The sequence below is a fragment of the Nasonia vitripennis genome, chromosome 1, assembly GCF_009193385.2.
Source record: "Nasonia vitripennis strain AsymCx chromosome 1, Nvit_psr_1.1, whole genome shotgun sequence".
Lineage (NCBI taxonomy): Eukaryota > Metazoa > Arthropoda > Insecta > Hymenoptera > Pteromalidae > Nasonia > Nasonia vitripennis.
The window spans coordinates 21,417,023-21,558,363 of record NC_045757.1 but is presented as its reverse complement, the minus strand read 5'-3'; the positions used below and the strand labels follow the sequence as shown (position 1 = coordinate 21,558,363).

At 41.5% G+C, this 141,341-nt stretch overlaps 11 protein-coding genes and 1 long non-coding RNA gene across 17 annotated transcripts; 7 read left to right on the top strand and 5 right to left on the bottom strand.

Moving 5' to 3' along the window:
• Nucleotides 1-21,702: 21,702 nt before the first annotated feature.
• LOC100115727 (nuclear hormone receptor FTZ-F1) lies at nucleotides 21,703-49,252 on the top strand. Its single transcript, XM_016988623.3, has 6 exons — nucleotides 21,703-27,011; nucleotides 42,453-42,745; nucleotides 42,866-43,366; nucleotides 45,006-45,264; nucleotides 45,363-45,463; nucleotides 45,558-49,252. The coding sequence occupies exons 1-6, from the start codon at nucleotides 25,925-25,927 to the stop codon at nucleotides 45,702-45,704; spliced, it is 2,388 nt and encodes a 795-aa protein (XP_016844112.2). The 5' UTR covers nucleotides 21,703-25,924; the 3' UTR covers nucleotides 45,705-49,252.
• Nucleotides 49,253-49,736: 484 nt separating this feature from the next.
• LOC100115593 (glycine cleavage system H protein) lies at nucleotides 49,737-52,604 on the bottom strand. Its single transcript, XM_001599166.6, has 4 exons — nucleotides 52,399-52,604; nucleotides 52,152-52,294; nucleotides 51,493-51,636; nucleotides 49,737-50,849 (listed from the first exon to the last, which is right to left on the bottom strand). The coding sequence occupies exons 2-4, from the start codon at nucleotides 52,288-52,290 to the stop codon at nucleotides 50,620-50,622; spliced, it is 513 nt and encodes a 170-aa protein (XP_001599216.1). The 5' UTR covers nucleotides 52,291-52,294; nucleotides 52,399-52,604; the 3' UTR covers nucleotides 49,737-50,619.
• Nucleotides 51,636-52,483, top strand: LOC116416757. The gene is made up of 2 exons (XR_004227103.2): nucleotides 51,636-51,961; nucleotides 52,043-52,483. It is a non-coding gene; the product is annotated as an uncharacterized LOC116416757 (long non-coding RNA).
• A 605-nt stretch (nucleotides 52,605-53,209) lies between the features above and the next one.
• Nucleotides 53,210-57,624, bottom strand: LOC100115766 (protein arginine N-methyltransferase 5). Of its 2 annotated transcripts, none has more exons than XM_001600347.6 (12): nucleotides 57,287-57,624; nucleotides 56,744-56,851; nucleotides 56,553-56,668; nucleotides 56,264-56,487; nucleotides 55,963-56,157; nucleotides 55,673-55,882; nucleotides 55,351-55,565; nucleotides 55,146-55,268; nucleotides 54,890-55,065; nucleotides 54,608-54,811; nucleotides 54,353-54,534; nucleotides 53,210-54,180 (listed from the first exon to the last, which is right to left on the bottom strand). In XM_001600347.6, exons 2-12 carry the CDS (start codon nucleotides 56,830-56,832, stop codon nucleotides 54,028-54,030), a joined length of 1,887 nt encoding a protein of 628 aa, XP_001600397.1. In that variant the 5' UTR covers nucleotides 56,833-56,851; nucleotides 57,287-57,624; the 3' UTR covers nucleotides 53,210-54,027. The 2 variants fall into 2 exon arrangements, with proteins under 2 accessions (XP_001600397.1, XP_031782069.1); XM_031926209.1 differs by lacking the exon at nucleotides 57,287-57,624 and adding an exon at nucleotides 57,113-57,179.
• Nucleotides 57,625-58,426: 802 nt separating this feature from the next.
• Nucleotides 58,427-65,337, top strand: LOC100115805 (zinc finger protein on ecdysone puffs). 3 transcript variants are annotated; one of them, XM_003427343.5, is made up of 9 exons: nucleotides 58,427-58,716; nucleotides 59,260-59,578; nucleotides 59,759-59,905; nucleotides 61,303-61,532; nucleotides 63,075-63,309; nucleotides 63,398-63,556; nucleotides 63,638-63,878; nucleotides 63,970-64,361; nucleotides 64,465-65,321. In XM_003427343.5, exons 2-9 carry the CDS (start codon nucleotides 59,267-59,269, stop codon nucleotides 64,858-64,860), a joined length of 2,112 nt encoding a protein of 703 aa, XP_003427391.1. In that variant the 5' UTR covers nucleotides 58,427-58,716; nucleotides 59,260-59,266; the 3' UTR covers nucleotides 64,861-65,321. The 3 variants fall into 3 exon arrangements, with proteins under 3 accessions (XP_003427391.1, XP_008210748.1, XP_008210749.1); XM_008212526.4 differs by having other exon boundaries at nucleotides 58,499-58,716; nucleotides 59,756-59,905; nucleotides 64,465-65,337; XM_008212527.4 differs by lacking the exon at nucleotides 58,427-58,716 and adding an exon at nucleotides 58,922-59,171 and having other exon boundaries at nucleotides 59,756-59,905.
• LOC100115638 (selenoprotein F) lies at nucleotides 65,324-66,973 on the bottom strand. Its single transcript, XM_001599305.4, has 4 exons — nucleotides 66,425-66,973; nucleotides 66,120-66,235; nucleotides 65,921-66,042; nucleotides 65,324-65,610 (listed from the first exon to the last, which is right to left on the bottom strand). The coding sequence occupies exons 1-4, from the start codon at nucleotides 66,470-66,472 to the stop codon at nucleotides 65,429-65,431; spliced, it is 468 nt and encodes a 155-aa protein (XP_001599355.1). The 5' UTR covers nucleotides 66,473-66,973; the 3' UTR covers nucleotides 65,324-65,428.
• Nucleotides 66,974-72,292: 5,319 nt separating this feature from the next.
• On the top strand, nucleotides 72,293-78,611 carry LOC100117310 (codanin-1). Of its 2 annotated transcripts, XM_032599931.1 has the most exons (14): nucleotides 72,303-72,479; nucleotides 72,564-72,664; nucleotides 72,787-72,875; nucleotides 72,985-73,916; nucleotides 74,109-75,114; nucleotides 75,193-75,475; nucleotides 75,565-75,841; nucleotides 75,908-76,068; nucleotides 76,145-76,747; nucleotides 76,834-77,043; nucleotides 77,112-77,477; nucleotides 77,551-77,716; nucleotides 77,797-78,065; nucleotides 78,195-78,596. In XM_032599931.1, the coding sequence occupies exons 2-14, from the start codon at nucleotides 72,578-72,580 to the stop codon at nucleotides 78,342-78,344; spliced, it is 4,599 nt and encodes a 1,532-aa protein (XP_032455822.1). In that variant the 5' UTR covers nucleotides 72,303-72,479; nucleotides 72,564-72,577; the 3' UTR covers nucleotides 78,345-78,596. The 2 variants fall into 2 exon arrangements, with proteins under 2 accessions (XP_001601592.1, XP_032455822.1); XM_001601542.5 differs by having other exon boundaries at nucleotides 72,293-72,664; nucleotides 78,195-78,611.
• Nucleotides 78,612-87,613: 9,002 nt separating this feature from the next.
• LOC100680545 (pancreatic triacylglycerol lipase) lies at nucleotides 87,614-91,052 on the top strand. The gene is made up of 7 exons (XM_003427840.5): nucleotides 87,614-88,003; nucleotides 88,107-88,210; nucleotides 89,729-90,030; nucleotides 90,196-90,252; nucleotides 90,334-90,594; nucleotides 90,722-90,765; nucleotides 90,847-91,052. Exons 1-7 carry the CDS (start codon nucleotides 87,671-87,673, stop codon nucleotides 90,865-90,867), a joined length of 1,122 nt encoding a protein of 373 aa, XP_003427888.3. The 5' UTR covers nucleotides 87,614-87,670; the 3' UTR covers nucleotides 90,868-91,052.
• An 87-nt stretch (nucleotides 91,053-91,139) lies between these two features.
• Nucleotides 91,140-94,577, top strand: LOC103317374. Its single transcript, XM_016989036.3, has 3 exons — nucleotides 91,140-92,940; nucleotides 93,018-93,410; nucleotides 93,489-94,577. Exons 1-3 carry the CDS (start codon nucleotides 92,630-92,632, stop codon nucleotides 93,538-93,540), a joined length of 756 nt encoding a protein of 251 aa, XP_016844525.1. The 5' UTR covers nucleotides 91,140-92,629; the 3' UTR covers nucleotides 93,541-94,577.
• Nucleotides 94,565-96,851, bottom strand: LOC103317371. Of its 2 annotated transcripts, none has more exons than XM_031926476.2 (2): nucleotides 96,129-96,851; nucleotides 94,565-96,049 (listed from the first exon to the last, which is right to left on the bottom strand). In XM_031926476.2, the coding sequence occupies exon 2, from the start codon at nucleotides 95,931-95,933 to the stop codon at nucleotides 95,439-95,441; it is 495 nt and encodes a 164-aa protein (XP_031782336.1). In that variant the 5' UTR covers nucleotides 95,934-96,049; nucleotides 96,129-96,851; the 3' UTR covers nucleotides 94,565-95,438. The 2 variants fall into 2 exon arrangements, with proteins under 2 accessions (XP_031782336.1, XP_008213233.1); XM_008215011.2 differs by having other exon boundaries at nucleotides 96,237-96,838.
• Nucleotides 96,852-107,657: 10,806 nt separating this feature from the next.
• CPR48 (cuticular protein RR-2 family member 48) lies at nucleotides 107,658-108,384 on the top strand. Its single transcript, NM_001172794.1, has 3 exons — nucleotides 107,658-107,709; nucleotides 107,797-107,962; nucleotides 108,024-108,384. Exons 1-3 carry the CDS (start codon nucleotides 107,698-107,700, stop codon nucleotides 108,245-108,247), a joined length of 402 nt encoding a protein of 133 aa, NP_001166265.1. The 5' UTR covers nucleotides 107,658-107,697; the 3' UTR covers nucleotides 108,248-108,384.
• Nucleotides 108,385-122,180: 13,796 nt separating this feature from the next.
• On the bottom strand, nucleotides 122,181-133,632 carry LOC100115684 (beta-hexosaminidase subunit beta-like). The gene is made up of 6 exons (XM_031925781.2): nucleotides 132,766-133,632; nucleotides 123,801-124,005; nucleotides 123,596-123,723; nucleotides 123,123-123,495; nucleotides 122,495-123,050; nucleotides 122,181-122,423 (listed from the first exon to the last, which is right to left on the bottom strand). The coding sequence occupies exons 1-6, from the start codon at nucleotides 132,952-132,954 to the stop codon at nucleotides 122,246-122,248; spliced, it is 1,629 nt and encodes a 542-aa protein (XP_031781641.1). The 5' UTR covers nucleotides 132,955-133,632; the 3' UTR covers nucleotides 122,181-122,245.
• Nucleotides 133,633-141,341: the final 7,709 nt, after the last annotated feature.

Genomic DNA, 141,341 nt, shown 5'->3' with positions numbered 1-141,341 from the left:
GTGAAAAGTAAAGTTATGTGAACAAATCATAGTGGAGAATAAATTCTACCGAGATTTCTTGCAGAAATCATGTCTGATTTATCGGGGTTTTCATTTAGATTCTACTCTTGAAACCTGCTAGATTTGAAAAATCTCGGTAGCTTTCAGGTACTTTCTCGGGAACGCTGCTACCAGGGTTGTGATGCATTTAATTGATAATCGGTCACCGGTACAAGAATTTAGGAACGCGAATTTTATTAAGTACATAACCTACAAACGCTTAACTGTTCGTGCTCAGCAGGCGGCAAAATTTAAATTTTACTTATGACATGATAAGGAGTGCGCGAAGTGCACTTAGATTTCCTAGTATACTACAATATGAAATGCCAAGCATGCTGATCGTCTAAGCTCCGGACTACAATGCAGCTAATCACAATCAAAATTTCATGGAGTAGCTCGAGAGCTCGCGCGCATACAGAACACAATGTCAAAATGTATCAGCATCGAGCGATCTATTTGTTTATAGCGTCGCGCGCACACACACACACACGCACACACATACACACACACGCGACGGCAATACGCGCGCTCCGCTGACCTTCTTCGTCGTCTGTAATATCGCTGAAAGTGCCGCATTAAGTTATACGCGATGATCGGGCCGCGAGCCCTGAAAATAGTTTATGCGAGTAGCGCAGAGAGAGAGCTATATGCATGTGGCATAGAATCGCGACGAATCGTCATCGGCGCCGAGGGCTGTGTGCGAGAGCCTATACGCTCACGTGTACGTCGCGCACACTTACAAGCGGGTGTAAGTAGGTTCGAGGCATCGATTCTACTGCTGCGCTGCGCCGGCCGCCCCCGAACGAGCCTAGCGTCGTTCGCGCTCGTATAAATAAAAAAACGACTTTCGATCTTTTCTCCTGCACATACTCGTCGCACTATTGGTCTGGCAGCCGCGCCGATTTCGGCCCTCATGTACAGTATCGGCGTTCACAGCCTGCAGTTTTCACGAGAAGAGACGTTTTCGATTTACTCGATTAAACCGGCTGCGACAGGCGGAGGGTTATTGGATTGTCCCCGCGCGGTGCTTCGATTTTTCTATTTGCGCAATCTTTTTTGCAATTAGAGCAGGTCTAGCAACGGAGTTTCAATTGAAAAACGTCGACGATCCGCGGGCTTTGATTAACATTCGCGCAGAAACGGATTGCGTGAATGAAGTTTATTCACGAGCTGCGAGAGACGCGTCTCATTTGGCAATGCGACGCATACACAGCGCGATTGGCTAAATCCGACTCGGCTGCGATGATAAACAGCGGCTATTTTCGCCAACTCCGAGACAGAAATAAAGCGCCGTCGAGTCGGTCGTGAAAAATTCAGAAAAGGTGTGTGCGCGTGTGGTAGTCCGAATAGAGCCGAAACTCGGCGTAATTAGACGCACGGCAATAGCACACGCGAGGACGTCTCGCGCAGTTGTCGTACATTTCTGTATACACACACACACACACACACACACACATACACATACACACACAATACGCCTTCGTCCGCGGTACGTGTCGAGCGAGCGAGAGAGAGACTGCGCGAGAATCGGGTCACTCGTATCAAACTGACCTACATATACGCGGGCGCTTATCGCGCGTGTTATCGCGCCTGATAAAGCCTCTATTAGCCGCATGATTATACCGGTAGAAGATTCAGCGGCTACGTCTCGTTTTCTCTCCTACGCGGCCTGGCTGTTCCTTATAAATATAAACTTTGCTCGCGCCTATATCGCCATCTCTCTAGCATCGACTGCTTCTGCCGAATGGTGTAACTTTTCCGGCTTTCGCGCTCGCTCTTATTTCGGATGCGTGGGTGGCGCGCCGCTACTGCTGCTGCTGTTGATAATGATGATGCCACGTGAGAGCGCCTCGACAAAGACTGATGGGTGCAAAGTTTTTCCCGATGATGATTTAATGATCGGCTGGGGGAGATGATAGGGGGCGCTTTTTCACTGCCTTTTTCGTCACTTGTTTCCTTTTGCGATCCAGTGTTTTATTTATTTATTTATCTATTTTTTAAAACTTATGTCCATTCAAAAAATCGAGACATCGTCGAACTTAGCCGCCTATTGAATACTAATAGTTTGAAACGTTTGTAGGTTATGTAATAAAATTCGCGTTCCTGAATTCTTATTGATCAATCTTCAATTAAATACTTTACAACAAAGCCCATCAGTTTTTTTCCTATTCTGACGAGCGTCGTTTGTACAGTGACGCGAGTAAAATGTGAAAAAAACCGTGTTTAATATTCGCAATTTTTGATAAGTTGTGCAAATAAAAGGCAAAGTATAGACTTTAATTCTTTCACATTCGCATTTGGAATGGAAATGCGCAGGCATATTAACGTGCTTGACGGATCATTTTACGCAATCTCAATCGGGTTAGACACAATCCGCAATAACGCGATTTCATTTCTGGACGTGGCGTTTCTCAGGGGAAACGCGTGTAATAATTTCGTGCTCAGATAGTGATTAGAACTAATACAAAAATGCTGATAATTAGGCTGATTAAATTCTTGATATTGACGCTTGTATGTAAATAGCAGTTATTAATATTCATTATCTTATTTTATTGAGCTTGGCTCGCAGCATTAAGTAAATAGAGGCATCTATCTAATTACATTATGTCAGAGCGGATTTCGTATTGCTGCAGACACACCTTATAATTAGCGATATGGTGAAATTTCGCTCTGATTAAAATGCCCAAGTACGATAATCTAGACGCATATATCGGCGAATTTTTCGATAATGGACCTTGCGAGCCACGACAATCGAATTCGCCATCAAGATGGAGGCAATTTGAATAATCACCCTATTCAAGCACCGAAACAACAATAAATCGAGCTTGCGCATGGGGACTCAGTCGCTCGACCGTATCGAGATCGCGCTCATCGTTTCTTCGACGAGGCCCGATCGAGAAATTATTTTTAATTTTCACTCGCACTTCCAGATATTCTCTTTCCGCGTGTGCCCGTTTGCCGGACAAAACAAATTCGCGATAAGTTTTTATCGCAAGTGGGTCACTATTCTTTAAACAATGAGGCGCCAGTCGATCGATGGGCAATCATTAAAATTCACGAGGATTCGACGTGCCGATTTTCGATTGTACGCTAGTGATCGGGCACAATCGAAGTTTCCCCGTCATCCGACAGCTTTTTACGAGCGCCTCGCAAAGCGAAGAAAATAAATTTGACAAAGACCGAGCGAGCGCAAACATTGTCGTCGCGGCAGCCGTCGACACATCGTCGCGGTCCACGCAGTAAAATACACACATCAGAGCCGCGGAACTAGGTTAGCGGGCCCCGCGCAAAAGTGCCGAAACAACCGCCGGGCGCACTACATCAGCGCGAAATTTACGAGCCACGCGGATATAACTCATAGTCCCACTCACGCGCGTGTGCGCACACGCACGCGGTGCATTCTATACCTGATTCTATGCGCCGGCTAAAAATACCAACGGCTGACATACGCTCGCGCCCTCGTCAGTTTCGCTACTCCTAGTGCAGCCACGACCTCGGCGCGTCCTCGGCTCGAGCGCGCGAACTCTTCAACTTGACCCGGTTATGTTCCCGCGACTGCATTCCAAAGGCCGCTGCCGATTCCCCGCATCCTTCGGGATTCCGGCCCTGCACGCCGTGCATATCGCTCGCGGTTGCGCGAGACCGCCGGCCGACCCCCTTCCGGTCTGCGATTATTGCTTCATCGGGATCCGATGCTTTGTATGCTGTGTGTCGAGTCTCGAAATCGTTCAGAAGTTTTGTTTTCTCGTGTCGAAGCTTTTTTGGCACGTTCACAGGAAAATTGGATCCTCGACTCATAGCATAGCGTATGCAATATTTTAGGTCAAATGGACGTACCGCAACTTTATCAACACGATCCACGAAAAGGGAAGATCCTTATTCGAGAGGAAACGGACGATCGCGCTTGGCTCTGCTGGCGCACTGTCCGACATTGGTCGCGTATTTTTTCTGATTGATCGCGTCACGCGCGTATAGTCGCCAGAGGATAGTCGCGGCCGGCCTGTGCGCGCCACGAAACGGGGTCGCCTCGCTGCAATTTCATTGTGCTTACAAATTTATGGATTACTCGCGCGTTAATTATTGAACGCGCGCCGTCGCTTCCCCTGCGGGTCATGTAAAGGCTTGACTGCGCAGCCTGTACCGGCCACTCGACTGGAATCATGCAGCAGTACACGAGGACCTGGAACCGCTCGAAGCTCCCTCGGAGGTTCGAAATTTTTGCAATTACATTATCGGAAATGGAAAATCCTTTCCCACGGCGCAGCGATGATAAATTGCCTATACATAACATACAGCGTGTTGGGTATTGGAAAAGTTGGCGAAATTTATTATCAGCTCGTAATCTTTTCACCTCGTCGCCGAGCGTCATTTTTCAAATTAATCAGTCTGCGATCGATACCAGCTCATTGCGTAACCAGGCGAGATAATGAACCGAAGAACGAGCAGCTTCGAGGCGACAAAAAGAAGCGAACCTATTACGTCGACCCCCACCACCGCGAGAGGAAGATCCTCGTCGCATCATCCGCGCCGGCAATGAAATTGTCCTCCCGCTCTTGGCGCCGAGAGCGAAAGTCCTGAAAAGTGGGCCGCCGAAGAAAGCGCGGTATACTCACGCGACTCCTACTCTCTTACGATATATCCTCGCCGTGTTACACGCCGGGCCACGTAACCGACGTAACTAGTATCATTGCCAACGAAAGTGCTCTCGCCGCGCGGCGCTGTGTGTGTATGTGTGTGTGTGTGTGTGTGTGTGTGTGTGTGTATAGAAAGTAAAAGCGGACGCTCGGCTTTTTCACTCTCGTTCGAGGCGGCGGCGGGATTCAGAGAGAGAAAGCCTTTCTTCAAACCGGTATTACATGTGCGGGTTTAAGAGCGCGCGCGGGAAACGGGTTTACGGTTACGTGTGCCCGGCGGGCGGATGCTGCAACGGCTCGTCATCGCGTTTATTTTCGGAGAAATTTTTTTTCTCCCCCGACCGATTTGTTTTCCTTTTTGCGAGGCGGTGCGATTGAAAAATGACGAGCGATTAAAAGACGCCCGCGTTTTCGCTATATCGAACGCATCGCGGATATGCGTACATGGGCGCGCGCGCGACAGACAGTTATGATATTCTTGTATAACGCGATACGCATCCTTACGTAATGCCATTTGCTCCGTATAAGTAAACGCTCGTCGTATAATTGCGATGGTTTTTACGATGGGAGGAAGCTGAATTTATCCGGCATAACGACGATAATGCAAACCTTATCAGTCCGTGCGCGCACGCGCGCGATGCGATTCACCGTGACATCCTCGTTCTACATGAAGCCGCGCGAGCACACATCCGTCGTTGCGGCGCTCGTGTATTATGCGTTTCTCTCTCTCTCTCTCTCTCTCTCTCTCTCTCTCTCTCTCTCTCTCTCTCTCTCTCCGCGCGAAAGCAAGATTCTCGGTGTGAAGGGAGTCGCCTTGGCTTGTACATGCGCGGTGTAGGAGCTGAGCTCGATATAGCGAATACCGAAATTTGTCTCAGTAACGAGTAACCCCCGTAATCCGGCGAGATGCATCATACGGAGAATAATCCCGGCGAATAAATCAAAGAGCGCAAAGAAACAACTGCGCACAGTATACTGCGCAGCTAAACAAAGCAGCTATAATCGATAAAAGTGATATCTCCATCCCACAGCCACGGGGAATGATCATGTTTAGAAAGCAGGGCGGACTTGTTAGCACGGAAAGGGAGAGTACATCAGCTCCCGCCCTCCCCCAGCTTAATCTCGAGCTTATGCACTGTATACACTGCGTACATAAAGGATGAAGGCTATACACACGCCTACGCGCTCGGAATATAAATCTCACTTACACGCGAACGAAGAGGAACGCATTCGCTTTCATCCCTTTGCGCCTTTTCTCCTGGCTTGCGGATCCGCCGGATTTCCCTCCTCGCCGCGAGCTTTTTGCTCTTCGACTGAGCAACGGCACTTGAATATATGTATACGAGAGCTTTGATCTCGCGCGGGGGAAGCCGCTGGCTCTCATTCATATTCTCACAAAAATAAATTTGTCCATTCTTAGCGACACGCCTTAAAACCATGATTTCCACGCCGGCGTTATTGGATTATCGTTACCGCGTTAATCAGTTTATTGCCCGCACCTCGGCTGCAATAAAAATGTCCAATAAAGTGAATTCCTCCCTCGGCTCGGCCGGAGTGTCGCGCGCGCTGAAAAAATCAATTATAGATCCCCGACGACGGGCCGCGCGGCGGTCCCGTCAATATACGCATAAATAAAGCCGATGGTCCGCCATAAATCAGCGCAGAACCCGAAAAACTCGGCATACGTCGCCGCGCGGCCACGGAAGCGCATGCGAAGTCAGGCCCGCGCAGCCGGTACGCTTTCTATCCCATTATAAAAGTTGTGCGCTCAGAGTCCGACTTTTTCTCTTGTACCTCTTGCGCCCGCTGCAACTTTTCGGCTACTGGTGCATAATCGTGGCGACGGGGGAGGGCCTCATCCGTTTTTTCTTTTATTGCGCGCCTCTCCGATTCTGCAGCCTCGCGAGCGCTCGGGATGAATTACACCGCGTGTAAAAAACGGAGGATCTCGAGAAAGTGCCCGATGGCCCTTTTCCTCCGCTTTCGCTCGGCCTAAAGAACTCCCTCTCGGATTTTATTTTTTCGTAGGTAGCCTTTCGGCTTTGTGTTTTTTGCGCCGCTTTTTTCACACCTTTCCCCCTTCCGGCTACTTCTTTTCCCTCGTAAATTAAAACTCGTCGTCTTCTTTCCACTTCTGCAGCCCCCCCCCCCCCCCCCAAATGAACCTCGGGCTTTTTGAGTTTATTTCGTGCGTTTATAGTGAAAACGCGGTTTCTTCACTTTTCGAAAAACGTTGCGCAAACAGAGCACACAGAGCAGAGGTGATAAGGACGTTTTATAATGTCTAACGGAAAAGAAAGCGGTATAGAAAGTTGGCGCAACCGTCCTGCCGATGATATTTTCGACATATAGACCGTCTTGCGGGCCGCTCCCGCCGAGAGTCCGGGACGCGGCTCTCTAACGCTGCCGCCGTGTGTGAAGTAACGCCCGTATCGCACCCGAAATTTTCGAGCGCAACTTTCGCGTTTTCTAAAAATACCCTCACAATGGGCCAATCGCTGCAGAAATAAATATATATTACATGCTCAGCTCCCGATGCGTTACATAAGCTCGGCGTATATTAGTTACGTGGGTGTGTGTGTGTGTCGTAAATTACCACTCTGATCGAGAGTTTCTAATTGAGGTGAAAAGGTATTTCCATGAGTTAATGGCGAATTAAATCCACTTTATTCGCAACTAATAATCGCGATGATTAATTTCGAGTGAAGCGCGCGCGGCGCGTTGGATAACGCCTTTTCACACCGCAAATAACTCGTTTAACGCCGCTGCGCTCGAGTTTATCAAACGTTCATCGACGCTGATTTCTCCGTCAACGCGTGCGCTCGGGCGAGTGCAGTCTTTGTTCGAATAGTCAACGGGGAAACGTTGCGTTGAAAAGGAGAAGCTAACATTCCTCTCTCCCTTTCTACTGTTTGCCTTTTTCGCCCTTCGCCGAGTTTTTCACTCGCTCTCTCTCTTTCTCCTCTCGGGGGCAGTGGGTCAGTGGCGGCACACTCGCTCGCAGCACAACACGGCAGTCCCCGCCTGCAATAGCACGCAATAATTCGTCGAGCCGATGCAGCGGCAGCAGTCGAGCCCTCAAAATATTTACTTTCCGGTCCTTAATTTACGAGGGCCACCCTCGAGCCCTCGCCATTCAGACGTCAGTTCCGTACCGAGTCCCCCGTCGTTAACGCGCGCGGCCCGACTTTTCTTGTTCGCTACTGCAGCGCGGCACACGTTGCCTTCTCTTCTTTTCCGCTGACGACTCTGTTTGCCTCTGTTTTGACTGCCAGGCGTGTAGGTAAAAAGCTGCCGGGCCGATTTTTCACGCCGGCGGGGAGCTTCGCCTAACGGGGTCACTCGGACACCGAAAGCCGGCTTTTCCGAAAAATTGGGTGCCGAGAGGGCCATTGTTTTCGCTCGCCGGTGGCCCGACTACTCGCTTTGATCTCTCTGCAACGGCGGGGCACGGTGTACTACGAGACAATTTTGAGACGAGAGATTTTTCGAAAGCGATAGCGTAAACAAACAAAATCCTTGCGTAAATCATTGCGATAATAAAGCTCGTCGATTCCTCCTCGCTGAAAGCTACTGGAATTCCGGCGACTTCGTGGCGGCTTTCGTTATTCTGAAATCAGATATTCAATCAATATTTATCGCCGCGTCACGGCGGAACACATCTTTTATTTACGGCGTGTTGACTCTGCTTACAAAATATCAACACGTGCATTCACGCGTTTTACACGCGCGTTACGTGCATCTTCTCGGGCTGTGTATAGGCAAAGCCACGTGAATTATCGCGATGTACAACAAGCTCACCACCAGCCCGTCAGTCCCGTGTGTGTTTACACTCGCGGCTTGCACAAGTCTCCGTATACACACGAAAATGCAGGGCGACCGAGGCTTATCGATACTTCTCCCAACTTGATTTCTCCTAATGCAACTTCAGCCGAAAAAGCAAGAGTACACGTGTCGAGTTTTGTAATCCCGAGCCAATAGAAACGTAACGTAAGGATTATTTCAAGCATCATTGTCAATGGAAATTGAAATTGCGCAAGTAGGCGGGCATGAATAATTCACGGCGCACCGCAGGAGAGCGTATACGAGCTGTATCATAGAGAAACAAAATCATGCGTGCCTGTGTGTCTCCGAAAGGAGATTAGATCGCGGGTGAAAAGCGATCGCTAGAAAGTTTTATTACGCCTCATCTTCGATATTGAACACATCAGGCATGCAAGCGCCAGAATCCGGTTCTCGCGTTGCGAAACGCCCCTTTCCGTCCATCGAGAGCTTGCATTTTTTCGCGCATCGGGCGAGACCAGCGAAATTTCCGTGATGAATGATTAACTTTTCGGCGTTGCGCAAGACTACGCGCGTTACGTCAGCGCGTTTTTTCTCCTCGACGCTTGTATTCTTCGTCCGTTAATAAGGTCCATCTCGCGGCTGGCGATACACGCATCATCAGCGCTGCGAAAGCAGCCCGACGTCACGTTGGCGAACTAGAGGAAAGTTACATCTGCCAAACGCTCGTCACTGTTACACGCATCGCTATTCGATATTTGCATTGACCTACTTCCGAGTTGCCCACTCGGCGGAATATTTAAGCCGCGCGGCGTTCAATATTCATAGCGCGGACGAGCGAAAAAGCTTATAAACAAGCGTCTCGAAAACAAACGTATCATTGAACAATCGAAGGAAAGCATTTGCAGCGCGGCCTTGGGCAAGGAGGAAGGAGGAAAGAGCCGCGGATAAAAAAGTCGCCTCACGTTTTTATCATCCCCCGAAGGTCGTATACTCCCATCGCGCAACGCGATAAAAGTCCTTTTCAAGGATACGGCTGGCGCAGACGCCAGTGCGTGCGTGTGTGGGAGAGAGTGCGGAGAGCAAATAAACGAGATACGCGTGTAGCAGAACTTTCCCGCCTGCGTCTCCCCGCGTTGTAAAAAATAATAAGGAAGAGCGAGAAAAGAGCTCGAGAAAAAAAGCTCGTGGAAAAGCTCCGAGATCGAGGCGTGTGTGCATTAGGTGCGTATGCGCGATTATTAGCGAGTTGATGTAACTTGCGCGCGCGCAAGCTGCATCCAGCAATTGCTGGCCCCTCGCTCCCCCTTCGCACCATCCTCCTTCTTCTCTCTCCACTACGCGCACGTCGCTGCTGCTGCTGTTCTTTTTTCATTCTCTCTCTCTCTCTCTCTCTCTCTCTCTCTCTCTCTCTCTCTCTCTCGCTCGCTCGCGCTGCTGGCGCAGCCGTCTCATCTGGGTAAGTGTGTCAAGGACGTGCGAACTGGGCTGCAAAACGGCGACGGCGCTGCTGCTATCTCTCTTTCTCGCGCGCTCGCAAGCGTTCGATGAAACACCTCGCGCTTGCACATGCGCGCAGAAATAGGAGAGGAGCGCAAAAACGCAACGGCGGGGACGCAGGCTTTGCGAAACGGCGGAAAAAAAACGGCCAGCCGCGCACGAGAGGGAAAAGGATTATACGAGCTAATTATGAGCGGACGACACACGCTGTTGCGGCAGTGGGTGTGTAGATGAGCAGTGCTTGGGGCTCTGCCGAAATCGAGGGAGAAGAGAGGTGTACATAACACATGTTTTTGCTCCTGCTTTCTTCCTACCCCCTCGTTTACGCGCCGAGAGCTCATCTTTATGTACCGAGCTCTCAAGGACGCCGATTGTTTTCACAACAAAATATTGCCGCGGGATGGCCACGACACTCGATTGGCTACCAAGAATAGCCCGTGGAAAGACTTTAAAGCGACCGTTCCGCGATCCCAACGAGATTCAGATTGGAAAGCACGCACCTTCTTATTTACTCCACTCGAGTTCTGATCGAGTCTGCAGGAGCTTTCGTTACTTCTATCCGGCAATTCAGTAATCGGCGCGCTTACATAAGAGTCGCCGCAAAAGTCCGCGGCTCGTCGCGCTTGATTTGACATCGGGGCTACTCGCGAGGTTTCTCGCGCTCTAAGGTTAGATTTCGTATGTTCCTTTTCCCCCCGGACGAAAATCACTATCTTGGAAACTAATTCGCAGCTTCGCGTCTAGCTGACGCAACGAGGTTAGTCTCTCACGTCGAATTTATTCCGAGAAACATTCAATTTGGGGGCAAAGTATATACGCGCGTCCGGATTAATTCACGTCCTGCGCCGAAAGAGCTGTTCGTATAATGCTCGGAAAATCAGGATATCGGATCTCCTAATCGCCTCGCGAAAATAGCCTCGGACCGGTCGGACTGGTCTCTTTGAAATTTATTACTGTTAGGATTTTTGAAAAATCTCGCGCGAGTCAAAATGTCGTTCTGCGCACTCGTTAAAGGCTAATGTAAAATCCGTGTAAAAATTGAAATACGATAACGAGGCTCGGAATTGACAATTGACGATAGCCGGCCGCGCGGATAAACGCAGCCAGAGTCAATAAGCCGTGATCCGCTTGGTCAGTTTCGATCGGGTTATAATTGAATAACGAACGCGCACCGAGCGCCATCGATATACGATTGCGTGTCCCCACATCGCATCCGTTGGAATCGGCCGGTCTGCGGATTTCTCAGCCGAATATCTCGTCGAGCCGCGGAATGCGCCCGTGCAGTGCGTCCGACACAGGCTCCCTCAACACACGTGCAGCGCACGTACATAACGCGCCGCGGCGACATACCTATGGGAAGTGGTCGCGGGAATTGCATCACGAGCATTGCAATAGCCGGAGCGCTGGCGCTTACGATATGTGGCAAATATGTAGAGTAAACGCGAAACTGCGGCGCGGAATTCTTCAGCGGCGCTTTCTCTCTCTCTCTCTCTCTCTCTCTCTCTCTCTCTCTCTCTCTCTCTCTCTCTCTCTCTCTCTCTCTCCCTCTCCCTCGTATCTGTGTAGCTCGTTCTCGTTACGTGCAGTACACCACACGCAGCTGAGTGGCTCCTCTTTCGACCGCGACTATGCAGTGGCGGCTGAGATGGCCGAGTTCGGTTCGTCGCTCTCTCTCTCTCTCTCTCTCTCTCTCTCTCTCTCTCTCTCTCTCTCTCTCTCTCTCTCCCTCGCTTGGATTCTAGCACAGGAAGTTTCGGGCGCCACGAGGATGCATGCCAGAGAGTCCGCAGATTAGATAGACGCCCACCGGCTGCTTTCGGGCTCCGTGACTCTCGGCGGAATCCTCGCAGTAAATAAACGCGAAAACGTAGAGCATAAAGTTTTGCTTTGCGAAAACACAGTGTAGCGTGCAATTATTTCTACCCCGTGACGCATTCGTTACTTCCGATGCGATCGCGTATTTCGAGCACGCACTTGGCTCTCCTCTCTCTCTCTCCCTCGGATCGAAACTAAAATTGATTAGACTTCATTAGGCGAGTGTCTCCGGCATTTTAATGAATTCGTTCGGTCAGCGCTCGCCGCTACGGAAAACCTATACATACACGCGCCGCAGAAGAAAATACGCGCGGCAGTCGTTCGCTTAATTAAAATTAAAACAAGTAACGAATGAAATACATACATTATATAATAATGTTTCTAGTGTAATTAGCCATTTTAATGAGAGCGCGATTTTAATTGCCCCGCGAGATCTCAAATCGGGAAAAATAATCCGCTCATAATCGGGCCGCGATTGAAACATTTTGTAACGTCGAAACCCCAATTGCGGAACGTAGAAAAATACCGAACCCTCTTGGCGAGTGAATATTCCATCCACGGCGCTACACTCGGGAGCGAGTTTTTTCTCTTTCTATCTCTGTCTCTCTCCGCGTACGCGGGATTCCGTCATCGGCGTAACGCTCGCACAAATAAATTTGAATTGAAATTTCTTTGAAAAATCAATAGAGCCGCGCTCTCGAAAATATGGAAGAGTTGCGTGCCCACGCGTCGGAATTTGCTTTTCTCTCATCTGTCCTCTTGCGATGCCGAGCATGACGCGCGTCGAGACGGAATAATTTCGCTCGAGAGACTTTCCTCCGTGCGCGGGACTGGCAGCATTGTCAGGGTGCGAATTCAATGATCGGTCCCTTAATCACGTCGCTCGTCGACCACGTAATAACAGAGCCGGCTTTTGTACGGCGTAATAGCGACGACGAAACTGTCACTACTACTACTACTGCTGCGTGTAAGTATTACGATAAACCGCTTCTCTCTCTCTCTCTCTCTCTCTCTCTCTCTCTCTCTCGCTCCCGTAAATACATAATTTTTTCTTCTCTCCGCGCGCACAGCGTGCGTTCGTCCGTCTCCGTCCCGCGCGAGACACAAAGAGTTAGATTTTACTTTTAGTTTCGAAAATGGGGATCGCAAGGTAGGGGGAAAGGCCTTGGCACACTTTTCGATCGCGCTTGAAGAAAGACCGCCGCACGAGAGAGCGAGCAGACTCGCACACACACACGTACCTGCACGCTTCTGTGTGCGTACCTACGCCTATGTAACACGGACACACCGATGGACACGCATGCGCGTCCCTCCTTCTTCGCGCTCTGTGGCTGCGTGTGCGCGCGCGCGACTGTCTCATTATGTGCGGCTTTGCCGTATATACACTCGCTGTATAAAACTCGAGGAGGATAATTTTATTACGTGTTTTGCGTTTTTTTGCTTCTGCAGTTTTGAAGCGGCTTGCAATTTCTGTAAAGCATTTTTTGCTCTCCTTTACATCAGACGCCCTGCATGTGTACAATTTATTTTTAGAAGAATCTAACCGGCTTTTTTGCACGTCTACTTGCGGCGAGAGAGTTGATTAATCGAGTTAGGCAAATCTTTTTTCCGACAAAACTGTGCGAGGCTTCATCAATTTCTAGAAACTCGAGACACATGCAGTATACGAATATCCTTTCCATGAATATCGCTCGAAAATACGAAAGAGATCGTACAGATGCCTGACGCGTACACGGGGAAACTGCATTTCCCTCGCGAGACGGCCGCTTTTTATATTTTCTCTCCTGTGCGCATAATATAATGCAGCGCGCGAGAGGCGACCTTTCGCCCTCGCTATATAAGATGCATCGCGCGAGCCACCTTCGATTCCGCTCCTCCAGCTGCAGTATGTAGAACTCGACATGCATTACGCTACTCCTTCACTTTGTTGTGCCGCGCGTCGAGCGTTAACAATGCGCTATTTGCGTTTTTAATCGAGTGCATGCGCCTGCTTTGATATTGGCTTCTGATTATTCTCAAAGGGAATACTTATCTTATTTACTCGTTTGCCGGCCTATTTCTCTCTCTCTCTCTCTCTCTCTCTCTCTCTCTCTCTCCATACTCTCTCAGAGACTCGTAAAACGGATTTATTTTTCTAGTGCACTTTGAGCAGAATTTTGAGATCCAGACCTTACGTGTGAACAGTATAATTGTTCGGGAAATAACGCTGTTCCAATAATAGAAAAATACAAAACGGCCTCAGCGCATACGGGTAATTGAAAAAAGGAGACCTCGTCGGCGCTGCGGCAGCGCGAGCTCGAGCGGCCTTGCGACACTTGTTGTTCGTTTGCGATAAACAATTATATATCTTCGTGTCATTTTTTTCTCTCTTTCGAGTGCAATATCAAAACTTTCGCTGCGCGACTCGCGGCATGAAATCCACTTTATATTTTATGCGTTCGTTGAAAAAAAATATGCAAACGATCCGCTTGAATTTTTTAATCGGCGTAAAAAGGAACGCTTATCCATTCATGAAAGAGCGTAAAAGTTTAAAAAAACAAAATCCGATTCATTCACCGCGGTTGCGAGTCCAGAAGACGAAAAAAAAATCACGCGGGCTTTTTGTTCTCGCGCAGCGAGCGCGCATCGCTGCGACTTTTGGGACTTTTCGTGTACATCACCAGCACTTCTGGGTCAGGAGAGCTTTCACTTTCGTTCCTCCGCTCGGCGCTCGCACACCATCTCGCGCCGAGTCGCATGTACGTGCAAACGCACACAGCCGCGCGAGTCGATCTCCGAGGTTTCGCTTTCGTTTGACCCTTTTTTTCGTCGCCAGTTTCTCTCTCTCTCTCTCTCTCTCACACACACACACACACACAGTAACGCGCCTGGCTGAGCCTAACCCGTCGTCGTGACGATATTCGGGCCCCTTTGTCTCGGCGTCTTTTTTCGGGGGCCCGCCGCCGGAGAGAGCGATCGTAAAAATGAAAGTGAGACTGAGAGAGAGAACACCGGTGGACATGTTAATTTTCTTCCATACACGCAGAGACACACGCAAAACAAACAATGGCGCTGAACTTTCGAAAGAGCGTGTGCAGATGGGCGGTATTGTGTGGATTATAAAAAGGAAAATAAGTTCGTCACGTTTTTCGTCTCGCCGAATGAGATGGCTCCGGAGCGGAGGCAATTTTTCGCCGCTAATTGCACAATTTGCAAAATTCTAACAGTCCTCTAACAAGCGGAAAATGTCTTAACGGCTCGGCGATGGGTATGATAATGATCATGCAGCGTATACGAAGAGTTTAGCTGAATAAGTTGAATTATCTCTTAACAATATTGGCGTTGCGACACCCGCGAGCGAGCCGCACAAGACAATGTTAGGTTACACGGTTACAGCGCGCCAGGTAGACAAGGCTATTTTTAGCGGGAATAATCTTTTCATGTATTCAATGCAATCTCTGTCTAAAGTCTTTATTTATACGCCTATTTGAGAGTGTTTGCGAGCGCGCGAGGGTCTAGCTGCTCGACGTAATTCATGCAGGAGTCATCAAGTTCATCGCGGAGAGTCGTCGGGTGCACTTTTATACATGTGCAAACGGACACACACACACGATTCGCCTCAAAATCTTCCCACAATATCATTATACAATTTCGCATTACAAAATCCCGGCGCATTATCCTCGATAATTACCGCTCAACTACATGGAAAAAGAAAAGCCGGGTGCAGGCACGCGCGCGCGCGACCGTTTCAAGTTATCTTTGCTCAAATTTGATTTGTCGAGTTTTCTCGGTATATGTATTGCGCACCGGTTGGAGCATTCCGAAAACTGTACGCGGAAAAAGAGTTAGAGGGGGAAGATTAAATCTAGTGCCGCTTCGCGCAATCCGAGCGTTTATCCCTCCGTATACCTGGCGCTGATCTACCTCCGGCGAGCATCATCCTTTCCTTTCTCGATAGGGCCTCTCCTCTCCTTTCCGCCCAAGGGGTATAATAATAAGGACGGGCGTTATGCTACGCGACGCCGATGCTGAAACTCGGGGGAGTGAAAGGGAGAAAACGCTCGCGTAGAAAAAAGGGCCGATTGTGCACAGGTGCACGGGGAATAAGAAGTGGCGCTATTGTGGGCACTGTATTCGAACGACGAAATCGACCAGAGGGGGATCACACGCACGGGCGTTTTTGCAGCGGACTGTACGGCCATAAACACATCCGTAAAAGTAGAAGGATTCGGCTATTAGTGGATTTTCGGCTCTTGTCTGCGACTCTCTCTCTCTCTCTCTCTCTCTCTCTCTCTCTCTCTCTCTCTCTCTCTCTCTCTCTCCTGATCGGCTCCCGACCATAAGCGGGGCACCTTGCCTACCTGCCACTCTCTCTCTCGCAACTCCCCCTCGACACAAAGCTCGTCCTAGCAGGTAGATCGAGAAAGGTCGCATCGACCAGCGTATTACCCGATTTTCGTCCGGCAGCGAACAAAGCCTTCCCATCGCTCTCGCTCTCACTCTCGCGAACCATTATATCCGGGCACACGCATACATAACTCTCGTTATACAATTCGACGTGTACACTTATCGGCCGATTTCCTCCCCCTACTCCGATCATCGGCCCATTTCCCACGACTAATTTCAATAAATCCGCTCTGCATACACCCGAATCGTGGGCGTGAAGCTCTTTTGAAAGGGTGCAACACCTGCTTTCACCCCGCGCTATCGCTCCGGAGAAAACAATGTCAATCTCGCTTTCGCAACGCGCCCGCCGGAGATATCGGCTCCGCTTTGACGAGGAGCGCCGGCTTTTTCTATTTTCCACTCCGCGGTACCGAGAGACGGCCGTTTTACCCTTAACGCGTATATAGGTACATCAGCGAGCGAGCCGCGGCGCGGCGGTGCTTATACGCGCGCGGCTTTTCGATGCCAGGGTCGCGTTCTTAATTCGACTCTCTCTCTCTCCCTCTCTCTCTCTCTCTCTCTCTCTCTCTCTCTCTCTCTCTCTCTCTCTCTCTGCGCGTGTGTCGCTCGTTTTTCTCTGTTTTCCAGCCGCGCGCTGTCCAAGATAGACGCATGTGCATATGCCGGAGCGGCTAATGGCTGCTCTCAGGTAGATGATATGCCGTGGCGGATTTTCTTTACTTTTCATTCCCAGAATCAGCTGTCTTTCAAAGTCGAATAATGACACGGGGTATATCGTGATAGTGGTCCTCAAATCCCCGGCTATTCCGAACGCGGCGCGTGAGCGAATAAGGCGAAAAGCAGCCAATTAGTCTTGCGGCAGTAGCTTCCAATTAAGGCCCCCTTCAAACGATTAGAACACACGAAATATTACATACGCAACGAAAAAAGCGCATTGAGAATCAGGTTACGTAAATCTATTTTTGGAGCGATTCAAAGGCCGGATTAAAATTTTATACATCCGCGCGCCTTTTCTCCCTTTCGTTCACGCGCGGCGTATCATCCGCAAACAAAGAGCCTACGCTTACGCACGCTCACACAGCTCCACTCCGCGACTTTATCTGCGTCCTTTTCTCCCGCGTGCTGTTTCCTGCGCGCCTTTCGGCCGCGGTGCATAAATTATAATAATTCGCGTGTATTGTGTACGAGCGAGGGTGTATACGATTCTCTCTCCAGCGCGCGGAGATCCTTCCAATCGAAAATCCCGATGCCGTAATCGCTTTTTCGACACCGGCCGGTTTATCAATAAGAAATCCGAAACGCGCGCGCGCGTGTTGCAAAAGCGGATGACAGAAGCTGCGCGAAATGTTCGCAATTTTCAGGGCGTATTTTTTCCATGGGAATACGATGTGTTTTTTTTTTCGCCGATCGGCACTGTATCGATGTATTGTTGCGCCAACCGCGAACGGATTGGCCCGTACAATACGCCGCAACCCAATAATTTTCGACTGTACAGCTCTCTCGCGCGGGGAGAATTATTTGCTCAAGCCGGCGAGTTTTGAAACGCTCTAGAATGTTTAAAAGCGGCCAATTATACGCAGAGGAGAGGCGATCGAGCGGCCAGCTGAAATATATATAAAAATACCCTCAAAGGCGGCCTATAAAGATAATCTCTCTCTCTCTGGCGCGCGCGCACGAGCGCGTATTATACGAGAGAGAAAACGAAAAAGCGAGCGTCGCGGGAAAAAAGCAGGCGACGTAATTAAAAGAGCAATAAGGGGCTGGCGCGGGATAATTCGACACATCGCCCGAGAGAGAGAGAGAGAGAGAGAGAGAGAGAGAGAGAGAGAGAGAAAGACGCGCGCGGGGCGAGGATTCATAAAGTCGGAGAGCGGCTCGGAGAGAGACAAAGTGTACGTACACCGAAAAACGCTCCATATATCTCTTTGTCCTCGTCCCACTCGTGCGCGCGCAGCGGACAAAGAGGGAGCGAGCGCTCGCTGCCGCACACACGGACACAGAGCCGCGGCGCGTGTGTACACGTACACACGTAATGAGAGGGAGCGAGTCGCTCGGCTGCGTCATGTTCTCAAGCAAAGTGGGTCAGTGGGTCTCCCCGCCAGGGAGCGTTTTAGCCGGCGAGTGGCGGTGGGAGGTGGAGGTGGAGAGCGCGAAACACACACTGCGCGAGCGCGCAACTGTGTGCTGCGCCGGTTAAGGAGCTTCGTCACTCTCTCTTTCTCTCTATGTATAATGCGCTATCCCGCGTCCGCACAGCTCTAACTCGCCGTGAGTTACAACGCGCTAATCGTGTTCGCGTGGCCGGCTTTTTTCGAAAAATTTTTTCCATCTGGATTTTTTACGGAGCCGCTGCAGCCCTCTTCGCTGATTAACGCCGTTCGAGGATTGCCATCGGTGCATGGAATATGCATATTGCGTGCAATGCACAGAATTACGCGTCTAAAAATTGTTACGCGCGTTGCGTCAGCTTCGAAATTACTCTTTATATTTTGCAAGCTGCGAAAGTACTTACACGCGCCCGCAACAAGTTCCGCGAAGCGTCCAATTTTCCGAATGCGGGGTGAGCTTTCACGTCGATAAAGCTGCACTGCTACGTACCCTCCAATTATTTACTTATTTGCGCCAGCTCTCGTCGTTTTTAACTTTCTCTTTGACTATGCTAGTCGAATTGACAATCCGCGATGCGCGGTGTGGGCTCCAAATTAAATTTAATCTCAGTTAAATTTCTAACGGAGTAACTCGAAACCGCGGTGGCGGGACACGCTTTCATTCAAATTAGCTCATTAAATTCGAAAACTCACACAGCCAAACGGCTCGATCTCGATCGAAACGGATATCTGCCATTTTTCAATTTACACTCGGATTTCGCAACTCGAATCACCGTGGCACCTCCTCCGCACCGTCGGCGGCCCTGCATCTCCAAGACACGCACCGGCGAGACAGCGCGTCTGTCCTTTCTCTTTCGTTCGCACTTTCTCCGGCTTTTCGCTCGCTCGGCGCGCGCGACGTGCGTGTGGCATAATGCCTCGTCTTCGCTCTATTATGGTAATACGCTTGCGCGACGCCGGGGGCTGTTAGATAATACTCTCTCGAGCAGTTTTTCCTTTTCTTGGTGGAGCGAGGCCGAAAAAAAATTTGGAACTTTTTCCTGTTTCTGCGGTCGGCTATCGATCCGGCGTCGTATTCTTCTCTGCGAGAGAGACAGAGAGAAGTTCAGTGTATTTATTTTAAAAGTACACACGCACAAACACACACACACACACACACACATGCATACAGAAGCTCGCGCGCGGCGCGAAGAGAATACTAGGTCACCCAATTTTGCAAAGGCTTACATAATAAACCGGAAAGTAGTGTCGAGTATAATGGCATAGAGTCGCGCAAGAAACTTGTGTACGCTGTATAAATGTGTACATAATGAAGATACATAAGCCGATAGATGCTTTGTGCGAGTATCGACTTGTAATATAGCCTCGAGTCATCGTTATTTCGCGCACATTTTCAGCTGCCGTATACACTCGCGCAACGCAATGAACGGACCCTCGGAAATCTGGACGTTCGGAAAGAGTTTACAGCCGGCCATATCCGGAGCCCTCGTAAAACGAATGCGCGACGAGGTAATCGATCGAGTCCCGCGTAAAAGTCTCACAATAAGGGCCGATTTAAAGGCAATAGCTAGCAGCAGAACGGCTCGTCGTCGCAGCTTTATCGCGATTGAGATTCTACGCGTGCATTCTCCCGCACATCTGCGTATCGCGCGCTTCGATCTGCGTCGGAGCTCGCGATTTCGCCTCGCGCTGCACCTCGAGCGCGCGTATGTAATTTTCTCTCTCTCTCTCTCTCTCTCTCTCTCTCTCTCTCTCTCGACGCGCTTATTAGAATGCCCCGACGTCGCACAATGCGGCTCGCGCTTTTCCGAGCTCCTTAAAATGTGTGGCGGCTGCTCCTCCCGCTGCTTTTTTCTCGAATCGCGTCGTTAATTTTATTCGCGACGCATGCCTTTGTTCGAGAGCGCGCTCCGATAAGGAGATTTATCGGGATGAGCCGCGAATGCCGATGAGAGTCGCATGCGCGCGCGCTTCGTGTATAATTCGAAATTAATACGAGGTTTTCGGGACGTCATCGGGGAGCATGTGCGAACGGTATTAAGATCGAGCGATACGGCTCTGCCGGCGGTGTGTAATTGACGAACGAAAGTCATTTCGAAATGGAGACGATGAATTATAATTAAATGCGGATTCTTTTTCTGGCGCTAATCTGGGTTTGAACGGCAGCTATTTACAAATTACTCCGCGCGCCGCTGTTTTTTCAACATTTCCAAAAGTAGGTCACGCCGCCGCCGTAATAACTCGCGTAAATAGTCGTTCGCGGAATGTAGCGGGGAAGTTTCCGAGGAAGAATTTTTTTATACATCGAAAATCGATAGTCGCTATCGATAGCGAGGAATCGACGAGGTTAAACGGAATTATGTAATGAAAAATTAGGAGTGAACCGGCTCTCAATTAAATATTCAATTAAAGAAGAAACGAACAAGCCCTCGAAGTTGCGGTAAATCCCTTATCGCGCATGGCCGGGGCTCGCCCGAGCATCGCCGGGTGTCCAAACTTAGCGGAGCCGAAAGGGAGGCTCGTATCGATCGCAAGCTTTCGGAGGAAAGATTTATACGCCGAGAGCCTGCTCTTCTCTCTCTTGGCTGAGACGCATACGCTTGGTGAAAAATACACGGCCCACGCAGACTTGCTTTTCGTGCGTTGGGCCTTTCCTCTCGTTGTGTATTATGCGAGTTCCGATGAGCAAAGTTGCGCGACGGCGACGAGGAGGAAGCGGAATGGATTTTTCGGACCTGACGAGAGTTCTCGCACGCGGCCTCAAGGTTGCGCTATTGATTCCGACTTGCGCGCGCGAGCGAGCGAGCGAGCGAGAGAGAGAGAGAGAGAGAGAGAGAGAGAGAGAGAGAGAGAGAGAGAGAGAGAGACTCTATACGAGATTGATTGGCGAATTCGGATTCCTCTTGCGAGCTCGACGGGTCGATGAGGAACGAATCTTTCATAGGCCCACTAGTGCTCGAGTGCGAGAAGAAGTTTTCCCGTGTGGAAATGTCGCCGTATTTTTCTTAATCTTCGTAAAAACGCACTTTCTCCCGCGATGATGGCGAATCGAATAGCGCTTCAAACTGATCGCAGCAGAAAGAATGAAAAACAGAAAAAATGTCAGCACGAGAGCGACGAAGGCCTAATTCGAAATTTCAGAAAAAGCGCAATCTCTTCTTCATCAGCACGCACGTTTAGCGTGCGCCAATTTTTTTTTCCAATCCGCAACACATTATGCACTCGAAACTCACACACACACACGCACAGAAAGACGCGCGCGCGCAAGCTGCGGCTCGCCGATTCGCGATGATCTCGCGTTGGAAAAACAATGGCCAAGGGGTGGGGGGAGCGAGAGAGAGAGAGAGAGAGAGAGAGAGAGAGAGAGAGACCGCGAAAACGGACTACGAGGACGCGATGGGGTACAGCGCGAGGGATTTTTCATCGCTCTCTCTCTCTCTCTCTCTCTCTCTCTCTCTCTCTCTCTCTCGCTCGCTCACGCTTCGACCTACTTATCGAAGGTCTCGAGATTGCTTTTCTCGTGTGGCGCGAGCGAGCTCCGTGTGTAACTCGCCGCCGCCACTCGACTACATACTCTTTTTTCTCTCTCACTCTGCGCTCCTCGTGTGTTTTTGTCTCTCCCGTTCTTTTATTTTTCTTTTTCGAGGGAAGCTCTCTGCAAGCTGTCCGATTTCCCACGATTTTTTTTCGGGGTAGACACGCTGCGTGACATTGGCCTATTAGTGGCCGATGGCGACACGTGCTTTCGTCACGCGAAGATAGCGTTCGCTATACGGCGGTGAAACTGTCGAAAACGAGGTGTTCTTGCAAAACCAGTCGGTCAATAAAATTTGGCGTCTCGTTCTTCATCGTGCGGGCCTTCTTTGAAACGACGATTGTTTACGTAGAACTTGCAGGTTCTGAGGTATCATCGATCGCGTAATTCGCACTCCCGCGCGCTCGCATCGCAGAAACGTACATGAAAACTTTATAATCTATCGCTGACAAAATAGCTCACAGTTGAGAGTTGCCGCAGAACTAGAGAACTGAATAATTCAGCGTCCCTAAAAATGAATGCAACGGGCGTAAACAGCCATGGGCGAGATGATCGCGGTACGCCGATTCAAGTTTATAAAGCCAGGGGGCGGGCGGATTTATATATCGCTGCAAGTTAGATATGGGTATGGGTCTCTCGCGCGGTAACCTTGCCGGAGTGGGTCGTTTATAATGAGTGCACATACACAAACAAACACACAGGCTGCGGCTCTCGCGCGCTGCACTAAAGACGTTTTCAAAGTCTCTCGCGCGGCACTGTCTGTATACTGTATAATGATACACCTATACTCCCGCGGTAATGCGTTACAGCATACTCGAAACTTTCTCGGCGCATGAATGTGTGCATTATCGCCGAGTCCGTAAACTTATTGGCTATCGGATGTGGAGTGTTCTATTGGACCGCGGCGTTTCTCTTAGCGATTGCCACCTGTTCCGACTGAGAATTGATCGAGGTCCGACGCGAAAAAGCTTACGGACGGCTGGCGTGAACGCGTTCCGCATCGCTTACGTCAGGCCCACCAATTACGTGCCGTCTGTTCCGATCGGCGAGTTCGTCCATTGTCCTATACGCTAGATTCGGTAATGCTCGCATAAGATCGATTTAGGCTGTTTGTGCGACACCGTATCACTAGTATAGCTAGTAAAGCTTGATGGGCATAAGTGCTCAATTTCCGAATTAGATGAATCGCGATCGGAAGTGAAACTAGCGATAAGCGCGAGATTTTCTCCGTTTTCCACGTATTCGCCGGAGATTATCGCTCGTCTCCAGAGTCTTGGCCTCCTTTCGAACCTCTCGCAACTCTCGCAACTCTCCCGACGCCTTTTTCAATGCACACATTGTCTATACCTCGCGATCGAACTGCGCGCATCAATGTCACACGAGTCTATCCTGATTCAACTTTAACGACGCTCACCATCGACAAAGTTTAAACAAATCCTCCCGGCTCGCGTAGGACTCTGCGTTTCACTCCGATTCGCATTGTGAAAAGGCGAACCCCCGGGCACGATGCTGCACAGAGGCATTAGTCTCGCCGAGGGTGTTCTCATTGTGTGCACCGGCAAACATGACGCAGCCAAAAGCTCTCGACCCTTCGTTTACACGCCCTTCAAAACGAGACCGTCCCTTATCTTCTTCGTCCTCTCGACCGGTTAGTAAATTTTCCTTTGAGGGAGAGCGGCGCAACGCCGAGGAGGAATTCCGCGCGAGTCAATGTCAAAATTCGCCGCGACGCGTTGTTTAGATATTGCGCAACTAAGCGCGCGTGCGGCTCGTCGGAGGAAGTGCGAGTTGTAAAATTCACGCGCTTATGGAACTCTATACCCTCAATTTTCGCTCCGAAGGCCGCGTTTTTAAAATTGTATTTGCGTTTTGACATTCGTCTAATAAAATGCGCGCGACGATTCGCGGGAAAATCGGAGGCCGTTATCGGTGACCCACATTTCGAGACATGTATCGGGGTCGAAGCATAGCAGGCATTTTTCGATACGCGCGCCTCTCGAGTCGCATCACCTGTTGATTTGACGAATCCTCGGCGTTTATCGAATTCCGATAAAAGCGCCCCCGATGAAACCATCGCGTGTATGCGTTGCGGTGATTATATGCGCTGCGAAAGATGGTCAAGTGTCGCAAGAGCGGTTAGGTAAGCTCCTCGCTCCCGTGCGCGCTTTATTTTGCCCTGTTTGTTTGTTGTGGTCCAAAAATAATCCCCCCCTCGACCGAGCGCGTTTTCGCTTCGATAGAGCGGGCGCGGCGAGTGTATTAATTCGCAATGGTTATCGCATCAATTTTTCATAGATTATCCGACTTTTGTGCAGCGCGCTTTGTCGCCGTCGCGAGAGAAAAACCAGCGCGGAGAGCTTATTAATAACCCGAACGCTCGCGAGCGAGATAGAAAAAATGCGATCGATGTACGCGAAGCCTAATTAGAAATAATATCATCGGAGCGCGCCACACCTCGCTCGGAGAAAATTAAAACTCTGAAAACCCCCTCCGCCCGGGCGTATCGATCGATGTACAGGGGATCGCGCGCGAATCGTACACTGAAACTTTTGCGTAACAGTTACACCGTCAAAATCCGTCGACCAGCTCCGCTCCGAAATGAAAAAAATCTCCGTCGTCGGCGTCATCGCGATGATGACCCAGTCGAAGCACCTTCGGCACATAAGCGTATTACGACTGAACCCACACGCTCTCAGCGATAGATACACACACACGCGCGGACTCCCTACACTCGCTGGCGCGCGCGCGGACAATACTTCTACGGCCGACATAGACCTGGTTCCGTAAGTAGGTCAACCCCACCGTCGAGGCAGCCGCCGGCGTCCCCCTCCCCGGCGGCGGCTCCCCATCCCCCCTCCGCCGGTCTCTCTCTCTCTCTCTCTCTCTCTCTCTCTCGCTCGGCGCTCTGCTGCGAAACCTCCACCCTCGCTCCCCCCGCTCTCTCTCTCGCTCCGTCTCTCTCCGTCTTGGTCTCTCGCGGCACCGACGTCTCGCTCGCTCTCGGCGGCGCAGCACCTGGTGCGGCTAGTGGCATGCGCCGCTGCTGAATCACTTTCACTTATGCCGCGCGCGCCGCGCCGTACAGTGTGTTTGTATACCGCGTCGTGCAGTCGCTCTCGCGCGCGCGCCCCGTGTCGATAGAACGCAGCCCCGAGTTTTCGCGGAAAATCGCGCATTGGCCGCCGCTGTCGGTGGGACGTGGAGTGCCCGCACTGCTGAAAGAGCAGCCGCGCGTCGGTGCAGTCGTCGGCTCAAAGTGGAGCACAGCTCGCGCGCGCGCCGAACGAACGAACGAACGAAAGAGAACGTGCCGCGGCGGTGGCAGCGGCGAGAGTGCGAGAGAGACCGAGCGGAGGAGGGAGATAAGGACGGAAGGAAGGAAGGGTGGGGACGCGGCGCCGAGAGCGAGAGCGAGAGAGGAGGAGAGAGAGAGAGAGAGAGAGAGAAGAGAGAGAGAGAGAGAGCGAGCGAGCGCTGCCGAGCCCTTCAGGAAGCGAGGAAGACAACGAGCGGCTGCTAGTGGCACGCCGAACGTCGTGCCGTCGAGTCGGCGTCATTCTTGAATCGCGCGCTCACGTTGCAACAGCGTACACACACGCTCGCAGTGAGGCAGTTCTCTTCGACCGAGCTTCCACGGAGCAGTGCGCGCCTGCCGTCTTCGCAGAACACACAGCACAGTTGACTTCCGCAGTGCGAGAAGAAAAATTATTTCTCTTGTGCAGCGCGCTCTCCCGGTCCGGCCCCCTCGCGTTCCGCCACCACGTCCAGTGACTCGCGGGCGGGCTCGCTATACTGTGCGACGTGTGAGACCTCGGGCCGCCATCGCGACAAGTGCTTCGCGCGCCGGATTCTGGATTCTAAGCAGATTCTCAGCTCGCCGAGAGTGCATGTGTGATCCTCGCAGTGAGTTCGAGCCGAGCTAATATGCTTCGGACGCACTCCGCCTCGCCTGCTCGTGTTCGTGTCAGTGACGTGTTATTGTAGCAGATCCCGTCGATCGCCGAGTTTCGCTGAGAGATAGAGGGAGAGTGAGAGGAGAGCTCGATCGAACTCAGAGTTGCATCGCGCCTGCATGTGCATCGGATCCTCCTCGAAGTGTCGAGCTACCCCCAGAGCCGGCTGATATGTTATTGGAGATGGAGCAGCATTCGGGCCTTATATCCCTGAACATGTCGCCGTTCCACCTGAGCCCCCAGAGCAGTCCCCAGGGCGTCGGCAGCGCGCCCCAGCAGTCCCAACAGCAGCAGCAGCAGCAACAACAGCAGCAGCAGCAGCAGCAGCAGCAGCAGTCCCACCAGTACAGTCCCTCGCCCTACGGCAACTGCGCCCAGAGTCCCGCCTCGAACATGTGCCACCCCCAGCAGTCCCAGCAGCAGCACAACAGCCAGCTCTCGCAGAGCAACTCGCAGGGCGGCCAGTCCAGCCAGGCGAGCAGCGCCTCGAGCATGTCCGGCTTCGAGGCCGCGTTCTTCGACGCCACGAGCCTCGAAGAGCGCTGCCCCATGTGCGGCGACAAAATGTCAGGCTCCTACCAGCTCGGCCTGCTCACCTGCGAGTCCTGTAAGGGCTTCTTCAAGCGCAACAACCCGCCCTGCAGCAGCAAAAAGGTTTACACGTGTCTCTACTCGCCGACAGGTGGCGGCGGGGGCGGAGGCGCCAACAACAACAACAACAACAATAACAACAACAACAACAACGGCGCCGGCAACGGGCAGCCCGGAGCCTGCGGCACCTCGACCGGCCTCGAGAACGGGCCCTATGGCCCTAACAGCAGTCAGCCCTCCAACGGCTCGAGCAATTCGAACAACAACAACAACAACAACAACAACAACAATCACAATAACAACAACTCGACGGGCTCGAACGGCCAGAGCCAGAACTCGGGAGTGCCGAGCAGCATGTGCCACCCCAGTCTCGGTGGGCAGGTCGGCGTTGGCGTAGTAACGGGCTCGATACCGGGGCCCTCGGACTTCCCCGACACCAAAGACGTGATCGAGGAACTTTGTCCCGTGTGCGGAGACAAGGTTTCCGGCTACCACTACGGCCTGCTCACCTGCGAGTCCTGCAAGGGCTTCTTCAAGCGGACTGTGCAAAACAAGAAGGTTTACACGTGCGTAGCCGAGCGTAGTTGTCACATCGACAAGACCCAGAGGAAGAGGTGCCCCTTCTGCAGGTTCCAGAAGTGCCTCGAGGTCGGCATGAAGCTCGAAGGTTGGTACCGATTTTCTCTTCTCCCGTATAGCGCGAATCTGTGTCTTTGAGGTTAGGTTTGGGCGCTCTCGAAAAGTGCGTGTGTCGAAAGTGCGCGCGCGCGAGAGCCTGCTGGCGCGTTTTTGTTGATTCGGGGAAACCGGTTCGCCGCTCGCTCGCGCTCACCGAGCGCGTGTTGTAATTCCCCGATTTCAAGTGTTAAACTCCCAGCCTCGTTTGCCACAGCCGAATTTCGTTACATGCCGGTGTGCGCCGATTACCGAATCGCCCGCTGTTTCGCGTCATTTCGATCGGCTGCACTGGCTCGCGGGAATCGATAAAACTGTGGCTCTTATCGCGCACTGAAAATTTCGAGTGCGGTAATTGCTCGACGCCGGCGTCGTCGCTGATGATGTGCATGCGTGTGTATGTGCGATGTGCGATGACGCACGGAAAAATATTATCGCGGTGTCGCGTTGCAATTTACAGCGTGTCGCGTGGCACAACAAACGGTCGCCGAATCGGAATGAACTGGAACACTTTGTACAGTGTTTGTGTGTATGTGTGTGTGTGTGTGTGTGTGTGCGTGTGTGTGTGTGTGTGTTAAGGGAACTCGTCGCACTCGGCGATGCACGTGCATTGCCCTACGCTATTTTCGTAGATAAAAACCATCAACTTTGGCGAGCAAGTCTGAGAAGTAAAGTTCAAGAGAGCTTCGGGAGTGCCGAATGTGCCCGCGCCGATAAACAGACTCGTGATATCTGGCGGACGTAAAGTCGACTTGTTTTTCTCTTCCAGCGACGATTTTCCGGAGCGCGGCTCTCAACTGTCCGAATTATTTTGTTCTGCCGAGCTCTCTCTCTCTCTCTCTCTCTCTCTCTCTCTCTCTCTCTCTGCGCTGTATAAAAGTGCATCACGTGTTACTTGAAAAGTCGAACGCGAAAAAGTAGTAAAGTGCCCTCGTAAAATAGTTTGCGTGCTAACGGGCTGGAGAAAAGCAGCAAAGCAGCTTATAAATCCTAACGACAATTATGCCGTAGCCCGTAAACAAACAAAACTCGATTACGATTGCGATCCGCTGTAATTATTTAATCACCGCGATGTCCTTATATTAAACGCGTGTTTACCCGCTCGGAAATAGTACTACAGCGCGCAAATAAAAGAATTCGTCACGCGGTCGTGCTTAAAATTATCGTGTTTTCGTAGACGACGCAGAGCAGCGCAATATCGTTGAACGCGGTTTCCAAAGCCAAAATAACAGGTGAAAAATCGTGTTTTCCAACGCTATAGCGCGCCCCCCTCTGATGTGATCCTCTCTCTAGCTAGACCCACAACCAGCCGAAAAAAGTCCGCTCCTTTCTCTCGCTCGCGTCCATCTCTCGGCCCACGTGCTGACGTCAGCAGCAGCAACAGCAGCCGAGCTGTGCTCCGTGAACGAAAATTCAGCGGCGACAGGCTAATGCCTCGAGAAACCGTACAGGAGCTGGTAACTCGGTGGTGGAGTTATGTCACCGCGATAAAAGCGCGTATACAGTCCGGTGGCTAGCTTGTGCGCGGTCTTATCGGGCCGACTGATCGAAAATGCAAGAAGCCGGAGCGGAGTCGGCCGTTATCTCGATCGCCTTGCCTCTTTTTTATCTCTTTCGGCTGCCGCGTCTATTACCGAAAAGCATTTGCATCAGCTGGAGCCGAAAGAAAAAAATGCGAGCGAGCTCGTATATTTGTGCCGGTACGTTGACTCGCGAGACGCTCGCGCGCGTTTGCGTAAATACTTATACGCTCGTAAATTGGGTTTCGAATGAGTTACGTGTGGATGTTATTAATTTCCGATGCTGGCCACCGATACGGCTCTCGCTCCTGCGGGCTTGATGTCTGAATTCACCACCATTCCGCTGATTTACGGCGTCTCGTGCGTATCGTTCACGTTTCAGCAGACGGAAAGCTCCGGTTTAATTCACAAAGGAGAGGAGGGTCGTCGGAAGGAAAGTGGAAAAAAGCGCAAAAAAGCGCGCAACTCGACTACTCGGCGCATCAGGAATTCAAAAGCCGATTCCGCCACACGCGTATAATGCCGAAGTTTTATCTCGGACGAGTAAAATGCGCGCGCGCGTACACACGTACATAGAGTTTTTCGTGTCAAGGACGCGCCGTCTCAAGGTCGTGAAAAGTAAAGCGCCTGTGCGCGCGCGAGACCGCCCAAGGACGGGCTGGCTTTTATGAGAAAATCATGATCCATCGGTTTCTCTCTCCTTCCCGCCGCCGCCGTCTCGTCCCATTGACGAGCGGATCTATCCGCGCGTTTTCCATCCTTTTCGCGGAAATCGGAAATTATGCGTTTCTGCCGCGAGTGCCGCGATGGCGAGAGGAAATTTCGTTATTTCATCTCTACATTGTAATACACCCGGTAGAAAATTAACAAAAAAATGTGGCTTAGGAACCGCTAAGTTTCCAAGATGTCTGCCGGAGGTTAATTTGAGGTTACCAGGTTAGGATAATCACCAGCTAAATGAATCAATTTAATTTTATTAATATTTCAATTTTTTACATTTACTATAGTCCTATTCTACTATCTGAACAAGGTTTGTATGATACGCATGATGATGATACTTCATTTCACTTGACCGTACCAAGTCATGAACTGTTATTTCATAATGTCATGCTGTCTGATCAAATGAAATAAATAGAAATTGTTTGTACTTTGTATCAGCAAACTAAATAGTGCAAAATGCCTTGTTCAACAAGACTAAACTAAAAAAGAACCCATTCAAATATTCATTGTGGTTTCGAGTACATAAGATAAGAATTTCACAAAATCAGTCAATTAAAGTACTAACACAATAAAGATTATTGATGTGCACTCTTTTTGAAAATGCCAAGAGCTGATTAATAAGTTCAAGCAATCTTTATTGTATTATTACTTTAATTGACTGATTTGAGATTTTGGTCAAAAATCACCGATGCCAAGAAAAATGTGAAATTCTTATCTTATGTACTCAAAAACACAATGAATGTTTGAATGGGTTCTTTTTTAGTTTAGTCTTGTTGAACAAGGCATTTTGAACTATTTAGTTTGCTAATACAAACAATTTATATTTATCTTATTGAATCAGACAGCATGACATTATGAAATAACAGATGACTTGGTCCGGTCAAGTGAAATGAAGTATCATCATCATGCGTATCATACAAACCTTGTTCAGATAGTAGAATAGGACTATATTATATGTAAAAAATTGAAATATTAATAAAATTAAATTTATTCATTTAGCTGGTGATTATCAACCATATAGGTAAATTTATATTTATTAATAAAAGCTTTAATCTGACAATTGTATACGTATGGCTAGTCAACTGAATTTAAGCAAATTAACTGCAAGGAGCTGTACATAAGCTTCTATTACAGTAAGCGGTTATTTAGCGGTTTTCTAAGCGGTTCATTGGCGTTATTGGTTAAATAAGCCATTGCTAAGCCATTGAACCGTTGACATTTCTACCAGGGCAGACTCGCAAGGGCTCGCAATTCTTTTACGAGTTCGTCGATGGTTTTTTTTTCGGTCTCTTGCACAACTGTGCGTTTGAATATCGCTCTTCCGAACTCGAGGGATACGGAAATTCGCACGATGTCGTCTCGTCGTCGTTTCCGCCGTTGTAATTTCCAGGCCACATGGCCGCCGCCGTTTCTAATATGGAGGTCAAGAGCGAAAATGCACGCGCACTGCAGATGCCGAGCTCTCGCTCTCTCGCGGGGGGCTCTCGCATAGCTCCAGTAGTCCGCTCCAGATTAGATTTGCTAATCGGCCGACGACGTGCAGCGGCTGCGCAGCCTCGATCTTCTCTTCGCGTCTATTTCGCCTTTGCTCTTTTAAATGTTTAATCTCGCCTGCAATGTACGTCTGCGCGCGTGTGTGTTATTGATTCGGTATCGGCGACTCCACTGCTGAATTCGCTTTATCGAGAGCTCGCTCGATACAAGCGCGTGCGGGCGCTCGCTCGAGCTATATAGGACGCGCGCCGAATGTAGGTCAATGATAATAAACGCAGCTTATCAGCTCGAAACGTAAATAAGAATATTACACGCGATAATCAGAGAGCTGCGCTCAGATATACACATGCCGAGATCGAGAGAGACAGAGGCGCACACACACATCCCCGAATAATCCGCCGGCGAGAGGATTTCGCAACGAGGGAGAGAGAAAGAGAGAGAGAGAGAGAGAGAGAGAGAGAGAGAGAGAGAGAGAGAGAGCGGCGTCATCGAGATCGCATAAATTTCGCGCGCCAGTGCCTATGTGGCGTACACGCGACCGCGCCCGAAATCGAAAACGCCGCTGCCTGCGTGTGTACGCCGCGGAGAGACTTTCGTTTTCTGCTCGCGCCTGCGCTTCTCCCGCTCCCTCGCGGAGCGGATCAAGAGCGAAAGCGCGCGAGAATGTAATCTGCGCTCGCGGCGCTGGAAGCCGGCGCGCGGACGATTATGTAAAGGAGAGCCGCTGCGCCGCGTTTTTTTTCGCAGCCGGACCGATCCACGCAGCGTTGTATTGTATAGGAAGCTTTGCGCGAATGTGGGTTATCGGGTCGGCAGAAGCGAGGCTTCATTTGTTCAGTTGCGCTGCGTTTCGTCGGAATGTTTTTGAATTTTTTAAGCGCTGATTAAACCCGAGGCGCGTTCGCCCGCACGTTTCGGCGGCAAACCGCATCGGCCGATATTTTTATTATTATTAACACTCGCATAATCGGAAATTATCGAGCGCCGTATGGTTTCCCCGTGAAGTCAGGCCGCTAATATAAGTATTACGCGCCATGACGTCACATCGCGGCAATTTGCTCGACTCGCTCATATACGGCTCTCGAATCATCATCATCGTTAAAATTAAAACGTGCAGGCGAAAAACGAAAATTGACCCTCCCAAAGCAGTGACGCGGCCGGTGGGGATGTATAATACACGCGAAAATTAAACGGCGTGAGAGAATGGGCAGGACGAAAAGTCGAGCGAAACCGAATGAGAAAAAAGGAGGCCGCGCGTAGCTGCTGCGCCGGCTACTGAATGAAACGATAAAACGCGCTTAGCGAGTGCGCGGAGTGCTTCACATGCGCCGGCGTGAAGCGCTCTCCTCGCTTCATTTTTCGCGCCCGGCGGCGCCGATGCACTTTTCGCGAGCGAGCGGCGCTGCTGTGTGCATACGTAATATACCTGATTGTGAAATTTTAGTTCCGTTGTTTACGTTAAGTACTTTTGAATAGTTTGTTTGTTTTTAATAAATTGCGAACACCGGAAGTGCTGGATGGAAAAAGGGAGATAAGGACTGCGTGGAGTGACTCGGCAGTGGAAAAAATGCGAATAGGAATGCTTTAAAAGCGTTAATTATTTTAAACTGAAATAATTGGCTATAATCGGTGACTCATAATGCTCAGAATTCGCTGAAGGAAAAAAGCGGCGCTATCAGCGTGGTTAAAACGCCGCCGTAAATAAAAAAACAAACACGAAAAACGCCGATACTCTCAACTCTCCGAAAATAAGCGCTTATACACGCTCCCGCGGTAACGATTACGAAATAAGTTGTTTGAAACGAACGTATGCGCATATTCGAATACATATGAATAGCGAAGGCGAAATACGAAAATGAAGTAGTGCAAGAGTCCGCGACGTTATCTGTCGTGCGTATTATTGTCTTGACAATAGATAATCGCAAGGTTAAAATACTAAAATAAATGTGCGATAAAGCGCATCCGATAGCTGCTTAGCGCAATAATATTCGACTCGAGGCGTATTTGTCGCGCGGCCGTTCGCGAAAGATCCGCGCGAATCGAAGAGATTCCCACGAGGATGACAAAACTGAGTCGCGACTGGTCGCGCACCGGCAAACTAGGCGCTTCAAAATTAGAAGAGCAACTCCCGCGCGCTCTCTCGGGTATATCGGCCGCGAAAAGCAGCAGCGGCATGGATACGCGTACACACATCGCGTTCAAAGGCCTCTCTCAGCTCCCCACTCGCAGCGATGAGGAGCACACTGGATTTTTCTTCGTTGCTACAGTCGTTCCGCGTTATTTTCGCGCGGGCACGTCCCTGCTGACCCAGAAACGCTCGGCTTGTTAAGTTCGAATTTTCAGCGGGTAGCGAGCGCTGATCGCGGCTGGCGCTCGAGTACGTGTAAAATCATTTTCGAGCCAGTAATCGCACGTGGGAATAAAGGCTCCGCAGAAGCACGTATGGCGCGGAGAAAAATTTGGGAAGCGCGTTTCGACACTTAATTTCAGTGAATACGCGCTCGTTTGTCCGCGTGTATGCGAACCGGCTATAAATACACTAGAAAGTCCGAGCGCGCGCGTGGTTGCGCCACCGAAATTTCCGACCTACTTTTCCCCGAAAATTTTTCTCCAAAAGCCGCGCGCGAGCCGACTCATCCTGGCGGCGGCATCAGCGCAGAGTACGGCAAACTCAATTTGCCGCTCGTCCCCTGCGCCGCATCGCGAATAAATCGCCTCACCGCGGGCGCTCGGACGGAGGGTTACACAGAGCGGCGACAGCCGACTAGGCTCTACTCGTCCACTCGCTGCAATCCGAGTAAGTGGGTCTAGGCCCCCAAGGCCCGGCGATTAAGCGAATCTCGAAACGGCCCCTTTCGCAACAGCCGCCGCCGCTGCTACTCTCCGTGTAGTCTGTGTGTGTGTGTGTGTGTGTGTGTGTGTGTGTACCGCGAGCGTGTCGCCGCCGATCTTGCATCACACGCAGCGCTTCGACTGCGACGACGTCGACGGGACGATCGCTGCGCTTTTCTCGCTGGGATCTTGAATGAAATAGCCATACACGCGCGTTTTCCCTGCGCTCATAATCGTTTCGTAAATAATTGTGAAAGGCCCCCCTCGATCGACAAAAGACTGCCACTCATTACGAGCTTTTTACCGAGCGCCGACGCTTTGTGTACACACAGATTCGCGGCTGCAGCACAGAAAAAGGCAGCGTTGCGCTCCATCACACGGCCTGTCGAAACTCGCTGGTCCGTTGCGACAGGATTTTCCGATTTCAGCGCGCGGGTCGAGCCGAAAACGAGTCGCCGCCCGCGACGCAAAAGACAATGCGGATAGAGAGCATTATCCGTAATTCATGCAGGCCGCTCAAAGAGAGAGAGAGAGAGAGAGAGAGAGAGAGAGAGACGTGCTCGCGCGATAATTTATCTTTTTATGGGCCCGACGCTATCGATGCAGCCTCTCGGGTCGCCCCACGAATTTTCCCGGGTCTCGGGCTCCGCGCGCAATTTGGAAATGCCTATTTGGTAATCGGACAGCAGCGGCTGGTCTGCGCTGCTCAGTCTCGGCCGCCTGCGTAATAAAAGAGAAAGAGCGCGCGGGGCAACTTCGAAATCGGCCGCGTGCGACACATGCGCACACGTACAGCTCGGCCACTGGATTTTAGCCTCGAGACAGATTTCACGTCGCTCTATGCTCGCTATTCCGCTGATAACGGGGAAAAGCACGTCACGATTTCTTGCCCTCTGTGTGTGTGTGTGTGTGTGTGTGTGTGTGTGTGTGTGTGTGTGTGTGTGTGTGTGTGTGACTATAAATGCAGCGGAGGAATGTTTGGCTTTCGATTTTCAAATTTTCGGTCTGCCTCGTTGCCTCGGTCTTGATCGCCGTGCATAATCAGTCCGTTATCGAGCTCGACTACACTGGATCATATCGCGGAATACGTGTGTGAGTACGTGTTTTACCCACTGTTTACCAGCGCGGAAAAGCGTCGATCGTGTAGCGCGCGGAATAACATGCCCGCGCGAGATGGAAAACAGGAGGTCAAAAACGAAAACGCTTTTTCGAAAATCCTCACTTTTGTCACGTACCGACTTTTTAGCACAGCGGCGGAACACGTGCTCGACACAAGATTTTTACTGCTGGTCGCGTCGACTCGAGTCGGCTCTCCGCACAACAATGGATCGAAGCTGCACGCGGACGCCAGCCGGCGTATTATGCGCTCAACGCGGATAAGGTGATTTATGGGGAATCGTTTAAGCCGAAGAAACTAATAAGACTTTCCTCTCGTCGAATAGATCTTTTTTTGTCGACCGAACGGCGATTAACGGAAAAGCATTTAATTGCGAGCTATCAATTAAGATCCAGATATAAATCTCCGTTCCAGCATTTCAACCGCTAAGTCGAACAGACAGCCGCGGGTAGAAAAAAATGTGTTCGCGCTCTATTCATGACCGAGCGCTTATGCATTCGCAGACGAGGACGCTGATAAGCGAGCGAGTATATTGTAACTCTATTTTTGCGCGCTCTGCTATCGAGACGACGATGACGAATTAATCGTCTCCGCACGCTTTTTGCGCTCGAATCAACAATTCAGCTCCGACAGCACCTTTCTCGAATTGAAGATTGAAAAAAAAGTGATCGGCACGAGAGTGTATCCGAGTGAATTTGGCGGCAGTCGTTGGCTCGCGGCATTCCTAATTCTCGATAGCGGTTTATAAATAATTCATGCCGGACTAATTATAAATCGGGTATTTTAAATTTCCCGTATAATGCGGCAAGTGGAGCGCGCATAATTCGGAGCGTGTAATTTTTCGCTGGTTGGCCATCGGTAAAAATGTGCGTCGGGTAAATAACAAATTAATCGCGACTCACCTTGACCGAGTTTGAGCGCGGATATTCGGCTGTAATTGTAAGCTAGGAGAAGAGGCGAGAAAAGGCTGAATCGAAGAAGGCTCGCAGAAAGCTAGTTACCTCCCAGCGGCGTGTCTGTTTGGAAACTCACGAATTTCATAATTATTGTATTATGTTGCAAGAGCCCCCAGAGCTCTCGCTCGCGCCTCCGTGCGGTGTGCAGCTATACCCTCTATACGCCTCTCTGCCTCTCATTCACTCTCCCCGCGCACGTTTCTCCCGTGCTCTCCGCGTGTGCGTGTGTCTCCAGTCGGTCTGTGTACACTGCTGGATACACGGGTGGGAGAAGGAGGGAGAAAGGTTAGGCCGAGGTGGCGGCGCGGGCAATTGTGTAATCTCCCGCTCGCTCACTCCCGTTCGACCAGCTTCTCCTTTCGTATGTCTGATGACGGCTTTCTTGAATTGTCGCCGGCGTCGTCGCTTCTCCGTCGACTCCGATGTTGTATACGCGCGCATTGTGTGCGTGTGCCCTCGATCTTCTCCCTGCTCCACGCCCTTTTCTCTCTCCATCTCGCGAACGCGTATTTTTAGCGGCGAAGGGCTGATTCGGCTGGAGCGCGAGCGATAACTGGGTCGGCGCTTTTTGTTTCCAAGAGCCGCTGGCCGAGCAGGCGCGTCGTCTTCGAGCGAGAGAGCCGAAGCGTTACGTCATGCTTCGCGGTCTCTTCTCCCTGACCGCGGCGCGTCTCTCGCGTGATTCTTTTTCTCCAGCGCCTTTATTTACGCGACTTTCTCGTCCTCAAACAAAACCACACGAGAGAGCCGCGCGCTCTTCCATTACCCCGCACGCACGACGCGCATAAATTTCACGTTTCATTTTCTTCGCCGCTCCGCGCACCGATGACAATCGGCCGGATCCGAGGAAGAAAACGTCTGATAATATTACAAAAATTCCGGTGAAGAAACGCAGCCCAAGTCCGTACTACGTACGCCTGTGTGTATGTGTGTGTGTTATAATAAGGCAGGCCGCTCACGTCGAGAGTCTCTCGCGGTTGAAAAAGAGCCCACTCGCGCGGACACGTAATCGATGGCGGGCCGAACGAAATTTCTCGGGGCCTTTCGCAACGCGCGCGGCGATTTTCGACGGGCCGTTTTCACTTTTGGGCGCCGCGCGCGCGCGCGCGAGAAACGCGACACTGGCCGAAGCTTACGCGCGCCGCAGAGGAAGCTCGCCCACGAAATATGAAATCGCGCGCGCTTCGAGGAGGACATGCGATACTCGCGCATTGGTGATCTTTAATCGAATTAGCCGCCGATGAGCACGAAGCGAAAGATGAGAGGCCGTGCTCTTTTTCGCTTTTCGAATCTCCGTGCCTCCTCACCTCGTTTTTTGGCTGAGTCGAGCGAGCGAAAGCGGAGAAAGAATTGAGCTCGTGTGTCAACTGTAAACGGCCGCCTTATCTATAGTCCGCGCTGCAATTACGGCTCCGAATTATAGAAATTGCGCTAATGCCGTGTCTCTGAATAAGTATTCTTGACGCACGTGGCGAAATGCGCACAGCGGCAAACTCGACGCTATTATTATACAGTCGGGCGGCACACAATAGAGAGACGGCCGGATCGCGAAACACGTCTTAATAAGATTGAATTAGATCAATCGCCGATCTAGACAAATTGAATCGCGATAACGAGCTCGTCGCGCTCGGCTCTTCGATGCGGCAACTCACACACACGCGCGGCATACGCAGTCTCGGCGCGCGTATAAACAGAAATTCGTCTGCGCGCCCGGAGCATCGCCTTAATGGAAAAATTGCGTAAAGCCGCGGCCAAGATTGGAAAATTGAAAGTCAGGGTATGTGTGCGCGAGCATTTTTTCCCTCGAACCGTATACGTGACGAGAGCAGGCGACGAACGCCGCGCCGCGCGCACACAAGAGTGTGGGACGTTTTTATAGCCAGATGTCAAATTTAGATAATAATAATCGCCGAGCATAAAGGATCAAACGTTTGAAAGGCTCGTGCGTGTGTGTCCGCGTACACACACACACACACACACACACACACACACACAGAGCGGCCGCAGTGGTGCATTAAAGAAAAATTACCCCGGTCATTTCGAAATGCCCGGCCGCGTAATTTTATTTACTCGTGCCCGCTCGCGAGCCGAAAGCCCGGTGTAAAATCGTCGTGTTCCCGCATGTCTCGCTCGCTATCGTTTTCTCACACTCTCCGAAAGTCCCGATACAACGCAGCCCTGCGCGCGCTCGCACACGTAGCAATAAAAAGCCGCGTTCTCGAGCTCTCCTTTCTCGCGAATTCGCGCGCGTGTGTGTGTATACGTGTGCGGCGAAGCCGGAAATTAGACTATAATGCGCGCGCTGCGGCGTCGCGTCGAATTTTTACGCGCGAGCAGAGTGAGCGAGAGAGAAAAAGGTCCGCGACGAAGCGAGAACAAAAGCGCGAGAAGTTATTACAGTCACTTTGGATATGGCGATCGGGTGTGTTTGGAGAAGTCGGCGCGGCTGAAAAATCGGTTAGTCGTACTGCTGCAGCAGTGTAGCTGCGCGCGTGGGAAGAAGCGAATATCGTCTCGTCGCCCCCGAGCTGCCGCTGCTGAACCTTTTTTTCGCCTTCTTCTTTCGCAGCCGCTTCTCTTCGCTCCTTCGGGCCCCCATGTTTTATGCATTTCCGCGCCTGGGGGGCTCAGCTATCGGAGGCCGTTCGTAGGTAAATAAATTGCGTTGCGGTTTTTTGCCGGGCGGAAACGCCGTATAGCTGTCTTTGAGCAAGTTGTTGCCTCTTTTTCGTCTGTGCGTTTTTCGACCTTGTTTTCCCCGGGTATCCGGTGTCTCGAAAAACAGAGGCGCGATTCATTATCGCCGAATCTATACGCGAGCATCGCTCGCTATGCTCTCCCCGAAGTTTTCCGCGGCTCGCGCCAAATTTTCTTTCCCGGCGCGTCGTTGACCTGCTTTACTTGCGCGCGCTGAAGAGAATAGGGCACCGCTGGCCTTATTAAAGAAAAGCGCTGAAATCGTGTCGGCGGACGATGCCAACTTTTCCCGCATACTTCGTCCGTGTCGCATATTGTGTATTATATACGAGAGCGCTCGGTCGTTTATTTGCAAGTGGTTAATCCGGTCGTTATTCAAACGTCGCGCGCATCACATATCACATAGAGTCTAATGTATATACATTTTATCTGGGAGTCGGCATCTTTATTGTTGCGTCGATCTGCTCTAATCGCTGCCGCTGCCGACGGCGGTCCTCTTTCTCTCTCTCGACAATTCGCGGGTTTCATTAGAAAATAATGCGCATAATCGCGGCAACTTTACGATCGCCGCTTTGAAGCTCGAAAAAGCGCGGCTGATGCTCGGCGCGATTATCTGCGGCAGCCGTAAAACTACGCCTACTATTAATTACGGCGATCCGAGCTATCACACACGACGCAGCGACGAAGCTCAGTCGAAATCGAGCGAGACTTCCTGCTTCCGCGCTCCCTCCCCCACTCGTTATCTCTCGTTATCTTCTTGTCCAATTAATTAAGGCGACGAGCGCGTTTCCGCTGCCGTTGTCCCTCCTTCGGGTGCATCGCTGCTTCGACACCTTTTGCGCGTAACGATCAACAACGCAGTCGATCAGGTCCTTCGAGAGTCAAGTTTACTCGGCCGCTCTCTTTCTTCCTATTGTTCGGCAATCGCTATCCATAATTCATCTTTCTTACATAATTCGTGGAAAGTATAAATTTCATCGTAGACCGAGTATACTGCACATATGCCCCTTAAGGATTTTTGCCCGGCGGTCGTTGGAATCTCACGACGCGATGGAGCAAGAGTCGCCGCGTCAGTTTGGAAAGTATTATCGCCTCGTTGCGAACTGTAAATCAAGCGTGAAATCAATTGCATTTTAATGCGAATCGATTATGCGAACGGAAAAATCGTCCTGCGCAGGCAATCGCCGCGGATGAAAGAGAGGCGGATAAAGGCTCGCACGTGGACAGTGCGCGCTGCCTGGTTTCACCGAATAATCGATCCAATAATTTCGCCGGCTCGTGACAACCGGCGCAAAATTGTCCTCGCTCGTTCGCGCGGCCGTTTCCTTGGCGGCTCTTTTTTTTTGGCCAGCATTAGCTGCGCGGTACCGGCGTGTACTGTTGCGCATATCCATTGAAAGTTTCGTCGACGCGTATCTTTACGAGGCATTCTTTCTCCCCGATATAAATAGGCGTATAAGTACTCCTCATTCCTGCGCCGCCTGTGCAGCGCGGGATTGACTATTATGCGCGCGACGTGCGAAAAGCTCGCTCGGCGGCAATGTGTATCAGGAATTTTCATCCAGATGCGGCGCGGGCCCTGCCGGCACCGGCAACCGATAGCCCGGCGCGCACATAATGACGCGGCTGGAAATTACTTTCGATATTATACCAATTTTCCCCGGCGATGCGGTAATGCGCTCATTGTTCGCTCCCTCTCTCCCGCTCGCGTCGGCGTCGGCGTGAGCGAGCAGTTATCCGCGCGCGTGATTCCGCGAGGCAATGCCGCTTTTATTTTCGACGGCTAATTGTGCGTATTAAATTTCAGAGCTCTCACTCGAGCGCTTGTTTATTGTTGTCGAAGGCGGCGACTGCTTACCAAGAGCGCTTATGAAAGTAATTAGCACATCGGGACACTCAATGAAGGCGAATCTTGCATAATTGCGCCGCCGTCTTATTACACATCGTTTTCGCTGTTTATTAGCATACGCGACGGCGGCGATAAGATTTCAGCGCGATCGGGATCGAAGAAAAGGCGAGTTACGGCCGCGCGCGCGTAATTCGCGCAGCCTGAATCGCGCGCGCGCACGTGTCGCCATGCAGGAGAACGGCGGAGAAAGGGACAGACGGCGGCACATGGGTGTGTGGGACAAATATAGAAACGCTCGGTCGTAACGCGCGGATAAGAAGCTCGCGGGCGGGATCGTTCGATTAGGCTGGAGATCTATCTGGCGCTCCGGGCTTCTTTGGCATGAGCGACGGGTCGTTAAACTCCGCGCGATCGAGATAAAACTAGATAATTTTCTATCGGCCTGCGCGCTTTTCGCTCGCCTCGCGCGCCGAGTATTTTCAAGATTGTCGAGTTTCCGCAACTGGGTCGCGGCGCGTCGCTCGAGCAAGCGCCACGAAAAGTTCCGAGGAAAACACGAAAGCTCGCGCCGCGCCGTGTCTCTAGGTGCACCGCCGCCGCTGGTGGGGAGAGGCTCGCTGGACTGCACACACACACACACACAGACGCACACACTCACACACAGCCACTCCAGTCAACCTCCTTTCACTTTCGACGAGCTCCGTTTCGCTCTCCGTCCTCCTTGCGGCCGCGCGCACGTGTGCGTTTGCCTCCGTGTGGGTTAAGACGGCTCCGTCGTTGTAGCGTCGACCTCAAAAAATCGGAGGAAAGAAATCCAGCAAGTTCTGCCGCGAATCTTGCATGGGAAATCTCGGCTCCTTGCTCTTTCCAAATTACGGCCGCCATAAATAGGCTCCCCCGAGCGAGCGTAGCCCGCAGTGAAATTTCGAAAGTTTATATGCACGCTCGATTTTTCGAGAGGCCGGGGCCTTTATTGTCCCTCCCTCTCCCTCCCGAGAGGAGAGGCCGGCGTGCAGCAGAAGAGCGCGTCGTCGTGACACACAGGAGCCGCGTTCAGCCGGGCGATATCGTTAACGTATTCTCGTAATGCGCTGCGCACGGAGAGAGAGAGAGAGAGAGAGAGAGAGAGAGAGAGAGAGAGAGAGAGAGAGATAGCGAGGGCAGAGGCGCGAACCGCGCGCGCCGACAGCTCGACATAAACATAAACAGAGCGGCGTGCGGTCTCCGCTCTTCGGCAAATACGGAAAATTCACGCTCGCAGCAGTGTCTCTCTCTCTCTCTCTCTCTCTCTCTCTCTCTCTCTCTCTTTCTCTCTCTCGTGATGTATACGGTTGCATTGCGCGCGCGAGAGCCAAGTCCGCGCGACTGTGCAGCCTTTGTTCGCCGCTTCGATTCACCTACTTCGCCGCGTTGCTGTGTGTGTGTGCGCGCGCGGCGTACATAAGGTCGTGGGGCATTGATGAATGGCCTCTTTAATTAATGCAGCTGCAGAGCGAGAGACACACGAACGCTCGCGATCTCCGCGTGTTCTCGTTTAGCCTGCAGCCTATTTACCGGCCGCGCAAAGTAAACAGCTCGACAGCGAAATTTCATCCCCTCAATGCTCTTCGAAATCCCTCCCGAGAGCGATTCGCGGTATCGCTTGGAAGTGCCTCTCGAGATTCCTCTGGGCTTCGCTGCTGCTGCTGCTGCTGATTTCAGAAAACGCAAGATCGACTTCCGCCTCCAGCCGATCGCGACCTTAGAGTCAGCCGTGCGACCGCCAAGGCTGCGTTATTGTGCGCCCCCCGATGCCACGTGCTCCGTATACTTTCTACCGCCCGCTATTATACTCTTTCACCTCCAGAGCGCGGTGTTTCGCCTTCTTGCGTGATTCTTTGAATCGATAAATTATCAAAAAAAAAAAAATCGTAAAACCGGCTATCTGTTTGGCACAGCTGCTTCGCACAACCCGAAACCGTGAATACTCCCTCGATCCGTTGCGTTGGAAAAGTGACCTGATTGACGCTCCCCATCGAAAGCATCTTCATTTCTGCTTTACTTTACTTTTACCTTTTCAAAACGACTTTGGACGCGCTTCGCACGCACTTGTAGCATGAGCGACCATCTATTGTAATGGGACGATTAGAAACGTCTCTGTGCGCTACCTATTTTTCCCTGCCGGAGATAAAAATGAACAGCTAATGAGGGTGACTTTTTCAGATCCCGGAAAGAGCGAACTAACGCAGTGTTTTTATTCTGATTTCAGCGGTGAGAGCCGACAGGATGCGCGGCGGCAGGAACAAGTTCGGCCCGATGTACAAGCGCGACCGGGCGCGGAAGCTGCAGATGATGAGGCAGCGACAGCTGGCGCTGCAGACGATACGCGGCACCCTGGGCGACCCGAGCAGCTACCCGGCCGCGGTCACGCCCTTCCTCCACATCAAGCAGGAGATCCAGATCCCGCAGGTCTCGTCGCTGACCTCCTCGCCGGACTCGTCGCCCTCGCCCGCGGCGGTCGCGGCGGGTCTCGTCACGACGCAGGCCGGCTCCGTCTCAGGGGTGAGCATTGAAACTCTCTCTCTCTCTCTCTCTCTCTCTCTCTCTCTCTCTCTCTCTCTCTCTCTCTCTCTCTCTCTCTCATAAAAAGCATCAAACACTGACGACCGAGGTCATTTTCAGAGCGGACAGCACCAGCTGATAGCGCCCTCGACGCAGGCCTCGCTCTCCTCGGCGACGAGCAACAGCGGCGGCGGCCACCTGCACGGCGGCCCCGGCGGCAACCCTCTGGACGGCAGCAAGCTCTGGCCGGCGAACTCGACGACGCCCAGCCCCAAGGGCTTCGGGGCGGGTTTCGAGCACCACGCGTCCCACCTCCACGGCCAGCCCGGGCTCTCGGGCCAGCACCACGGGCCCAGCGGCGGGCAGGCGAACGCCGGCGGGGTCGGCGGCCCGCAGCAGGCCGGCCAGCCCGGCGCCATGAAAACTAGTCCCATGATCCGAGACTTCGTCCAGTCGGTCGACGATCGCGAGTGGCAGGCCTCCCTCTACGGCCTCCTCCAGAACCAGACGTACAACCAGTGCGAGGTCGACCTTTTCGAGCTCATGTGCAAGGTGCTCGACCAGAACCTCTTCTCCCAGGTCGACTGGGCGCGGAACTCGGTCTTCTTCAAGGATCTCAAGGTATGCGCGCCGCACGTGCCCATCGAAGGCCTACATTATTTACTCGCATTTACAAATTGGGTCAAGACTCCTCGCGCGCGTTGATTGCTTATGCGTATGTTAATGTGCCCGCACACCGCCGCGCCGGCGCGAAAGAAAAGAATGTCTCGTTGCAAAATTGAGCAAACGCAAAATTCACTCTCGATAAGTACAGGATCGGTATCGATAAAGCGCGGGAGATTTATTGCGCTCAACGAGAGTAGCGGAGGCGCGCCGCGAGAAGAGCCTACCGCAGCACGTACGCGAGTTTCTCGCTCGCGCACATATTCGAGCCGCAATTAAAAGCCGTGAAGAAACTGTGAAAAGTTATTAGTTTGCTCGCGTTCGCCGCGCTCCTGGAATAAGAGCTTGCCACAGGCAGAGAGAGAGAGAGAGAGAGAGAGAGAGAGAGAGAGAGAGAGAGAGAGAGAGAGAGAGAGAGAGAGAGACCAGTATAAAACGAAGTTTGCGAGCGACGCTTTTCCTTCGATTCGCTCAAAATCCAGAGTGCGCAGGAAGAAAAAAATACTGGGACGCAGGATAAAGCGAGTTAGTCACTGGCAATAAGTAATCCGCTGTTGCCGCTGGGCTGTGTCAGCGGCGCTGTGTTGGTGAGGCTCTCTACACACAGACTCGCACATGCGCGCGCGAGTGTAGCTTACACTTAGCTCTCGCTGAGTGTACGTGCGGCGTGAGCGGCGGGGATGTGAGGTAACCGCGGCGGCGGCGGCATTGCACAATCGCTGAATGATTTCAAGCATCGCCTCATATCTAGGTCATAACAAGATACGTTTCTAGGTTACGGCAGTTACCCCAAAGCGGGTCCATATAATAATCGTTTCTTTAGCCTCTCCGCGTGCGCGATCTCTTCTGCGCCTTTGGCTCCGCTCTCCCCCCTCTCGGCCCTTGCAAAACAGCGTTTAATTAACGGCGCGATTATTTTTCCCCGTGCTGCGCCGCGTTATCCCCGCCGTTCAACACAGTGCTTGTATTCCTTCCTTCTGCGCGCGTTTGCGCCGTTTGCTCTTCTCACGCGGCTCTTCTCACGTGCGCATCGCGAGCTCTAGCATACCTCTTTTAAGGGAATTTTCGCGCTCTCCGTCTCTTTTTCACTCTCTTTCTCTCTGTCTCTACAATGGCTAGCTCCATCTTGTTTGAGAGTTTGCGCCTGCGCGCGAGCCAGCGGCGTATCCGCGTATGTATAAAGAGACATATATTTGCTGTCCACGCGAGATTGGCGCGATGAGGTTTTGCGAAAGGAATTTTTATGCTTGACCTACATTTATATTAGATAAGTGGGAAATTTTAGAGGAGCGCGAGCGAGCGGGGAAAAAGTCTTCTGCAATTAGCGTACGTCGTTATTTTTCACGCGAATCGTCAAATCGATTTGGCAACGAGCTCTGAATATTCAAAACGCTCCGATGCGAATCGCGCATCGCGGGTCATTCGCGCGACGTCCGCGGAGGAAAAATGGGTTTAACAAATAAAATGCGAGCGCACACGCGCTCGAGGGGAGAATCTACGAGGCGATGATGTTGCAAAATCGCGAGTTTTCGCAAAGAGCAAGCGCAGGCTCCAGAGTAATGTGGGCTAACGGAATGCTTGTTCTCTACTTGCGCAGGTTGATGACCAAATGAAACTTCTTCAACACTCCTGGTCGGACATGTTGGTGCTGGATCACCTACATCAGAGGTTACACAATAACCTGCCCGACGAGACGACGCTACACAACGGCCAAAAGTTTGATCTCCTCTGCCTCGGCCTACTCGGGGTCCCGTCCCTGGCGGATCTGTTCAACAACCTTTCCACCAAGCTCCAAGAGCTCAAGTTCGACCTCTCCGACTACATCTGCATGAAATTCCTGATGCTGCTCAACCACGGTTAGTAGAGTCCAATCACTTTGCTTGTGCACCATCATGCCCTATATACGCTTGCGCGTTATCGGTGTCTAATCGCATTCGCCCTACAATATCCGCAGACGTTCGCGGACTGGTCAACAAGAAGCACGTGCAGGAAGGTCACGAGCAGGTCCAGCAGGCGCTTCTGGACTACACGCTCACGTGTTACCCGTCAATACCGGTGAGTGGATTTTTTCTTTTCTTTCTTTTGCGAGGAGTGCTCGTCCCTAGCGGATGCAACCCTGTCTGACGTACGCGCGTTTCTTCCCCCGCAGGACAAGTTCAACAAACTGCTAGCAGTATTACCCGAGATCCACGTGGTGGCGAGCAGGGGAGAGGATCACCTGTACCAGAAGCATTGCAACGGGGGCGCGCCTACGCAGACGCTACTCATGGAGATGCTGCACGCCAAAAGGAAATGAAGAACAAGCCGACAACAGCAGGACGAAGAGGCTGCTGCTGCTACTACCACTACGGCTGAACACGATGATCGCGCCGCCGCCACTGCTACTGCTGGATAAGCCTCGCGCCGTCGCCGACCTCGTCTGCGCGAGCTGATTGCACGCGCGCCCTCGCCGAAGCCAACAAAGGCGCCGAACGAGAGCAGATCTACGCAATGAAAAGCAAGCAAATAAACAAACAAAAACTAACTAAAAGTCGAACGTACGAGCCGTTGCTGGGCCGAGAAAGCTGGCGAGTGACAAAAGACAGAGAGAACTGTGTCGACTAGTGTGAATCCAAAAACGGGCCAGCGACACTGGCATTCGTCGATCGAATCTACCGACGCAAACGCAAAATGAGTTTGAATAAATTAAACAAAATCAAGCATAGACGTACATACTTTACGTATATACATAGTATGTGAATTATAAAAAAGTGTATATCTAAATATATAAAGCATAACGACATATATTTTCTATATTCGATGTTGAAGTTTTAGAGATGTATCCGTGGAGATAAAAAAAGAAATAAGATTACGAAAATGGTGAAAATATTAAGCGAAATTGCCCGTGTGGCTGGGAATATAATAAAACACGATGTCTTGCGACGTGGGTTAATGAAACCTTCAAAAGCGCAGGGAAATAGTAAGCAAGATGCCTTGAAAACAGTACAAAGGGTGGTTAAAACAAAAAATATTGGTCAAAGGGCAGGCAACTTTTGTCTAAATAAGTAAAGCTATTTTTCTAATACTTAGAGAAGCGAATCTTAATTTTTAAGCGTATACCACTGAAGCCTTGCTCTCACTTAAACGAAATATCCTATTACTGCGTGTTCTCGAAGGGTGAATAAAGAAAAATGAACAGCTTTCGACTCGCACACCTACACAACACACGTACACACCAACACACATCGCGGCCAATCGTGCTTCTGCAAGGGATTCAATGGGCATACTTGAGAGTGACAGAATTAAACAAAGGAAATCAATGTGATAAATGTATACACATTACATATTAAAACAAAAATGATATGAAGCGATATGTATATAACATATATGTGTAAGAATACATATATACGCGTGCATACACCGTTGTAAAACTTGCCGTTAGTGGCCACCTGGGCATCGTTAAAATAACTTCCTACCAGAAATACGATGAGAAAACGGAAAAAGAAATTTGCATTTTTTTGTCACGCTTGCACTCAGCAGGGCTATATTATGATAAAACTTGTAAATACTAGTTAACACATTCCAATTTACGTTGTATAGTATAAATCATGTTAAATATGTAATTACAGAATATTTTTGTGTATAGTTTACTTGAGAAAAATAAAATATATTTCTGTTGCTCATACACCGAAGTAAAAGAAATCAATTAGCTACTTAACTTGTGTCTTTGACTAATTTCTTATGTTCTTTACTAATTTTCGTGTCATTTTCTATCTTTTTTCTCGTTTTTATTATTCGTTTCCATTTTTTTTTCTTCAAACATAGGTGGCGGAAAAGAAAAAACACGCGAAGTAACCCACAGATTGCGATATTTTATTACTGTATATTGTACCATAAAATAAAGATTCTGTTTAAGAAATAAAAAAACGAATCATTGGAGCAAGGTTTATGTGGTCCTATATATTATCTAGCGTTTAAAATAATGAATAATAATTATTGAATAATCTATATAAATATATTATAAATATATAAATAAGAACGATATTGTCTTATAGTTGTTAAACATACATGAGAAATATTTACTGTAACGTTAAGGATAGTTATTACTACATCGATCGTAATTATTTTTCACTTATAGATTATATTATTTTTTAGGCGTTAGTCAGAAATTCTTCAGTGCTGTGAAGGTCGTCGTTTCACGACGCACCTGTGGTACCTAAGCCATCGGTTTTTATTACACACAAACGCTAGATTTTGATGGTCAAACGTGACAAGAGGACATAAAAGAAACAAAAATAGCAAAAAAAAGAAACAACACACACACACACACAAAAGTATCAAGCGATAAATAGAAGAGAGGAAGCCCCCCTTCGTAGTGCAGAATAATCGTGTACAGATTTTTAGTCTTTGACGCGCGTACCAGTCTGTTTCCACTTACGAAGCGAAAGTACCTGAACTGTAATTTAAATATATAAAAAGAAAGAAAACACTATTTTACTATATTCACTTTACCAGCACATTTTACAAATAATGTACCTACCGTAATGTTAGTGGACGTATTGAAGAAGTCAAGGAAACGATAAAAAAATGTAATAGTGGACGAATAGATCAAACTAGATTTTTAATGGACATTGTTATAGTTTACGAGCGGGGGCTCCCTAATAAACCGTTTATCAACACCGACGAAGAAGTGACGAAAAATATAAAATATTGTAAAGAATATGTTGTTGAAAAGTTCCAAAATTCTCATATCGCTCGGTTCATAATTGTATTGCGTTGCGCTTCGATTAGTTTTTTTTCTTTTTAATCATTTGCATTCGCTTCGACGTATGTAATTCCTCAGAGTCGAATCGCCCATATACCCCTTTTTACCATTCGATTGTATAACGACACGAATGACTACCTCTTCATAAATGTATTAAGTTTACTTTTTTTTTGTATTTTTACAATTTTAGTAACCGCATACCTCAGAACAAGGCAACCCAGCTCAAATAGTTTTTCTGAAAAGAAAAATTCAAAAACTGGGACTACTTGGTTCTCGCGAAAGCGCTGATATATCCCACCATTTTTATTGTACACCATCACCATTAAGTGTCACTGCAATGTTACCTTCACCGTAATTAGTTTTGTTAATTATTATAATTGCCTTATATTACAACTGTAATTTTTCCCACGACGTTTCCCAACTCCGTAAACCTTATTTCACTTTGTTTTGTAATTTGCGCGCTTCAATTTTAAGAATGAAAATGTAACCTTATTTATTTTGTAGCGCCCTTTGTTAGCCGCCGTTCATTAAGCATTATTATTGTATCGTATTTGCGAACGCATCGATCTGACAATTTCGGAACAACCTTCGTGCATACCAACTGCGGAACGCTATTGTTTGTAACAAAAAGAAATATTGAGAGATGAGATCTTTTTATCACTTGAGTGTTTAGCCCTAAACTATAAATGAGAAAAAAAATCATTGTCTTTGTACATGTCCATCCTATTTAATCGTCTGATGAATTCCGTTAATGAATATGTTTATTAACAATAATTGTAATTAGCGAGTAATATAATTACGATGTTATGTACATTGTGTTGAATATTAATGTACAGTTACCAATTATAATTGGCAAAGGTTCTAATTTAAAAAAAGAATGTCATTCATTTTTTTCAACCATCGTCGTCTTAAAAGGGGGATGAAACTTCCGGACAAACAGAAATTACAAAAGTAATATTAAAAAGAGATATTTTGAAAATACGATGAAAAACGACACTATGAAACTTAAGCGTTGTTAACACTGCCATTTAGACGCTGGCAATTGTAAATTATGTAGAAAGAGAAACTTAATGGATGTAAATATATCTTTATTATTAACATAATTATCGTTCCTTATCAGATTTGACGTCGCTGTGTATTAATCACGCGATGTAATATCGCGCCTTATTCACGAATAATCCAAAATAACTCTAAATGTTTCAGATGTTTTTCATATTGGTTAAAATTTTTTTTACACATAACAAAACGTAATAAAGAACTCCAGATACTTACATCTGCAAAACTCAGAAGCGTGCGAAAAAATAACGTGGAATTTTTATCAAGAGAGAATCAAAATATTTAAATTGCAATAATTCAGTCCAAGCTATCAATGCAAAAGAGCATGCCTGTAGCACATTTTTAAAACTTGAGAATATTTAATACATAACTTGCAATTTTTTCAAAGTTCTATATAAGAATATTTACTTGTATAAAATATAACTGTTTTGACAGTGTTAGCAAGAGCACTGTTTCAAATCCTATTTCGATGTGTACCATAATTATCGCAATCGTTTTATAGTAAAAAAGAAATAAAAATTCGCTGGGTGTATTTCAGAAATCGATAGTAATTTATTGCGTAATGTTTATTACAAAAATTTCGTACGCTTCGAGTCGTACGTCAACGTTGCTTAGAACTACTTACTGTTGATAACACAGTCGCTGATGCGACGATGAATCTATATCGATTAATCACCTTTCATCAGTACAATGAGTGCACAACGAGTCCATACTCATAATTTAAATCGCGGTTTTGGTGAAAGAACAAAATTAAAAAAAAACAATAACAATCTATGTCAAAAGTACGTCGAGTTACATTATTCTCTTACAAGTATGTACAATAAAACAACCTTTGGTGTTTGATCTACACGTAAATAGACCAGATTATTTAATCGAAGAGCCAATACCAAACGTGAAAGGTATTAAGTTTTTCTTTTAAAGAGTCGTATAGAGGCATGTAAGAACATGTGGAAACATATGTCTTGATGAAATAAGTGAAAACAAGACCCAAGCAGAATACAAGTTTTATACATTTTTGTTAACTCATCCAATACGTCCAATATGATAAAGGCAGAAAGATACAAATAAAAATCTGTTTTTTGAAAATAAAATATGTTTTAATATGAATAAAGCTGTGTACACAATAAGAGCAATCATAGTTTTATCTTGTAAAAAAACTTTAATCAGCTCATTGTTGTGAATGATTTTTTAAAAACTAGAAACATTTTTAGTCTTGATACATGTTTTGAATGTTTGCATGCGCTAAAAGAATTATTTACAACAATCACATCTTGAACAAAAATCGCTGCTTAATTTTTGGGTTTCTACATGTTCCTATATTTTTCTTTGGACTTTTTGTGTAGCACTGGTCAGCTTTGATTTGCACTTTCGTTCTTTCTTTCCCTTGCTATTCATCTATCATGGCTCGCTGTTAATGAGGGTCAGTCTTGAGGTACTCGTTGTAGGCATCTTCGTCCATAAGAGTTTTTATCTCCTCGGGATCGCTCAGTTCGATCTTGAAGAGCCATCCCTCGTCGTAGCAGGACGTGTTGATAAGACCCGGTTTGCTCTCGACGGCTTCGTTCTTCTCGAGGACTTTGCCACTGCAGGGGCTCATTATCTCAGAGGCTGCCTTGACCGACTCCAGGGCTCCACATTCATCTGCAGTAAGAAATCGCTGATTAGTGAATTCTGCGTTTACGAAAGCTTTGGTCGTACGAATAAATAAATACATGTAGCATTATTACAGCTGATTAAGCAACGGTTATATGCGACGGTAGGAAAAACATTAGAAAAAGCGTGATAAATTCAATAATACAATCTGCATGGGAGCGTGTTGAAAGATTTTGCTAGAAAAAAAGCCGTTACAACAATAGCCAGTTATTCTAATGTTGAGTGACGCGATTTCACCATTTTTTTTTTTTTTTGACGATCGCTATACAACTTTGTTTTATTCGCTCAATGAGATCATGGTCAATGAAAAAAACTTAAACTTTATTACAATGCACGTCTAGCAGCTTTCTAAAAAAATTATTGGTTCGAGAATAGATTAAATATTTTCAGTCGCTAAGACTGCATGATTACAGCGCGATAGCAAACTTGAAAACACATAGGTTGCGTAAATTTGACCAGCTTGCTAGTAATTCTGTTTTTCATTTTCACAATGACAAGCTACTATCAACACTGAGACGATAACAATTATAGAAACTGTGGAAATACTCCTTAGCTCTTAATTCCCAATAAGCAGATTCACAATCAAGATCAAAGTAAAGCAGTTTTTCAAATTGATTTTTTAAAGTCTCACCTTCTTTTTTGATCACTTGGCCGATGTCTGGAAGTTGTGCATAAACAACGTCTCCAAGAGCATCTTGTGCGTAATCCGAAATTCCTACTGTACCAATATTGCCATTCAGCGTTACCCACTCATGTTTGTCGGTGTACCTCCTTTCTGAAAATAAATTTCATTTATCAATTTTTGTTTTGTGGAGATTTTTCTATACGATGCGTTCAGCTAATTTCATAATAAATTATACTTATAACGCGCTATATATTTATTCTCAGCGACGATACGAGATTTTTTAATTCCTCAATTTAATCTTTTGTGATAGTAGTAAGGTCACTGAAAATTTATCATACTACTGTGCAATAACGCCGTGATATAATAACACACGCGCACACACACACACGCACATATATATTGCTTTCATTTCGATATACATGATGTAACTATATTTGGTGTGCTTATATTTGATGAAAAGTTCATCTGCGGATCGGTACGTTCTAAATATTTTACAAAATCGTGCTTTGTTGATATAAAGTAATAGTGGCTTCATAACGACACGCGTGTATTGCAGATTGAATAAAACTGCAATCGGATCTGATCATCCCAGTTTTGCGTGAGGTAAACAAACAGTTAAGTGGCGCAGAAACGTGCAGCAACAATGATAATAGGTATAGACATACCAGCTTCCAAGCGATGTGTGCTCGCGATGTGCCGAACGAGGCTGGAAGATTTCGGAGCAGCCTTGAATGCGGCAGCCTCGTGATTAAATAGCATCGACCTGGCGGTGCACCTGGCGATCTGCGCTACCAGTCGCGCCATGGCTCTGTGCAGCAAATTGAGAATCAGTTATCGGGAAAAATAATCGCTAATCCTTCGAGGACGACGCGTGCAGGGACCAGCACTGCCGGACTTGCGTTGTGTTATAACCTCAACGGAGCGGCGCGTCGTCTGCACTCGCGCGTGCACTTGGCTCGAGCCGCGGCTGCGTAATGAGCGGCTATTCTCCGAGAAATGTGGACACACACTCCGATAAACTCTCGGCCGCGCGGCTGGCACTTTGTTTTGCGCTAGTGCGGTCAGCTTCCCCGGCGAGCTTTATCTGCTCGGCCGATCCGGCAATCGTTTGATATATTTCTTCTTCTTCCCTCCCTGCTTACTCGGAACGACGACTTTAGAGTACACACACGGCTCTTTTCCGAGCCTAAGGTTTTTCGTTCACTGCTTTTGTCAGTATAATATAATATATTATATGGCCTTTTCTCTTTATAAAATAATCAGCTTGTCAATCTGTGCTCCCAAGTTTTTTTGTTACAAATAATACGCTCTTTTGGCCTTGAAATGTCGACCAAACCCAATTTCATTCTTGTATCGTGAATTAACGCCTATGCACTTATTAATTCGCCTGTGCTTAGAATACTAGTGTATAGACAGTTATCAAATCGATGAAGCAGCTTACCATAATCTAGTAGAGATGACCTATATCACAATGTTAAAAGCTAGTTTATCGTATTCGGATCATATTCCGCAAAATGTTCTATCATTGGAACTCCCTCGTGAACTGAAATTCTTCCACGTTTTATCAATCTCATTTTCGTAATTCATTCAGTAACCGATAAAAGACGAACTTTTACGCTGGCTTCGAGCACGCGCAAAGCTTTTTTTTAAGTATAGTTTTAGGATAACTATTATTAATAAATGTTCGATGTTGTTCTTCTCACAGAATGAAAATCACACAGTATTCAAAATACGTAGTTTTATTTAAAAAATATCCTTGTCATTTTATTTTTAACCAAGTTGTTGCATTTATAAGTAAGTCATCCATGCATCTAGCGATTTTTGGTCTTATTAAATAAAAATAGTTTTACGCATTAGAAATTATAAAGTTTAAATAAACGTGTGCTTTTATGCAAAACTTATTTTTATACAATTCTATTAATTTCTTTAATCTTTTCCAAAATAAAACGAAAATAAGTAAATAAATGTCCTATCTTTCACAAAATTACAATATTTTCGCCTCCAAAAACGTCACTTAAGTAAGATCAGCATAAGCAAGGATAATAAAGTATTTTTGATATTTGAACAAAAAAAAGCATGGGCCAATGATAAATAAAACAGTAAACGTTTTGAGCGATGAGAACCTAAAAATGTATAATGGGCCGAATCTTTACTTTCTTATAGATCACGTGAGGTTAATAGGTCACGACGCAACGATTACATTGCAGCGTATGAAAAACGATAACCCGTGAAATCGTGTTATCGGAAGGTTTTACAATACCGACGGCCTCGAGCTTAGTACGAATAGTGTTTCGATGAGAAAACGATACAAAATTGAGAATCAACTCGTATATATGAAATTTCTCAAATGTTCACAAAAACTTGTAATAACAAAAACAAATGTCGTTTGACACAAACGAATCTGCTTATTTCATTTTCTCGTTAGGTTACGCAACGAAGAAATCAATTTTTACTGCGCAAAAATACTTGTCCCTTAGTAAGAGATAAATATTTTCATAAATTCATTATTGCAAGGTTTTTTTAGTATAATGTTAACTCTATTTACAATCCTATGGTTGAAGATCTACCACAAGGATTGTGAATCGGGATGGGTACTGGTTTTTCAACAGACCATTCGTACCAAACGTTCTTCGAACTGCAACACCGCCAAAAGTGACTGACGATTTCATCTCCAGCTTTTAAGTTTACTGGATCCTAAATGAATATAAAAATACGATCAATCTTGATTATGTCATAGTACCTAATTGCTAGATTTTGTTACAGAAATGTTATCCGACATCATTTTTAATTCAAAAGCCAAATGTATGTTAGTTTTTTTTCTGATTATTTTCTTGTATGGTAGTAAAAAACATGTCTATATCCTTACCTTTATAGGAAAGAAAATGGGAAACCAACTGAACATTCTAGGACTGTGAGTTCTTGGTTCAATACTGATTTTTATATTTTTGTATAGAATTGCAAGAAAGTAGCCAGAGAATCCATGAAGTACACAATCTTGTTCTGCTTTGAATATGTTTTTACCATATCTTGAATTATCGATTTTGGCATCTGGTAAAAGTAAATAAAATTTAAAGATATTCGATTCTTATGCATTAATAAAGTAAATAAATTTTGATCTAACCTTTGTTAGGATGATTAAAAGTGAAAAGTGGTTGTGGAAGATCAATATCATACTTATTTTGAAAATGAACAACATAAGGCATTTCAAAGTGTGCTAAGGAATGTTTGTCCTTATCTCTACATCCTTTCACTTCATTGTATAGCTTAGATGATTGGACTGGAGCAATGTAAGAAGTGTAGGAATATGGTATACTTATTCCATCATCTACAAAACAATAGTATTATGAACATTCAATCTTTTTTAATCAGAAATTAAGACAAACAAAGAAAATAATAATCACACCTTTTAAAAACTTTTGAACTCCATCAAGACATTCCGGTGATAATTCATTATCACCAAAAGATCCTAACAGTTCTGATACTAGAATATCCGCTTTTTCAGGTGCGTTCCAATCTCGCATATCAGATGAGACTATAGTTACCACATCTCCCCACATTTCTTGTTGTAAAGCTTGTAATCTGCAAGTAACAAATGATAATACGATTATTCATTTTTGAAATTTACGAAAAACGCTATGTATGGTTTAAAAATATATTACGTTAAAACTGCATTAGGATTTTTTTCAACTGCATAGACTTTTATCTGACGTTTAGCATTTGCAGATGCATTTAAAGCAGCTCGAACTAATGGTCCACGTCCAGCTCCAACAACCATAACAACTCTGTAATGCAATATGAACAATGAATTATCAATACACAACACACATATATATATATAAAGATTGTATCGTAATTTGAGCATACATTGAATCTTTCTCATTCCTTGCTTCCTTTTCTGATCCTATATCTTTTAATGCACTCTCAATAGCAGCTTGATATTCTGCATACTTGATCGGATCTTTTTCAAAAACTTCGTAGGTTCCTGATTCTAAGTTGTCCATTAATGGTTGTAGGGGGCACTGAAGATAATCTTCATATCCTCGCGCAAAACGTTCAATAGGGCCATTAGGTTGCCAGTTCTGTAAAATGATGAATAAAATTAAAGTCGTTAGATAAAGCTTTGCCAGAAGATAAGAATAATACTGCTTTAAGTGATTTAAAAATTTGTGCATTATTTTGCTGTTACCTTCCACAAATGGTCCATGTAGTGGTAATAGTGAATTATATTTTGATGACGATTGGCTCCAGTAATGACAAATTGAACGTCCAAAGCACAAAATTTTCTAATCATTGCTTGATGAGCTTTGCTTAACACTGGAAACCCATTTTTGTTGGTAATGAATACTGTTGTAGGTATAATCAAACATTTTACTGGTTCGCCTAACCATCTTGTAATCTATAAATAAAAAATATTATTTTACAAAGTGTAAAAAGAAATCCTTTGATACCCTGAAATATTTAAATTGTATAATATACTTCATCTTCATCAGGAAGATCATTGCTGACAATTAAAGCTACTATAAGTTTTCGGTCATAATCACAGACTATTCTAAATTGATTCCACCACTGCCAAGTACTTTCAATTTCTGTTTTATCAAGATCAATATCCTCTCTATAAGAGTATGCTTGTTTTTTTGGATTCTCCATTGGAACTTGTATCCATACTTGAGCCTAATGAAATTGCATATTTTAAAAAGTGTGATTAGAATTCTGATTAATAATAAATTAAAAATCTAATTCATATCAATTCCATGATAAAAACATTCAAGTTTTTTACCTGAAAATTCTGCGTTGTAGATAGCTTGTCAAACATTATTCTGGCAAGATTCATATTGTTTTCTATATTACCTTTCAATTTAATAGTAATGGCGACCAACCCTAAATGAGAAGCTAATGCGAGTTCTTGTAATAAAGTTTCTTCACTATTTTTAGCGACAGAGTGGATTTTTGAATCAACGTATATGTGTGGTGAGAGCTTGCCAACTACCAAAGTACTCCAATCTTCAAAACATAAATTGTAATTGTTATAATTTGTAAAAGTCTTGCTTAATTGCATATGAACCTACCTGAACTACAGAGTATTAAATCAGATCTAGTCCATGGTTCACTTCGTTTGATTTCAGGAGAAATAAATTCTCTCTTATAATTAGGGTGAACTAATGGGATACATACAAAATGATATCTACGAAAACAGAATATAAACATATAATATACTTTAGTTTTAAACATAAAAATTATTAACCAAAAAATGAATTACTTGGAGCAGTTGGCCACATATAAACAATCTTTTAAATCTGGAACTGAGCAGAAATCCAGGCCACAGGAAACATTTTTTGAAACAGCCATGATTCTATGCTGAAAATGTCTAAAGAAAATAATAAAAATTAGTTATTTTAAGTATTTGCTTATTTTACTTATTTGTAAATCATTCTAGATTGCAAAGCTATTTTGTAATAGTTTAACAATTGATAACAATTGATAACAATTGATTTCAATAGTGATTTAGAAGTAAACTATATGGCAAGGAATCTCTCGCGAATTCCTTGAAGTATCTAAAAATTTGAACAAGCAATAACTGGTCTTCAAAAAATATCATAAGTTAGAATAAAATTAGTTAATTGAGTACTGCAGTTATAAGAAGCAATATTTTCTTAATTTAGAATATAAACAGTAGATTATTTATAAGAATCGAAAAAGTATTCCAAGTTTTTGGCGGTTGCTTGCAGGAACGATCAAACAAATGCCGGCAGATTTTAAGGTTAGTTCATCCTGACAATAAACAAATCCCGCCTTTACTCACGTTTGTTTTAATGACAACAATACAGCTTGATCGCAGTCGGTACTTAGTAGAATCTGTGCTATTCACTCATTTTTTAATAATGTATTGAGAGTTAATTGATTTAAAACGTTGACAGCGATTAAGAAACGTATTCAAGCCACACATCGCCACACGTGAGAATTGAATTGGGAGGCTCGCGCAGGTTCGCTGCTGGAGCTCTGGAGCTGGGCCGGGGCTCCTTCAAGATCCTTCAAGCTCCACGCGTCTATGTACCTATGCGGGTATGGGCATATGATACCGTGCGACAGACATATCGTGTCGAAGACACTTATATTATATATAGGCTTGTTGTCCCACAACTTATGACGGACGGTCATGACTGACGTGAGTGCCGGTCACGACTATGAGAACTGATCGGAATAGATGCTCGCCACCCACGTCAGTCGTGGGACAACAAGCGCCCTGAAGGATCCCGGCATTCCCGGCCCTGGACGCTATACCTACTTATACATACCTATATAGATGCCTCTATTATATTGCATTGTTACATTATAACAAAATCTACTATAGCTATAGTATTTGCTTGGAGTATTGCTCGAATTTTCCACCTTTTTGATTATAAAAATAATACTGCGTTATAAATTTCATTAATAAAAAATTAACTCTTTTGATAATGATGACTACAAACATACTATCTTATCCTAAAAAATGTAGACAGGTTTTTGCTAGGAGTTGTTAACATGTCATGACTCATTATTAGCATCGGCAGCCATCAGCAATTCAGCATCAGCACAGTGTGTGTTGTGTGTTCTAAGTAAAGAAGCCATTGCAACTATTTATCGATTACTGCTCATATGATTCACAAGCGGTCTGGTGCATTATGGAGCCATCGCGAGCACGTTTAACAATCGTTCAAGAAAAATCTTTATTATCTAGAAAAAGCACTCGACAACAAAACGATAGTCGCATTCTATGGGAACAGTTCGAATAAATTTTTCTGATGAAAATTAAAAGCCATTCGATCGATATATACTTAGAACATTTTTAAAAGTCTGCAGCCGTATTCCGATTTCCGGATCCGGAACCGGGAGCGCCTCGTATTCGACCAATCGAATGGCCCGTTTCTACTCCGCGACATCCCCCCTCTCTCTTCAATTACCGGCTTCGTGTGGGTGCATCGTTGTGAGCCGCTGCCAGCCTGCCTGCTTTTCCCGTCCGCCGATCGCCGTCGTCATTCTACGAGTTTGTCCGTAGTAGAAAGCATCACGCACACAGGCGCTAGTGCAGCCGCGGCGTTTCCTCTCTCCCACTCTGTTCGGAATTCGGATTATATCGCTGGCGACTCCATTTCGTCTTCCCTGCGTTGCTCTCTCGACCCACGCTTTACTCGGCTCTCGACGTTTTCTGCAGGATCCTTGTTGCTTCTCTTCGATTCTCTTCTTCTGAGCGTGGTAAGTTTTTCTTAATTTTCAGTATCGATTATAGCTGGAGCATAAAAACGAGCGCGCAAAATATCTGCCGAAACAAAATAGAAAGCTTCGATTGCGAGTTGCCGGGATGTCCGCGCGGGCGTGAACGCCGCAGCGGCGGCGTCGGTTTTCTAGAACGCGCTTGCAACTTGCACTCGGTTTCCCACAACTTTTCGTATCGATTTTGCTCTGCCAGCTTCCCAGGGACGCGCTTGGTTTTCTCAGATGCGGGTATAATGTTCGTCATTTCGAGCAACATCGAATAGAGTTTCCACATCAGACGCCAAGCACTCCATCGCGTATAGATCAATTTTTCGTTAGCTCTTCACGTGTTTGAGCATCGGCTTCGAGTTCAACGGGCACTTCCTTTTGCTCGTATTGGCATTAACAATTACTTCGATGCAATTTATCGTGCTTTGAATTATCTCACAAAAGTTGTATGCTTAAATTATATTAACTTATTAAAATTCGCACTCACTCAGATAAAGTTTGTGAATTAAGTCTTAATTAATTTTTTTTTTTCAGAGACATCATGTCTTTCAACCGTGGAATCAAGCGGGACTCCTATGGAGCAAACCGCAATTTTAACAACAGGAACATGGGAGGAGGTGGTGGTGGCGGTGGCGGTGGAAGAATGGGCAACATGGGCGGCGGAGGCATGGGCGGAGGAGGTGGTGGTGGTGGCGGCGGCATGAATCCATGGGAAGGTGGAATGATGCCTGGACGAGGTATTCTGCCGACTCCCAACAACAATCTGTCCCTAGCATCTCCTCAAGCTCAGCTGGCCATAGCCAGTAACCTTCTTTCTAATCTTCTGCGAACCCAGCAAGATAACCAGCCACAGGTAATTACTTAATCAGGCAAATATCTATAGCTTTTGAAGTTTTTTGAAACTGAGTAGTTTTTCATTTCATTTTATTTCGTTAACTTTATGCCTTGTTATAAGTCATTATTCTGAATTCCAAGTAGAATTAGTTGTAGCTAGATAAAAGCTAATTAAGTAAAACTTTATTTTGGTAAGAAGGTACCGTCGTTGCTCAGCCTGGGAAACAATTACAGTGGACCTGGGCCTAATTTCAATAATCAGCAAAATTATAATCAAGGCCGGTTTAATGATCGTACTGGTCGCCAAAACATCAAACCTCAGCGACCTCAACCATACAATAATAAGGTATGTTCTATTAATGTAGTGGATAGGGTGAGAATGTCAAGTTCTAATTTTAAAGTAAATGCAGTAAAATTTAAAACGAAAAATGAGTTTCTGATATTTACTTGACAAACTTTGTAGCCAAGTAATTTCAATTTTTTCTTTTTTCTACTTAGAAATGATATTTGAGATTATAAGTAATTCAAATCTTATGCAACATATTCAATAATTCTGTTTTCATGCTTATTCAAGATAAATTTTTTTTTTTGATGAAAAAATGTATGATTCATAACATTTGAATTATTTTATTTTCTATATTTGATTTTATACAATAATCTCAATTTTTTCATCTTCTATGTATATAGATATTATTTCATTTTTTCATACTTTGTATTCTTTAAATAAAATATTTACTTCAATGTATTAAATACTCTGAGAATCATGTTATCTTGATGAAACACTTACAAACACTAGAAAATTTGTACGCATTAATAGATTAAAATATTTTATTTGAATAATATAAGCAAAGTATGATGCGAAAGAAAAACAGTCTTTGACATTCAAGTATTAGATGACTTATAAAATTATTAGTAAGGAATGCATTAATATCAGTATTCCTGCTGTGATAAAATTGGATGAGTTTTCTGTAGGTTCTATATAGTTTTGTGGACCAAAATGCTATTTTTAAATGGTACAAGTTTTAGCAAAATCGATCATTCGTCAATTATAGTACATAATCATTGTGGAAAAGTAGGATATTTCAAGTAATGCATGTTTTCAACAAAAATATTACACAAATCTCACTTTTGGCAATTGTAATCTCATATTTAGAAAAAATAACAACTTTTGATTATCCATCCTAATTACGTAAAAAAACTAGTATTGTGCTTCTATTACTTCATGTGAAGTTATCAGCTCAATGTGTTTACGGATTGTATTGAATTACTTTTTTTTCACATATTTATTTGCAGTCTCCGTTTTCTATACCGACAATTAAAAGAAGTATAAAATGACCAAATCCTGGTTATTATTCTTAAAAATAATAGAGAAAAATTTTAAAGCAATACAGCAAGCAATTTGCTATGTTATTAATACCTCTGAGCATATTTTTCAAGGTGTGAAACATCTGCATCTACATCTCTTGGGAGAACGTATCTAATATTTTAATTTCTATATAAAGCTAAAACATGATTTTAATGATCAACATTATATTTATTATTTCCTTCCGATACTGGTGAAAATCATCCACATAAGTAATTTATTCTTTACTACCCAAAAAAAGTAAAAAAAGGTTTCATTGCCTTTTTTTAATCCCTCTCTAAGCATCCTTTGATTTAAAAATGTAAGCTAATTAAGCTTAAATCAAAACAATGTGACACTTCTCATGACATGGTTTGGTCGTTTTTGACCTATACAAATAGATGGGCAATAATAATAGAGCCCGAGACGGAATTGTTGGGCGACGTGGCCCGCAACAATCTCGTGCACCCCAGTCAGGCAACCAACGCCAGAATGGAAACCAAATTCAGCGGAACGATAAATCTTCTAAACCTATTGCTGCCTCTAAGCAAAATCAGAACGTCAAAAAGGAACAGCTGGATAAGAGCTCTGATAAGACCAATGAAAAAGCAGAAGCGCCTGTCGCTTTAAGGTAAGCTTTTCGGAGATTGCAAACAGTTTCTTCAAACTTCAAAGTATGTTCTCATATCTTCTCTTAAGTACCCTCAAGAGATAGAGAAAGAGATAGAGAGCACAAAAATCCCATTTTTCTTCTTTAAATAGATACTGGTATTCTTTTCTAGCAACACTATTTTTCTTATTCATTTGAATAAATATTGTTGTCAGTGCAAACTCTTGTTAGATCTTCTAAATATCTGATTTATTTTTCTTGGATGTAAACAGGATACTATTTTCAAATATTTATATTTTAGAAACTTAAAAAATGATTAAATGTTATTTTATGAGCAATTTAATGTTTTAATGTGAATGGAGGTTCTAAATATCTAATATTCACTCAGACTTTTCATACTTTAATTTTATTATTTAATGCTTAGCACTTATTAAAAAAATCTTGCAGTTAAAAAATATGTTATTCTGAAACACATGCTATTTTATGTTAAAGATCTGTTGTTACATTATTAATATATCTGAACTTTTTCTAAATGTAATAATGGAAGCACGTAACTACAGCAAATAAAGTATTGCAGTTATGTATAAACTATGCAACTTTAATTATGCGAATGAATGGAAAAAAATCAAACAGTTGTAGAAAAGGTACCAGGTAAGCCTGCAGGAATCTGGTTGAGAAATCAGAAATAGTTATTTAATGTCATTCGATATTTTATTTTTGAGACGGTGCACACATTTTATATGTTATAATGATTTTGTGCCATGCAAAAGTTTTGAGCAGTCCTCCTTAACCCAGCCCAGCCCTCTGAACAATGAGCTTGTCTCGTTTCAAGTTGTCCTTGAATGACAGAAGCTGCGTCGTTTGTGGAAATATTACCATGGATCTTCGATTTTTAGAAACAGAACAAAGCCCACACAGCACTCGTATACTATTTTATTATATTTTCTGAAATGCTCGCACGAGATGCTGAGAAGATGCTCGTTTTTTCTTCGTTGTATAGCTTATAACGGGGAAGCAAAATTTTATATATTTATCAAGAAAATTTTATTTCTCTCATAGTAATTACATTTTTTCTTATAAATCTGATCATGTCTCAAAGACTATGCTGATTTTCATGAAAAAAAATTATAAAACTTTGGCTATTAATTCACAAGCTAAAATGTATAATTTAAATTAAAGCAAGGTAGTTCTTGTATGGATAGTAATAGAAATAAAAAATTAAGAGGGGAAATAAAAGTAGAAAGAAATATCATTTTATGCTAGCTAAAATACTTACCTATGTTAAATCAAGTATTATATATTACTTGTTCTTAAAAAGTTTTGTATTTGTACATTGTGCAATACATTTTCATGTAAATTCATGTGTCATAATTCAAAACAATCTTTTTATATACGTTTACATAGAAATAATATTTACAATTTAACGCTCATATTTTACTTTATTTCGTTATATTTGCTCTTTAATCACTTGAAATAATTATTGTCTCTTTTCAACATGCAAGAGCTAGCTTTAAAATAAGCCTTTTAAATGTTATTTCATCATTCTATAATTTTATACTATAGTGAAGAGAATGAGGAAACTGAGGAATCTAAGAAACGTGAGTGGAAAGATGAGAAGAATGAGCTGTCTAACGAAAAGAATGAAGATGCTGGAAAGACTGACGACGCTGATAAGGATGATGGGGATAAAGGTACTGGTAAAAAGTCTGCAGCAAGACATGCAGAAAGTCGTTATGCAGAGGTTCCTATCAGCAATATGTTTTGCCATGTGTGCAATAAACACATGTGGGATGGATATGTAAGTTATTCTCTAACATTTAGTAATAAAAAATTAAATTTTATTTGTTTGGAAGTTCATACAAATTTAAACAATTGTAATTTTTCAGTCATTTGAAAACCATCTTCGTGGACGTGCTCATCAATTAATGATGGATAAGCTTGATGAATCATATAAACTAAAGGTTGAATTAATGAGGCATGAATTAAGAGTTGCCGAAGAGCAGCGAGAACTCAGTCTTACTAACTCAAAACGACGCGGCAAAAAAGTATGATAAATTTTTACTCTTAGATAAATACTCATCCATACCGATAAATTATTTTTTTTTTAATTTAATTTTTTTTTATAGCTTTCGGTAGATTTGAGTGTTAGAGAGTATTGTACTATGTGTGATTTGAACTTCTATGGTACTCTATCAAGTCATCGCAAGAGTGAAAAACATCAGCAATTAAAAACGTTTTTGCATCCACGCTGCTTCCCATGTGCTAAAGAATTCCCATCAAGAATTGAATATGATGAACATTGCCTTACACCTACACATATGAAAAATGCTGTTCAAAATGAAGAGCAAAGAAAGATCAAGAAAAAGGGTAAGTTAATTGTTGAAAACAAAAGTTAATTTTACTTAGAAATTTTAAAAAACGTTTTGGAAAAAATATTATTTTATCAAAATATGTTTAGAAAAACTTGCAAAGGGAGAGTCTGAAATTCGAAGTGCTGATGATGAAGAAAAGGATGTTGGTACGGATATAATAAAGGGAGACAAATTAGATGATTCTGCAGCAGCAGCAGATGATGATTATGTTACAGAGATTCCTGAAGGACAAATTGACGCTAAATTGAAAATTCCATCATATAAACATTGTAGAACGAATCAATTGTCAGTTGGTAGATCACTTGTAAAGGAAGTTACTGGGTACCAATGTGATAAATGTCGGCGGTTCATGCTTACAGAAGAAGATCTGGTTGCTCATCTTCGTAGCATTACTCATTATCGTAATTTCATTCATGAAATCAAAACTCTGCAGGCTGCAGCAGAGAGTGCTGCTAAAGCAGAACAAGAGAAAAAAGAGGTACAATTTTATAAACCTAACCGGTATTTATTGTAAATATAATTAAATTTATGTTTTATGACATTCATCAAAATGTATTTTTTTTTGCATTTATTTTTTCTAGGGAGATGATAAAGCTGACACAACAGAAAATAGTGAACCCGAGTCTAAACGTCCTAAACTTGACGGTCAAGAAAATGAACAAGATGAAAATGTTAACCTCAATGAAACGGAAGAGAAAAATGAGAACGAGGATGATAAATATGATCCAGCTGAAGCAAATGGCGATACTGATGAAGAAAATGCTGAAGATGAAAACCAAGAAGGCTCTAATGAAAATGAGTGTGCTGAAATTTCACTAAATGAAAATGAAGATTTGGAAGTTAGTAATGATAACGAGCCTGAAGAGAAAACTGAGACCCCAGAAAAAGCTCCTCAAACACCACGAAGCCAAGCAGCTAATCGAGGCAATTATGGCCCGCGCGCACGTGGAAATCGTGCACGAAGATCTCGACGATAGAATATTTTTTTTTTATAAAAGCAATATGAAATGAGAACTTCATAAGTAACATTTGTATGTCAATTCTGAAACTGAATACTTTTTAAGGCCAACCTACCATGTATTTGTTGATTAGCAAATGAAAATAAAATTTGTTCGATCAAGTCAAGTATTCAACGGTGAAATTGCCGTATGAGCGTAAACTGCAAATATGGTACAAGTTTTATTGGTGATATATTTGTACATTGCACTCAATTTTTTAGTTTTATTAGAGACTAACTGACAATTAGAACAAATATATTATTGCTAGTATATACATCTATTGACACTTATTTTTAATGTTTGACGTTCTTAACGTCTAAGTATATTACAGCTTTATATTAGAATGCAAATAATGCATTGTAATGTGTAGATGTAGAATTTTCATTCCAATAACTAAATACACATATTTCTGTACGCTAGAATATGAAATAAATAAACTTCATGTGTCATAAAAAATTTATTACAAATCATTCAACCTGATCCATACATGAACAAGTATAAATAATATTCAATTTGTACAATCAAAACATTTTTTGCATACATCAAATTAATCCATTTGTAAATGAGTAGCTAGAAATTCATCAACGGAATCTGTGTCCCATTTGTGAATATCGAGTACGTCTTCTAATTTGTTTTCGGCATCATATAATTTGATGATTGGATCTAAACCTCTTACATATCTGATTTGTAAATTTTTGTACTTGTTTGGTCGATCACTTTTGATAAAAGCTATTTAACAAAAGATAAAAATAATTATTCATATTATTCGTGATATTAAAAAATTTAGAAACAGTTGTATAAAAGACTAATTTAGTATTATTTCTATATATTGTATATCAATGTATATGCAGAATTGAATAAAATTACAGTATTGTAGCTTTAGCGTTAATAACAGATAATATCCAGAATTGATTGTATCCTTATTTGAATATTAAAACAAAAAATAAATAAAAATTGGATTGTTCTAAATTAATTCAACAATTTAAGTTATTTTAAAACACTGAATAACATTGAATAATAAGATTTTTAAAGTTTTTACCTTGAATTTGTGGATAAGCTCCAAATTTGCAAGTGCATACTTCAAGCACAGCCTTTGGATATCGTTTTGAACTAGAATTATCGTCACCTTCATCTTTCAAACAGCATTCTTGGCATTTTTCACTGATAAATTCATTAATAAATCTATACCTACTTATATCATTTTTCTATCAATTAAAAAGATGTCAAGTATAACTTACTGAATATCATTGAGTTCAAACTTTTTGAATTTCTCACACGTGGAACAAAGTAATGTTGCTTTGTTATATCCAAGACTTTTACAGTCTTCGGCAGAAAATTCTGATAAAACATTTGTCTAAAAATCAAAATTAGAGGAGTTAGAAAACAACAATGTTTCTGCGTGTATATTTTCATAGAAAATTCTCTGTAGATCTAAAAATTTATTATTAGAGAATTAAAATTTTTTTTTATACGTAGCAAAGACAATTCTCAAGTAATACAAAAACTTATTTGGGTCTTTTTATGTATAAATTAATATACTTACCACCGTCAATAATAGGGATAATTGAAGAAACGCTAAAATGTGTGCCATTTCATATGATATTATTTATATTATAACAATTATTATCAATACAAATTGACACGTTGCGATTGTTGATTCGTTGTTTACCAGCCGTGTTTCTATCTGATCACAATTTATACCTACTCAAAATTAATTTCATATATACTTATAGGTTAGGTTTTCCCAGTGGTTTGGAACCCCCCCTACCCCAGCTAACGAATTTTGGATATATATATAAATAAAAATACGTATAGATGTATTTTTAATAGCACTTCTCAAAAATACTAATTATATAAATAGCACCCCCGTAGTTTATAAATAAAAAATAGGTAAAGATCGCGCATCTTATAACCTCGATATCTCTTCAGATACCTACAATTCGTTACTTCTTATAGTCTAAAAAAACAGCACCATGCGTGAATCTAATCGCACCATAGCTAAAAATCCATAAAATGCAATATTAATTGCGAAAAGATAATAAAACCCAATTTATATATCGCCGAACTGCACGGCGTCTTGGCGCATGCGCGGCGCAGATATTCTAGGGCAGTGTAGCCAAAAGAGACAGAATAGAAGGAGGGAAAAATAAAAATTTAAAATCGATGAAAAATAAATATCGCCGAAAAAATATTTAAAATATTGGATAATTACTTACGAGGGATTATAAGAAAATTTACTGTAACAAAATAATTTTTTTTGCATTAATTAGCATTGTTATAAATAATCAAAGTTTTACATATAACAATGTTAATTAATGCAAAAAAATTATTTTGTTACAGCAAATTTTTTTATAATCCCTCGTAAGTAATTATCCAATATTTTAAATATTTTTTCGGCGATATTTATTTTTCATCGATTTTAAATTTTTATTTTTCCCTCCTTCTATTCTGTCCCTTTTGGCTACACTGTTCTAGGGTTTTTATTTTGGGAGCTAAAGCGAATCCCGCAGACCCGCAGATGATTAAAAATTGTATAAGAAGTTAACTTATACCTTTTTCTTTTTAAATAAATAATAATAGTGAATATAAATAAATAAAAATTAAAGTTAACAATGGATGCACATACAATGGTAATTATATTAACAACGTTATTTTTAAAACTTTCTACAGTTAATACATTTTATTCGTTTATAATTGTATACTTTGCCGTATTATAAACGTGTCATAATTAAATATTATATTTTCATTTTTACGTGAATCAGAGAGCAACAGTCGTACGCATGGTCTTGCAGTCATTATAGCAGGCTAAAACACATCAAGATAAAACTATTATGCATCAATGAGCCATACAATACCTGAGGGAACAGGAAGCATATACTTGGAACTGTGTTCTGATCATTCCCTTATAGTTCTGCACTTTTGGAAACTGGACATGTATTATATGTATCATGAGACAACCACTGGTTAACAAGGAGACGATTGCCAAGGTGTGGCTGGGGCTTATCCTACCTAAGGATATTAGGAACAGTCTCAAGGATTGCTGAATTTTTCATTTACTGAACATCAAGCTTAAACTCTGCTTTCAAAAGATATAAAGCATACAAAAAGTATGGCCCAAACTTGAAATAGTGGATTCAAAAAACTGCTCCCGATGCAAAAAAGTAGCTAAAAACTGATGTTCTAGATGCTAGGATATTAGGAACAGTCTCAAGGATTCATTATACGTGGTGGGTAGTAAATTTTAACATAAATATCTCTTGTTTTAGAAATGCATATATCTCTTGTATTACAGTACGGTAAAGCTGCTGCTACCTGCTGCTACATCCACGTATCCTCAAATTCATAATCGACAGCATCAGTGTGGAGAGCATCGAGGAACTGCAGATTTGTAACGAAAAACAGCTTAGCAGTGAGCTTAAGCTCCTCGTCAACAAGCTTATAAATGCTACTATAGTAGCTTATTTTAAAATTAATTTTAGGAGAATGTGTAGTGTCAATGTTTTGAGGGGAAGTGATTACAATGTCTTTAAAAGAGAAACCAATAGACTATGTATTATAATGAATTTAATTTGATGTTAAAATATTTTTTAAAAGTTCGATCTTGTAGCCATGAAAAATAATGTATTTAGAATAAAAATTCATAAATAAATATTAAAAGCTCTTTGCAGTCGTCATTATTACATTTTTACTTATTTGTTATAATCTGGTATATATAAATATCTCCATTGTTCCTATGTAGCTCAATGATCTTTAACAGCTACGTAAATTATTGTAACCTCTATTATAGTCTTGTTTTTTGAAATTTCTTGCAGTGTCATATTTAAATCAAGATCATAGAACCTTTGGAGAAAAAAATATCTTGTATGATAAGTTCCTTGATTCCAACAGTACTCGGACACTTTGAGCGTGTTATTAGTACCTGGATCTTCTTCATTTAGGCCTTATTCTACATAACAATTAATAACTTCACTAACTAATCTTGTGTTTATTGTTTCTCCATTTCTTTCTCTCTCGATCAGTTTCAAGATAGCATTGGTAACAATGCTTCCAAAATAAAAACCCTAGAATATATACGCCGCGCATGCGCCAAGACGCCGTGCAGTTCGGCGATAGTTAAATTGGGTTTTATTAACTTTTTGCAATTAATATTGCATTTTATGGATTTTTAGCTATGGTGCAATTAGGTTCACGCATGGTGCAGTTTTTTAAGACTATAAGAAGTAACGAATTGTAGGTATCTGAAGAGATATCGAGGTTATAAGATGCGCGATCTTTACCTATTTTTTATTTATAAACTACGGGGGTGCTATTTATATAATTAATATTTTTGAGAAGTGCTATTAAAAATACATCTATACGTATTTTTATTTATATATATATATATATATATATATATATATATATATATATATATCCAAAATTCGTAGGCTGGGGTAGGGGGGGTTGGTTTGGACTTCTTCTTCTTTATTTTGTGACCTTGTCTTATTATTGGTTAAAACCAACTGTGACTTAGGTCATCACCAGGTTATTTGAGTATACATATGTAGAGGGCGTATACGCGCCATAAATTCAAATTCTTGAAGATTAAACTTCTATCTTCACTTGTAGCAAGGAAGGATAGAAAGGAAAGGAAATTGTAAAAAAGGAGAAAAAAAGATTGAGACTATATGATAAGATTAGAAATGAATAGTTTTTGGGATATTAATTACTTTGAGTAATCTAAAACAGACACAATATTAAATAATTAATCGAATAAATACACTATTGCTAAATAAAAAGATCACAAGCTTTGAGAAAATTACATAAAATTTTGCATGTATCATTTTTAGGATATTTTAAAAATAGTTCCAAATTAAAAGGCTTTGAATATCTAGCTTTTGACAATTCTTTGATTATCAAATTTAGGGCAATGCCAAAAAATATGTTCAGCATCCCTGGTAAAAATAACTTATTAAATCCGATTCAAAAGGTAATAGGTTGTAATTGGATTTCTTAATCGGAAATTATTCAATTAAAACCAATTTAATCGATTAAAATCTATTTAATCTGATTATAACTTTTAGTCGGTTTTAATCGAATTCAATCAGTTGTATTTTTCAACAAATATAACATTTTATTTAAAAACACAACTGTTTAAATCCGATTAAGACCGACTAAAACTTATAATCAGATTAAATAGATTTTAATCGAATAATAGGTTTTAATTCGATAATTTCCGATTAAGAAATACAATTAAACCCTATTATCTTTCGAATCGGATTTAATAAGTTATTTTTACCAGGGATGTTGATATGAATAGGAAGATGGTCACTAGAGAGTGAATCATCAAGAACTTCCCATTTAGTATTTGCAACCGTTCAGAAGAAATAAAAGTGAGATCTACAGCAGAGATGACGTTTATATTGTTATGTAAAAAAGTGTGATCACCATTATTTAACAAAACTAAATTAGATATATCTATTTGATCCATTAAGTGAGAGCCAATTCTATCGAATATGTCTGAATTATCCCATGCTGAAATATGACAATTAAAATCACCTATTATTATTTAAGAAAATGTCTAAAACATTGGTATTAAAATTATTATTAGGGGGTCTATACACAGAAGAAATCAGTAATTCATTAACATTAGGAATGTTCAAAAAATCGTCAATTTTGTTATAAATAATATTATTTTTAATGCATATACATTGTATACCACCACCTTTGTCTGTGATTCTATCATTTCTGACAACAGCGAAATTAAAAAAAAAAATTATCATTAGGTTTGAGCCAAGATTCAACAATAACAAAAATAACGTATTCGTTTAATAAATTTTGAATTTCATATTTTTTGTTTTTTATACTATGAGCGTTCCATTGAAAATGTTTTTAATTTCTTCTATTATTCTCTATTTTCATTAATAGTAAGTTGAGAATTAGGATTTTAATTGTCTGTCATAAAGACAGACCTGCCTAGAAACTTCCCAAAAAAAATCAGAAATGCTATGAAATAAGAAAGAAAATACAGAAAAAGAAAAGATTAGAGAAAGAGTAGAGAATTAGTTACCCTTCCTAAAGAAAACGTATTCAGTTTTTAAATAGTGTGCGACTCGATCGGTATTCGCTTCTAGGTTATCTCGAGTATGTTCGGAAATGAAATTTCGGTTAGTAGTTAGGTTGGTAGCCCTACGCTAACCAACCGCCCGACGTTCAGCGCGTGTAAAAAGTAGATGGTTAGCACAGCTGATTGTTCGGATTCGGAGCAAGTCAATGTTATTGCAATAAAGTATAAAGTTGATCTATTTATCAAGACATTATGAACGTAATTGAGGTGTTTGATAATATCCTATCATCGACCGATTCTAATAGTGATGTAGATGAAATGTTTGATGACATTTTCGATGATTATGAAGCCAATGATCATCGTATTCCATGAGTTGAAAATTTTGTAGTTAATGTTGTACACAACCTCAAATCTCACATATAGTCACATGGCATGCTCATCAGTCACCATCGCGGAAATCAGCTCGCCTAACCGTCTATTGTTTACACGCGCTGAACGTCGGTTAGCGTAGGGCTACCAACCTAACTACTAACCGAAATTTCATTTCCAAACATACTATATACCGTCGCCATACTAGAAGCGCGAATATTCAAAATAAAAGAATAAAATCTAGTTTCTAATATAACTGACAATCTTTCCTCGATGTTTTTCCGCACGCACGAATCCGAGAGCCGCACTTTTACTCCCTTTACGATCCTTTTTTGCCACCCGTCATAAAACGTGCGCAGGGATTTTCCCAAGCGCACTAGGTAATCCTTAGGACCTCAGCACCCGAGCCCTCTGCCTGCGGCACATCTGGGTCCTTACCCCCCCCCCCGCTTTCTCTCTCTCTCTCTCTCTCTCTCTCTCTCTCTCTCTCTCTCTCTCTCTCTCTCTCTTTCCCTCAACCTCCCAAAAACTACTTGGCGTGCAGCCGAGGATGAAGCTGCTTGGATCTCAGTCTATATCTAAGCCTCCACCCGGAATAATCTACCTTGTCCAGTACTATTTCCCGTGCACACTTTTAATGCGGCCTATTGTCGGTCTCAAGCCCGAAGAAAACGCAGAGAGAAAGTGTTGTTAATAATTGTAAAATCGTCCTCATTTAACAAATCATAATCGCGCGCTTGAAATCGAACTATAAGTTCTAAAGACGAAACGAACCGACCTTATATTCCCGGACACGGAACGCGGGAGGAAACAATACGTTTCAGAACGCGACTCCAGTGGTTTTCCTAATACCAACTATCTTCGTTGCTAAAAGAATATGCGTCAGAAATGGTATTTGGAATCGCATTGAAATGTGGCATTGCAACCAGGCCGTCCACATAAGAATTATCCTTACTGTGTACTATATATATATATATATATATATATATATATATAGCAATCTAATCTGCATCATATTTATACATACTGTATAGATGGCTGTTCTCCTCTGTTTTCGTTACTTTATGTGAAAGTGCATTATTACAATGGACGTACAACGCATACAAGAATATATTGTAGTACAAGTGTAAAAAATAATTATATTTAATGTTTAACAGTACGTAGTCATGATATTGTTTTGTTTGTAAGTATCCACCAAGTGGTACATCAGGTGAAAACGTGTAATTTTTATTAAAAAACCAAAATAACGTTAAACTTCCACAAAAAGAAAGGGACGTAAAAATGGCACAAGAAATTTTAAACAATTTGCTCAGCTCCAAAGTTCCGGCAAAAGAAATTCTGGATTGGTTGACGACTGATAATTTAAATGTAAGGTTTATTCCAAAAGTTCTTCTAGGTTATACTATAGAATAATAAACTGTACTGATGTAATTAAAACATACTGAAAATGGTTTTGCAAAAAATTATTTAATTCAAAATTTAATTTTTAGAAGACTGAGTGGTTTGATTTTAACAAAACTTGTCCAAGGGAAGAATTCATAACTTTCTTTTTAAATTATTTGAGAGACCAATTCCAAAGGTAAATCAATAATATCTACATTATACATACTCTGAGAAAATTTGACTTTAAATAATTATGCACCGAAAATTTTTTAAATTATGTTTAATAATTCTAATTTTTGATGCAGTGTTCTCCAGACATCTACCACATTCAAAGAAACACCAGCAAAGAAAATATCACAGCATCAAAGAATTAAAACATATAGTACTGTAAAAAATAAGATCGGATCTCAAAATAATGCTGATAATTCTTCAGCAGCATATCACAAAGAAACAGAGTGTATTGCTAAAGGTTTGGATCCCAACAATGTTAATAATACTAAAGTAACACCTGCGAGATGTAATGTAACTGATATTGGCAAATTAAGTATAAATCCACAAAGTAGTACACCTCTCATGAAAACAAAAAATTCTCCAAACAAGAAACGAGTTGAATTAATTAGTTGTAATTCTTCTCAAAGCCGGAATATAAATCCAGCTTTTAAAGAAAGTTTGGAATATGGGCGGGGTGGCAATTTGACAGATGATAAAAGTTTCAATAATAGTTCTTTTCCCAGTCTTGGGGGAAACAGATCTGTAAATTTGAATTCCCCTAATTTATCAACAAATGCTAATAAAAGTGAATGTTCAGAATTTCATTCAAATCTTTCTCAAAGATCAAATTTTTCAATATCAAACAAAGTATTCCAAAGCCCAGTTTCTCCATTGTATAGTAATTCAGTACATATGTTGAGCCCTATAAATGCAAAGACTCCTCAAAGCAGGTATAATGATAATCAATCTAACAGCTATTTTCAACTAAATAGTACTAGTACTCCTGAAAGGATACCAAATAATGATAGTAAGAGTTCATCGAGAACTCCAAGACAAAATTTTGACTTGAGCGAGTTCATTGTGACAGATACTCGTTCAAAAAAACGAAGTGGAAAAAAAAATAGTAAAATATCACAAATTGATGCAGAACAACAAACTCTTTTGTCGGACACATCCACACATTCAGAACAAAATACAAGAAGAAGAAAAGTTAACCCTACACGTCTTAATACTACAGATGAAAAAGGTAAAAGTTTGATTCATTTTAAATGCTTAGTTTGATATTAGCATATAACAAGTAAATTTTATGTTTAACTTGTCACTTGAAGTTGATCTAATGAATATTATTAGAATATTGCATAACTCTGTTTTATTAAATTGTTTCAGAAACATGTAATATTAATATTTTAAAATGTATTTATTGGGATATTGATTTTAGGTAACAAAGAAAATACTGTTTTTGGTGTTGTATCAAGACCATTTATGCAAAATCCACAGTTTGTTAATGTATCGCCAATTGATAAATCTGTCGATAATGAAAGTTTTCAAGTTGAAAGAGGACTTGTTAAAATGGAAAGACAGAAGAAGCCTGAAAATACTACAAATGAAAATACAATGTCAAATACAAATACCTATACTAGTGCAGTCAATGAACCACCAAAATATAAAATATTGCCACGAACTCCAAGGAAAGTAGTTCAATCAGGATCAATAATTATTCCTAACAAAGAGTCAGTTGATAATGAGAACGTTTTGGTCATATTAGCAGAGATGTACAGTGGATTTTTAGATCACAATTTAATAGTAAATCCAATGAGAGAGTTATATTATATAATTCAATTGATTACTGTTCAATATACAAATAATACTCAACAAATATTATCTACCAAGCAAAAAGTAAGAGAACCTATTAATACAAAAACAAATAATGAGTCAACCGATGAGAAAAAACATCTATCAGCTTTGAGAAAATCTTTGAATTTCGATGATTTTGGAGAAGTAGAAGATAAGGAGAAAAAAAATGACAAAGAAAATAATTCTGAACATGACAAATCTTATAATGAACTTGGATGCTTAAATTTAGTGGATGATGCAAAAGAAAATTTGAATAAAGTCAATACAAAATTACAAGAATTTTCCGTAACTAAAAGTAGTGATGAAATAACTAATAATGTAACAAAGAAGATAAATTTTGAAGAGATAGATATAGCAAAAAATTGTGTGAAATTGTATCTTGATACTCCACACAATTGTGTGTATTTTTCAACTTTAGTCCTTGATTATCAAAAGGCCTTTTTAAAATGTTTAGATAGAGTAACTTTAAAATTACTTTGTGAAAATAATCAAATTGCTACATTTCAACCTGAGCTGTGCAAGTACCTGAATACGATTTATAGTGTTAAAGTAGCTGAGTCAAACAAAATTAAATCTCTACTTAATATTGGGTATGCTGATAAAATTTTGCAAAAGTTTAGCTTGTGTTTTCTTTTAAAATATTTATTTAATTGTATTGAACATTCTAGGACATTGGAGTTGAACGTGTGCTTCCAAATAGATACAGATAATCGTGAAAAATTTCCTTCACTTCATAGTTTTCAATGTTTTAGAAAACAACGAGATATGTTTTATGACATTTTAAAAATTTGGGAAGATAATCATCTGGTTCCGGGTTGGACTTTCCAAATAGCTTTAAGTGGTAAAATCAAGTCAATGCTTACCATGCATACAGATATTACTAATTTTACCCATTTTTCACGTCTTTTTAAATCGCAAATGCTCATTTCATGCATTCAGAGTGGAAATCAGGTACTGTTCTATATATTTTAGTTTTTATAAATTTGAGTACAGTATCGATTTTTTTTTGCATTGAACCAATAATTTTGTCATTATAACAGGAGGATATATTGGATGACGAAACTGCTAGTTTTCTGAAAGACTTAAAAGACATAAATCCAGAAAAATTAACACAACTTCAACGAAAATTAGTTACACCAGTGTCACAAAAAGGTCCAGTTCCATTGCCTTCGTTTCCTGGAATACAAGAATTTTATAAAGACTTTATTTTGTACGCGTCCAACGCCATGTTTTACACTTATTTGGAAAATACTTTTATTAGCGAAATTATGGATCTGAACAACTCACAGTTTGCTGGTAGTGATATCGAAGAGACAGGTAAATTTCATTATGAGTATTATTCTTAAATTTATATAATTGTGCTTAATAATATTCTTTTTTCAGAAACAAAAGTTGATGAACATACAAAGCAAAATTTTGTTGTCTGCTTAACCAGCTTAAGATTACTTTCCAAATTTTTGGGATTTATTACGTCTTTACCATATCAATCGGAAACGTCTATGTTGGAAGATGTCATTATTTCTCAAGTTACTTTACGCAGCAAGGTAGCACGTTTATTTTTGAAGCGCATGATATATTTTTTAAAGATTTGTTTATTAATTGATTCGTGTTTATTTTTAGGTTTTACCTCATATCGACTTGCAATATTGTCTTCAAACTGCAGTTTTACAGGGAAAGTTATCATTAACAGTACCATGGGTGGTAGAATACTTATCAATGATGGATCATGCATCACTTCGACTGCCGTATTATAAAAAAATTTTGGAAATGTTATATTGTATTTACAGAGCTTCTAATTACCATGCTATTACAAATTCAGAAGAATTTATGTCTCAAAAAGCGGGAGTTATGATCAGGCTTTCGATTGGTTGGCTTTTTGAATTACCGATTTTCCCTTCTGAGTTATATTACTCCTGGCAATCAAAATACAACGATAAAGCACTAAAAATGATTTGCGAAGAAGAAATCATTAACAATATTGAAAACAACTTGAATGACGCAGAAACATCTGTACTTTCAGTAAAACATTCATTGTTTTTGGATAAATTAGAAATGGTCGATGATCGCATTTTATATAGTTGTTGTCCATTTTTAAGAGAATTAAATATTTTGTTGACACCAGGAAATTCGAATGTGAGTAATAGTGCTTCTTATAGACATGTTACTCCAGTTACTAGTCAGTTACAGAAACCTACCAAGAAAACAAACACAAAACATCTTGAGGTAAAAACGTTATATCTGTTGTTTCCCCTATAATTATAAATAACTAAATGACATAGAACTAAATTTTTTAAAAATATCTTTAATAGATTCAGCTAGAGGAAGCATTTTTCCATGGTCAACCCATGTCCACGCGAAAGACTGTGGAATATGTCTCAGAAAGAATAGCTTCTAGTTCGGTCAAATATATCTGTAATAATTTGTTACCTATTGAAAGACAAGTTATCTTTCAAGAGTTACGAAATATCATAAAAGAAAAATATAATGACGAATTAGAAAAGAACCCTGAGTCGCTAAAGGTAAACTTATTCAATTATTAATGTACTAATTAGTTTTACTTAACTAAATATGATTATAACTGTTTTAGAACATTTTGTTGAAAGATATAAGTTTACTAGCAATTAGAGCCTCAAATAATATAAAGGCAAAAAGTGAACAAGCTCTACCAAAATTATGTGAAGCTCGTATCACACAATCTATTGAATCGTTATTAGCTGAAGATTGTTTAAAATCCGTTAAAGATATGTGTGTGAAAATTGCATTAAGAATGACGATAGAGAGAGTAGATCAATGGATTCATTCACATATCGTTGGAGGATCTAGCTTCATAAAAGATATGAATTTTGAATTAACTAAAATTTGTAAAATGGATTTTGAAATTGATACGAATATGGATATAAAGCGACATAATCCAAATGCACCAAGTCCTACAGATATTTTAGATGAATCAAGAGTAAGATATTTCAAATTTGAACAAATGCATTAGTGGTTTTACATTTTTTAAAATTTTGTTCGTCAATTTTTAGAATCTGATCTGGGAACTGCTAGAGACACAGGGTAAAACACAAACAGAGAAAAGCATAGCTAATTTTTGGGATCGCTTATATCTGAGCCTGACAGAACGATCTGACTTACAATCACCATCTGAAAAAATCATCTCATCTTTAAGTTTAGACCTGTGCTTATTTTTAAGTAAGCAATACATTAATTATTTTTATTATCCACTTGTTGCACTTGTGTATTCAAATGTGTTAAATCATTTTATTTTTCAGTAACTTACAGACAAGATTTATTCACTGATAAAATACAGGAAAAAGTATTGCGCGCTTGGAAAATAGATCACATGCAATTTTCTGAATCAGATTCACCATTATCAAAGATAATAAGCCCAAAGAATGTTGTATTATTATCACAACTTTCGAACAATAAGATTTGGATAACACTTGGAAGATTTTTAAAAAAATTATTGAAAGAAAATATTTTATCCATTGATTTGCTGAATGAACAAGCTGTAGCGTTGTTTAAGGACGAGTGGCCGATTGTAAGTGGATTTTTTTTTAAATCATTATTAAAACAACGATTTTTTGGCAGAATAATTATAATAACTATATAGCATTGTTGTTTATTACTATTATGTGTACACATAATTGATTTCTAATCAATTTTTCAGCAAGTATCAAAAAATTTGTCCACCTGTTTAAAAGAAGCTATAGATGGTTATAGATCATCTGATGAAGAGACTGAAAGAATCAGGTGTTTATTAGAATGGGTAGCAGGTGCTCACAGTGATATGGACCGTGATAGTTTTGGTTTCGATTAAAACTATCTGTTGATATTTTATGCTGTTATATTTATAAATTCATGATGAATATTAATGTCTGTCTGCCTGTATGTACGTGTGCATGTGAGTAATGAGTGCTTGTTGAAAAGTGTATACAAACAAATAATGATGGAATGATCTATACTTTTTTAATTAACTTGTATAAAAAAATTTTTAGCTGCATTTTTCAACGTGTGTTGATATTTTGTTAAATGTTATTAACAATAAAAAATGTAGGTGTTTATTTTATACAAATTCATGATCAAAGTTGGTTGTATTTTTCAAGCTTTTTCCCAACAATTCAAATGAAACTCATGACGACAATTCTAATTTCTGCACTTCTCACTCTAATAATACTTGGTAATTAGTGCAACATTTATTCATTATAATATGTAATAGTGTTTTCTTTGCCACTGCTTATTTCATATCGCAAATTAAATGTTGTGAACTTGTTTTATGATGGATCACAGAGTGTTTTGAGCAATGGTAATGTCTATAAGCTGTTTTTAAATAATCTGAAAAACGACCTTTGTTTTTTATTCAGAACAATAATGTATTTGGAGTTTTTAACACATTGATACGCATGCGTATACGATTATTAGCCTAGCGGATTTCCTAAAAACGAAGTTAAAAAGTTAAAAAAGAGTAAAATTTTTACTCAGAGTATTTGTTATAGTCATAATTCAAGTAGGTAATTCAATATACTAACCTGTAGAACTTCTTTGACTTTTTTGAAATCATCCTCTTTTAATTTTACAAAGATAATCGTGCATATATATCATACATATTAGGTACAAAATCCATGAAAAACATGTTAATGTCATAATAACTTACCTCAGAACGGTGCTTTTGCCGAGGTAAACAATGTATCCACCAGTTCTATTGCTATACTCAGCGGTTATACCCATTTTTGGACAGTCGTCGCAGCATATCAGACCTTCATTTTTTTTATAGATAGTAGCTCCTCCGCTTTTATTTGCCAATAAATTCATTGTCGATCGATTCAATAAAGTATTTCGAAGCAATTTTATGACTGCAGATTTTCGCGTTTATGGGAAAATCTAAAAAACGAATGCATTAATGCACATAAAATTTCATTACGAAAGAAGCATTTCGAATGGTGAAAGCGTTATCGTTTATATGAATCCTCTTCGCATTCAGGTTGCAGTAGCCCGCCATTAACATAGAAATTTAAATAACAAACAAACAAATAGTTATTTTGGTTAAGATTAATAAAATTGCAATATTTTCAAAGTTGCCAACAAATTTTTGAAAAATTTCGAAATTCAAAAAGTTCTTATGAGAATTAATATTTATTTCTTCTAATTATAAATTTTTCAATAAAAAATTTTAAAAATTTTGAAATTTTCAAAAAATTTTTGGTAACTTTGAAAATATTGCACTTCTATTAGTTTTAACCAAAATAACTATTTGTTTTTCTCCAAAACAATTAGATTTTTTCACGTGGGAAAGATCTGAAATGTAACCGTACTAGTCTTTGTAGCAAACCTGAACCGTATACTACTCTTCGTAGTGACAGACGATATTGTCATTATTTGAACCCAGTTCTATATTTTTGACCTATTAAACATATTGTTCATATATGACGAGAGAACCGCTGCTAACTGAATTATATGATACTGAAAATTTGAAAAAAGTACTATGTAGGTACGTGTTTTTTAAGAATCAAACATATCAATAAAAAAGGAAAACACGTTATACGGCCGGTATAGAAATTTTGACCAAATCAATTTTCGTTTAATTCAATATAATCGCTCAATTCAATAGTTATTACAGTTATTAATTAATATTAATTAATAAAACATATGAAATAAATGCTGCAAACATTGTAGGAAGGTGCCGGCGGGAATTGAACGGCGTTCATCCGGATGAGAGCTGGCAAGTAAGTAAGTAAGTAAGGTATTTATTAGAAAAACATTTCCAAAAATCATCATATCAGTCGTAGCACAGAGCACAGTACAAAAATAGATAAAACTTTGGTATTTTGTAAAAATAAAATAAATATTGCTGTGTATCACAGCCGTCAAATATCACAATTCGTACAAGATCACACTCAAAAACATTAATACCAAGTATCAAGTTAGGTACACGTCACACAGTGCTTCCTTACTTATATCGTTCAGTCTTCTCAACTTATATATACTAAGTGGTAACACGTGTTACACCATCATACAACTATACTTCGATTATGTACATACATAAAAATAACAATTTGATGTCGACGGAAGTGAGCTCCAGCAATCGATGCATCGCTGATTTAAAGTGCGACAGCGAAGGTAGATTTCTCAGATCCATAGCCATCGAATGCCAAAGGCGCACCCTCCGAGCACTGACAAAAATTTTAGGCCCACGTCAGTACGCGACCCCGGAACTGCAATCTCCCTTGGAGCCCTATTCGACAACTGCTTTGTAAAGCAGTACCGCCGCAAAGTACGCCCTCCTTTCCTCAACAGTTCACCAGCCCAGATCCTCTCTGTAGGGTGTAATGTGCTCATGCCTTCCAGCACCACAGATGTACCCCACACAAGAATTTTGCAGTCTTTGCAGTCTGGTCTGAAGCTCACCTGACACATCAAGATACACAACAGAGCAGTAATCCAGATGAGATATGACAAGAGCCGCTGCTAGCTGCTTGCGCAAAACCTCGGTGGTGCAGGATCGAAAAGATCTAAGCCCATGAAGGGCTCTATTAACCTTACGGCTAATTGCATCCACTTGCGGTTTTCACGTCAACTTAGAATCCATAGCAACACCGAGATTTGTGACCGTGTCGACGAAGGGAACAAACACATTTTCCTGCACCTCAATGTCTGGCAATTGCAACTCATGTAGACAATTTATGTTATGCTCTGAACCAAAAATAATAGCTTTAGTTTTACCAGTATTGAGGTGCAATGCGTTCTCCGTGGCCCAAGCCGACACCGCGCGTGCATCAGCAGACATACGGTCTATGCCATCCTGGATACTCCCCCTCGACACTTGCGTGTATAGGCTTGCAGGTCGTCCGCGCGCAACAAATGCGCAACTATCTGGTAACTTCTCCGTCGGACCCCTGAAGTTCAACAAGATCGTCCACGTAGATGCTGAACAGGAGGGGCCCCAGGACCGAGCCCTGCGTATATAACATACGACATATAACATATGACTTGACCCACAAGACAACACTCCTGGAGAGAAACCCATCCTGATCAGCTTTCGTAGCAGTTTTGGGTGGGAAATGGTATCGAACGCTTTGCTGAAGTCAAACAGTAGTAGGATGGCAAATAACTGTTTTTCGTCGTCACTGCCAGCCCGAATGTCCTCAGTGAGTCTCAGTAATGCTGTCTGCGTCGAGTGATGTTGTCTGAAGCCCGCTTGGCGTCTGTCTAGAATCCCCTTCTCTCTAGGTATCTAGGTACTCCGCGATCTGATCGTGGACTATCTTCTCCAGGACCTTGGGAAGGAAGCTCAAGAGTGATATGGGACGAAGATGAGTCCGAGACCGTAGATGAAATGGCCGTCTTTTTAAGTGGCACCAAAAAAGCCCTCTTCAGGCCCCGGGGAAAACTCCACTGAAAAGACAGCTGTTGAACAGTGCAGCTAAATGATGCCCGATTATTGGCAAGGGTTTCGCCATTACACTCTGCGGTATACCATCTTCAACCTTTGCTTGAGATGAGAAGTGAGCAACGGCTAGGACCACGTTCGAAAAAGTGAAGCCATCGTCACTAGCCTCTGACAGTATCGCGTCCAAATCTCTCTCGCGCTCAGTGCGCGAAATAAACACCGCAGCGAAGTGTGTGTTTAACTCGTTCGGTGTAAAACCATGTAGCTCATCCCTGACCTTAGACAGAAGCCCCAGCTTTCGCAACTCTATCCAAATGTTTTTTCTATTCTCTAGCGCGTCAAAAATTCCTCTGCCTCTTTAGATCGAAGTTCGGCCTCTGTCGCGAGTGCTTGGTGTTCCTCCCTTAAAGCATCTGCATTCCCAGTACGGTTATATCGTCTCTCAACTGCGTCCCGCCCATTATAAAGGTCCCTAAGATCGGCATCTACCCATGGAGCGTGAGCTTTTTTCTTCGGTACAGTAAAGTGCTTTAATGGTGCAACCAGCATGACAAAACTTGCAACACGCAACCATTTTTTAAAAGCCTATTACGATCGTCAGGCTTTGTAATCCCGAAAATATCTGATCTGTTTTGTTCTAAATGTGCGGTACGGTTTTAGAACATTTTTTACATGAAAAGTATACAGCTTTTTTTAAGATATGGAAAAACTGGAATTTGGTGGTTCGTCCTGGATACCGCAGAAATATACGGACTCTCACTGTCTCGAAAATGCGAATGAGATTTGCTACTTGTGTAACTGTATATATTGATGTAGCGAAACTACTCTTGAATTCGCAAGCAGAAAAACATTTTTTCGTCAGTACCATTTGTAATATATTAAAGATGATCCCTTACTTAAGTATATGTAATATATTCTCACGCAGGGGTGAGGCGAGTCGACGCCTTGGCGGGTCGGGCCTCGGGTCGAGCTATCAGTTTCTTCGAAAAATTAACTTTAAATTCAGCAGAAAATTCCTCGCGAGTACGCGCATCCACCCTCACAGCAGGAAGAAAAAAATTAGCATAACGCAGCGCTCGGTATACACGGAACAATAGATTCGCGCGGGCAGGCAGTCGCCTGCATTCCTTGAGAGAGATGATGCAATATGCTAAAGCGCGGGAAAACGCGCCATGCTGCGAAGCAATCAACGATGATTTATATCGTAATTGCGAGGTTTTATGAGAGACGAGGGAGCAGCGCGCTTGTGCAATACCTGTCCGGCATACGTACACACGCGGTGCGTGCGGTGTATCGACGCGGCAGACCCGCCGGCGGTGCGGCAGGGGGCAAGTGATCCCGGCTCTGCCCTTATATTTAGTACTCGCGCGCGCGGACTCATTGCTATTCCTTCGGTGTCTTTAATAAACGAGTCGCCTCGCCCTCCTAACGAACTTGAAGCCTTCAAAGCTCCCTGCGCTTGTTAGTAGGAGACGCGCAGTTTTATTTTATTTTTCTATTATTATATATAATGAATCGTGCATATAACTGACTAACTGGCGCAAACTGTCGCACCTATACATGAAACTAAAACTTTCCTATTTTTCAGGGACGAGTGCGTACCTGCGCATATATGTGCAAATCCACGACCGACAGTGCACAACTTGGGTGTTGGCACTGTTGACAATTTCAAATTGAGGGCACGCCGACCAGACCAACTTTTTTTGGTTCTTTGGGTCACCTGGAGTGAGAAAATTCCCGCGTGCATCGCCAATCGCTTACCAAACTTTTTTGCGGGGCAATTGAAATTCTCTTATGGGAATTTAACACGGGGAAAATTAATGAAAACCAGAAAGTTGCCACTTTCTGTCTGAAGGCGCAAACTAAACATGTGTTTTAATAGAATCAAAGTATTAAAAAAAAAGAATTAATTTGAGGACTGGTGAGTTAAAAATGGTTGCCTAGGTCAAAAGTTGTCTAGGCTTGAAAATGGCAAAAAATCACCAATTTTTTACGAAAATCAGCGATTTTTCCTATTTTTAAATTCCCATAAGAGAACTTTAACTGCGCCGCAAAAAAGTTTGGCAAGCGATCGGCGATGCACGCGGGAATTTTCTTACTCCAGGTGACCCAAAGAATCAAAAAAAGTTGGTCTGGTAAGCGTGCCCTCAATTTGAAATTTGCAACTTCCAACACCGAAGTTGTGTACCGTCGGACGTGGATTTGCACATATAGTTCGTCGCTATTTCTATGATGACAATTAAGCTCAATTAGAGGGACACAGCACCTTTGAATCCTGAAAAAAAGAATTATGAGTTAAAATGACAAAATTAGAGTAAATCATTTAAAATTTTTTTAGTGATATTTAGTATAAATACCTTTAACTTTAAAGCCTTAATTATCCCTGCTGGCCCATTCCCGGTTGAAAAAAATCATATGTTTTTATCGATATGTTAAAAACATGTACTTTTATCATATGTTTTTGTTGTTTCAATTTAACATGTGATAAAATCACACGATAAAAACATCTCTAAAAAAAATTAACTTTTAAAAAAGTAAAAAGTTAGGCAAGTTTGATATATTTCGCAACAAAATTACAGATTGAAAAGTACTAAGATCAATCAAACAAAGTCAAGTTTATTATATTTAATCGTGATGAAGCAAGGAACAACTCTCAAGATAATTACTACGTAACTTGCCATGCCCGTTTAATTTTGTTTATTGGTGAACAACTAAAATTTCCTTTTATGTATTAGAACGTCATACAAACACCATAAGTACAATGAAACGGGCATGGCAAGTTACGTAGTAATTATCTTGAGAGTTGTTCCTTGCTTCATCACGATTAAATATAATAAACTTGACTTTGTTTGATTGATCTTAGTACTTTTCAATCTGTAATTTTGTTGCGAAATATATCAAACTTGCCTAACTTTTTACTTTTTTAAAAGTTAATTTTTTTTAGAGATTTCAATCCTTTTTAGTAAATTTTTTTGAGTATTTCATATTCGACGTCGTAGAAATAAAATATAAGCATATTTAGCACCTTTAGATCAAAGCTTTTTTGTAACATTTTTATCACTAACATGAGATCACTGATAGTTCTGATATACACCACCCTCGAATTATTTCTACGCCTAGACACCAAAGAACCACGGCGCGAACTACCTAGAACTCGTTATCGGCCACCCTGTACACCTAGACGCCGTCATCGTATGATTTATTTACCTAGACAACAAAAACCACGAAGCGCACCACCTAGACGTCGTCATCAGCCACCCTATTTATCTAGACACCTTCCTTGAAAGATTTTTACACCAAAACACCGAATACTACGGAGCACACATTTATAATTCAAGCAGAGTAGCAGACAATGTAGGTTCAATAGCTTGTGCGGCCAACTTCACAGTCTAACCACTCGGTAAAACTGCACGCAGCTAACTTAACGGTCTTACCACTTTTTGGGCTGAAGAAAAATTAAGCGAGTGATTTCAGCATTTTTGTTCACCTGCATATTTGTTTATTATGTTAAAGCTGGTTTATTGCTGATATTTTGGTTTAAAATCATAGTTTGGCATACCAGTATAAACATTTATCAAAATTAGCTGGGTACATGAATGATAAATAATTTATTTCCTTAATTGAAAATTCGAGATACCAATATAGAAGTAAATAGTGTCACGGGCGCCGCGGCGTCGTCTGCTTCTCAAACTCGCCTTCGTGGCGCTCCCGCGCCACTTGATGTAATAAAAGCATATACTAATAACTCTTCTGATTGTTAATCAAAAATCCTCCTCTCTTAAAAAAGTGATGGGCTTTGTTGTGATGCATTTAATTGAGAATCGGTCGCCTGGTACAAGAATTAAGGAACGCGAATCAGAAATACGGATTTTATTACATAACCTACAAACGCTTCAAACTGTTGGCGCTAAGCAGGCAGCAAAATTTAAATGTTAATTATTACATGATAAGGAGTGCGCGAAGCGCACTTAAATTTCCTAGTAAAACTTAAAATCGACAAATTTATTATATTTGGTGACCATAAATGATAACACCAAAAATAGGTCATATGTCCACGTTATATGCAACTTGACTTATTTTGTTTAAACTTTTAAAAGTTAAGTGGCAGATAACATAGACATATGACCTATTTTTGGCGTTATCATCAGCATGGTACTACCATTTATGGTCACCAAATATAATAAATGTGTTGCTTTTAGGTTTTATTTTTGATTAAAAATCAGGAAAGTTATTAGTATGTGTTTTTATTACATGTTTTTATCGTGTGATTTTATCATATGTTAAATTGAAACCACAAAAACATATGATAAAAGTACATGTTTTTAACATATTGTTAAAAACATATGATTTTTTTTCACTGGGTTGTGACATTCGGTGCAATGTTTTGTAAATTTTTTCACTGTCCGTAGGATTGCAAGTGTACAAATGGTTCTTTTGGGCTCAAATTCCAGGAGGGTACTTTGTACATATGTAGTTTTAGTATGAACGCAGAGATTTTAATTTGAATGTTTAGAAAATGTTTTATACCCAAAAAGGTGGCATAATATAAGTGAAAAAGGGAAAAAATTCAGTATTTTCATCGCCAAACCATTTCTAAACATTCAAATCAAAATCCCTCCATTCATACCAAACTTGCAAGTGTATAAAGTATCCTCCTTGAATCTGAGCTCAAAAGAACCATTTGTACACTTGGAATTCTGCGGACAGTGAACAATTTCACAAATATTGCACCGAGTGCCACAATGGACCAGCAGTTATAATTAAGGTTTTAGCACGGTAAAGTTAAAGGTATTTATACTAAATATGACTAAAATAAAAATTTCAAATGGTTTACTCTAATTTTGTCATTTTTACTCATAATTCTTTTTTTCTTGATTTAAAAGTGTTGTGCAGTCTCCTTAAATATAAATTCACAATATCAGAGTAAGATAATGGCATTCGGCTACAACATTTTTTTACTAAAATTGCATGTTGCTCGTGAACCAAGGCCTGTGTGGGACAAAATTATTATAAATGTGTCAGTTTTCCGCGAATCTCTCTCACAAGTATAGTATTCTTTATGTTTTTTGCAAAAAACGCAAGATAAAACGAATCTGAGAGCCTATATGTATAGCGTTGAGTAGTAAATTACACAACTAGTGTGAACACAAGTCTGAAAATTCGCCCCTTGTTGTGTACCGTGCTTTTTATAATTAATGCATCGATTACGCTCCTTTTAGTCTTGCCCGAAAAAGCAGAGTCGTCCAGTATCTGATAAGAGAATTTCGTTGTAAATCTGAATTGTGTTCAATGTCATACGGACCGATGATATATACATACATATATGAGATGTGTCACACACATACACACAAGAAAATGCGAATAACTGAGGCGAAAGTGTTTTTTCCCTAGGGAGAAAAAAACACTTTCTCCTCAGATATATGTATACATATATGTATGTGTGAGTGTGTTTATACGTATGTAAACACACCAAAACAATAAAAAGACTTTTTGCTTCAGGCTTGAAAAGCGCGTTTTCGATGCACGTGTTATGAAAAAAATATTGCTGTAATATTGCACAGCGATTTCGACTGGAAAAAGGTGACAGCTAGAAAAGCGAGTGTGATCGTTTTATTTTATATCAGTAGTCGTGAGTTATTATTTTTTATTAGAAAAAAACGACATCCATTTTCCAAAGTTTAAAATCGGTCTCTAGCTTTGAAAACTACTCTTCGAGTTTGAATTTTTTTTCTTGCCACTGATTTTTTTCTATACTTACAATGAGAAGCTTATTTGCGTATTTTCTAATTGTTGCATTGATCGATAGAGCATTTACAGAAACCGCGGAGCTGGATTGTTCTGATACTTCGACTTCAATAATAGGCCAAGTTTTTCATTATTTTAAAAGTGATACCGGCCACTATGTAGACGCAAAGTTTTTTCTCTCAACAAAGTCTGCGAAAACCCAGGTATATTTTGATGTGAACGACTGGTCAGGCATTGAATCAGCTGGTTTTGACCCCTTCAAAAAAACTGTTTTCATCATTCATGGATACGCGTCTAATGGTAAAAAGCCCTGGGTAACAGAAATGACACATTCAATTCTGTATCATGTAAGTTATTCCAACCATATGCTTTCTTAAAAACATTGAAATAAGATCTGAAATTGCTCAAAAGGCAGATAGATTTCATATGGATTAATTTATGCGTGTATAGATGGATGTAAACGTAATAGCGGTTGATTGGAGTAATAGCAGTAGTAGCTGGAATTATGTAAACACGGCTCGGCATACGCAACGTGCAAGTCGCAAAATTTTCGAGTGAGTAAAAGCGAAATACTAGAAAAGATAAACGAACGGAAAAATTCTATTCTAAATCCTAATCAAGCATGTAAAATCATACATACCCTAATAATCTTTAATAGTATATTGTGTACGATAAGGGCGTAAAGTGGGCTTTTTTAGGCCGAGTGTGGAGTTTGCAGTACGAGTCAGGGCGAGTTAGCCCGAGCCGTAGACGAGTACTGCAACCACACGAGGCCAAAAAGCCCGCTTAGCCCTTGGTGCACACTATATTTTTTGTAACGCATGTACTGATTTTCGCGTTTTTAGAAGATTTGCCAATGAATTGAGTAGCGGGCGTAAAAGAACTTTTGCGCCCGCTATTCGAAATTAGCGGGCGTAATAGTTTGCCCGCTAAAATAACTTTTTTGTAACACATGCACGATTTTCGCGTTTTTTTGACCTAAAATTAGGGACTAAAGTAGTCGTTTTCCAACCGGCGGGCGAAAATGCAGCAGCGGGCGTAAATTTACTTTTACGCCCGCTAATTTCGAGTAGAGGGCGTAATAAGTACTTTTATGTAACACACGAACGATTTTCGCGTTTTTCGTACCTATTAATAGGGACTAAAGTGACTCTTTTTTGATCGGCGGGCAAAAAAGTTATTTTAGCGGGCAATAAAAACCTTTAAACAGCGGGCAATAATGGCCTTTATTGCCCGCTAAAATGAATTAGCTAAACTATAAAAGCCCACTTTACGCCCTTGGTACACAATATACTATTACGCCCGCTAATTTCGAATAGCGGGCGCAAAAGTTCTTTTACGCCCGCTACTCAATTCATTGGCAAATCTTCTAAAAACGCGAAAATCAGTACATGCGTTACAAAAAATATGGTGTGCACCAAGGGCTAAGTGGGCTTTTTGGCCTCGTGGATTTTGCAGTACTCGTCTGCGGCTCGTAAACGCCCTCGTCTTCGGCTCGGGCTAACTCGCCTCGACTCGTACTGCAAAATCCACACTCGGCCTAAAAAAGCCCACTTTACGCCCTTGGTACACAATATACTATTTTGCACGCTGGTCAAAAAAGAGTCACTTTAGTCCCTATTAATAGGTACGAAAAACGCGAAAATCGTTCGCGTGTTACAAAAACTTTTTTTGTAAGACGTGCACAATTTTTGCTTTTTCGTACCTGGTCGTAAACTACCATTTTTTTAACCGGGGGGCAAAAAACGTTGGCAGCGGGCTAAACAACAACATTTTTTTTGTCCGCTGACGAAATTTTGTTTAAAAATGCAAATTTTGGGTTTTTGAGTCGTATTTTGAATATTAAAAAAAAATTATGAAAATTAAAAAAAATTTTAAATCCATGAAAAATGCGAAAATCAATACATGCGTCAAAAAATGTGATGCCTGGATTAAGGGCTAAGTGGGTTTTTGATCTCGTGTGAAGTTTGCAGTACTCGTCTTCGGCTCGTACTGCAAACTCCATACTCGGTCTATAAAAGCCCTCTTTACGCCCTTGATATACAATATACTATTTTAATCTTTGTGATAAGATTTTTGCAGACTATAAAATCCCACAAAGGTGCAGTGGTGAAAGGTCATAAGTGGAATATTTTATACTTTATTGGGCACAGTCTTGGTTCTCATATAAGCGGACAAACGGCCCACTTATTGAAACAAGATAGTTTTTGGAAAGTAGAAAGGATTACGGGATTAGATCCAGCTCAGCCGTGCTTTATAAATGTCGATTCAAGTTTAAAAATCGACAAAGCACACGCTGATTTCGTCGATATTATTCACACACAAGGTGGAAAAAGAGACAACAATGAAGCTTTTGGGTTAAACGCAGTATTGGGTTAATATTCTCCTTCTTATATATACATATATAATAGTTCAATAACAGAGGATCTTATTCTTTAAAATACAATTCTGCTTTATATAAAAAATAACGTACTACATTCCGAGTGATGCTAATCGTAATGAATATAAGATGGTAAAATATATAATATTTTAATTCTAGGTCATGTTGATTTCTATGTTAATGGCGGTTTATTGCAGCCAGCGTGTTCAGATACATGTAATATTCAATCTCATAATACTTTTTTAAATGATGAACTGTGAAACTATAAATTTTTAATCACTGAACTTTAATCAACAGATATAACCTTAAACGCAATGATTTGTAGTCATAAAATTGCAACTGAATATTTCATTGAAACTATTGATAATGAAATGATGAATCTTTGCACCTTTGACAGTTCTGCCTGGGATGGCACATATGCGGATGCAGAAAGACTCTTGGAATTGAAAAAAAAGGGTGAAATATGTCAGAAATGTCCTAAAATGGGCATTGAAGCTTCCAAAAGTTCCGCCAGAGGGAAATTCATAGTATTCACATCATCGTCACTTCTGTATTGTAGTAAGTGATAAATTTATCTATATTTTTATAAACAATCGTATTTTGCTTTTATTTTTAAATACAATCAGCGTAGAGATTTTTAAGGAATATTTAGTCGAAATAATATTTTTGTACTTTTAATTTGCAGAATTTAATTTAGTCGATTATGATAAGATAAAGAAAGTTTTGGAGGTTGGTATTATTTTTTTAATTATCATAATACTAATAAATTAGTGAAACTTAATTATTCACAAAATAATTTTTGTTTTAAAGAATTTACAGGCAAATAAATAGTAAATATTTTATGCAGAGGCAATGTGCTATGAGATGTATGTACAACATACTATAGGCAATTGAAATTAAAATAAACTTTTAAATACATTGAAAGTAAAATTATTAGAATGAAAATTAATAATGACATATACTCCTTGAATGAATTTTACTTTATGAAATAATAATAATGATGTATACTCCTTGAATGAATTTTACTTTATGAAATAATAATAATGACGTATACTCCTTGAATGAATTTTACTACTTATGAAAAGTGTAAAAACATTTTCTCAATGATTTTCTGAATCTTCAAAATTTTTTAAACTATTCTTGATTTTAAACTTTCTGATACCTCGCCTTAATGAGTCCAGCTACATGAAAGGGATCTCTACATCCTATATTTTGTTCCCACAAAAGCTGGCCTTTTTTGGCAAGGTGGAATTTCTACTTTACAGTGTGATCCTCTAATCATGCTAGAGCTCCTGTTAGCAAGCCTATCTGTTTTTTTGTTGTCTTTTAGATATTTGAGTTACCTGCGATCCATACCAGCTTAACTGTATTTTTGTCGGTTAACGAGGTCAGAGTTTTTCTGCAATTATGGTCAGTCCTTGACTAGTATATATTAATTATGGACAGCCATTGACTGGGTTATACATTGATCACGTTCAGTACAAGTCCTGTTGTTATGAGCATATTCGGTACTACTCTCTCAATGAGATCATCTTTTAGGCGGTTGTTGTTATTCTCATTAGGCCGCTAATGCCGCCTAATACCAATCTTTGCTCAAGTATTTGATTTCTTCGGTAAGTGGCTGTATTACGTATAGGAATTTTTCTTTTTATGGACAAATCCCTTTGTTTTATTTTACAAATTTTCGAAGTGGTAAATGTCGAGGCCCGCTGGAGGGATACTAATACATTAGTCAATAAAAGTATACTGTCGCAGTAATATTCGCGCTACGTTCGTAAAAGCAATGGAAAGTTTAAAACAATTTACAAATTAAATTGCACAGGGTAACGAAAATCGAAGTATTTGAACAAAAAATAATGCGCACTCGCCGCGCCGTCGTCTTATAGTCTATGATGTATCTAGAGTCAATAAACATTTTCAAAGTTACAATGGAGAAATTTATTGCTCTTTTAATTTAGACAATGCAGTAACAATTCATATCTCTGGTGCAAAGTAAATCTAATGTAGTATTTTGACTTTGAAAATCTTTCTTTGCTATAAACTTTTTTGCGTGTCTTAGGATTTTTACAACGAAGCTGGTGTCAAAGTCCCTACCTGCTAACTAGCAATTTGATTGTTTCATCGATAGGCCATAAGGCGACGGCACGGCAAGCGTGTATTATTTTTTCATAACCACTCAGCTGATTCAACCTTAGCTGCTAAACTTTAATGCTTGACATTTTTAAAACTGATTTCATTACATTCACTAACGTTTATTTATAAGCATAGAAATAAACTTTTGTAAGGTTCGAACATTTGACAATTTTTTTTTTATGGAATCATAAAACATACATTTATAGCGATTTATGAAGATAGGAACGAAACTTTGTATACCCGTTCAAAGCGTCTAATGAAAGTTCAGAAGAAATGAACTCGATATATACAAACGATTTTTTAAAAGACTGTTACTGCATTGCCGTTATCTATGCTGATGCGTGACTATTGGGATCTCACACATGGGCGGGATTAATATATATAGTATGCCAACATGGCGGGAGTGTCCCACATGTTATGCTGTGTTTAGATAGCGCGAAGCTAGTATTTAAGCTTAAAAATGATAAGCATGAAGAATATTTGCGATTACGCTGGAACTAATCCCAAACAGCGTAAATTTATAGAAGGTGAAAGGGTTTATAAGGCAAAATTTATTATAAAATGCGGTAAAACTGCAGTATCAGAAGACAGTGGCACGACCAGCATCTCAGCTGTCTGCTTGCAGACGACTGCTGTTAAAGATAAAAGTCCTCATGAAATAAATGGGGAGATATCGAGAAACGGCGATATTCTGCATTTCAAATGCACTTGTAAAGTTGGTCTAGGCGAAAAATGCAAGCACATCGTAGCCACTTTTTTGTATATTTACCAGTAAGTTTGTAACTTGTACATACCTAACCAAAATTCATGTTTATGTGATTTTTATGAGTAGAAAATATTTTGTGCAGAAAAGGTGATGACTTGGAAGTTTTGTCTTGTACAGACAAAAAATGTGGTTGGAAACAAGATCACAGTAAGGTCTTGGAAGAGTATGATGCAGCTCCATTAATGCAACATTCTTGTTTTGCGGAGCCTGCTGTAAAAACAAAGAAAATTGTCAATGCATCCTCGATCAAACGTTGCTTAGAACCTGAACAATATGAGGTGATTGCTGAGAACGAACTTGGAGAAATTGAGACTCTACAATCCAATCAAAGTTCTTCTGGGTCACAAGATCAGGCAGTTGTAGTTAAAAAGAAAAGAAAACCTGTACCAGAAGTAGAAGTATCGGAGTCACAACTGAGTGAAATTGCATGTATCATTCGCAATCAACTGCCAATGTCTGCCTTAGCTAAGCATGAGTAAGTTACTGTAATTTCTCTATTATATTGCTTTATTGATGCATACATATTTTAATATTATTTGAAATTGTAAATTAGGAAGACACGATCCAATTGTTTTGAAAGAAAAAAGCAAAGTCAGCCAAGCTGAAAAAGAAGTCATCAAGATAATTTTGGAAGCTCAAGACAGTGACACTATGTAATATATACAGAAATTTGAAGTGCCAGTTCTACAAGACTGTTGCCTGAATACCATTTGATCATCTTTCTCACAATCTGCAAACAATATCTGAAAATACAAAAGATCATTATGCCCATTGGATACGTGAAAGACAGTACCGGATAACAGGATCTATATGTTACGGACTGTTTACATATACAAAGTCAAGGAGAAGTGAGGTTGAATGGAAGAAAAAATTCCAGAGTACGTTTGCACCCAAGAATTTCAAAACTGCTGCTATGGAGCATGGAAATTTGACTGAAAGTGAAGCTCGTAATGCTTTTAGAAAAGTGGTAAATTCTGAAGTCGTTGAAGTTGGACTGATTGTTTCCCGATTAAATCCATGGCTAGCATACTCACCTGATGGAATTTTGATTAAACTAAAAAAACCAATAGCTCTACTTGAAATCAAATGCCCTATGGCAGGAAAATCTGCAGGCATACAGGAAACTGTAAATAGTCAGATGAAAAAGTGTTTAGTACAAGTAGGAGAGAATATTATTTTAAAGGAAAAACATGCGTACTATGGACAAATCCAGTTGGGAATGGCTGTACTTAATTTACCACTATCGTATTTTTTGATTTATTCACCTTTTGATACAAACTTATTTATATTAAGGGTAGGTAGCATTGAAAAAAGTATACTTTGCTTATCGATTACATGATATATGTCTTAATAAACAAGATTGTGATAATACTGCTAGTAAGCAATTACTAGTTGAGTCTACGGCTGTTCAAGTAACTAAGCAGATTACTAATCTCATATGATTCAGTATTTACATTGATCTCAAGCTGTGTTCGTACTAACTCAATTACTGAACTTTAAAAATCTATGTTATAAATAATTTATTTTGATTCGACCAAGTGATACTACTATAAGTATTTGATTACATACATAGTTTATTTGTACTTAATGTGTAAAAACGTATTAGTAAAAATTTTAATAAAAACAGAGTTTAAATGATCAATTATGTGTATTTATTGCGAAATTCATCAAAATGGATATACATAGGTATATATACATGATTGTTTACTGTCTATTCATGAATTTTTCATCACTTATAATTGGTGAACTCATATTGATTGTACCACAAATGACAGTAAAAATATCTTCTGCAAGTGGCAGGAGCGCAGCAGGCATTACTGTACCAACAATTTTAAAAGTTTTTATCCTTTGTTTTGATCTTTCTACGTGGACACGAGCTGTAGCTATTTTAGCAGTTAACAATGATTCTTCTTTAGTGAATTGCTTTTTCTCTTTTAAGAATGGTGGTCTTATGCATTGCCATTGATTGACTGCACAAATTTCATCAATTAAAAAACCACGATCCACCATCACGCCATCACCTGTTTCTAACAACTGCATTAAACGGCTTTGTTGAAAGATAGTTGAATCACTTGCTCATCCACCATACACTGGACTAACATATGTAATATTACCAGCTGGTGATGCAGCTGTCATTATTTTTAACGTAGGACCACCTTTGTAATGCGAGTAAGTTATTACTTGACAACAAAGATTTGCAGGTCTTTGTATGTGAATCTCTGTACAATCCACAACAACTCTAACATTCTCAAAACCTTGAAAACATGCTGGTATATTTTTTGAAATTTCCTCCTTTGATGGCCACGGTATTGCAGCTTTCAAACATTTGCCAAGTATTTTTATTGTTTCATGAAAAATTCTCTGACAATGAGTTGCACTGTGACAATTAAAAAGAGCTGCCAAAAAACTATAAGATACATTTTGCTTCAATTTTACATACGTCAAAATCACTCTCTCTCTCTCTCTCTCTCTCTCTCTCTCTCTCTTGTATTCATTATGATATTTAAACGTTCAAATTATTATCAGATACTTTTTTTACTATTTCTACAATAGTATCTAAAAGTTTCAAAGATTCTAGACCAGTCATAGTACTTAGTTGTTGATCACTGTGTATACTTTTCATTATACTCAGCACTAAACACTGTGTATTTACTTGAACTTCCTGATGTTTTACTAACGGCTCTGGACTTGAAGGTTTTACAAACATATCCTTTAAGAATTGCTGAGTTGCATCCAGTTCTGCATCATCAATTTGATTGTCTTCTACACTGACATCTTGCACTTCACTTTCTTGCACTTCGCAAACAACTTGCTCTTCTGGATTCTCAATGCTTCCATTTAGTTCAGCATTATTTTCATGATTCTGATTCGCTTGCTCGTTGCTGTTATGTTGCTCCTCGCCTACACTAATTATTTGTTCCACTGCTGTTTTGACACTTGCTTTTGCTGATTTCTTGATTGAGGTAGTTACATTTTTATTCATATTGCTCCGTTGCATTCGTCTTTGCCATCTAGCTTTATCTCTTATTTCATTCACTTTCTTTCTATTATCACCAGGTAAATAACAAGAAGGGACTGCGTCCTTTTTCAAGCGTCTTCTGCATGAGTGAGTATCTGTAACAAAAAATGCACACACTCATTTATGTCGATAGCAGACGATAACCTCACTTTTTGATATAGAAGAATACCTTACCTGGGAAAAAGTAATCACTTTTTAGAAAATGCCTTGAACATACTGTTGTCCTCTCAGTTATGTTTGTAATTTCCTGGAGAAACGCCGGCTCCTTGTTGACGCCTATACCTGCTTCTCCATGTGTTTAAACTCGATGAAATCGTTGCTGCAGTCATATCTTGTCTCAAACTCATGAACTCATTCTCGGGCTCGTCTAACGAGCCGCCCAGCCGCTGCTATGTAGCTGTTGTTCAAGTGCAGGCTTCTGATCCTCTTATTGGGCTCGGTCATGAGCGAGAAGTCAAAGTTTCGCTTGCTGTCCATCAAAGCGGATGCGGCCAATCCCGCTGCACCAATGACATTATGTATACGACCAAGTTCAGATTGACCATGATCGAGAGGCGGCGTCACGCCACTCAGATTAGGATCAAAGTTGTTGTAACAGATGATTAAGAAATTAGACCTTACGACCTTCGACACTTTTCGGAGGAATAAGCAAATGAGATTATGGAAGAAAAGAATCGAGGTAAGTATAGGCCTTGTAGCCCAATGGGAACGTTGCTGAGCTCTAGCAGCGAGAGCTCTTATCGATGTCGAAAACCATGTTATGTTACGTTGGAGTGATTGGTTGGTGCCCTCTCCAGTTCAACAACCATGTGAGCTGAGGATTCTAGGACGCTGATGTGTCCATACTCTTTGTGTCCAACATTCATAGGTTGTGCCTGTGTCACTCCCTGAAAGAAAGAAAGAATAGAAAACAAAAGAAGATAAGAAGATAGAAGATATGAAAAGAAGATCTACAGACGTGGTTCGGATCCCACTTTAAACTGTAGGTCCCTAAAATATAACCAAAGCCATTAAAAATGAAATGAATAAGACATAAACAGCGATAAAGTTATATTTTGGAAAGAAAAAGAAATGTCTTCCACTGATATGCAATAGCGAGGTACAGTGGGTTAAGTGTTCACGATGGAACACTAAAGGCTTTTTTTTGTGCCAGTGTCACTGGCGACCCACGCTGGTATTTGAGTCTTCCTGACGGACGCTCGGCGCTTGGATGCAAAAATCTTGACAGGCGATGCACTAGCAATAGCACGAGAGAGGTCGCTAACTAGGCTTTACGTATCTATGTCCCATACACACTCTGCAAAACTACGTAGAGATTTTGATAGCTATAGGTACCTATATGGCGCTGACTAACTCACGGATGCACTTAGTCTACTCCGCGGATACCTCTCTCTTGCTTTTTTGAGCCAGAGTATAAATTAGGTATAAAGAATACAGCGCTCCGTGGTGTCCGTACACTTATTAGTCTTCTGAAACAGCAACTATCAGACATCTCTCCCTTTATCTTTCTCTCTAGATCTTTTATAGGTGCAAAGCACATGCAGAGCTCTGACTCCGTGCGCTCGGCTCTCACAGCGGATACCTTAGTCATAGTCATAGTCATAGTTGGCGGAGGTGAACTACGGCGGCCCCTGCACGGGGACGTGCCGGTCGAGCACTCAGGCGAAGCACATTGTGCTGTGCCTCCCGTACCTTCGGAAGTTACTTTATAAACTGTTGTTTATAGCTTCGGCAACTCGGCAAATTGATGCCAAGCTGATTGTCCTTAGCTCTTCTAACCCCAACATAGGAACCCCCCAATCCCTCTGTCTCGTCTCCGCGAAAGCTGGGCATTTACACAGCAGGTGGGAGGTGGTTTCCTCTTCGTACTCGCATTACCTGCAGCTTCCAGAGTTGCTTAGTCCTTATAGTTCCACAGATGGTAACCTACTCTCCAGTGTCCCGTCAGCCAGCCAACAGCCAGCCTCAGCCTGCTCCTGCTTAGGCCCCTAATGGTCCACAGCCACTCCTCTGGTGGGCTGCCGCCCATCAGAGCCCTAGCCTGTCTTAGCCCTATGGGGTTAGTCCATTTATCGCTTAGTTGCGAATTGAGCCATTCCTTGATTGCTCTGTATAGCTCGCAGGTAGGAACGGCGACTGCGCACCTTCTTGCTGGAATGCAGCCCGCGCCCCTACCTGCCAGTCTGTCTGTCTTTTCGTGCCCTGGTACCCACACTAGTCTCACCATGTTGTGTTCCACCAGCGATTCTAGCGCCTGTCTGCACCTTAGTACCTCTTTTGAGGAGATATTGATACTATCTAGCGCCATGAGAGCTGTCCTGCTGTCTGAGCAGAAGCTTACAGTTCTTTACCCTGTGCCTCTCTCCAACAGCCTTTTGGCTGCCTCTGTAATGGCCCTGTTTTCCGCCTGGAAAACCGTAGCATGATGATCAAGCGAGCACACAATCTCTTGTGTCCCCCCCTTTTCCCAGGCTCCTGCTTCCACGCCATTCTTATTCTTAGAGCCGTCGGTAAACCACACTGTACTGTTTTTAAGGAGTTCGTCTGATTCCGTCTTCCATTCTTCCCTTTCCGGGATCACGATCGAGAACGGTTTGGAGAAATAAATTCTTTCCGCCATTCTGTCGCAACCTCTTTCTTCCATTAGCGGCATTACTTGTTCCAGAATTGCCGCATCCTTGAACTCCGAACAGTTCGTTGATTCCGCTATCCTGCAGAACGTCCTACATGCATTTGTCCTAATTACCTTGCCTAGTGGGGGGAGTTCCAACAGATTTTCCGATGCGACCGTAGGTGTCGTTCGCATGGAACCCGTGATTCCTCCCATAACCAATCTTTGCATCCTGTCTAGTGCCCTGGCGTGAGTTTGCGACTCACATTTGTGGCCCCACACTAGTGCCCCATGAGCGAGTCTTGGTTTGATGATTGCATCATATAATCATCTCACTTTATCCGGTTCCAGACCTCAGGTATTGCCAAAAGCCCTCCCGCAGGCCCAGAAAGTGCCTATCGCTTTCTCGCATTTTTCTTTGATATGTTTCCCCCAGTTGAGTTTGGCGTCTAGCGTGACTCTCAGGTATTTGACCTCCTTTACCAATTTCAGGGGGACACCATGGAGTTGAAGCCCTTCCATCGGTTTGGTCTTATACCTGGTCGTACACAGCATGACACTGACTTTGTTGGGGTTAACCCCCAGTTTTACTTTATTACACCATTTTTCCACCAGGCCTAGTGCGAACTGCATTAGACCTGCTAGCACGTCCTCGTCGTCTCCCCTAATCCGGATGACGATGTCATCTGCATATGCCTGTGCGTTTATACCAGCCTCGTTCAGGTGCCAGAGCAAGCTGTCCACCACCAGGCACCATAGTGTCGGTGACAGCACCCTTCCTTGTGGGCATCCTTTCCTCACCACTCCTTTGCAAGAGTACGTTCCCCAGGCAGCCACTACCGTCCTGATCCTGAACATAACGCTGATCCACCTGGCGACAGTTGCTGGTATTGCGTACTCCTCCATGCCTGCTGAAATCGCCTCGCCGGTCGTGTAATTAAAAGCCCTCTTGATATCTAGGAAAGCCACAAATACCAAACCCCTGTTTTTCATGCCCATTTGAATGAAGCTAACCGCATCCACCAACGCTGTGTCGACTGACTTTCCTGTCTGGTAGGCATGCTGCTTGTTGTGCAGCGGCGCTTCTACTAGTGATGACTCCTTGATATATCTGTCAACCAGCCTTTTCAGGGTTTTGAGTAAAAACGAGGTCATGCTGATTGACCTGAAATCCCTTGCGACCGCAAGATGTGTCTTACCTGGTTTGGACAGGAAAGCCACCCTTGCCTGCTCCCATTCTTCCATCATTTATTCTAGTGCCAGACAGGCTTGGTACAATTTCTCCAAGGCTGGGACCAATACGTCTATGCCCTGCTGCAGCAGAACCGGGAAAATGCCGTCCGAACCTGCCGCCTTGTAGGGCTTGAACATCTGTTACCCGTTTCGCCAGTCTCTAGTCCTCTGACCTCGCCCCTTCCCTTAAGTCTGGAAAGTGGGTTTCCATTAGGCCCTTTAGGGCCTCCTGTTCATTCCTTGCCCAGTCCCCTGTTACTAGTTTAATCGAGTCTGTTTCTTCGGGTGCTGCAGCACACTGCATAGCCTGGCCGTATCTGATACCGTGCTTCGGCTTTTGCAGTATCGTCTTCAATCCTCCACCCGGCCTTTTCGATCTCCTTATATTCCTTTTACTCCGCTCTATATGCCCGTTTGTCCTTGTCACTCTTCGTGTGTTTGGACCGGTTGTATAGCCGCCTTACTTTCTTCCTGCGTTTCTCCAGTGACTTATTCCACCAGGGAGTGCCATTCGATGGCCTCTTGAGCCTAAGTTCACAATTGTTCTCGTAAGAACTTATTATTATGTCCCTTAGGATCCTACTGCTGATCGATGTCCTCCGCCGTCCCGTATGTGACAAGGAAGCAACTGATCTTAGCCTTAAGTTCTTCTCTGTATCCTACCCAGTTTGTTTTCCTAGGGTTACTTATGAGCTGGTCGAGCGTACTTTGTCCGCCGAATCTGAACACGATGTATTAGTGATCCGACATGAAGACTTCTTCCGGCACTCTCCAGTCCATAACCTTGGACCACATGTTCCTGAAGGCCAGGGTGATTTCTAGGACCTCCTCGCTTACGGCGTTTCGGAACGTGGGTCTGCTGCCCGTATTGAGAAAGTCTTTGTTCGTTGCTGCTAAGAACTCTAATAGACTTTCTCCGCTAGAGTTGCAGTCTGTGCTGACCCAACATGTATGATGTGTGTTCGCGTCACAACCCATTATAAGCTTGGTGCCTTCGGCTTCACTTTCTCTAATTAATGCGATCATTTCCTCTGGTGGACACGCTTTCTCATAAGGAAAGTATGCGGCGGCAATCATAATGACTTTCAGTTCACCTACGGTGCCCTTGTAGCTTACCCTAGCTGTACATAGATCCCTTGAGCAGTACTTTGGCACCGTCTCTACCTGAAGCCCCTTAACAATAAGGCACGTTCTCGTCGAGACGGGACTGCCGCTGATCAGTGTACCTATTTCGTTGAAGTCTGCGATTTTGCCGTTGTGAATCCAAGGTTCTTGGATTAGGCAAATGTAACCTGCACTCCCGCTATACGTCTAGCTATAACGGCCGAGGCGCTCTTGTAATGGTGCAGATTGATCTGCGTGAACTCTATGGTGGTGTCCGGTACAGATCCAGCCCCGTTTATGTTGCTCACGCTGTTGTGTTGCCCCCGATCAGCCATCTTGTTCGAGAGCACCGCTACCCGCATCTACCTCTGTGTTTACCGTTTTAAGGCCGGGATCGACCTCCATGACCTCTACTCCCGTCTGTCTCGGCTCTTCCACCGTTTTTTCCTTGAACGGGACGACATGCGCTTTGCCACCTCCACAGAAAGGTCTGAAGTCAAAGGCCTTCAGTGCCTCAACCTCAGTCCTTTCCAGCAGCACCCGAATGTCCGTCTCATCCTTCTTTTTACCCTCGGTGCCCACCGTTACCGTTTTGGTTTCGGCGACCACCCAGGAGTCCGGTGTAAGTGTGGTGTTCTGCCTTTTCAAGCGTTTCACCACGACCTCCGGAGTATGCACTCCGGAGGCGTAAATCATCGCTCTAACCAGTTTCTAGAAGTCTCCCATCCCAATAGCCTTTAGTTGGTTACCCTCCCCACACGACCATTTAGTAGCATTACTGAATAACCACTCCTCACCCTTTTGGTCCTTGCAGTGGAAGATCTGTACACCCCTCTGGAACCAATTGTTCAAGAAACTTGAAATATAGCTTCCGTCCGGGATGTCATCAATCTCCCCCTCCAAGGCCTCCAGAACCTTCTTTTCCTGGTCCTCGTCAAGGCACTCTTCCGGGTACTTGACCGGAACGATGGCCACTTTTAAGTCAGTAGCCACCGCTCGGCTGTAGCTCTTTGGAGCGTCCCCTACCGACCTCTTTTTAATCTCCCTCGGGGTGGAGCTGTCGGAGTGCTGTCTTTTGGATGCACTCGCAAGGGTCCCAACCTGAGACCCCTCAGGAGCGCCCTCCAGACGCTCCGTCCTTAGCTTCTCCCCTGAGGCTAGCTTCTTATTAGCGTGGCTGTTTCTTATTTTCTGTTCCCGAGGAGGCACCGGTATTTGCCGCTGGAGCGGACCCCGCTGCCGCCCGGCGACTCTCCTGGAAACTTTCTCCGGTATTTACCGTCTTGACGACAGCCGACCAGTCTTTCAAAATACCGTCCGTAAGGACTTGGCTTGAGCTGGGGAGTTCCTCTATTGCTGGCACTTTTGCAATCATTTCCTGTATCATTCTTTTCCATTTTCTTTTGTTTGTTTTACGGGTGTGTTAGTGTAGTAGACCCCCGAATCCCTTGTAGTCGAGGAAATAAAGCACCAAAAAGCCCTGACTGTCGATTTTTTGAGCAGTAAGGCGGATCGTAATGCGGTTTTTTGCATTTGATTCGTCAGAGCGTAAGAAAATTTCGTGACCTAGTGTGATTAATTACTTTTTTGAAAATGCATTATTGCATAAATAATATGCATTTTAGAATTGCATTCCGTGGAGACACTGAATAAAAAATTTACAACTCAGTAAATATTGATGGAAATTGATGGAAAAAGTCCAGTTTTGCTACTCGGGGGTTTTTGGGGTCGCTGATTACGAATACGGCATCGGCGAAGGCCTCCGAGGTACCTGGTGCCCAGGGTTGACCGCATGAACGTCGTCTCCGAAAATTTTACGGAAAATTGTAACATAGCGACTCGAAGCTCTTTACTCGGGGGTTTTCGAGGTCGCTGAACACAAATATGGTGACGGCAATAGACTCCAATGTACCTGGTGCCCAGGGTTGACAGCACGAACGTCGTCTCCGAGAGTTTCACGGGAAATTAACAACATGTTTGGTCGAGACTCGTTACTCGGGGGTTTTCGAGGTCCTGAATACGAATACGGCATCGGCAACGGCCTCCGAGGTACCTGGTGCCCTAGAGGGCCAGTATCAATGTCGTCTCCGAGAGTTTTACGGGAAATTGTAACATAGCGACTAGAAACTTGTTACTCGTAGTTTCCTAGGTCACTGAACACGAATATGGCGACGGCGACGGCCTCCGAGTTACCTGGTGCGCAGGGTGGACAGTATCAACGTCGTTTCCTAGAGTTTTGTGGGGATTTGAAACATATTTCGTCGTGACTTTTTATTTTGGGGGTTTTCGAGGTCGCAGAACAGGAATATTGTAACGTCAACGCTTCCAGAGGTACTTTGTATCCAGGGTGGATAGTGTCAACGTCGTCTCCTGGAGTTTTGTGGGAATTTGATAGTAATTAAGTCAAATACGTTACTCAGGGATTTCTCGGGCCACTAAATATGGATATGGTGTTTTACTCAAGATAATTCTAGGAGACACCGTTGGTACTGTCTACCCTGGGCATCGGAGGTACATCGGAGTCCGTTGCCGTCACCATATTCGTGTTCAGCGACCTCGAAAACCTCCGAGTAACGAGTTTCGAGTCGTTATACTACAATTTTCCATAAAATTTTCGGAGACGATGGTCTATCCTGGGCACCAGGTACCTCGGAGGTCATCGCCGTCGCCATATTCGTGTTCAGGGACCCCAAAAACCCTCGAGTAGCAAAACTGAACTCCTTTCCATCAATATTTACAGAGTTGTAAATTTTTTATTCAGTGTCTCCACGGAATGCAATTCTAAAATGCATATTATTTATGCAATAATGCATTTTCAAAAAAGTAATTAATCACACTAGGTCACAAAATTTTCTGACGCTCTGACGAATCGAATGCAAAAAACCGCATTCCGATCCGTCTTACTGCTCACAAAATAGGCAGTCCATTGCCTTTATTTCCTCGAATATTGGAAAAATTGTGCAAAGCGGTCGATTTCGCCAATACTTTTATTATGGCTATTTTTGAGAAATTCCGTAATGAATTTTGTTCGCTGTGTTAAGGGCGCGGCTCTGAAATGAAAATTGTGTCAAAGGGTGTCTTTTTTGGAGAATTTAGATTGGCACTAGATAATAATGAGACATCATATTTTTCTATTTGTTTACTAAAATTTTAGCGTCTTCATTTTTATGATAATTAGCGATTGAATAATCAATTTAACTTGGTGGCAAAAATTTAGAAAAATTAAAAAGAAAATGTTGAATTAAAATATTAGGAAATATACAGTAACAAGAGTTTAAAGTATTTTTGTTTTAGAATTTAAAATTTGTTTTTAACTGTCATATTTTTTTAATATTTTCCGTTTCAAAATTTTACCTTCCATTATAAATCAATGTATGATTTTCGTGTTTCAAATCTTTATTATCTAAAATTTTTAGTTCCCCCCCCCCCCTATGTCCTATTGACATTAGGAAAAAAGGTCTTAACAAAACTTGCATTTTAGCATTATTGCAATATATATTTTTACCGAGCGACGTTAGGAATCAGGTGAATCGCGCTAGTTATTATTAATATTTGCATCGTTGACTATCGTTTCTCTTCATAATCTACTATTTCTTTATATTTTTTTCTCTGAATAAGTGTCATTTACTTTAATTGTCTCTTTAATATCAATACTGTTTTATAACTATCATAGTTAAAACTTTGTCCACATTGTTCACAAAATCACTATACTTATTACAAATCAAAATATATAAATTATTAAAAATATTTACATTATTATTTGAAATGTAGCTGTTTGTTTTTTTTTATATCGGTATTGAAAATCTCTTTTACTTTTTCTAGTGGATTTTGGTTTTCTTTGGCACGTAAGGTATAATCATGATCTACAGTAAAATTGTTATCAATCATATTAGATTGCTGTGTACACGAATCTGTATTGCCATTACTTGATATAAAAGCATGCTCACACAGTTGCGCGAAGGACTTCATTTTGAGGGACAATATAGTGTAGTATAGGCTACTCCCGTGTAACTTTGGGGGGTCAGCTATACCTCAACACAGGGCCATTCTTCAATATGAGTCATATTCGTGAGTGTGCCCTTAAAATTGCAAGAGCTCGATTTTTCAACCGCAAAGTGTCCGACTTCTCGTAGAATATGGCTCATATTCTACGAGAAGTCGGACACTTTGCGGTCAAAAAATCGAGCTCTTGCAATTTCGAGGGCACACTCACCAGACCAAGTTTTTTACATGCGCTATATACAATACGTAAAAAACATGGATGCCATCTCCAAATCCTATTCCAACAAAAAGTTACGGGCCATTTACAAATTGCGAAAAATAGCCTTTATTGCGCCCCAGGTAATTTATTACCTGGCCGAGCACTATTTTTTCCGGCATTAATGAACAGCTTAACCCGGAATATTGAATTAAAAAAAAATCTTTGAAAATGACCATTCCTATCAAAAGTTGCGAGCAATTCAAAGTAGGCTAAAAATCGACAAAAATGCGAAAACCCGACAAAAAAGTGAAAAATCTGGATTTTCAAGCATTTTTTCCCATTTTCGTCGATTATACCCTACTTTGAATTGATTGCAACTTTTTATAGGGATGGTCATTTCAACGATTTTTTTTTAAATTCAAGATTTTGGCTTAAGATGTTTATTAATGCCGAAAAAGCGCATGTAAAAAACTTGGTCTGGTGAGTGTGCTCTCAAAATTGCAAGAGCTCGATTTTTTGACCGCAAACTGTCCGAATTCTCGTAGAATAACTAATATGCGAATCTATATATTCGCTGTTATTAGATATAGCAAATATCGAGAACAAATAATAGTACATAATGCATGCAACAAAGGGCGGTATTAGCAGATTTTTCCCGCGGGTGGGTTTACTGCCCAAGCGAGTAGATTATTTGCAAGGGTCCGTTTCACTAGCGCCAGCGAAAAATATTTTCGCGTGGGCGCAGTTAATCAGTAATCACCCGAGGGAAACTATACTTTCGTCCCGCGTTGCGTATAGTATTTTATTCCACTTTCGGTTGAGAGGTTACTATATAAGTCTAAAAATCGGGGTCAAGACTTTCGAAATTTTTCAAAATTAAAAAAATGTAGCCATTTCGGTCTTGTGTGGGATAAAAAATGTTTGTAACACAGGAACTGTTTGCATAATTCTGAATTATCCTTGGACCGCATTTTACGGGATGCATTTGTTAAGTTCAAGTCAATATTGAATGGTGAACTAGAAGATTGCGCTGCATGTCCAACTATGGGTATTGAAGTGCCTAAAAATAAGAGAAGGAAAATGTATAGTGTTCACTGGTTTAAAAGGGCCTTATTACGGTGAGTGATACCATTTCAAATTTATTAAGTGCAATAGCATTTTTATCATACCTGAGAAGCCAATATAGAAATTAATGTGATGGTTCATGTTCAAAATCTAGTAATAAAAAAAAATTATCGTGAATCCATCAATGGGCGTGTTATCGCTCTGATTTGATTAGATTAGAAATTTATTTTGACCCGGGAACTTAGATACTTATAGGGTATCCAGAAAATACAGTTGAGTATACAATAATTTAATGGTTTGTTACAGATAAGATAGATATACATAGGGGTACAGTTTAAGAGTAGCATTGATAGAGTTTGGTGTAAAGTTAAATACGTTGGTAGGTGCAAGAATAACGTCAAATATTTTTTTAACGTATTAACGTTATCAAAGTAATTTACAAGTAGGGGCTCTGCGGGCATGTAAAGACTAAAGTAACATAACTACTACTACTGGAGGCTCTGCGGCCCTGTACAGAGAAACGATGTTAAATCTGAGACTACATTATGCAAGCAGTATGCTAGGTTTAACATCGAGGGGTGGCCGAGGTGCAAGCAGGTGACAAGATAGCATCGCAAAATGACAAGTGCTTATGAAGTAAGGATTTAACTGTTTTTAGAGATGTGTTATTGAAGGATAGGAAGGTAATGTTGTCGTATGGCAAGAGAGAGAGAGAGAGAGAGAGAGAGAGAGAGAGAGAGAGAGAGAGAGAGAGAGAGAGAGAGAACTAGTTTTCGGGAAAAAGGTTTTTTTTTTGTAATCAGCCGAGGGAAAGATCTGCTATTTTCGCCCTTTGTTTATAATGTACTATTTCTCATTTTGCAGCGGGAGGAGAAGTACTTTTCCTACCGCTGCTCTGAGATTTGAAAAATTGTCATAAAATGTTAAAATATGTTTAAAATATGTTAAGACATGTTAAGAAACGTTAAAATGTAATTGTTTAAATACACTGTAAAGTCCTCCATTTCCCATTCGTTTTCTGTGCACAAAATAGGACCTATTTATGCCCTAGTTAAAAAAAGCACGGTCTGTAATAAGGGGAAAGTGGCTTTTTCAGACTCGGATGATGTTTTGATCATTCGTGCCCGTCTGAATAACGTAACGCAAACGGAGAGAGGCAAGTAATGCAAGAATACGCGTTATGCGGCTTATGTATTACGTGTGCATCCAGTTGCAGAACTATATTCGATATGACATGAAAATAAGGAGAGTATGAATTTGATCCATTCTATTCTTATTCTCAATAACGCCAGTTCTATGCGAGAGCTAACGAAGAAAGGGTAATCCAATGTGTCGAGTATGGCGATGCGTTGTGAAAGTGCAGCAATTACTATAGCAGATTATTAAACATCCTAGGGTTTCAAAGCCACCTTCGATACGCAATGTAATGATATATGCACGCGAAGGCGTGGCTGGTCGCTATAAAGTCGTAGGACACGATCGTCCAGACACAGTCGCCCACCTAGCGTCGTAAATCACCAAGTACAGCAATGATTTCCAAAGTAATAATACAATTTTTCCCGAGTCTGATTTAATTCCGATTTCGTAGTTTCGCAGTTCATCGATTTACAAAACTCGTAATTTTGCAGTTCATACTTCTCGCCGCAGTCGTCGCTGTGGCTCGAGCGGCGTTCATCTACACACCATCGGGCATCATCCCCCTCGCACACCCATCGCAAGCTATCATCGGAAACGAACCCCTCGATTCGCAACCTAACTACAGCTTCAACTACCACGTTGATGATGGTTTGACCGGTAAGCATCTGCATGCGCCTCCTTGATGTTTCGAGACTGAAATGCTTTTAACGTTTGCTAGGAGACAACAAAGCCCACAAGGAGACTCGCTACGGCGATGTCGTGCAGGGCAGCTACAGTCTTATCGAGCCGGACGGTACGAGGCGCACCGTGGCCTACACGGCTGATCCGATCAACGGTTTCAACGCCGTTCAGCACAAGGACCCAAGCGTCAGCGTCAAAACTGCCATCGCGGCCGCGCCAGCTCTCGCTAGTACCATCCATCAGGGACAGGCTCAGGCTTAGGCTCAGGTCTCACAGGTCTGCCTTGTCAAACTGAAAAGTTTAATTGATTGTAGCGAAGCACATGTTTAAATTTATAAACAGGTTATCATTTGTATGTCACAATTTTTTTTAAATAATAAAACGCAACTGATGTATAAGTATGACTGTTAATATTACCTTAATTATGTTTAATGCTGTAACGTAAACACATTTCCTATACTATGCTATATACATTTTGCATATTAAATATTGAAATATCCATCTAGAAAATGAAAGCAATAATTTTTTTTTAAAAGCATTGATTAATATACGTTTGCAATATAAAATGATATAGTAGTAGGGGGGATGTACTCAGTATGGATAATTCCTAGTATAGATAATTTCATGTATCCAGCTTCCAATAACAGATAGAGCTATTATACTTAAGGTCAGTTTTTTTGTACATATTTGTGGTCTAATGAACATAGTTCGGTACCGTTATTTTAAAATAATCGCAGCAAAAGTTATAATGAAAATACGAAAATGCGGATTTCAAAAGTGTAAAAAGTTATTTCACGAGGATTAAAAATTACACTTTTTATATTGATGTCGTGAATTAACTATTGCACGGAACATCGAATCGGAACCATTTCTAATCATAGACGGCTATTTTAGGAACAAATTCACTTAAACATTTTTTAGTTTTGTAGGAGGTAAGTAAATAGTTAGAACCGATATAGTTAAAATTATCCATACTGGGCGCATGTTTTTGAGATCTCGTAAATTGCACTTTTTACGTTAACGTGGATAACTTTTTTAGGGGTGACTTTGGCTGGCGCCCGCCCATTTCGTTGTAAAAAATAGAACATGTAGAAATTTCCAATTCAAATATTCATTGCGTCGTTTAAAAGTTATGCCCAACATATCCATACTGCGCACATCTCCTCTATAACATATAAACCCTAGTGGAAATAAAAAATGTAATAAAGTGTAATAAAATATAAGAAAATGTAACAAATCGTACCATTTTGTACGTTTTTGTTGGATTTCGGACCTTTTTTACGTTTTATTACAGTTTGCTACATTTTATTACATTTTGTTTCGTTTTATTACAATTTATTACAAATCCATTTATCCAGGATTTCATGTGGGTTTCTTCTATGAAACGACAAATCTAACAGTACGTAAAAAAGTATAACAAAATGTAAAAAATTGTCTGTAAGCGTAATATTATATAAGAAAATGGCGACTTTTTATTTTCTCACTTCTGCTTACATCCTTTTACTTTTTCTTACAATTTCTTATGCATTGTTACATTTTATTATAATATTAATAATTAAAAAAATATATTGACTATATAAGGCGGTAAAATAACATTGTAATAAAATGTAATAAAATGTAAAAAAAAGTTAACAAATCTGAAAATGTAAGAAGGTGTACAAAAACGTATGAGAAAAAAGGTCCGAAATTCAACAAAAAGGTACAGTATCTTACATTTTATTACATTTTTTTCCACTAGAGAAACTTTCTAATTATTAAGTAGAAAGGAATGAAAATGATAACGGATTAGTTTCTACCAAAACAAAGTTTACCGTGCATAAACTTGTTACGTCCTGATACGTAATGTAATATTTAGTAATAATTAAGTCAGCAAACAAAATTGCTGAGTGCGTACGTAAAATAGATCAGCTAGGTTACGAATACGCCCGAAAGCGAGGAGTCAGTCAGTCGATATTAATCACTCAAACTGGACTCTGCTAAGACGCTCGGGGCTGTCGACAGAGCTACCAGTATTTAAGTCTTTATTCGGCTTTGTAATTATATCCAGATAAATAAATCGTGATTACAACTTCAATCGTACGCGTTGTTCATTTCGATCTCCTGCACGAGACTCTCATACTAGCAGCAGCAGCAGAGCTCAACATCAAGGATTAATAGGCCAAACATTGTGGACTGAGTAAGTACATCTTTCTTTTATATATAACATATTTACAATAGACCAAAAGTAAAGACTTAAGGGATTAGTTTTTCGGGATTAGTATAAGATAATGCCGAAAATCGTCACCGGAGCTGATGCACCAGGTCAAAATTGCTGAGAAAGTTATAAAAAAATTATTCAGATAGGGGAGATGCGCCCAGTATGGAGCTACTTAGCTATAACTTTCTTTTACGCACTTATCCGCACACAAACGTGGCATTGCAGCTACGATAAGAAGAAGATACGTGATTGACATCACCCTCTGCTCAAGGCAGTTATTATAGGTTTATTAAGGACTTGAGAGTGTCGGGCGAACCCTCACTCTTTGATCATGCACAAATCTGTTTTATGACTACAGGTGAGTTACGACAACAGGAAACCTGGATCAGAAATCCTAGGCGAACGGACAGGGTGGAATACAGGGGAGACCTGGAGGAGAAACTCACAACAAGATTCCCAAGGAAAATATACACGATAGAAGATCATCGAAGCTCACGAAGCCAACTGCAGACCTGTAAAGGGCAGACGCAAATACGAGGTACCCTGGTAGAATAATCGGCTAGAGAAGCTGAAGAAAGCCACTAGAGCACTCCTGAAAAGGGCAGTAAAGAACAATGATAACCAGAAATGGACAGCCTGGAGAAGTAAGAAGGAATACTGTTGCGCTGTAAGAAAAGCCCAGACCGAGACCTGGAGGAAGTACTGCAGCAGCGTGGAAGCAGGCAAAGAGGCTGCTAGACTTAACAAGACCCTAGCACGCAATCCTGAAGCAAGTCTGGGAGCGGTAAAGCTCCGAACCGGCAAGTACAGGAATCGGACGAGGAGACGCTGGCGCACCTCATGGAGTCGAACTTCCCCGGATTCGTAAAAGCGGGGGAGACATGTGTGACAGCAGATAACCAGGTGGTTATAGTCCAGACAGATAATTTTGTTTTCAAACATTTCAACAACATTATTTTATATATTATTCATTCAAAATTTAGCAAATATAAACTAAATTCAAACTTAATTTTTGGTTTTAACCCAATTCTTAATCCTACTTTTTACCAAGGTTTTGCTTATGTCTAATTCCTTAGTTATATATTATAATATCATTATTATAACTGTTTTTGTCACTGACTCTTTTTTTGCTCTTTGGTACAATCAAGCTTTTTTTTCTAGTCACACTTGTAGACATTTGGAATTGAGTTCTGAGATCAGAATAATTTTTATAGGTTCAAAATTAAATAGTTGCTCTAGGTTTAATGGACTCTATTTCGTACACTGAAATTATTTTTATTGATAATCTTGATGATTTTTCTCTGTTAATTTTGCAATAAATCATGATTATTTTTATATACCTCCTAGGCTACTATTCCATGGCTGTTTATACTATGGAAGAATGCATAGTAAACCATTCTTAGTGTTTCTGATGACATGTGATAATTTGTGAAAAATATAGACTAGATACTTTGTTTTTTTTTATGTACTAGGAATGAAGGCGCGCTTCGCGCGCTCTTGATTCTATCTCTGTCTAATAACACTGGTAGAAAATCTAACATAAGTGTTGGGCGGCCCACTAACGTCTGCTAATATTTTATAAGCATGTAACATGTTACTAAATCCCTCAAAACTATTTTTTAATAAATATATTAATAATGCTCAATGTCGTCATCATTGGTTTGAATAGTGAATTTGAAGAAAAGTTCAGTATGAGAGTCAGTGGGTTTGTCTATCATTACAATGCCATTTATTTGCATTATAAAAAAGCTATACAACTGAAATTTTACACAGATACTTACTATGCTACCTAGAAAACATGTAACCTACATGATTATGATTTAACTGTTTTCATTCATATTTTCATAGGAAGTGGCAGTGTCATATTTTAGTTGTCTTGTAGCATTTTTACAATTCAAAGAGCATTGTATAATGATAGACTTAAACTTACTGACTTGGATACTGAACTTTTCTTAAAATTCACCTCTCAAACCTCACCGAGGGCGACTTTGGGCACAGAGACACAGTATATCTTCAAACTCTTTATTCTTTTAATTGAACTTCTCTAATGTTGTAATACTACACACTCTTGGTAATGATTAATTTTTACTAAAATTTCTTGCTAGTTATATTACATATATTTTATATGTTATCAAGGTTTCCACATTTTATTTTAAACACCTCAAACATTTCTACCAGGGTTATGAGTTATGACTGTTTTGAGGGTTATGAATTTAAAGCGCGGTTCTGATCTCGTTGCCTAGGCAACCAACCAGCAACCAATCACAATCACGTATTAAATGCTTCACAACAAAGGCCATCATTTTTTAAAGAGAGGATTGTATGTGTTTATTCCATTTTAGATTAAAGTCAAAGACAATTCTTAAATATTTGTAGTTCTCAACTCGAGCTATTTTTCTATTCTAAATTTTTATGTCTACATTCTTTGGTACATTGTCGCAATTTTTTTTTTTAAATGGCATTTGGAACTCGAAAGTTCATTGCCTTATCTATGCAAGCCTTCCACGCTGCCCTGTCTTGTGTCAATCCCACCCAAGATGCACCCCTCCGATCGACCCCCACCCGTCCTATTTCTACTAGATCCGCTTTTACGTTCTCCTCCCATCTGTCTAGGTCTACCTGGAGGTCGCGTTACCATTGGCCTGCCCTTCATGACACGCGCTGCCGTACGGTCGTCTCCCATTCTCGCGACGTGCCTTGCCCATCCCAATCTGCATGATTTTATTATTCTGTTAATATTTGGTGACGAGTACAGATTGTGTAACTCATCATTGTGTAGTATCCTCCATTCCCCGGTATCCTCATCTTTCTTCGGCCCGTATATTTTTCGCAAGACTTTATTTTCAAATACCCTAAAACGGTTGTCCGCCTGCTTAGTGAGAGCCCACGCTTCGTACCCGTACAGAACCACCGGCAGTATTATTGTCCTGTATATTCTTATTTTAACGTTTTTAGACAACAGCCTCGACTTAAGTAAATTACTCTCGGCGTAGAAGCAAGCATTACCCCAATGGAGTCTCTAACAACTGTCTTATGGTAAACATTTGATCGTTCGTCGATCTGTCTATATTTTCCGCGAATGGAGTGAGTCTAGCTTGTATTACATTTCTATCTGGTACCTAATTCGCTCTGTTCTATCTCGTAGCTTTTCAATATCGAAGCTTTCTACCTTGTTTGTTCGCTTACTATTTTGATTCGCTACTAATCTATCTCTTAATTGAAAATGATCAATTTGGTTCTGTGCGGCCCCGTCCGGCGATGTCCACGTTGCCTTGTGTATGTCCTTGTGCTGAAAACACGTAGTTTTGATTATAAGATCTTTTGCCGCTGCGAAATTTATGACCTTAATACCGTTATCATTGCTGGCTTCGTGCAGGCTTTCCTTCCCTATAGTAGGCCTAAACATTTCCTCCGTACCTATTTTAGCATTAAAATCGCCTAATGCTATTCTTGTGTCGTAAGAGGCGAACTGATCGATTATCTGCTCTAAAGTTTCGTAATAGAGATCCTTAGCTTCTTCTTCTTTGTCCTCCGTAGGACAGTGTACATTAATAAATACATATCTATACCATTCACCTTCGATGATGATGTACGAGAGTCTATCATTGATGGATTTGAAACTTTTAACCGAATGTACGATGCTTTCGCTTACGAGAAATCCGGTGCCTAAGGATCCTCCGCTCCCGGCCCCATACAGGTACGTGAAGTTACCCGATGTGTGTACCCCGTCATCTGGCCACCGCGATTCCTGTATTGCTACCAAATCTAGATTGTACCTATATCAGCTTCCTTTATGAGTTCTTTAAACGCGCCTGCTCTGTATAGACTGCGAACATTCCAGGTTCCAACCCTTAAGTCCCTTTTGGTTTGGTTTTGATTTTTTTGAGCTATGATAGTATGTTAAACCCGCGCGCTTTGGACCCTGTTCCGATCGCAGGTGAGTCCACCGTTCTAGAGGTGATAACCCCCATACCCCTCTAGAACTAAGTATGAGAGCTTTCCGACTTTGACGAGAACAGTGTCAGCTCGTCATCAGACACACTACGGTTTCATTCTCGCATCCTAACGCTTCCCTGCAAGGCAGCGCGCCTTCGCTGGCATCGTTACCGCGTTAGACCAGGTGACGAATCATTCGACACCTACCCTTTCGGGGCAGTTGTCATCGCTCCCGCATCCTCCTCGGCAGCAGGATTTTTGCCCATTTTTGTAATGTGTGATGAAAGAAATAGATTAAGAGATAAGAGATAATGTGAAGTGTTTTTGTTGTGGTGCTTGCGTAGTTTTTCTAGATGAATGCGTTCGATAGTGTGGGCTCATCACACCCACGCCTGTTCCTATCGGCTGTCCGCGGCTGCTTATTCAATTTATTCGCAGCTAACCTCTTTCTCAGGGGCTGTTCCTCTATCCGCAACCTAAGGACGCGCTGTGTAGTGGTGATAGGCATCCACCCGTCCGATCTGGACGACAACGCCCAAGACCCGCTTAGGGTAGCGGCATTGTAACAGACATTGTCGCAATAGCTCCCAAAAGTCTTACAAACTGTTTTATCCACATTTAGGGATAATTTATTTACCGCCGACCATTTGTATATCACAGTATGAAACTCATTTATATTTTTTTGTGCCTTTAGCCCCGTATTGCCTACCGCTATTACTGCAGTATCGTCTGCATACGATAGAATTGATTCTAGTGGGATCTCCTTTAAGACATCATTTATATATAGAATAAATAGGAGTTGTTCCAGGATCGTACCCTGTGGAACACCCATATTTATTAGTATACTTACTTCACTAACAATTTTAACAATTTGATGTTCATGTTTTTAGCTATATTCCAACTTTATCTGTAACTTTAATATCATTGAGCTTTATATAAATTATGGTTTCATTAGATCTTTTTTCTCCAATTTTACACAAACTCCAAAAATCACTATTACAAAGCTTCCTTAGGAAGAAAGTAAAAAATTATTGTTTTCATTTTCTAGATGGATATTTAAATATTTAATATGCTAACGTATAGGAGATGTGTTTAGGTTACAACAATAAACATGATAAAGGTGATATTAACAGTTATACATCAATGGCGTTTTATTATTTAAAAAGAAATTGTGACATACGAATGATAAACTGTTCATAAATTTAAACATGTGCAGAAATTATCTTATAACATAATATATAGGAGTATAGCCACTTGCATCTTTTAGTGATAGTAAATATAGTTGATATTGTAGATAAGACGACCCTAATGAGATACAAGGTTCGAGTGGTGCAGAAGCTGGCTGTTGCTCAAGAGGGACTGCAGTTCGAAGCGGATGAAAAAAAAGTTTTTTAGTTGTTTTTATCACTGCACATACATTATAAAGTAACGTTTTACTACGACCTGGCGGATCTGTGAGACCTGAGCCTGTGTCTGAGCCACACCGGCCAAACCATTGGCAACGTTGTACCCGTAGTTGGTCGGATGTGCGAGAGGGATAATGCCCGATGGTGTAATGATGAACGCCGCTTGAGCCACGGCGACGACTGCGGCGAGAAGTATGTACTGCAAAATTATGAGTTTTGTTAATCGATGAACCGTGAAACTACGAAATCGGAATTGAGTCAGACTCAGGAAAACTGTATTATTACTTTGGAAATCATTGCTGCACTTGGTGAGTTACGACGCTAGGTGGGCGACTGTGTCTGGACGATCGTGTCCTACGATTTTATAGCGACCAGCCACGCCTTCGCGTGCATATATCATTACGTTACGTATCAAAGGTGGCTTTGAAACCCTAGGATGTTTAATAATCCGCTATAGTAATTGCTGCACTTTCACAATGCATCGCCATACTCGACACATTGGATTACCCTTTCTTCGTTGGCTCTCGCATAGAACTGACATTATTGAGAGTAAGAATAGAATGGATTAAATTCATACTCACCTTATATTCATATCATATCGAGTATAGTTCTGCAAATAGATGTATACGTAATACATAAGCCGCATAACGCGTTTTCTTGCATTACTTGCCTCGTACCCTTTGCGTTATGTTATTCGCAAAGTTAACCGTGCATAACTATTGTTCACAGATTTTTGCGATTTATTGATTCATTTTTACCAGACAAATTTACAGCGTATAAAACAAAAATAATACATATAAATTCGGAACAATTCATATACTAAAAAAACTTTCAACTGAATAACTAAAATATTCTTCGCTTAACGCATTTTTGTTTGTAAAAACTTGATTAGCAATTTTATGTAATTCAGTTATTTATTTATTTATTTTTTTCATTTAAGCGTATTTGGTAATATTAACAGATTTTAAATCATTTGGTAGCGTATTATAGACAACAATTGCTTTTTTAAACTATTCTTACCACTAACTTTGTTTTGTTTTTTGGAATAGTAATACTTTCGTTTCTCCAAGACGATCTCACTTATGTAGAGGTGTGCGAGTCAAAAGTTGAAGTTGCAATCTGCGTGTCACCGTACGTCTTTCGCAGAGATCTTACCGTAGAGTGCTTCTATTGTGGTGCCGTCTACTAGTACTGCTTTAACTGCTTCTTGGAAGTCCGAGGTTTTGACTTCTCTTGTGCGTTTAAGCTCTATAAGAAGATCTCCTACCACAGTTCTGCGTATTTTATGCTATTGCTGATGCTAGTCCCCAGTGTGTTAAGTGACGGAGCCGCTTTCATTTTGGACAAAATGTCTGCATAGCTCTTTCCTTCTGCAGCCTTGATGATTAAAGCATCCGGTCTGGGGGGTCTTGCCCGCTTCGGTCCATCCTTGCTGGTCCTATTCTGGTTTGTAACGCCAGGGACACTTTTATCCTCTTTGCTTGCCTTTTTTTCTTTGACTTTCCTGTGATGACTTCCTGACACGCTGCCTTTTGAGGTTGGTTATCCTCTCCTTTATTTCCTCCATTTCTATCCTGCGGAGTAGTTGGGACTGCCATTGTTGTACCTGCTTTCCGATATCTAAGACTTGGGGTTGTCTGGGTTTCCCTCCCCTGAGTTCCCAGGCGTTGGCACTACTGTAAGTTATCATCTGCCATACAGAGATTCCTGATTCGGGCAAGATCTTTATTTTGTTTCTGCACATTGTGCTTGTCCTTGACATAGTCCATCAATTTCTCGATTCTGCTACCAAGGCGGTCCAAGTGCGCATTCCTTCGTTTTTCGCAAACGGCTCTCTTATCTCTGTCTGCATCAACCTCCATTTCCATGCCACCTGCGTCTCTACATGCAGCAGAGGTTAGGCGACTTACCTCTGCGGCTTGTAAGTGAGTTTGCACCCCCCCCCCCCCCAATCTCAATGGGGCCAGCGCCGACCACCGGGGCTTTTACCCGATCGGAATCGACGGCGGGACTGGGCTCTGTGGCTTAACCCGCTTGGGGTAGTAATGTTATTAACTCACTATCCATGCTTGATTTATCTTCGGGGTTTTTTTCCCTAGCCTGATTGGTCCACGGAGCATACTTTATTTCTGCTCTACCCTTCGGTTAGTTTAGTTGAGGAGACCTCAACGCGCCGATGAGCATTCCCCTATCCACCCAGGGGACGTACCACATACGGGCTATCGGCATCCCCGCACGCAAGTGTGTGTGTGTGTAAACGCGGAAATCAGTACGTGCGTTTAAAAAAATATTGTGTGCACCATGGACTAAGCAGGCTTCTTGATTTCGTGTGGATATTGCAGTATACTATCCAGCGGCTCGTAAACGCCCTCGCCTTCGGCTCTGGCTATTCGCCTCAACTCGTACTGCAATCTGCACATTCGGTCTAAAATAGCCTACTTTACGCTCTTGGTACACAATATGCTATTTCAAGATACTGAAATAAAACAAAGACTACTCATTTTATCGATATCATTCACTTTAAGATACGAGGACGCAAATGAAACTGGTATCTCTCTATATTAAAAAAAAATCTTCGCTGCCGCCGCCGCCGTTTTTGAAATTAGCTCCTTCTCAATTTTGGTTATTGTGTTAAAATTCTGCCTTTTTTCACGTTATTTTTAACCCAATTTTCGTTATCAGGTTAATAATGAACGATTTTTACCTAGCTTTACTTTTGTTGGCTCCCTCTCATTTTGGGTTATTAGCTTCCCCTCAATTTGGGTGATAATTCTGCATCTCTTCACATTTTTTTCAACCCAACTTTCGTTATTGGGTTAATAATGAACGATTTTGAAGTCATTTTACCATTTTTGGCTCCCCTACATTTTGCTTTGCCCTCATTATAACTTCCCCTTATTTCCGCTTAAAAGGTCAGATAAAAGTGCACGAAATTTTGCATAGAATAACCTCACTACTGTAGGTGCAATATCATTACATGTAAATCCCGGTGAAAATTTTTTTTAAATTCGTTTTTACTCGGGCCAATTTGTATTAGTTGTCATTGTAACAAATAAAACTGGATTACTACCGATTTTTCTTACTGTAGTAATGGAATCTAAGAACTTTGAATGCATGTATCTTGGACTTCCTATATATGTTGATGGAAAAACAAATAAATTACCTAATCTTTCTTTGTTTTCATAACTTTTTGAATTATCTAAAGCACTATTTGCTAGATGATCTACCAAACGTTGATAACATTCAACACGTAACTTTTTTTGATTATATCTTAGAAAATCTAATCTATTACTTTCTATAATTATGTATGCTTGAATAATAAATTGTTGTATCAACCTACCACAATACAAAGTAGCAGAAAATTTGGGTCTGTATGCTAATCTGTATGAATAAGACGTCTAGAGCTATTTTCATTTTGTTCGAACATTGGATTTCACCCTAAATCTCCGAAAGGAAACATAATTGGAAAAATCATAGGATCCAAATGATAAGAGAGCTTATTCACAACAGAAGTATTTTTAACCCCTTTTGTCAAATCTTTTGGATAAACGCAAAGATCGTTATTAGTTGGAACATCACCATCTTTGGAAACTATTAATGACGACGTTCACCTGTAGAGGGGTTCGTGTAAAATACAAACAGTATTCAGTTAATGTTTCTGAACAATTTTAATTGTCGACAAGTTGGGCTCCAGTAACTCCGAAGTTTGATTCTCCAACATAACTATATAGACGAGGGCAGAAGTTTTCTCCAGCTCTTTTTTTCGAATGAAAATCAATATGACCTACGCCCTTTTCTTGCGGCGGCTCTTTCACTTTCTGTTCTCTCTCTCTCTCTCTCTCTCTCTCTCTCTCTCTCTCTCTCTGTCTCGCTCTCTTTCCCACTCTTCACAAAAGTTCGATTCGATCACGCGGAGGGTGAAAAAACATTACGAACTGACGGTGCTCCGGGTAAGCAAGAAGGACTACGGGAAAGGGAGCTCGTCGGCTGCATCACAAGGGGCTGCGAGATTTATTTTTCCTTAAACATGAAATCTATCACTGAGAGAAGCTATTCCTTGGAGAAAGCCGTGCACCGGCTGCGACGGTGGTGGAGGTGTGTATACGGCTGGGGCCAAGATTTGAATAAAAAGGAAAATTATGGCGCTCAATTTTAAACGTGGAGATGGAAGCTTTGCACTTTTGCTTGACGTTGTTGAATTTATTTACAATGCTTTTTCGTCGTTTCAAAGATAAGGTAATACGTGAGTTTTGTAAAAAATACTTAAGGAATAAGCTGCTCATATCGCGTGGAACGCTGGGCGAGTGCAAAAGGATAAAGCGAGAGAGAGAGAGAGAGAGAGAGAGAGAGAGAGAGAGAGAGAGAGAGAGAGAGAGAGAGAGAGAGAGATAGAGAGAGAGAGAGAAGCAGGATATAGGGACCTCAGGGAGTAGATTGATTTAGTGCACATTTCGGGACAAACGCTTTCTTTTCCCCGGATCGTTTTATTATACAGTCTCGTTCGAATTCGACTTTAGGCGCAAATAGCTTACTTTCCTTGTCTCTCTCTCTCTCACTCTCTTCCTCTCTCACGCCCACACGCTTCTGCGCAAAAAGGGAAAAAAGTTTCGTTTTTTCCGCACACAGGTGCCTTCTTCGCTCTCGTCCGTCTGGCCGCTAATATTTCAGGTTTACGGTTGTGGGTCTCGCTTTCTTCCTGCCCGTATAAGTAGATACACTCGCGTTGCGAGTAATCCCGCGCGGACTCACTTTTTCCGGGCAACGAGCTCAGATAAGAGCGGGAGGATTCACGCTCCACGATCATAGCCTCGGATATGGGTAAACGGCGAAATACTTTCAAGATTAAGCGCGCGCGGTTATCCACTTTCGGATTAAATGGAAATTAACTTGAAATTTCACGACTGCAACTGGGATGCTTATGTAGAGCGTGAAAAAGCTCATCGGTCTCGGCTACGAATTACGAGCACATTGCTTTTTGCTCTGTGCGTTTTTGTTTCGTCGCTTTCGTCGGGAGTGGAAGAGGAGTGTCTCTTTCAAAGTTATTCTAGAATTCGCTTCGTTTCATTGAGCTCTCTTATATTATTTCTCGTGGATTCGACGACGGAAAACGCAGCGAAATTGTCCAAAGAGAAGTATTTGGTTTCTTATCGTATAGAAATGAATAGAGCAAAAGATATATTGTATCTACCCTTATTACTATGCCAGAGTGAGCGCGATATATCTAAATCCCTCGTACTTGGATACAAAGGATCTGTAAAAGCAGCAGTGATTTTTTTACGGTGAATATCGAACAACCTTGTATGCTGTGGAGTATAGAGAGTGAGTAAGAATCGATCGTCGGTATCGAGTGTCTTTGCGACAAATGCGAGGTGCTGAAACTGTTCCTTGACTCGGCGCTAGAGTTACTTGATCCAAATGGTACGAAGGCGAAAGGCGGGTCGAGCACTTAGCCCAAGTCATCTATACTTATGGTCAAGTGACGCATGGCCCCCAAGGATCTCCTCCTCTTTATTTTTCTCTATCTATTAACCTCACTCTCGCGCAAAACTGAGCTTGGCCGTCGCCAGATTCTGTTACCTGCACTGTGTTGCAATGACACCAATGATTAACTTACAATCGTTTCGCATATTTTTTTTTCATTTATTAGGTCTTTCAAATCTCATGTGAGATTTATTTCAGCCTTGCAGTGAGGTTCACATTATTGCCTACAAGTTTACAAATTTTTAAGAAAAAGTTAACAAAATATGATAGTTTTCCATATTTGAATCTTCAATTAGAATTGCTATGCTCGTCTTCTTTACGAAACCGGAATGGCAGTGGCGTTACCTTTCTTTTCATTCTGGATATAATTACTAAAATATGAATTATCAACCGAATGCTTTATAAGATGTTTTAAAATATACTAAAGAAAAACGAGAAATTTGTTTCATTTTATTTTAAACAAGTTTTTTTGACTCAGAATTTTACTATTTCAGCGTCTTTCACTAACCCTATTTTTATTATGAAATATAAAAAATTTCCGGCGGTACCTATTCAGTCAATTCAATGTACGAAACGTAGATACAGAACAGAACTTATTTCGTGGATCACACGATATCCTGATAAGTGAAAACAAAATTGACGACTTGCTTGTCCTTCCGTGGTCTTTTCTTTCTCCCTTCTCCGTCCTTGGCGCGTCCACGTTCAATCTATTTGTCGTGTACTACGCCGTCCCAGCGTTCGTCGTCCGCGCACTCCGTTGCCAGATTGATAGAAACGGATTGTAGACCCCCGCTGCAAACCAGAAAAGCAGATAACAAAGCTATTCCACGAAAGAAAGAGGATATAAAAAGGTGGAGAACGAGCGCGGGCTAGCTTCTGGACCCGTGAACCGTACCGATTAGAGACAAGCGCTAGTTTTTCTTCCTTTCTATCTTTGCTCAAGAGTTCTTTCCTTCGCATCTGCTATAGCTCGCTCACTTGATACAGGCGTGCTCGCTCTATTACTCGCTTTTGTAAACTCACATTTAACGCCACAGCAACTGCTTAAACAAAGCTTAGATCTATAATGGTAAGCTGCATTCAGGGAATCAGTCGATAGAGAGAAGGTATGGATTTTGTATCTTCAAACTACATTTATCTCATATACTCATTTATAAAAAGTTTTAAATTTAGATTATTTGCGTCTGAATAATAAACGTTTCATTTATTAAAAATAAAAGAACATGTATTTTCTTATAGCTACGAAATACAAAATCCGGATCCGTTAGGTGGCTGAGCGGGTATATTTCGTCTATTCATACGGCATGCGTGCTCCTCTAACCGTTGAGCAGCAGTCTCGTCGTCTTGACGAGTGTTACTCCAGAGTCTTTCGGCAGTAGCGGAGGCTCGTGGCCATATTCTAGGGTGCACATTGTTCCTGCAAAGTTAATAATTGTAATATAATCATGATTTTAACAACCATAAACATTTATACACTGTAACACTAACTTGTTAACGTATTCGCCCCACATGCAAGCTTCTCCGCCCAGAACGAGCTTCAATTGTTCAGATGAGGTTGTTTTAAAACTTAAAGGATCACAGCGGTAAAATTTTAGCCAGTCACCACCTGATGTGATTTCACTGAGGTACCAGCATGCAGAGAGTAGAGCTGGATGTCCAGCGGCCGTCACATCAGCCATTTCAGCTTTATAGGCGCCAGTCCAGACTTGAACTGCTGTGCCTTCGTGCATCTTTACTCCGTTGTTGAAAACCTCTTGCCAAACGATTGGTTTGACCTTCAACTCATCCACAATGTCGAGTACGCGCTGGATGTATAGCTCCTCAAGTTTTGCGTACTTCGTGCTAATGTTATTTTTCTGCATGAACCTATTTATCTCGGGATTACTCTTCCAGCAGTCGTACGGTACCTCGTCACCTCCGAGATGAATGTAGTTGTCTGGGAATCTTGCTGTTACTTCGCCAAACAGCGTTTTTAGGAAGCCGTAGAGTGGTTGCTTGGTTGGATTCATCGGGCCCAATTTGCCAGTAGGTTTTCCCGTCTCATCTGATGTAAAAGAACAACAAATTATGAACCACACAATAACTCCATAAAAATTAAAAAAAAAAAAATAGGTACCATAACATGGGGTTAAAAATTCTGGATGAGACAAGCCCCAAGATTGAGTATGACCAGGTGTGTCGAATTCCGGCAGTACGCGGATTCCTCGAAAACGTGCATATTCAATAACAGCAGTTATATCATCGACTGTGTAAATCATTGAAGGGTGGTAAGCGCCTTTGGCTGAAAGTTCAGGATATACAGTACTTTCGTAAGGAAAACTATTGTCATCAACGATATGCCAATGAAGAACGTTCAATTTGTTATAGGACATAGCATCCAGTATAAGCTTAATATCTGCGATTGGAAGGTAATGTCTTGAAGTATCGATGAGAAGACCTCTGTGCGGTAACCTAGGGCTGTCGACAATTGTTTGTCCTTTCATGATGAGCTGCAATCATTTTATTTTTCAATTGTAACAATAACGATAAACTCTAGAAAAATCCTCAATAGTATACAAATTAATTACGGGTAAGTTATGTAAAACTTACTCCAGGTTCATTTTCGGAATGAGTAACAAGTTGCGAAAAAGTTTCAAGTCCTCTTAGGATACCCCAAATGGAATCGGCCGACAAAATCGCGATTTTTTTGTTAGTTTTGCCAGGTACGCTTAATGTGTCTGTGATCAATAAATATAAATACGTTATTTATTAAATAATACTGAATTATTAGTTATTGGTCCGTCATTAAACTCACATGTTTCATTTGATGATAAACGTGGATACATCTCACAAGGCTGCTTCAAGTGTATTTCCAATCCCAAAAGTAATCCTTCGTAAATAGTATTCTCATTGTCAGGTTTATGCGATGCAAGCTTTTGCGCCACTTCAAATTCCTTTACAAGGATATCTTTATATCTCTTGACGGTATCCACAAGAATGTCGCATGTCTGTCCAGCAATCTGGGGAATAAACAAGTGAATTTTTTTTTTTTTTATTTATTAAGCTTACACAAGTCCAATTGTAGGACTTATTCAGCAATACAGTTTATACATCATTAGATCAATACAAATCAACGAAAGAATAACAATATTTTTATTTAATTTTTGTTGTGCTTAGACGTCCGCAGCTTATTCATATTTTTAAATCGCATTCTTCTAAGAAATCGCAAATAATATTTATGGCCCTTACGTCAAGGGTAAACAAGAATGACTTGATCCGTAAATGGCGGGAATTGATTTAACTTTTTTAGTTTCGTAATTAATTTTTGTCTTTACAAATCGTAATTAGGACAGTTACATAGTATGTGGTTTAGATCCTGTTGTTCGTAGCGACAATCACATTTTGGATCTGTTAGTATATGTATACGGTACAAGGATGCCGCTAAATTATAATGATTAGATCTACATCTATTGATTGTGACGATATCTTTTCTGGAGAGATTTTTATTATGAAACCAAGGTTTGCTTTTTTCTGACTTATAAATTGTAAAGTACTCAATTCCTTTTTTTGCCCTTGTTTTTTAATAAGATTAGTCGTGTTTACAGACGCTGCTTTTTTATTGTTTCGAAGAGATCAGTGTACGGTATACGTTGGTAGTTTACATAGCTTTTATTTGTAGCTTTTTTGGCTTTAAGATCGGCAGATTCGTTTCCTTCGATTCCCGCGTGCGCTTAGAGAATCGGAGAAAATAATTATATTACTATCCATGTGTGTCATTGCAATGTCCATTGTTTGATTAATCGCAATACACTCGGCCGTAAAAACGGAGGTAGCACCGAAGCTACTTTTACATATATCAATTTTTAAATTCGGAACTGTACATGCTGACCCCACGTATGGGTTTCCTAGTATCTTGCTACCGTCGGTATAAATATCCAGAATCTTGTGTCTTTCAAGGAATGATTTCAGTATTACATTTGGTTTTTTTTCCTTAGCCAATTTTTGTCCTAAGCTTTTGTTGAAAGGAATTGAGGTAATCTTTGTGTTATAATCATGAGTATATCTGTTACAATGCCGCTACCCTAAGCGGGTTTTGGGCATTGTCGTCCAGATCGGACGGGTGGGTGCCTATCACCACTACACAGCGCGTCCTTAGGTTGCGGATAGAGGAACAGCCCCTGAGAAAGAGGTTAGCTGCGAATAAATTGAATAAGCAGCCGCGGACAGCCGATAGGAACAGGCGTGGGTGTGATGAGCCCACACTGTCGAACGCATTCATCTAGAAAAACTACGCAAGCACCACAACAACAAAAACACTTCACATTATCTCTTATCTCTCAATCTATCTCTTTCATCACACATTACAAAAATGGGCAAAAATCCTGCTGCCGAGGAGGATGCGGGAGCGATGACAACTGCCCCGAAAGGGGATGTGTAGAATGATTCGTCACCTGGTCTTACACGGTAACGAAGCCAGTGAAGGCGCGCTGCCTTGCAGGGGGGCGTTACGATGCGAGAATGAAACCGTAGTGTGTTTGACGACGAATTGACACTGTCCTCGTCAAAGTCGGAAAGCCTCATACTTAGTTCTAGAGAGGTATGGGGGTTATCACCTCTAGAACGGTGGACTCACCTGCGATCGGAACAGGATCCGAAGCGCGCGGGTTTAACATAACATCATGGCTCAAAAAAATCAAATCCGAACGAAAAGGGACTTAAGGGTCGGAACTTGGAATGTTCGCAGTCTATACAGAGCAGGTGCGTTTAAAGAACTCGTAAATGAAGCTGATAGGTACAATCTAGATTTGGTAGCAATATAGGAATCGTGGTGGCCAGATGGCGGAGTACTAGCATCGGGTAACTTCACGTACTTGTATGGGGCCGGGAGTGGGGGATCTCTAGGCACCGGATTTCTCGTAAGCAAAACCATCATACATTCGGTTAAAAGTTTCAAATCCGTCAATGATAGGCTCTCGTACATCATTATCGAAGGTGAATGGTATAGATATGTATTTATTAATGTACACTGTCCTACGGAGGACAAAGAAGAAGAAGCTAAGGATCTCTATTACGAAACTTTAGAGCAGGTAATCGACCAGTTCGCGTCTTACGACACAAGAATAGTATTAGGCGATTTCAATGCTAAAATAGGTAGGGAGGAAATGTTTAGGCCTACTATAGGTAAGGAAAGATTGCACGAAGCCAGCAATGATAACGGTATTAGGGTCATAAATTTCGCAGCGGCAAAAGATCTTATAATCAAAAGTACGTGTTTTAAGCACAAGGACATACACAAGGTAACGTGGACATCGCCGGACGGGGCCACACAGAACCAAATTGATCATTTCCTCATTGAAAAAAGACGTCATACTAATGTTCTTGACGTAAGGGCTTACAGAGGGGCAGATAGCGACTCGGACCACTTCCTAGTAGTAGCCAAATTAAGAGCTAGACTAGTAGCGAATCAAAATAGTAAGCGAGCAAACAAGGTAGAAAGCTTCGATATTGAGAAACTACGAGATAGAACAGAGCCAATTAGGTACCAGATAGAAATTAATAACAGGTTACAGGCACTTGAAGAAGCAAACACATCGCCGGAGGGGAATGACGAACCGAATATCTTATGGGGGGACATCGAAAAAACGGTAAAAGAGGCCGCGAACAAAGTACTGGGTAAAAAGAAAAAGCCAAAGAGCAAACCATGGTTTGACGAAGAGTGCGAACTCTAGTTTGAAAGGCGCAAAAAGGCTAAATTAGATAGCTTACAAAATAGAAGCGATAGGACCGTAGAAGAGTATTCTAACGTAAGGAAACAGACGAGCGCGATCTACAGAAATAAGAAGCGGGAGTATCAAAAGAATCTTATTAGGAGAATAGAAACTAACAGTAAGGAAAATAACCCCCGCGAAAGGTACAGAGGGATTAACGCCATCAGAAAGGGTTAGGAGTAGAGCGCAATTGATGAATGACGAAAACGGGGACCTCGTAACAAATGACAACGAATTACTGTCGCTGTGGAAAAAATATTTCGATAAATTATTAAACGTGCACGAAAATAGCGAAGAATTAGGGGACGAAATTCACACTGCTGAACCTCACGTGGAGGAACCGAGCTACGAAGAAGTAGAGGCCGCGATTAAAAAACTAAAAAACAACAAAGCCGCGGAAAATGACTCTATACCAGCTGAGTTACTCAAATATGGGGGCGTCGAGCTCACTTTCAAAATCTATAAACTAGTATGTGCCATCTGGAAAAATGAAACAATACCCGAAAATTGGAAGGAATCTATCATTATACCGATTTTTAAAAAGGGGGATAAGACAGACTGCAATAACTATAGGGGTATTTCACTTTTAGCAACGTGCTACAAAGTTCTGTCAAACGTAATACAAGCTAGACTCACTCCATTCGCGGAAGATATAGTAGGAGATTATCAGTGCGGATTTCGGCGCAACAGATCGATGAGCGATCAAATGTTTACCATAAGACAGTTGTTAGAGAAAAAGTGGGAATTTTGCGAAACCATACACCAACTATTTATAGATTTTAAAAAAGCGTACGACTCTATTAAGCGAAGCAAAATGTATCAAATTCTAGTACTTCTCGGTGTACCGAAAAAAACTCGTGAGATTAATTCAAATATGTCTGAATGGAAGCACGGGAAAGGTCCGAGTAGGCGGTAATGTATCAGAACCCTTCATGATACGCGATGGTTTAAAACAAGGGGATGGGCTCTCTACGGTGCTGTTCAACTTAACGTTAGAGTATGCCGTTAGAAAAATGCAAGTTAGCCAGCTGGTCGCAACGCTTAATGGAACAACGCAGATACTAGGCTACGCAGATGATTTGGATATACTGGGGGATTGTAGGGAAACGGTAGCAAGAAACGCGGAAATCCTCATAAAAGCGGTGGAGTATACAGGGTTAGAAGTGAGTGAATCAAAAACAAAGTACATGATTGTGGATAAGCTAGGCATCTGCAGAGGGGAGGAAGATCTCAGAGTTGGGAATTTTACTTTTGAAAAGGTTAGCGAATTCAGGTATCTGGGTACGACCATAAATGATAGAAACGAGATTAATGTCGAAATAAATAAGAGACTCCATTCGGGTAATGCTTGCTTCTACGCTGTGAGCAATTTACTTAAGTCGAGGCTGTTGTCTAACAACGTTAAAATAAGAATATACAGGACAATAATACTGCCGGTGGTTCTGTACGGGTGCGAAACGTGGGCTCTCACTAAGTAGGCGGACAACCGTTTTAGGGTATTTGAAAATAAAGTCTTGCGAAAAATATATGGGCCGAAGAAAGATGAGGAAACCGGGGAATGGAGGGACTACACTATGATAAGTTACACAATCTGGACGCGTCACCAAATATTAACAGAATAATAAAATCGCGCAGATTGGGATGGGCAGGGCACGTAGCGAGAATGGGAGACGACCGTACGGCAGCGCGTGTCATGAAGGGCAGGCCGATAGTAACGCGACCTCTAGGTAGACCTAGACGTAGATGGGAGGACAACGTAAAAGCGGATCTAGTAGAAATAGGACGGGTGAGTGTCGATCGGAGAGGTGCATCTTGGGTGGGGTTGACACAAAATAGGGCAGCGTGGAAGGCTTGCGTAGATGAGGCGATGAACTTTCGAGTTCCAAATGCGATGTAAATAAAAAAAAAAATCATGAGTATATATAACGAAATTGTTGTGGGTGTCAATTAGGCCTATATACTCTGTCATATTTTCGATACAGCGAGTAAGGATTCTTTTTTTTCTGTTTCTCATGGAGTGGTGGCTTAGGTACAGTAGTTGGTTATACATAAGGTTATTTTTATTCGATAGGGTTTTTAGAATATATTTATTACCTAGAAATTTTGCTCGTTCTTGTATTAGAGGCAATTTAGATTCTGCTAACAAGATATTAGTGGGTGTGCTCTTTCTATAGCCTAGAGCCGATCTTATTGCTGCGTACTGTATTTGTTCTTAAATTTTTGCGTATTTTTCGGTGTTGGGGAAATATAAAAAGCAGCCATATTCCAATAAAGAACGCACGTAACTTTTATACAGTATGAGAAGAGTTTCTGGGTCTGAGCCCCACCAAGTATCGCATAAGAATTTTATCATATTCATTGCTTTGTTGCACCTTGTTTGAATCATATCGATGTGAGCAGAAAAAGTTAGCTTGTAATCGTACAAGATACCCAAAAAGTGCATATATTCTTTAGATTTTATTTCGTAGTTTTGAATAAGAATTTTTGTAGATCCCGGTAGAATATTGTTGTTGTTGAAATGTATTAATGCTGTTTTTTGGGGAGCTAGCTCGAGTCCTAAATTAGCTAAATTACATTGAATGATGTTAATTGATTTTTCGATGACCTTTACACATTCATCAAGGGGAGTGACATTTGAGTAAATAGCAGTGTCATCTGCAAATTGCGAAATAGTCACGGTTTTAGGTAAATTTTTGCCGATGTCGGCTACATATATAAGGTAAAAGAGAGGGCTTAATACATCTCCTTGTGGGACCCCTTTGCAAACTTTAGTAATTTCATGCCCGTCAATGTTTGTGTGTAGGTATCGTTCGTAGGTCAGGAATTTGGTAAATTTGATTACTTGGTCTGAGCATTTGATACTAGTTAATTTATTTAACAGTAAGTCGCTTAAGACATTATTAAAGGCGCCAGAGACATCGAGAAACGCTGCAAGTACATCATTTTTTTTTACTTAATGCTTTATCAACATAGAGAGTTAAATTGGCCAAATTGTCTTCGCACGATCTACCTCTGCGAAAGCCAGACTGCTGTACTGGGATTAAATTATTAGTTTCAATCCAGTATTTCAGTCTAGCTTTGAGTATTTTTTCAAAAGTTTTACATAAGCACGAGGTCAATGCAATTGGTCTTACGCCATTACCGTCCGGCTTGTCAATAAAATGAATTGCCAAGTCCTTCCAGGCATTTGCAAAATCACTCTTTACATACATTTCGTTAAAAATGTCGAGGAGCAGTAATTTATAAGTTTCGGGTAGGTTTTGTAGGCACTCGTAATCTAGTCCATCTAAACCCGGGGATGCGTTCTTTTTGCCTGAATTTAAGCTTAAATTAAATTCGGCCAAAGAAAAGTAATTGTCAAAGAATTCATTTTTTTCACAAGCCGGAGAGTAGTTATAATCATAATTTACCCAAGGGGGTGCAATTTTGTTTAAGCATTTTTCGGATTTCTCTTTGAAAGAATCTTCATCTGTTGAGCTGTTACGTTTTGTGACATCCCATACGTATGAGGAGTTTGTTCTATAATTGATCGATTTAGCAAACTTTTTAACGTATTCTTTCTTTTTTTTTTAAATAATTGTGTAGCCAAGGCGCAATTTTTATTATATTCAATAAGATCTATTAAGTTGTTTGTGAATTCCCATTTTTTAAGACTTGCCCGACGTAGTCTTTTAATTCTGTTGCAGTCATCGTCCCACCAGGGAACGGGATTTCGCGTTTGTTTTTTCTTATTGTAATTTTTTTCGGGGCGTAGAAGCAATAATTGCGTTGGAAATAATATTTACAAAACGTTCGTACTTTTTAGATGGCAGCATAGAGTTATATTCGGAAGAGAAAAAGGAAGGGTACATGTTGTCTAGATTGGTTTCTATCTTTTCCCAGTCCGTTCTGATAGATTTAAGTCTATAGGAGCGTTTAGAGTATAAATGTTTTTGCGTTTCTACTTCTAGGATAATGGGAAAATGGTTTGAACCGAATGTTTCGTCCTGTACATTTACGGATATTTTATCGGCGATTTTCATACAAGAAAATACTAAATCAATATTAGAGTTGTTGTTGATATTTCGAACATTTAAGTGTTGCAATTATGTAAAAATAAGTTATTTTGTATAACGCTATTGTGTAGCCTATCACCGTTAATATCCGTCTTCTTGCAGTTCCACTTACTGTTATGTGAGTTGAAGTCTCCGACCAAGATCGTGTCGATGTTGTTGTTGATATTAGCTAAGATCGAATTCCATTCCTTTTGTGTCAAAGTGCTTCCCGGCATTTTATAGCAAGCTAGTAAGACCAGGTTCGGTGTAGTATTTGTTATGCGTATGCCTGCTATTTCCACGTCTGGAATTTGTGTCGAGATTTCAGCTATATATGAAAAATTTAGATGTTTTCTAACTAAGAACAGGAGACCATCTCTTCGTGAATTTTCTCTGTCTTTTCTATACGTATTAAAACTTGGTATTTTAAAGAAGTCTTTGGGGCAGAGCCATGATTCTACACACACAAATATGTCAATATTTTAAAGTAATTCTTGCAACTCATTTCTACGTGATTTTACGCTTCGAATATTCCAAAACAAAATTTTTAAAGTCAAGGTCAAATTGTTATTAGCCATTTATGGAATACTTCACTCATCAACACTCTCACTGCCGGACTCACTAAGCGGAAAATGCGATTCACTCTCTTTTAGATGTTTTTTAATTTTGGTAAGGCTCGATTTCATGTGTCGATTGTCAATTAATCTTTCGATGATATCTGTTAGAGTAGTCGACGGTTTCATTTTTTTTGAAGGTGCTGTTATTTTTTGTTCCTTTTTAGGATCGGGATTAATGTTATTGTCTTTGTCACTGACAGAAGAAGCAGTACTAGAGCGGGTTCTTTTATTCAGAAGATACAGAGATTTCGGTTCCATGAAATTAGCAGAGCCTTTCTGATCTTCATTTTGCTGTTCGATTGGTTTTGGGGATTTATCGATGGGTGCAGATGCATTTTCCAGTAGAGGTGAGTGTAGTTCATGGCTAGTATTGGTTTGGTTTCGGCAGTATTTCTGTGTGTGACCTTCTTCTTTGCATGTGAAACATATAAGTTTATCCGTAGAAAAATAGATCCAACTAGCCATGTCGTCGTAGTTTATTTTCAGTGCTTCGGGCAATTTCGGGAGGTCTTCTGATTGAATATACATTTGTCGGCGGAATCTCATGAGATGAGAAAATCCCGCAGTTGTGATAGATGATGCTTTTATATGTGTTATCTTGGACGTTGGAGATATACCACAATTTGCAAGTTCGTTTACAATAACAGATGATGGAATAAGCGGTTGTACATTAGAAATTAAGATACGTTTTGTCTTTGAATACAGTGGGCGAATCTTTAATTGATGCTCTTTGATTTTTATTTGCTTAATCTCGAGAACAAGTTTATCTGCTAGTTCGACTGTACTGAGGTATAGACAGACGCGTCTTTGCCAGATGCTTGAAACGAATTTTACGTTTATGGGTAAGACCAGTTTTCCGATTTCAACACAATAATCTTCTATAGTGAGACCATCAATTGAGTCCAGAACAATAGCTTGTTCTTTTGTAGGACATTTCTCTTGTTGGACTGCAGTTGCGTAAGTTGCAGCAGACTGCAACTGCGCTTTTTGTGCCATTTTGATACTTTTTTATGAGCCGCAGGTTATCTCTGAGGTCAGAGATACCTGCGGTGCACTTTTTAAATAACTACATTACAGCAGCAACGGAACTTATATTTTTTTTTACCGATTATATTGTGTATTAGATAGATTTCTACATTCGTGTGACCGACCGCAGCAAAGCCGATTGTTTACTTGTTGGGAGCGAGGACAAACACGTCTTTCCTGTGTAGCGGTTCGCCCGAGACTGAACAAGTGAATTTGATTAAATTATTAAAAAAGAAATGCGATGAATATAAGTATAAGAACGGCAAAATTAAAAAAAATTGAAAGAAAATTGGTTTGTGCTTACGGCTAAATAATATATTTTTAATAGATAATACCTGAAAATTGAAGGAAGATGGTTCTAGGCGGTAGTTTACGTTATTGACTTCTCGCTGGTTGGGTAGTGGCCATGGTTCTCCTTGAGTAGCAATGACCCATGGTCCAGATCCATCGTGCCAGGCTTCTGTTACTTGAGTTGTTGAAAGTAATGCAAGCAACCCAAGAACAAGGATTCCGCCTCCAGGCATTGTGCAAACAATTTTATTCGTATGGTCGATTTAAATCCAAAATTAAACTAGTGATACTTGCCGTCAAACAAAATTTAATGAGCCTAAGCCCTATACTCTGGAAGAGCAGTGGATTTATAATCTGATTATAAGACTGCAAAATAAGCTACGTTGGAAGAGATAAGAAGAACACTTGATACTTCATCTGGGCTACATTTTAAGATTAAAATCGCTAGATTATCATTTATAAGAAAAATATGTGATGTAAAAGATCACTGGGAACTCAGGCTCAAGATTTTAACATATAGTAAATTACTTCCACCATTATCGCTTAATTGAGTTATATTTGTATATTTTGTTCTGTTTAGAAAATTAAAAAACAAATATAGTTACAGATATTGACAGTTACATTCACTTTCGTGGATATTCAAAAACAATTTACTTTAGGTCCAGATAAAGCATTGCCAATCAACTTGTTTACAATCAAGCTTATCACGTTATCACAAACGATTTTTCATTACGGTGTGTTTTATTTGTGACATTATCAACAAACATTTCTATCGATAGAAAACGTTGCATAATTATTAATTATATATTTGTGAAAACACTGTATAATTATTAATTATACATTGATGAATTTATTTCTATTGGTCATAATAAATAAATAAGTTTTGTATTAATACACGGAGAGAACGAACTAGCAATAGAAGTATGGACGCAGTGCATACAAAAATCGCAAGCGACCCATCGGAAAATCCTATGAGCCTCATGCGTGGTCGCCATTGTCTTGTGTATATTTTGCATGAGGTTCATAGGATTTTCCGATGGGTCGCTTGCGATTTTTGTATAATGAGCGCTCAGGCGTTTTTCGTATATATCTCACTTGTCTTAAACCTGTCTATTTCGTTCAAAAAAAGCATACGTTTAAGTTGAAGTATTATTTCTTAGTGTGTTTCATGCAATAAACCCAAGTTTGTTTTCTCCGTGTAATTCATAACTAATCTTGACATAAAATGTCTGCAGAATGCAAAATTCCTAGAGTTGATTCTTACGATGTGCATAATGTAATTACTAAACTAAATAAAAAAATTAGAGATATCTGTTCCCAAGTTTTTATTTACTTATGTAAAATAATTCATAACAAAGATTACGGAAAAAACGTTTAGAAATGAATGGTTCTTTTATTGTACTATAGTATATTGTGCAACTAGGGGGGGAAATTGGCTTGTTCTAGCGAGGGTGATGTTTTGAGCACGAGTAGGAGTCGAGGCGCCGTAGGCGCCCGAGACGGACACAAGTGCTCAAAACATCACCCGAGTTTGAAAAAGCCAAGCTCCTCTTGTTGCACACCGTACTTTTTATGATAAGTGCACGAAAAGGCTACTTATCATGCATATGAAAGGAATGGGAAATTCGAGGACTTTTCAAAGTAAAACAATATAGTATATTGAAAATTATGAAAATTTCGAAAATTTTGATAACAAGTATATTCCTACTGGATTGACTACATACGAGATGGCCAATCAAAATAAACGTACATATATTGCATATTGCAAAAGAATTTGAAACTGCTGGTTAAAGCAACATAGCACGAAATTAAAAGGTGAAAATGTAAAAAAAATTCCAAAAGTGAATGTGTCGCTAATATTTCATTTACGATTAAAATATTAAATTCTTTTGTAGAAGTAAGTGACCGTTTAAAATGTATCAATATTTAATGTAAACTCTGTAAATATTGCAAAATAAAACTGAATTCTCTACAATTATAATTATACTTTGAGAGATCTTTAATTTAAAATATGCACATACATATTACGAAAAGAAATTAATTAATTGCAAATGTTTGTAGTCAATAGCGTATTTTGCACTACGGTCCAATTCCTTCTGTTAAGGGGGTCCGAAACCCAACTTTTACCGACAGTACGAGTGCTGAGTAAAAAATTACTAAAAACTAAACAAATGCCCACGTTGTAATTACTTTAATTATGTACCTCCTTCATTTTTGGTTAGTTATGGTTATCATGCAATGTAACCTTTATTATTGTAATTATCTGTACACCCTATGGGTCCCTGAGTCCCCGGGTTGAAATAAATATCTATATCTATCTATATCTATACTTAGTAGAGCTGATTGGCGTGGTGATAGATTGTTGATAACTCGATTGCCATTAATCAGATCTCTTTGCAATCTTCCTTATGCACTTCTCAAATCATAGTACTCTTTTTGCATATTCTTTAGCTGAAATCAAGAAATATTTCATAAAATCAAGGTATTGTTATAATGAAAAACGAAATATTAGGTGAACTATGCTAAAAGTGATCCTTGCGTACATTGAATTTTTTGATCAGTAGATGCATCTTTTTAGAAAGATTAACAAAATTAATGTAGTTCTCTAGTTTCAGGATATTTACTCTATTGGACCAGTTAGACAACTTTTTTACTTTCTCCCTTCGCACACATACACTTCAGAATCAGTTTAATTGTTTATACCTTCAAACTTCTTTGTTATATTTTGCTAAATTTCCATAAAAATGAAATATTTAATGTACGCAATAAGGATCATACTTGAGAGCTCCTTCCCGCCGTTCTCTATGCAGTATATTTTCTGCTCATTCAGGCTTCTCTCCGATTGGCTGTTCACGTTTGAGATATGCTTACTTCTTTCTACGTTTTCATGCATTTTAAATATATAATCAGGACAAGAAAAAGTATACGTTTTCGTAAATTAGAATGTAGCTTATTGTACCTAAATAAATAAACACAAAATCATGCGTACTTTTTGAAAGAAAAAATTATAATCGCTCTCATATAAGTATATAGTGATTGGCTTTGTTTTGTGTGCAATCAGCGTGCATCATGGATTCTTCTACAAACAATGAAATGTCATCACAAATAGAAGATTTAATTATCAATATGGTTCGTCTCGAACCATCTTTGTACAACAAAGGTGATAGAAGTTATCACGAACAATACAAAGAAAGATGGAGAAAATTCGAAATCATTTCTGTGGCTATCTTCCAAGTTTATCAAGAACATTGGAAATATATTATATTGTGTAATTCAAACTATAAATTTATACTTTAGTTTGTAAACATGTTATATACTAATCAACTATTATTACAGAACAGCAGATTGCGTCTAAATGGGAGGCTTTAGTTAAGAAATTCAGAGACGAGTACAAAAAAGTTAACAGCTATCATCCATCAGGTTCTCCAGCAGATATAATACAATCCGACTGGCTTTTGTACTCATAAATGAAGTTTTTAGAAACACACATACAACACAGACCATCTATTTCTTCTTCTCGAACTTTATCAGCAAATTCAGAGCCTTCTCAACAGAAGAAGCAACAATCATCAACGCCAGGACTACCTCAACACCAAGACCAAACACCTGCAGCTACTTCCAGCACTATTAGAACGTCCATACCACCAATATCAACAATTAATAAAAGTCGCTTTAAGCGTACTAGGAAAGCTGATCAGTTGGATGAATTAAAAACACTATTTCATGAAAATAGAAAAGCCTGTGATGAGTTGTTCAAATTACAGAATGAATGTGCTGTACCTACTCCGGCTACTCCACCTCAGAATGCAGGTGTCGAAAAGTACAGTCTACTGTTAAGGGTAGGTTTGAAAAAAATTCCAAACGAATGTAAATTTAATTGCTGTACTAATATTATTCAGTACATCCAAGATTTCAAAGATAATCTTTGAATATAAACTTTAGAATCATTGTATAATTTTTAATAGTTTATATTTTATCTTAAAAAATGTAACTAGCTCTTTTCTTATGCTTTCATTTTGAAAATGTAGATTGACATTTTTATTTTACGATCAGCTATATATCGTCCTTTCGTACGAAGACTAGCACAGTTAAAATTAGTAAACGAAAACTAGCACAACTCACGATTTGCCGCAAAGAGTAGCACAGTTCAGAAATGTCGCCAAGAGTAGCACAACTCGCGACTTATATTACTTAAAATGTGAGTATTTTACGTTTTTATTGGATTATTGGGTTAGATAAGTCTGTTACAATGCCGCTACCCTAAGCGGGTCTTGGGCGTTGTCGTCCAGATCGGACGGGTGGGTGCCTATCACCACTACACAGCGCGTCCTTAGGTTGCGGATAGAGGAACAGCCCCTGAGAAGGAGGTTAGCTGCGAATAAAATGAATAAGCAGCCGCGGACAGCCGATAGGAACAGGCGTGGGTGTGATGAGCCCACACTGTCGAACGCATTCATCTAGAAACACTACGCAAGCACCACAACAAAAAAACACTTCACATTATCTCTTATCTCTCAATCTATCTCTTTCATCACACATTACAAAATATGTGCAAAAAACCTGCTGCGGAGGAGGATGCGGGAGCGATGACAACTGCCCCGAAAGGGGATGTGTAGAATGATTCGTCACCTGGTCTTAAGCGGTAACGATGCCAGCGAAGGCGCGCTGCCCTGCAGGGGGGCGTTAGGATGCGAGAATGAAACCGTAGTGTGTCTAACGACAAGTTGACACTGTCCTTGTCTCTCGTCTCCTCTTAACATACTATCATGGCTCAAAAAAATCAAATCCGAACCAAAAGGGACTTAAGGGTCGGAACTTGGAATGTTCGCAGTCTATACAGAGCAGGCGGGTTTAAAAAACTCGTAAAGGAATCTGATAGGTTCAATCAAGATTTGGTAGCATTACAGGAATCGCGGTGGCCAGATGGCGGAGTACTGGCATCGGGTAACTTCACGTACCTGTATGGGGCCGGGAGTGGGGGATCTCTAGGCACCGGATTTCTCGTAAGGAAAAGCATCATACATTCGGTTAAAAGTTTCAAATCCGTCAATGATAGGCTCTCGTACATCATTATCGAAGGTGAATGGTATAGATATGTATTTATTAATGTACACTGTCGTACGGAGGACAAAAAAGAAGAAGCTAAGAATCTCTATTACGAAACTTTAGAGCAGGTAATCGACCAGTTCGCGTCTTACGACACAAGAATAGTATTAGGCGATTTCAATGCTAAAATAGGTAGGGAGGAAATGTTTAGGCCTACTATAGGTAAGGAAAGATTGCACGAAGCCAGCAATGATAACGGTATTAGGGTCATAAATTTCGCAGCGGCAAAAGATCTTATAATCAAAAGTACGTGTTTTAAGCACAAGGACATACACAAGGTAACGTGGACATCGCCGGACGGGGCCACACAGAACCAAATTGATCATTTCCTCATTGAAAAAAGACGTCATACTAACGTTCTCGACGTAAGGGCTTACAGAGGGGCAGATAGCGACTCGGACCACTTCCTAGTAGTAGCCAAATTAAGAGCTAGACTAGTAGCGAATCAAAATAGTAAGCGAGCAAAAAAGGTAGAAAGCTTCGATATGGAGAAACTACGAGATAGAACAGAGCGAATGAGGTATCAGATAGAAATTAATAACAGGTTTCAGGCACTTGAAGAAGCAAACACATCGCCGGAGGGGAATGACGAACCGAATATCTTATGGGGGGACATCGAAAAAACGGTAAAAGAGACCGCAAACAAAGTACTGGGTAAAAAGAAAAAGCCAAAGAGCAAACCATGGTTTCACGAAGAGTGCGAACTCTGGTTTGAAAGGCGCAAAAAGGCTAAATTAGATAGCTTACAAAATAGAAGCGATAGGACCGTAGAAGAGTATTCTAACGTAAGGAAACAGACGAGCGCGATCTACAGAAATAAGAAGCGGGAGTATCAAAAGAATCTTATTAGGAGAATAGAAACTAACAGTAAGGAAAATAACCCCCGCGAAAGGTACAGAGGGATTAACGCCATCAGAAAGGGTTAGGAGTAGAGCGCAATTGATGAAGGACGAAAACGGGGACCTCGTAACAAATGACAACGAATTACTGTCGCTGTGGAAAAAATATTTCGATAAATTATTAAACGTGCACGAAAATAGCGAAGAATTAGGGGACGAAATTCACACTGCTGAACCTCACGTGGAGGAACCGAGCTACCAAGAAGTAGAGGCCGCGATTAAAAAACTAAAAAACAACAAATCCGCGGGAAATGACTCTATACCAGCTGAGTTACTCAAATATGGGGGCGTCGAGCTCACTTTCAAAATCTATAAACTAGTATGTGCCATCTGGAAAAATGAAACAATACCCGAAAATTGGAAGGAATCTATCATTATACCGATTTTTAAAAAGGGGATAAGACAGACTGCGATAACTATAGGGGTATCTCACTTTTAGCAACGTGCTACAAAGTTCTGTCAAACGTAATACAAGCTAGACTCACTCCATTCGCGGAAGATATAGTAGGAGATTATCAGTGCGGATTTCGGCGCAACAGATCGATGAGCGATCAAATGTTTACCATAAGACAGTTGTTAGAGAAAAAGTGGGAATTTTGCGAAACCATACACCAACTATTTATAGATTTTAAAAAAGCGTACGACTCTATTAAGCGAAGCAAAATGTATCAAATTCTAGTACTTCTCGGTGTACCGAAAAAACTCATGAGATTAATTCAAATATGTCTGAATGGAAGCACGGGAAAGGTGCGAGTAGGCGGTAATGTATCAGAACCCTTCATGATACGCGATGGTTTAAAACAAGGGGATGGGCTCTCTACGGTGCTGTTCAACTTAATGTTAGAGTATGCCGTTAGAAAAATGCAGGTTAGCCAGCTGGGCGCAACGCTTAATGGAACAATGCAGATACTAGGTTACGCAGATGATTTGGATATACTGGGGGATTGTAGGGAAACGGTAGCAAGAAACGCGGGAATCCTCATAAAAGCGGTGGAGTATACAGGGTTAGAAGTGAGTGAATCAAAAACAAAATACATGATTGTGAATAAGCTAGGCATCTGCAGAGGGGAGGAAGATCTCAGACTTGGGAATTTTACTTTTGAAAAGGTTAGCAAATTCAGGTATCTGGGTACGACCATAAATGATAGAAACGAGATTAATGTCGAAATAAATAAGAGACTCCATTCGGGTAATGCTTGCTTCTACGCCGTGAGTAATTTACTTAAGTCGAGTCTGTTGTCTAAAAACGTTAAAATAAGAATATACAGGACAATAATACTGCCGGTGGTTCTGTACGGGTGCTAAACGTGGGCTCTCACTAAGCAGGCGGACAACCGTTTTAGGGTATTTGAAAATAAAGTCTTGCGAAAAATATAGGGGCCGAAGAAAGATGAGGAAACCGGGGAATGGAGGAGACTACACAATGATGAGTTACACAATCTGTACGCGTCACCAAATATTAACAGAATAATAAAATCGCGCAGATTGGGATGGGCAGGGCACGTAGCGAGAATGGGAGACGACCATACGGCAGCGCGTGTCATGAAGGGCAGGCCGATGGTAACGCGACCTCTAGGTAGACCTAGACGCAGATGGGAGGACAACGTAAAAGCGGATCTAGTAGAAATAGGACGGGTGGGTGTCGATCGGAGAGGTGCATCTTGGGTGGGGTTGACACAAGATAGGGCAGCGTGGAAGGCTTGCATAGATGAGGCGATGAACTTTCGAGTTCCAAATGCCGCGTAAAAAAAAAAAAAAATAAATTGGGTTAGATAAGTTCATGAAAACCTTAGACAAAAACAGACACACCTCCAAGTTTTAAAAAGTTTCTGAAATTTCTAAAAAAAGTGAACAATTTAAAAAATGTTTGTAAAAAACTATTGTATTTGGGAAAAACAATTTTAAATTCGGTAAAAAGTTGTAAATTGTGAATATTTAAAAATGTTCATTCGGGACAGTTTCGCAAAAATCGGAAAATTTTTATAGAAATTCGTAGTTTAAAGTTTGAGTTGTGCTAGTATTCGCGGGAAATTTTGAGTTGTGCTAGTCTAGCGTGCGTCAAATGAGTTGTGCTACTTATGACGGGAAATTTGAACAGTGCTACTCTTCGTAGGGAGCGACGATATGCCCATCAATTATAATGGCTGTTTTTTTTATCTTTTTCTTTGCCTTATATATAGATGATGAAACTAGTAAAATGTTTAATTTAAATTTTCAAAACGAAAGCATAAGAACAGAGCTACAATTTCAGCCCTGGATGGTCGAAATTGACCGCTGGGATCAAAAGTTATAAGGATTAAAAAAAAAAAGAAAAATCGCTGATTTTTCTAAAAAATCCAAGTTTTCATGATTTTTCGCTATTTTGAAGCCTAGACAACTTTTTATCTAGGCAACCATTTTTAACCCACCAGCCCTCAAATTAAAGCTTTCTTCGGATTCTTTGATCGTATTAATACACATTTTTGGATTGCACCTCCGAACATTGGGTGCAGTAGAGAAGTTTGCTCAAGTAAAACATTGCTCAAGTACACTTGAGCAATGGCTAGTTTTCGTTAATCTTTCCCATGTTAATTTCCCATAAGAGAATTTAAACTGCCCGGCAAAAAAATAGGTAT

Bases quoted from the DNA above. Each gene is read 5' to 3' on its own strand.
- LOC100115727 (XM_016988623.3), top strand. From the start codon at position 25,925: ATGTTATTGGAGATGGAGCAGCATTCGGGCCTTATATCCCTGAACATG. The intron at 42,746-42,865 runs GTGAGCATTGAA...GGTCATTTTCAG, and splicing joins AGGCCGGCTCCGTCTCAGGG to AGCGGACAGCACCAGCTGAT. The intron at 45,265-45,362 runs GTTAGTAGAGTC...CAATATCCGCAG, and splicing joins CCTGATGCTGCTCAACCACG to ACGTTCGCGGACTGGTCAAC.
- LOC100115593 (XM_001599166.6), bottom strand. From the start codon at position 52,290: ATGGCGCGACTGGTAGCGCAGATCGCCAGGTGCACCGCCAGGTCGATG. The intron at 51,637-52,151 runs GTATGTCTATAC...ATTTATTTTCAG, and splicing joins CACACATCGCTTGGAAGCTG to AAAGGAGGTACACCGACAAA. The intron at 50,850-51,492 runs GTGAGACTTTAA...TTCTTACTGCAG, and splicing joins CCAAGTGATCAAAAAAGAAG to ATGAATGTGGAGCCCTGGAG.
- LOC100115766 (XM_001600347.6), bottom strand. From the start codon at position 56,832: ATGGCTGTTTCAAAAAATGTTTCCTGTGGCCTGGATTTCTGCTCAGTT. The intron at 56,158-56,263 runs GTAAAAAACTTG...CAATTTCATTAG, and splicing joins CTACAACGCAGAATTTTCAG to GCTCAAGTATGGATACAAGT. The intron at 54,535-54,607 runs GTTAGATCAAAA...TACTTTTACCAG, and splicing joins TTTTAATCATCCTAACAAAG to ATGCCAAAATCGATAATTCA.
- LOC100115805 (XM_008212526.4), top strand. From the start codon at position 59,267: ATGTCTTTCAACCGTGGAATCAAGCGGGACTCCTATGGAGCAAACCGC. The intron at 63,310-63,397 runs GTAAGTTATTCT...GTAATTTTTCAG, and splicing joins AACACATGTGGGATGGATAT to TCATTTGAAAACCATCTTCG. The intron at 64,362-64,464 runs GTACAATTTTAT...TATTTTTTCTAG, and splicing joins CAGAACAAGAGAAAAAAGAG to GGAGATGATAAAGCTGACAC.
- LOC100115638 (XM_001599305.4), bottom strand. From the start codon at position 66,472: ATGGCACACATTTTAGCGTTTCTTCAATTATCCCTATTATTGACGGTG. The intron at 66,236-66,424 runs GTAAGTATATTA...TTTGATTTTTAG, and splicing joins TATCCCTATTATTGACGGTG to ACAAATGTTTTATCAGAATT. The intron at 66,043-66,119 runs GTAAGTTATACT...TGAATTTATCAG, and splicing joins TTTGAACTCAATGATATTCA to TGAAAAATGCCAAGAATGCT.
- LOC100117310 (XM_001601542.5), top strand. From the start codon at position 72,578: ATGGCACAAGAAATTTTAAACAATTTGCTCAGCTCCAAAGTTCCGGCA. The intron at 72,665-72,786 runs GTAAGGTTTATT...TTTAATTTTTAG, and splicing joins TGACGACTGATAATTTAAAT to AAGACTGAGTGGTTTGATTT. The intron at 76,069-76,144 runs GTAGCACGTTTA...GTTTATTTTTAG, and splicing joins AAGTTACTTTACGCAGCAAG to GTTTTACCTCATATCGACTT.
- LOC100680545 (XM_003427840.5), top strand. From the start codon at position 87,671: ATGAGAAGCTTATTTGCGTATTTTCTAATTGTTGCATTGATCGATAGA. The intron at 88,004-88,106 runs GTAAGTTATTCC...ATGCGTGTATAG, and splicing joins CACATTCAATTCTGTATCAT to ATGGATGTAAACGTAATAGC. The intron at 88,211-89,728 runs GTGAGTAAAAGC...CTTTGTGATAAG, and splicing joins GCAAGTCGCAAAATTTTCGA to ATTTTTGCAGACTATAAAAT.
- LOC103317374 (XM_016989036.3), top strand. From the start codon at position 92,630: ATGATAAGCATGAAGAATATTTGCGATTACGCTGGAACTAATCCCAAA. The intron at 92,941-93,017 runs GTAAGTTTGTAA...TATTTTGTGCAG, and splicing joins ACTTTTTTGTATATTTACCA to AAAAGGTGATGACTTGGAAG. The intron at 93,411-93,488 runs GTAAGTTACTGT...ATTGTAAATTAG, and splicing joins TCTGCCTTAGCTAAGCATGA to GAAGACACGATCCAATTGTT.
- LOC103317371 (XM_031926476.2), bottom strand. From the start codon at position 95,933: ATGCAACGGAGCAATATGAATAAAAATGTAACTACCTCAATCAAGAAA.
- CPR48 (NM_001172794.1), top strand. The intron at 107,963-108,023 runs GTAAGCATCTGC...AACGTTTGCTAG, and splicing joins CGTTGATGATGGTTTGACCG to GAGACAACAAAGCCCACAAG.
- LOC100115684 (XM_031925781.2), bottom strand. From the start codon at position 132,954: ATGCCTGGAGGCGGAATCCTTGTTCTTGGGTTGCTTGCATTACTTTCA. The intron at 124,006-132,765 runs GTATTATCTATT...TTTATTCCCCAG, and splicing joins CATCTTCCTTCAATTTTCAG to ATTGCTGGACAGACATGCGA. The intron at 123,724-123,800 runs GTGAGTTTAATG...TATTGATCACAG, and splicing joins TTTATCATCAAATGAAACAT to ACACATTAAGCGTACCTGGC.